This window comes from Poecilia mexicana, unplaced genomic scaffold, assembly GCF_051168715.1.
Source record: "Poecilia mexicana isolate PSO_F unplaced genomic scaffold, ASM5116871v1 scaffold_23, whole genome shotgun sequence".
Lineage (NCBI taxonomy): Eukaryota > Metazoa > Chordata > Actinopteri > Cyprinodontiformes > Poeciliidae > Poecilia > Poecilia mexicana.
Genome location: NW_028263392.1, coordinates 1,540,197 through 1,666,899, shown reverse-complemented (window position 1 = coordinate 1,666,899; position 126,703 = coordinate 1,540,197). Strand labels below are relative to the sequence as shown.

The window sequence follows — 126,703 nt, the reverse complement described above, 5'->3', positions numbered from 1 at the left end:
CAGCTATTAACTAACAGTACTTGTAATTAAATTTAGGACCTATATCTCGTCAGAACGAGAAAGTTAAAACGAGAAAATAACGATTTGCAAAACATGTGAAAATAGGAAACTCTTGTTTTCTAAACAAGAAACTTGTCGGTTTGAAGTTTACTTTTACAGTCAGGATTTGTTGAAAAGTCACAGGGTCTCACACTCCCTTTCCTCTAAAAATCCCAAGAGGTTAGTCTTTTTAATATTACAGCTTTACTCATTTAAAAAAGATATTTTGGTTTTAAAGAGATAAATATCGTGATAATGTGTTTTCTTAATCTCATTAAAACAATGTTTTTTTGTTTAAAGGAGAGTTTTGGTAAAGTATACCAATTGCTAAAGAGAACTATTTCAGACCAGTATGCTAAAGCTACATTAGAATTATTAAGTTTTGGCTTTTTGACCAGTTTCGTTTGTTCGTGCTCGGCTCTGCAGCACACTGTGTCTGTGAAGTCGGTTTCTCCCGAAGGTCCAGCTCCAGTTAGTGAAGGCGTCCCGTCCCGTCTCTCACCATCTGGTTGCCCTCAGAGCATTCCGGTTCTTCGGTCCTAGCTTCAACAATTCGACATGACGTGGAATCTGCTCATCTGTGTGAACGTGCTGCCAAATAATTCAGTGACACAGAAGTGATAATGCGGAGCTGAGCGAGATCCACAGTGATGTTCTTTATAAAGTGCAGAGTTCATATGGAAAGATGTAGTTACATAACATCTGTGATGCAGAGGAGAATCTGGAGCAGATTAGTGAGAAGTACAGTGACGCAGGCTTGCTAACAGAGGGGAAAGCGAACCTTTACACCTGATTAAAACTGAGCTGCTGTTTTAAAAGACGTGGCGTCTCCTCTGTGTTTTGTGGTTAAAGACTGAGGAGGAACTTGGAGAGCAGCAGAAGCTGGACGAGATAATGGAGGTCAAGTGTTAAATCATCATGACAAGTTAATCACCACCAGTAATTGTTTGATAAGAGTGAATCTAACCTCATCGTCTACAGACTGGAGACAGAAATCTCTCTGGGTAAAATGTTGGAGCACACCTTCCCTTCAGTGATGGATGTAGGAGGCAACATGGCCGCCTCCTAACGCCACGTCTTCTGGTGATTGGGGGAATAAACTCTTTCAGGTTTCTCCACCATATCTTTGTTTTATGAAGATCTGCCCAGCATCACAAACATTAGAATAGTTTTCATCCTGATGGCGAGTCATCCTGGCCGAGTCACAGCAAAACCAGCCTGTTCCAAAGTAATCCACACCTTGTTTTTGTTTTGAGCAAACTTTTAAATGCCCCAAAAAAGAAGATTCGAATTAGGTGTGTCGCCTTCTGCTGGTTTGGAGTGAATTAATCAGTCTATGCAGAGCATAATTTCGTCAGATGCTGACCATACTTATGGCTGTAATAAACAGGAAGTAAAGGTTGCTAATTAGCATGGACCACACATCTCAGAAGAATGGAGAGAATTCTGCTCTTCAAGTCAGAGGTTTGGTGCATCTGGTAAGGCACAGACCCGCTGGTATTCTGCTTTCTACTAGGAAATCCAGAAGGAAAATGTCTGACCATCAATTTTTCACTTGAAGCCCAAACGAACTTGTATTATTCAGCTGGATAATAATACAAAACACGCCAGCAAATCCTCCAATCAATTAAACAATTTTGAAAAGTATGGGTCTAAGTTCCTACACAGCAACGTAGATGGTAGTTGATGTAAATGCTTAATGGTAGATGTTACCACCAGGAGAGACAAAGCCAGGTACTGGGTTTTGGTTGGGGTGTTACCTTTTCACATGAGGTCAAGGTTTGAACAATTGAAAACGACATTTGTATTTATGTAGTCATGTCCTGCTTTTAAAACTTGTAAAGCCAGAGATCTTTAAGAATGACAAAAGCATTTGAAGTAAAAATCTATTTGAGGCCTCTTCAATCTCCAGTGTGAGATGATTGGATGGTGGGGGATGGGGTGAGGTGGGAGATAAATTGCAAGCATTAAAGCAAGTCATCAATACAGAGACTAAATGCCTGAGTTGTGAAGTGTGGAGAATTGCAACATAACTCAAGATGACAAATGTGTGTGAGTCACACTTTGTACTGATATGAAGGAGCTTGACACCCAGTTCAATGCTGACAGTTTACAACTAAGCTTTGAGTCTAATGAGAATTATCTAGACTGCCACCGCGCACAACCAACAAGCCACTGAACAATTCAAAACTTTTCTATGCAGATCGTCACCTAAAAACTCAAACTTCATCCGACAACACTTCTGAACATTGTCGGATGCGTTAACATTCAACATATCAGCAGTTGGGTTGAACAATGGTTCCCGTCACAGAGTGACATCGTCTTCCCATTTTGGCTGATCCGTCATAAAGCTTATAACTTGAGTTAATGTAGAGGAAACTGCAGGAAAACAAACAGAACAGCTGAAAGCAACAATTACAACCATGGTGACTGTCAGTGTCGCCACCAGAGTGATAGAAAATCACTATCATTGCTCCACTGGTACTTTCTCCTCTTCCTTAACACCCCATAAGCTGCTTTCTGCTGGAGCTGGAAGCTGTTAAAGCCACTTCGTCTTTGCCTCTCGGCTCTCTGCTGAATATCCACAGTGGGAGGAATCCACAGGAGGCCTTGCTGCATTACAGCCAACCTTGTAGCAAGCAGAAGCTTAGCAGACTTTGTCAGCAGAGAATGAACAGTGGAAAGAGGACAGGTTAACTCTCTATTGGATTTAGGTCTCGACTTTTGCTGGAGAACTTTAATCACACCATTATGCTGTGATCTAAGCCAGTCTTTCTCAAATTGGAATTTATGTCTGCAGGAATAATTTTCAGTTTCTCTGGATGAGCTGCAGAACTGTTATTGTTTTTAGAACCGCCAATGTCTTTTTGTGATTTCCATGTGCTTGACATTTTTAAAATCTGGAAATAATTCAAAATGTTCCAAGTAGACTTGCTCATGGCTTTGTCACGACCAGGCACATTTACAAAACAGAACCACCCTTCTTATTAGGACGAGCAAAGAAGACAATAAGTGAGTTAAGATACTAATATTTTCATTGTATTATTTTCTGAGAGTTATTGTGTAATTGTGGGGCGCAATTTTAAGGTAGGTGGTCCGTGAACGTTTGCTAAACGTGCTAAATGGTCTTCAACCTGACAAAGTTTGAGAAACACTGAACCAAGTCCTTCTATTAAGTTCTTCTCTCTGCTGGACGAGAAAGCTTTTGTTGCCCTTTTCTAGTGGTTGCATTGCTGCCATTGTACCAGTTCTACGTGCTTTCAGTGCTGCAAGTTCTAGCACCAATACGGTCATCTCATCAGAAGCTCATGGAGGCCAAACATCAATCAAAAACTTGTGGATACCAGATTTAAGGTTCTAGAACCAGCTTTGTGTTTGATGTGTCTGAATTAGGTCCATGACCTTGAGCCAGAAAAGGGCATCATGCCCTGTGTGGGTAGGGGACAAGGTCAATCAATAAAGAAAAACCAGAACCAGAGATGCCAAGATCTTATATGATACTTGATGTTCTGTTTCCAGAGGAGAACAGAATGTGAATCCAACCCCGTACAGTGTGGATTACTTTGAGGAAGGATTGGAGAGGTGCTAACACACTGACAGCAGGCAGGGGGGGCAGTAATCACATGTTTCGCTCTCTAATGATGGGGAAGAGCGGGATAATGCCGCAGTAGACTCTCGAGCCCCCCCGACGTACAGCGTGCCTTCTGCTATGTTCAAAATATCTTGTAAGTGAAGAAACCCGCAGCTCCTTCCCGCTTCACTCGCTTTGTATTTTTTTTCTTGTTCTTCACATCCTGCCTGTGAATCCGTTAAAAGTAGCACATAATCCTAATGGCTGCTGTGTGAATTTGCACATCGAAGCCTGACAGCCGTTGATTAGCCGGCAAAAGCAGCACAACGTCCATGACATCCTCCAACATGGACTGTTCCTGTGACATGCTAGTGGAGCATGAAGTGTTAGATTATAGCAGTGGGGTAAATATAGATCTAACATGATAAATACTTTTTATTTTTCCTGACATTCTGAGCTGATGGAGTCGGTCGGAGCGAAGGGTCGTCGGCAGGACGGCGGGTCAGAAACAGGCAGAGGAAACTGAGGAGAAGTGGGAAGACAGCGGAGCCTGATCCAAAAAGAAGAGGAGGTGGTAGAAGCCTGCCCCTGGGCATTATGGGAGATTATTAATAAATGTGTGGGGCCCACTGCCAGATGGATTATCACGACAGTTTCTATTTTGGAGTTTTACATAAAGATCTTCTTAGATTTAGAGCTCCTGTAATCACCGCAATTACATTTAGAGAGCAGATATTTACATCCATTGAATAAAGAGACACTGGAAACTTTTTCCCTTCCCATCTGACATTAAAATCAGACTTTTACTATTTTAGGTTAACTTATGTTACTGAAATTCTTTGTATTTGTTAAATGTCAAGATAATAAGAGTGAACTTCTACTCTTTATTCAAATTCAGAATTTTATGGCATTACAAAGCCTTTAAACAGTTTGGGGTTTTTGTCACAAAGTGCCTCATATTCCGCCATATTTTTCAAATAAAGAGATTCCGACTGTAAAGGTAAACTTCCGACCGCCAGAATGCTTCTGCAGCCACTCGGCAGCCCGGGTCTTCCTAGATTTTTGCTTGGACATGAAGGCCAGTCGGACCTCAAAGTAAGACACTGACCTCATATCACCACGGTGACGTCAACAACATGACTCATCACCGTTTCTCTGCTTTAATCACACAACTACTGATATTGCACAGAAAAAGAAAATGGAGACAAAAAAGATGCTGCTCACCAAGCACTTCCATCCCCACATATTGTACATGTACCAACATTTGATCTAAAAGAATCTGCTGGCCTATATTTTCATTTAACACCTATTGATTACTAAAAGAAACAGATTGTAATGACAGTATTAGGAGTATCCAAGGTCTTATTTTGCTGTGTTACATTGCCAGTATTTAGGGCAAGTCGGTTGTGTGTTGACTGAAACATCTGCACACCCGCCTCTACTGCTCTTATGTAATCATTGTTTTGACAGCTATTTTAATGAGGGATTATGGCTGTTTTCTAAATCTGCATACTCATGACAGGTATGACTGTGATATTAATTTGAGTCTTTTCTATTTATTCATTTCAGCCTTTGTCCAACGAAACACCAATGAATTGGGGTTTGTGATGTTCCCTCTTCAACCATCCAATTTTTGTAGATTGTTGCTGAACATTTGGACACACATAGCCAGAACATCATGATCTCTATGAGTTCTACTGTATGAAACTATTTGAGACGGTCTGGAATAAAAAAAAAATTAAAAAGATGAACGCTGAAGCAGAATGAGATGCTGAAAGAGTAATATCTCATAGTTCTACAACGGACTGGCAGAAATCTTATGAATGTGAATTTCTTGACCTGGGAAAGTCCTCAAGGCAGATAATTTTTAAGATGCTGTATGGTGATTTGTACCTGTAAGAAACCCCTCAACGGTTTGACCTTCCTGTTCCTCTTGCCACTCTTTGGTCCTGCTCTGCCGCCATGATGCCGCCTTTCAAATCCTTTGGGATTTGGGGTTGAAATTTTGTTATTTTTTATTTTAGTTTTAGATTTTCTCAACAGCAAATATATAGGGTGCATTCACACCAGCCCTGTTCAGTTCACTTTAATTGAACTCTGGTTTGTTTGCCTGGGAAGTTCGATTTGTTTGGGAAGGCATGAACACTAAGCAGACCGAAAATCACTCCAAAGGCAGGAAGTGGATTATAGTGCAGGGCATTCTGGGTAATTACAGCCAAAACAAACGTGCATGTCTAGCACTAGCAGTAGAAATGTCTTGTCTTTTACCAAAGACAAGAAAGAAATCCTACAACCACTAAAATCTGATGCCACTCCGTTTTTGTTTCCATTCCATGAAGAAGGAAGTCGAACTCCGGGACTTCTTCAGAGGTTTTTGTGTCATTTCCTTCAGTAGTTCTTGTTGCAGCATCACCACTAGCGATGGGGGAAGAATGGGTTTTTCAAATGGTTCATTTGACACACTGCAATGTGAACGTGAACCACACCAAATGAAAATGGAACAAATGTTTCAACTTTCACCAATCAAACTGAGTCTACCTGATTATCAGGTAGGAAAACATCCTACACTTGTCAACCAATATGTCCACAATGAATGACGCAGCATAAATGGTCAACTTCCTCCACTTCCTCCGTGCCTTTGCTCGTTGGTGTCTGGTTGCTGCAGGGGGCTCTGTGGAAGCCTGCTGTTTCTTTTAATGAGCCGTGGAAAACTTGTAAAACGCTCACTTGGGAGGACTCTATTAGACGTAGGGTGTTAGTGCACTGAAAGAAAGGCATGGTGTGCAGCTACTTTTGCTTCACTGACATTTTCAACAAAACAAGAAAAACAAACAAGTTTATAGGAATAAAAATCTTTCCAGCTCATGTTTTTTTTTTCCTTTTGTAAATGCGTGCTCTGTTCAAAGCGAGAGGAGCCGGCAGTGATGAGAAAGACGCCGCTGAACTGTGAACTGTCGTCCACTGCAGAGCCAGAACTAGCTCTGCGACACGACAGACCGTCTCCTCCAGCACCGGCAGGCCGGCGAGGCGAGGTGTCACAGCCGAGTCCCCACACAATGACCTCCCAGCACTTCTCACAGCAGACGCCACATTAGTTCAAACACACACACTGTAAAAAAGACACACACACTTCTTTGTCCCTGCCTGGAGGCAGAGGACTGCTGCAGTCATAGGAAGGCTTCATTAGAAACCTAAGAAAAGCCTCTGATTAAAAGTAAGAGCTTTTAATCAGAGTTAGAATAATTAACAAAAAAAAAAAAAAAAAGGAATTCTCTACTAGATCAGTGGAAGATCTGCTGGAGGAGCTTAACTGCAGGTTTTTTAGGGAGTCGAATTTAATTTGATGATTCTGGAAAGTCACTGAGGAAAATATTGGCTTTAAAAAGCAACTTCCAAATTTACCTACTAACGACCCACACAGTGTCACCTTCCAAACAAATATGCATTTATAGTAGAGGATGGAATTTAGTGCATCATCTATAATTTATTGCAAAGAAATTCTAGGAATTTAGCTTTGTTGTTGTCTTGAAAGAATTAAACTTAAACAAACTGACAGTATTATCAGACGTTAATTTTACCGTTTTCTTCACCGTTTGTCCCACGAGAGCGTCGGTGAATATCAGTACGTTAGAAAACGTGAATAAATGCAGCCACTGTGTGCAGCTCAGTGATGTAACGGGTGTCCTGGAGAAGCCGGTTTGAAATGGGAACGTTTTTCAGAAACAGTGTTTGTGCTGCCATGAATCAGTGGCATCAGCAGAGGAAGTCCACAGGGTGGACAGACGAGGCCGAGAAAAACTGTAGGTGAGCACAGCTAAAATAAAAAAACATTAATGATTTATATGTATATATATTTAAAATATAATATATATATTTATTGGTTTTTACATTTATATCTTCATAGAATAATACTGCAGGACTATGATTTTAGGCTTAAAATTTTCTTGGAAGGGAAGGCAACAGGGTGGCCAGCATTTTTACAGAAGTGGCCATAACAGTATATGGTGATTGTAGTGCATATTATCCACTCTTAAACTGTAGGATCCCAACTTATCCTGAGTGGTTGGTCACTTGTTGGTATTAAATTTGGACAAAAAGGGTTGGTTTTATTTCATGAACTCCTCCTGAAGCCAGAAGCCTGTAATCATTAACACACACACACACACAAGCACACGCACACACACACACACACACACACACACACACCTCCCCGCCCCGTCCTGCTGGGGAGCATCTGCTGGCTCAAATGTAGATAACTGGTTATGGGCAGAACATACCTCAGCCTCCTGATGGCCCCATTAATATTTCATGAGTGACTTTGGGAGTATGACATCATCATCAGCAAATATTAGAACTGAGCACAGATATTAAATTCAGTGTGCGGCTGCAGCTAAACTCTGCACAACAGGTTAGAAATCTACGTTTTTTGGTACCATGGAGTTACATTTACGCAGATTTAAAAAAAACACGTCGAAATTTAAACAAGTCAAACTGAAAAAACGGTCTTTTAAAAGTTCTAAGGCAGCTAAAAATATACTGCTCAAAAAAATAAAGGGAACATTTCACTTTAATTTTGTGTGTGGCTCCAAATCCAGGCCTCCATTGGTTAATAAATTTGATTTCCATTGATGATTTTTGTGTGATTTTGTTGTCAGCACATTCAACTTTGTATAGAACAAAGTATTCAATGAGAATATTTCATTCATTCAGATCTAGGATGTGTTATTTGAGTGTTCCCTTTATTTTTTTGAGCAGTATATATATATATATATATATATATATATATATATATATATATATATATATAGAAACAGATCTGAAGAAAAAATTCAATATCAAAAGATTAAGGATTTTTTTCTTATTTAATAAAGTGAAACTTAGATGTCATGAATTTGTTTCTTGTACTTTGGATGATTATGGTTTATAGATTATGAAACTCCTAAATTCAGTGACTCAGAAAAAAGCATAGTCATAGGAAGTTGAGTGGAAGGAAAAGATGTCCTAGGAACAGGTGCACCAGCAACAGGGAGAAATGAGAGGATTGTCAACCATATCCTGAAAATCCTAATTGAATATGAAAAATATGGTACAAAATCCTCAAAGAGGTTTACCCCAAACATACTGACTGTTCTGCACGCTTAATAGAACCAGAGTTTCAAGTAAAATATGAAATATCACTTTAAACTCATTTTAAAGGTGAACCAGAAAGCAAGTCTAATTGACTACTTATCTGAAACTTAAAAATGATAAAGAGTCAGTACGAAAATTTAAATATTTTAAGTAGCATTTTTCATCTCTTTACTTCTGCTGACTTCATCCAATTAGCAACTCAGTGAAACTGAAAGCAGCCAGCTTACAGTCCTTCACTCACTTAATAATAATAATAATAATAATAACTATTATTATTATTATTATTATTATTATTATTATTATTACTTGGTGATTTTAAGGAGAATCCAAAGTACAGCAGGACGAGTTGATGAAGACAGTCCAAACAAATACAGAAGTAGGGGCAGGTGGAAGGGGCAGAGCAGGATAGACAAGAATCCAGGTGAGAACAGATATGCACAGAGGTAACCAAGGTAACGAGGAACAGCTGGAACTAATTACAGAGGAGAGACAAGAGCTGAAGAAAAGAAAAATCAAAATATAAATAAAACCCAAACAGAACAGTATCAGCATCAACACTGAAGGTTGTTAACAGCATTTAGACATGACAGACAAAAAATGACAATATTTAACTTCTGTATTTGTTTCTGCTCTACTCTGATTAGCTGCAAACGTCAAAACTTCTGTAAGATCAAAGAGAAACGAGATAAAAGATATCCACCTCAAGTAAGACGCTGACTGTGTGCAAACGCTCAACAAAAACCCAGTTAAGAAGAAAATACGATAAAAATCGGAATTATTCCTTTGAGCTGCCGCATCTCGGCACAAAGGAGAATCCACTGCAGCTCTAAGAGTCAAATATTCCTCCAATGAAAATAAAAGTGACGTTAGGATGATTAGAAGTGACTTTCTGAGCTGGATGAAGATGAAGCAGCAGCAGCTCACCGGGTCACGGTGATGAAATGGAGCCATGCCCCCCCTTCTCCCCGCTCCCACAGGAGGGGAGTGTGCGGGACTGTGGGCTGCGGGGCCACGGCGGAGGGAATCCCCGCACTCTGTGCCTCAGACAGGCTGAGCAGAACCCAGAGTCCCTGAACGCGTCCCGGCCAAGCAGAAGCCTGGTTCCAGGAAAGCACGCTTCTTTCTCCAAACAGCAAACCTCGCGACAGGGAGCGATAAAACACAAAGGCTGCAAACAAAGAGGCGGTGCGCGGATTAAATGCGCAAAAACGCGCAATTTACCTGAGCGACTGGTGAAGATGAACAAGTGTTGGATGATGACCCTTCTTCTTCTTCTTCTTCTTCTTCCTCGGATGATGCTGATGCTGCTGCTTCTTCTTCTTCTGCTCTCCGATCCGTGGTCCTCCTCAGGTTGTCAGCCAAACCCCTTCCTCTCTCTCTCTCTCTCTCTCTCTCTCTCTCACACACACTCTCTCTACAAGGGATGCTGGGAACGTGACGAGTGTACTGGATTCATTACTGCAGTCGGTTCTCGCAGCTGATTGGCTGATGGATTAATTAAGAAATTCAAAGCAAAAAATCATACACGCTTCTGTTTATTTATGAACGTGCTTTGTCTTTCATCGGGATTTTACGTGATTGACCAAGACAACATAAATGGAAGTAAGTATATATATATATATATATATATATATATATATATATATATATATATATATATATATATATATATATATATATATATATAAATCTGAAAAGTGTGGCTTGTTTTGTGTTTCCACAGAACAAGCTCAATATTGGAGCAGCTTAGGTGCAGTTATGGCTGGACGTCTAGAAACAGATGATTTTATGTTTCATGCCTCTTTGCTGGAGATGCTCAGCTGCATTTAAATGTTTAGATGTAGGCCACTTTATTACATTGATATGCTCTGATTTAAACAATGTGGTTGGCATGTTTTTAGCAGCATCTTTCATTTAATAAACTCTGACTAGATTCTGTCATATTTTATTTACAGCTGATGGAAAAAATTATATTTTACATTAAAATATGACATCAGATCAGTAAAATATTTGGATACAAAAATGGATATAAAAACATGTTTCATACTTGCTTAAAGGTTGTATTTTTTATATATAAATAAAAATTCCCCTCTCACCCTCTGTGGGTGGTCTCTTTCATCCTCTGAGCTCGGGTCCTCTACCAGAGGCCTGGGAGCTTGAGGGTTCTGCGCAGTATCTTGGCTGTGCCTAGAACTGCACATTTCTGGACTGAGATGTCTGATGTTGTTCCTGGGATCTGTTTGAGCCACTGCTCCAGTTTGGGGGTGACTGCCCCGAGGGCCCCGATGACCACAGGCACCACTGTGGTCTTCACCTTCCAGGCCTTCTCCAGTTCCTCTCTGAGGCCCTGGTATTTCTCCAGTTTCTCATGCTCCTTTTTCCTGATGTTGTGGTCACTTGGTATTGCTACATCCACCACAACGGCTTTCCTCTGTTCTTTATCCACCACCACAATGTCCGGTTGGTTCGCCATTACCATCTTGTCTGTCTGGATCTGGAAGTCCCACAGGATCTTAGCTCGGTCATTCTCCACCACCTTTGGGGGTGTTCCCCACTTTGATCTCGGGGCTTCCAGTCCATATTCTGCACAGATGTTCCTGTACACTATGCCCGCCACTTGGTTATGTCGTTCCATGTACGCTTTCCCTGCCAGCATCTTGCACCCTGCTGTTATGTGCTGGACTGTCTCAGAGGCCTCCTTGCACAACCTACACCTTGGGTCTTGTCTGGTGTGGTAGATCTGAGCCTCTATTGCTCTGGTGTTCAGGGCCTGTTCCTGGGCGGCCAGGATGAGGGCCTCTGTGCTGTCCTTGAGTCCAGCTTTCTCCAGCCATTGGTAGGATTTCCTGATATCAGCCACTTCAGTTATTTGTCGGTGGTACATCCCATGTAGGGGCTTGTCCTCCCATGATGGTTCCTCCAGCACCTTGTCCTCTGTTCCCCATTGCCTGAGACATTCATTGAGCACATTGTCCGTTGAGGCTTTGTCCTTGATGTATTTATGGATCTTGGATGTCTCATCCTGGACAGTGGCTCTCACACTCACTAGTCCTCTGCCTCCTTCCTTCCGGCTCGTGTACAGTCTCAGGATGCTGGATTTGGGGTGGAACCCTCCATGCATGGTTAGTAGCTTCCGAGTCTTAACGTCCGTGGCCTTCATCTCTTCCATTGGCCAGCTAATTATTCCGGCAGGGTATCTGATTACTGGCAAGGCATAGCTGTTTATTGCACGGATCTTGTTCTTGCCATTGAGCTGGCTTCTCAGGACTTGCCTTATTCGTTGGAGGTATTTGGCTGTGGCTCCTTTCCTTGTGACCTCATCGATGTTGCCATTTGCTTGCTGTATTCCCAGGTACTTGTAGCTGTGCTCTATGTCTGCTATTGTTCCTTCTGGGAGTGATACCCCTTCTGTGTGGACGACCTTCCCTCTCTTTGTAACCATCCGGCCACATTTCTCTAGTCCGAATGACATCCCAATGTCAGTGCTGTAGATGTGTGGATCAGTGAGTCGATGTCTCGCTCGCTCTTGGCGTACAGCTTGATGTCATCCATGTAGAGGAGGTGACTGATTGTGGCCCCATTCTTAAGTCGGTATCCGTAGCCAGTTCAGTTGAGCTGCCAGTCGCTCATGGAGGGCAGTGAGTTTCTTTAGCCAGTAGGCATGGATCATGTCAGGCCCTGGTGCTGTCCAGTTTTTCATACCTGAGGTTGGGAGGGAGCAGGGAGGTTGCTGTGGTCCTCTCGCAGAGAGGTTAGCCACTGTGCATTGCTGTTGTGGGACGCCTCCCTTTCCCATATTCCCTTTCTTTAGGCGGCTGGCCAAGGTTTGTTTGGCAGTTTCGAGTGCTTCAGGTATGGGCATCTGGCTGTAATTCTTGGGTACTGATCTTTTCATTGCACCCCTTAGGAGCTCTGACAGCTGGCTCACTTCCCTCCTTGTTATCTTGATCTTAGCCTCTAACCGTCTTTTCCATGATGGATATTGGGTCTCATGGTTGCTCTTATAGCCAAGCATTTCAAGGCTGAGTTGTATATCAGCTCATTGGTTTCTGTTATGGTGTTGGTAGTGTTGGTTCTCAATGCTGCATTCACATCTTCAATGAGACTTTCTGATGGTACTTCACTCAGCCGTTGTAATTGGCGTCGGGGTTGCCTGGTGTTCATTCGGGCCACGATTCTCTCTCTCAGGTCAGTTGCTGTCTTGTTCAGTTTTGATAGTTCGTTCATTACTGGGGCTGCATACCCAGTCTCGGGGTGGGGAGTAGTTAACTCCCCCCTGACCTTACCTTTGGGCTCCTCCCTTTTGCCGTAGCATTTGTGTTGTACCTCGTCAATCTCAAGTTGTGATAGTAGTTGCCGTTTGCGGATGTTGGAGCACTGGTATATATATATATATATATATATATATATATATATATATATATATATATATATATATATATATATATATATATATATATATATATATATATATATATATATATATATATATATATATATATATATATATATATATATATATATATATATATATATATATATATATATATATTTATATGGTGAAGTGGGGCAAAAATATTTCAACAATACTTTATTTATTCTCAAGAAAACATGAAGATCTCATACCATGCAAGTATCTTCAAAGTTGCTGGGTAGGATCTCCAATAGCAGTCAGTTTCACAATGAATCAGAGTAAGCTTCTGACCGAAGACTGCTATGGAATGCTAGCAGCTCAGTAGAAATGTCCTGGATGACCCCACCTCTGCTAATCCACCTCATTTGCTTTTGATACAGCTCTTTAAATCTCTTCCTGCAAATTCAAGAGTTATGAAAATACTTCAGAGCTTTATTGTTAAATGATAACTAGCTGTAGAGCTTTCGGTGCATCAGGACAGTGTAGATACACTGAGTACATTTAGATGCTGACACAGATCTCATGATGTGAGCTGAGCTGACAGGAAACGGCTGACATGAGAGCCTGCTGAGGTTCAGGTGACAAAGCAACAAAGCTACAACGCAGTGGGAAAATGAAATGATTGAAGAATCATTTTCTATTTACAGTAGTAACATTTGATGACTGAGCCCAGGCATCACTGATGTAACCGGCTGCAACTCCCAAAGTTTTAGGCTGTTTTCCCGTTTTTTCTTCTGGATTCTTACAGCTCATGTAGCAGAATGACCAGAATCTATGACCAAAGCATCACAAACATGAAGCTGGATGAATGGAGACTGAATGAAAGCTTCAAAAAGTGAATCCAGTTTTTTACCCGGCGCTGCAGCAGCAGCAGCTCCTGCATTTTAGATTTTCTGCTGATTCATTCCAGATTCAAGCTTTTTTTTTTTTTTTTTGGATTTTGCTGTGCATCAGTGGAGCAGCTGTTGCTCCTGCATGCGTCTGGGAAAACTGAGAAGAGAGGAAGGAGCAACCGTCCACAGAACAGCACAAACACCGACGTCACAGCAGCACTCATCATCCTCAGGAAGTGTCCAATTTCATGGAGTTCCCTAAAAAAAGTCCAGAGCCAGTTGAAACGTTGTGACTTAACCTACAATGAATTTTATAAAATCAGGAATTTTATAAAGGTCATTTTGATTTAGTAAAAGTGGGGGCTGGTTTAAATTTTCATTAATATCTTCAAAGCCAAAGCAGCACAAACAAAAACATTTGCTGCACAAATGTAGTCGAGTTGATCGGCACCAATTTAGTCTGATTTGAAGAAGGTGGGGGGAGGGGCCCTGAGATTTCAATTGGAAATATAAAGGACTTTATAAATAAATACATTATTATTGTAATTAATTAATTTAAGTTTATTTGGTAGAAATAGACACATTGACAGACAAACTGAACAGAGCAGCAGTCACATGTTTGTAATTTGTTAAACAAAACATCTAAAAACTGATATAAAGTGAAGTGATAATCATGTAAAATAGTGCAACATGATGTTTCCAGTATATACACAATCATGAAAATATTAATATTTTATCCATATTCAGCTTTTTATTCCATACTTCCCCAAGTTAGAAAACACCCAAGTCAACCCAAATCAATCTCAGCGCTCATCTAAACTTTCCCAGGCTGCGTAGCAACCCTGTCTTCTGTGGGCCTCAAGTGGTTTGGTATAAATCTGATGTGGCTCCTTAATAATCAGCTGATCAACAGACACATTACTGATCTTCTAGAACTGAACCGGCGTGACTCAGCAGAGCCTTCACACTCAAGTGAGACAGTGAGGACGGCCCAGAGACGAGGACAGGACTCTCATTTCATGAGCTTGTTTTAGCAGGAAACTGAAACGGTGAGGTTTATCATCCGATGTGATGCAGGGGGAAGAGAGGAGCCGGGAGACCACACAGCAGCAGCCACGTCGTGCACACGACAGGAAGTGGCTCCTCAGGCTGTTTAATGTCACTGGATATTTCCTGCCAGTGGGGGGGAGGGGGGGCTGTTACGTCCTGCAGGGCACAGCTGCAGTTCCCACTGAGAAGCTCCATCTTAATGGGCTGCAGAGGCATAATGAAGAAAACACGATGCAGCGGTCATGACAGTCTAATCCAACCACCCTCCACCAACTGTCTGCTTGTGATCCGATCTACAGTCACGACCATTCATCTTTGTTTATATGAATGAAACACAGTAGGAGCTCTCAAATACCGCAAAAGAAAGAGTTTATTTATGCAGCACCTTTCAGCCAACAAGTCAAAGTGTTCAGAAGTTAAAAACAAATTAGATTAAATTTAGTCAGGTTTAAAAAAAATAGAAACTATTTTATTAGCTGCACTAACAAATTTCATAAATAGGATGTTCAATGAAAAAAGTCACACAAGCTCATAGTAGGAAGCAACTTTATTTTGAAATGACCCAGGAGGAAGCATGAATTTACACAGTAAACAAACAGATAAACATCAAGATTTGGAAAATCCTCTATTCAAGTCATTACTTTATATATATATATATATATATATATATATATATATATATATATATATATATATATATATATATATATATATATATATAGTGAATAGAAAAATTAAAATCTAATTTTTAAAAAATGTTTTTTTTAAAGGGACACATACATTTTGTGGCTCACGAAAAGCAGTGTTAGTTGCTCTAGTTCTGTGTAATTTGATTAACAAATCAAATTGGAAAAACCAGACGAACAAAAACTCATTATGAGGTTTTGAGGGTTCCACAGTTCTGAACAAGACAAATAGGAAACAGAAGATGCTGTAAAAGTGAAGGTTGTCAAGGCACTTAGCATCGAACCGAGCTGTTTCAGCTCGCAGAAAAACAGAAGAAAAAAAAAAGAAAAACAACCAAACAGCATATAGACAACTAGACACAAGTTTGAGTGCAATAATCTGTCATGTCAGAGGAGGCGCTGGTGGGCACAAAGATCCCTTTTTCGGAGTTTTAGCCATACCTGTCAAGTCTCACATTTTGGTCAGGAAACTACAGTTTTTTACCGCCCTCCCTCCACCCCCGCCGGGCTCCCATACTAATGTTCCCCTGCTCTTATGTTACTTTAATCCCCCACAAACCCTCCCGTCCCCCGCTGACACCACCGGACGGCGACATTTCCCGTATTTTCAAATCCAAAACTTGGGATGGTTTTATGTCATTCCAACACTCAGATGTTGTTTAATCAACATCTGATGCAATTTATCATTGCGTGGGAGGCTGCAGCTCCAAGGAAGCTGCACTTTAAAACGTCTTAAATTTTTTTTTGTTTTTTTTTTCAATTTACATGGCTCTAAAAGCACAATATGATTAGTATCAAAGCAACATAACATTTGACAGAAACATGAAATTTTCTCACGTCATTCTAAACTCGTGTGAAATCATTCATTAGCCTCAACCGTCAATCAGATCAATGTTTGACGTATTTTCAAATAAACAGTTTGTCGCCCTCTACTGGCCGGTAGAAGATCGTTTAAATTCATTTCAATTTAGTTATATTGCACCAATTCACAACAACCTGACTTTTTGTCCCAAGGCACTTCACAAAAAAATCTTTTCATTTCAATCACACACTCATTCCAGCTGATCCTAGTTATTAAACACGCAGCTATTCAAAGTAGATTAAACATTCATATCTATGGAACCCCAGCAGATTGCACTGAGTCACTGGCTTGCAGCATTCCCTCCTCCTGGACCAGCACATAACTTACTTTTCTGTTTTGTTGTTGACTTTACAGCAGTTCCTCATACTGAGGATGCATGTAGGGACAGTGGAGAGGAAAACTTCCTGTTTAACAGAAGTAAGGAGCCTCCAGCAGAACCAGGATCCTGACTCAGTGCAAGCGGCCGTCTGCCACAACGAGCAGAATGCACAAAAAGACACAAATGAACTGTTAAAAATAAAGAATAAAAGTTTCTATCAGTTCTTAATGGCTGACCAATGTAGAGTCTATTTATCAATACTACATTTTGGTCTTTTCCCACACACCAACCATTGATATTGTCAATGTGATGCGGCTACCTGCTCCCTGAATACATGACGTACAGTATTAAACGTGCTAAGTTAGGGCGGTTAGAAAACACCTTGTTGTTCCTGGTGTGTCTCAGTCAAATCAGTGCAAGAATTCTGGACTTGTCTGATCTGATTCATTAGGTGCTCCTCCTACATTAAAGTAGTAAGAGTCCATTTTCTCAAAGAGAAATCGTTGGTGGTTGTCGTTCACGCGGGAACGAGATTTGAGAATGCTCTGCTTTCGTTCTTGTTTCAGCTTTTTGTCCACAAAGGAATGGATTAACATCTAGAAACACCTATCAGAATGAAAAACATTGTGAAATGCCACTCTTGTGTTTATTATGTAGCAATCCAAAACTAAATGTTTTCAAATCGATTGTAATAGCTCCATGGCGCAAACTTTATGCGCTTGGTCCATGTTGCCTTCTGGTGTTTACTGTTATGTTTGTTTTATCGCAGCAGTATTACAGCGCCATCCTCTGGATAAAGAGGTCTAAAAAATATTGCTTTTGAGACTTTTTTTCTTGGAACCTTCAAATAGACAGTTTTTGCTTTGACTGTGTACCTCACCGTACCCTAACCATCAAAAAGCACGCTGGAGTTGAGATGCAAACACCAGTGGTGACAGTTAGTCGTGTTTTTGTGGAACTGATGGATGGATGCCCTTCTTGTACAAAGTATATGTCACAGTTACAGTCCAGCGTCGGTCCTTTATGTATGAGTGACCATCTGAAGTGTCATTTAATTGTCCATTTTAGTCTTCGCTTGTATTTTTATTTTTCCTTCCATAATTTTTAATATTCTAGACACGTGTGCTGAATATTTCTTCGAGTTTACCAAAAGACATCATTACCTTCTTTAGACATATTTTTGTTTTAGATGATTTTTGAAAAAAATCCACTAAACGTCCTCCACTGTTTACACCCACCTCTTACTTAGGCTATGACACAGGAATTGTTTGAAGAGCTGGCTTGACTCGACGCTGCGCTGCCTTGATACACTGGTGCACTACTAAATATGTCAACTAGTGGGTGTGTGGTCTTGTATGTCAGCAGGTACTCAGGATAAATCTGGTGTTTCTCAAAGACAACAAAAATGGAAGGATTTCTGACGTCGTTGACACAGCTGTCGTAGAAGTTTATGTCTCCACCGTCTTTGGACGGAGGTCGGACGTAGCTGGAGTCCCCTCTTGTGTAGCTCCCCACCAGGACACGAGACACAAACATGGTTTTGACATCAGAGTCACCAGTGTAGCTGTGGGAGTATTTAGCGTCCCGAGCAAAGTAGCTTCCTGTGATTGGAAATGGAAAAAGAACCGGGAAAGACAAAACACACGTTGAGCTTTACGGCAGTAAGAAAGGCAGGTCTTTTTTAGTTATGGAGATTTTTTAGTATGTTCATTTGAATGGCATCTTCTCTTCTCCAGTCCCATGGTACCATGCCATCCTTCAACTGATATAAAAATTCAGAGACACTATAAAAAGTTAAGTGTATTGAAAAACGCTGAAGTATCTTTTACCGTACATTGTTTGTTACAAGTGTTGGTACGGTAAATTTTGAAAGAAACGGCTCCTCATACACTGGGGGAACCCTGACTGAACCATCATCTTTAACCCACCTTTGCCATAAGCTGTTCCATTAACTCCACAGATCCTCCAGTCAAAGTTGTTGAGACAAATGGCGTTGATGTGTTTCGAGTCAGTCCCATGAAAAAGTTGCTTTTCTTCCACCTCACGTCCTCTGTTGTTGTTCTTCATCTGAGTCTTTTGCCTTTAGGTAGAAATGTTGCAAAGGAATGTCCTTTAAAAACATGTTTACAGATCTAACATGTCACCAAGTTTCATCTGAAAGGGAAACTAAAGAATAATGCTAAATGTTGACATGAGGTAGTTACTAGAGGATATTTATTAAAAGTATGACTAGTTTAAAAAAAAAACATTTAAAAAAGAAAACTGCCAAAAAGTGACCAAAGCCTGAAACTGAATAAAAAAACCATCCAAGTTTTTAACTTTGTCTGTAGCATACGTACAGCTGAAAGGCTTCCCAGAGCGCCTTGTTCTGAATCCTCTCTATCTTGACAATATTGAAGTCTCTCAAGGTCGAATGAAAACGTGCTTCAATCTTTTGAAATTCATCTGAAGTGCGCAGGACGGCAACTCTCTACAATACACAGAAACAGGAAAGTTTTAGTGGCCGTCACCAGGACCAGTGGATGGAGGAGAAATGTTAGATCACTGAATTATTCTGAAAATAAATGTCATTCGCCAAGTCGGCAGAGCGCAAACAGTGAAAAATAAGAAAAAACATCAAATTCTGAAACAGGAAATACTTTCAGCTTCTCATTTTGGGGTGAGTGTCAGAACGTTTAATTTTAAAACACTATTATGACACACAGCAGTGAAGAATGTTTTGAGAAATGTAAACTGATGAGTTCATTTTAGAGGATCTGTGTCAATATATGGCTGCATTTAACAAGTATTAGCTTATTATGACAATTATTAATTTAATTCCATATAGTAGTTTTTTTTTAGTAACTAAATGTGTATTCCAGTTATATTTGCTTTTGCAGGTGAGGTGTACAAAATATCAGAGCAACATCCTGTAATATTTATCTAAGTTTGAAACGTTCGCCCTCCAGCCCCGGTTCCCTCAGTGTTTCCTTTCAATATAAATTCATTTTATTTGCTATATAGCAAATTCTGGGCATGTAAATTTATAGTAGGAAAATACTGAAATAGATAACCGCTTACTGATCAAACAGAGAACTTCCACATTTTCCTTATATGAGTGAGTGAACTCTTATTTTATACCAGCAGCTCTGCAAGAGGGGAAACCACAGTTCCAGGTACTTTGGCTAATCTCAGAATTTAGTCCATCCTGGACATTTTCTGCTTTAAGCTTTTTGCACTTCAATGATCAAATCATGAAGCTCACTGTACTCATAACTCTTCCTCACAATCTCAGATTCGAGTCTGAGAATCCGAGTTCTTCAGAAATGTTCCAGTTATGTGTCCCATGTTACTCATTTTTATAAATGAGAAAACTCTGTGTTTTGCACACATTCATTGTGGGGTAAACCAGTGGTGGTGACTGAGTCTTACAGAAACTTGAGGAAGATAGTTTGGACTTTTACACCCTTAATTTGCTTTCTGGAAAAAGAATATAATTCACCCCATTTCCACCACAGAGTAGAGAGGCAGGAAACCCTAACCCTAACCCTATAGTGAGTTTATTATACCGAGAATCCTGTTGGAGGGATCTGCGTCTTGTCCCAGTGGTCTGGCACAGGAGAAAAGATTCCTGCAGGCCTTCTGCAGGGATAGATGGTGAGGATGAGTTTCATGTTGAACCATTTTAAAACACTGAGATCACATTCACAAGCAGAGGACTAACACAAAGCTGCTTTAGGTCACTTTCCTCAACCTACCTCACTTTCTTGGTTCGGACATCAGCAGCAGACACAAACAGAGGACGTCTGCTCACAAGCCTTTTAGTACGGTAGTGCTTATTTGTTTGAATCATGTCTGAAGGGAATAAAGGCATATTAACTGAGGTTGTATTTATTTGTTTTTTGAACCCATTTAAAATGTCAAAGTCTTGTGTTTTACCCTGGAAACTAAGAGAATAAGACTGGGAGCCAGCAGAGAACTCCACTTCGCTCTCATTGTCCAGAAACTTCTGCTCCAGAGTTTCACTTCTGATGTCTGATGATTTCCTTCCGGCGCTCTGCAACACAGTGTTGGTGGTTCTGACTCAGAACATGGAGAAAAATATCAGAAGATACAGCTAGCAAGAAATTTCACAACACAAGTAATTTGATGTCTGGGTTAGAACGAGACCCTGACAATAAAAATGACCTTCCATTGGTGCCGTGCTACCACCATGTCTGACCACAGGGATGGACGGTGATGTGAAGCAGTAGTTTTCTGCCACACACACACACAGGAAGCTTCTGTATACTTTGATTTTGGCTCTGACCAGAGAATCTCATTCAACTTGTTTGCTGTATTTCCTATAAGGCCAGAGGTAGGGCTTCCTGCAGCTTTCTTGAATCAAATTAACAGACATGGACACTTCTGAAACAGATTTTTTTTTTTTTTTTGCCTTGTGATATTGAGCACAAAATGAGTAAAATCTTGATACAACACAAGTATTTAGAAATCATATAAAAACTTCATGTACTCACATCTGAACCGTACAGGTTCCACTTTCCAAACTCGTCCTGCCAGTACCAGAGCCACTCTGTGGTGTGAATGAAGGTCGGCTCAACCAAAGAGTTCACCGTAGTGAGCCGCCGCACTTTGTTCCCTCCTCGAGTCATGGTGTCAAAATGAACAGGCGGACTGCCGCTGCTGCAAACACAAAGCAATGCTTTAGTGAATTTACAGAAGATGCAATAAATGTTATAGTTGTTAAACTCATGACCATCATTGTGGGAGTTCTTCAGTGTAGATGATGTCTGTTTCATATTTTGAGGGGTTTTGTCCAAATTAAATTTTAAATGCTACAATTATTTCCCATAGAAAAGCTGTGCAAAACTAAAAAGTATTTAATATAAAAAAGACAATCTAAACATATTTATATGCTTTTTGCTTAACTTTACAGGCCAGCCACAACAATTATGAAGATAACTTTAATGGAATGCAAGCTGCCGAAAAAGAAAAATGTTGAAATTTCTGGGCTACTGTACAATACATAAATATCCAACAAAAATAATAACCGTCCACTAGTGACCAACCAACCACATCAACCAAGTTTGGATATTTGGGGGATTGAAGCATCAATGTTCTGTTGAGCTACTGCAGCTTATTATACTGAAACAGTAAATGTGAATCTCTGGCAAATGATTAGCATGTCATAGGTTGATAAATATAGCTAAAATGGAAAAAGTGGAATTCAGAAAAATAGGAAAAGTAGAATTTGGGAAAAATAAAAAAATAAAATGGAATAAGGAAAACAACACAACAATTTCACAGCGCCATAGTTCCAAAGTGCTGCTTCACTGCAGAGAACAAACAGCACACTTCCTACTCCCTGCAGCTCTTCCCATTCTCGATCATTCAAAGAAAAGGCTTCTGAAGCTCCAGGTGGCTGTATTGCATTGATCAATCAAAGGAATAAATCTTGATCAGGGTTTGCTCAGAATTCTGCAGAAGGAACCATGTAGTTACAGGTTCCCCAAGGCAACCGATGGCAGCTGCCACCACACCGAGGGAGAAAGAAGCATGGCAGCCGACGATCGTTTGAAAGCTAACATTTACTAACCAAAAACACACTGTTAGCCACAACAGCTAACGGCTCTCAACACAAACATAACCTAAGTTCCCAAGAGACAAAGTTCATCTAGTAACTAGTAACGTGTTGACAACCCAACAAGGAGACTTTGCTAGCAGACAGTCAACACCACAGTTAAAGAAAGCCTTTTTTACACACTTAAAGAAGGCAATTTGTCAAGAAACCTGCATGGAGCCACTCAGTTTTTTCTTTCTGTAACAGCTGAGAAGGTGGTTTATGCCCGGTAGAGCAGAATACCTGTACGTGTTGCTGGGATCGCAGTATTCCTTTTCAATTGCCTCGTTATCAGGCAAGGATTTCCACTGGCCTCCTTCCTGGACCTGCCATCTGTACGGCATCTTGTCATGAGCTTTAAAACATTTGTCTGAAAAAAAAATTAACAAATGACAAATAGTTTAAAGAGCCAAAACAAGGAAAGCAAACAGGTACTATGGGGAATGACAGGCAATCACGTACCATCATGCTTACAGTGGCCTTTAATGAAGTACATGCATATCTCGGTTTTATCTAGTAAAAATGAAAAAACAACAAAATTAGCTTTTTATGCACTTCTTTTGATGCATTATTTCTTCCCATTCTATAGTTTGTGTATTTACCTTTGACATTTTTGGTTTTTTGTCTGCTTTTCTGCTCATCTGCTCCATTTCCCTCTTGGCCACCAGCCGCACCAATCGGGTTTCCCCTCATAGCCCTACCAGATCCCCCCCTCATATGGAGCCTCAGTGCTTCTCGATTTGCGTAAACGGACTTCAAGCACTGAATGATGCTGTCGGGCACCATCTTATTATGCAGGCTTTTTATTGGCTGAGGAGCAAAAAAGTCGTGGGCTCTGGAGCAGCTGCAGCTTTGGGTCAGGTACTTCTGGCAGATGTGGAGTCTTTCACAAGCTACACCGCTCGTACACCGGCCAAATTCTCCATCACCGTTATTGTAATCAAAACATATCTGAGGAAAACAGAGGAAAATGTTCAATTACAGTGCAATCAAGTGTAATCGTTGTTTCTGATGTGAAACTTCAAGAGGTGAGAATGTAAAAACGTTGGTGGACTTACAGCAGGCAGCATGGAGTTGTCGCTCTGCAGCAGCAGCGTACACAGCTCCGCCCTGCTCAGGCCCTCCAGCTCATGTTCTATCAGCAGCCTTTGGTTGTAGTCAGAGTTCAGAACGTGGGGGAAACTGCAGCCTCTTCTGTTGGGGAAGAATACAAAGTTTTTCATGACAGATTGAACTCTTGTTCAGAAAGCAGAGCTGGTCCAAGAAAAAAATAAAAAGAGTAAGATCCTTTTAGAAGTTTTAAAATATTTTTTGTAAATGTCGCATCATTCCCAGTGGGATGCAGGGTTTCCCCAGAAAATATGATGAGTCCTTGTGACACACTTGTCACATTGGCTTCAAACATTAGTTGTTGGGATATTACCTAACACTAATAATCTGTTGGTACATATATTTACTTTGCTCAATTTTCTCATATTTCATTTTTCTATTTACAGGAATACCATACCCTTTCTTTTTACTAAAGGTCCGCCGATTGCAGTTTTCTGGTTGATTGTGGATTTCCGATCTTTAAAAAGCCCGACCTGCCGATTCCAGTTTTGGCCGATATTGAATTTTTAGTCTGAAATATTTGTTAATATAGCAATAAAATAGTTGCATTGACAACTGTGGGCTGACTATTAACTTCAAACAAGCAGACATGACCTTGTGGGTGGGTCAGTCATTATTCCACTATGTTTTCAGTTGCTGTTTTTTACAGGTAGAGCATTTTGGCTGAATAAAAACGGTTTAGAAGTAAATTCAGAGGTTAAGACATATTCCTGCCAATGAAATGGTGAACCATTTATAAGATTTGCCTTTTGATAGCAATAAAACCCATGTTGAATTTTGTCATAAGACTTGTTTTGAGCCCTAACTTTATAAATGTTTAATGTAAACTGAAGATTTTAGAATTTAACAGCTTTATTGTTTTTCATCTACTTACCCTACATAATATTGGTAGCATTAAAAAAATATAGCTCCTTATACAAAAACATGCTAACTCTAAAAAGGTAAAACACAATCTGATTTTGTCAACAGTACAAGTTATGCGTCATTTATAGGACTTATCAGAAGCTAGCAAAGAAAAACAAAAAACGAATGATTAGTTGATTTTTGTTTCAACGGTCATTCAGATACAAGTAGATTCATGTATTTTGCCATGGAATAACGTCACTTTGCTACTTTAAATTTAAATCACTGTCAAAAACTTTTCAAGCCTGTATTTCGCAATTCTAGTTGAATTCTGAGGTCATAATGCCATGTCTCTTATGTCCGTTTATTTATTTATTAGCTTACTGAAAATCCGCACGTCACAAGATCAAGGTATCTTTCTCCGCAGCACGTGAACGCACCATGGGTAATCAACGAAGACAACAAATAAAAAGGTAGCGTTCAGTTAGCTGTGACAGCTTCCGTTTTAACTGAATATGGTTATAGCTTGAAAAAAAAAAGGGTTTACAACCATAAGGCCACCAAGTTATTTACCTTTGTAGGAAGTGACAGGAGCCGGTGTAGAGAAAGTTTTTACACAGGTGTAGCCCCCCGCAGGACCCCGGGCAGCCTTTCTTCCTGCACAGTCTCAGGCTGGTCCTGGCCACCACTCTCTGTTGCCCATTGCTGGAACACAAGGCAAACTTGCTTTGGTTGGAAATCACCTCGCTCGTGGACTGCCCTGGGAAAAGGTTGTACATCAACTCTTCAGCATCAACTGCTCCTTGATTAGCGCAGATGAACTTTAATATTTTAGCCTCCATGGCTCCTCGGCGGCTCTTCAAAGGGCCTTTTCGCCCGGACTGCAGCTGTGGTTGCGGAGTGACTCTGGTAGGAGAGTATGAAATGCTCGGTGTTGTTTGGAAACCGAAACTGAACTATATTTAGACAGGCGTCACCCCGTAATGCTGCAGTTTGCCACTTGAGGGCGTTATTGTGCAGAATGATTTTCTCCAAGGTTTGGAGAAAGCGATCCTGTGCTTCAAAAGAGAATTATGTGGACAAGATATAGGGATAGCAAAAAATATAAAGTGGAAATTATCCAGTCACAGAGTATCATGTTGTTTCATACTTCTTTAAGCTAAAAAGAAGAAAATAATGTTTATAACTCCCTCCCTCTAGGGATCTATTGTTTAGAAAAAAACTCAGACGTTGTGAGGAATGGTTTTAAAAGGAGCTTTTCATTGTGTCTGTGTCCAATAATTGTGAACCAATAATTGTTGATTTTAGTTATTCTCTTTGAGGCCAAATATTTTTCTTCATTTTTGATATTGCCTGTCATGAATGCCTAACATTAGGGCCAGACTAAGAGATTTCTTAATGACAAGTTATATTAGCAAAATAAAGATACAATATTAGCAGTCGTAGAATTACAAAAAGTCGTCTTTATAAGAAACATTGATAGTTATCAAGATCTGACGAGACCAGCTCGTGATGTTTGCGATTGTCTCTTCGAAATAGAGCCATTTCCACACTGACCTAGTACTGCTACTCATCGTAAGGAATATATAGCTTTTCCTTCAACTTCAAAACTAATGGCTACCTTGTGTTGGTGTGTCACATAAAAAAATCCAATAAAATACACAGACGTTTGTTATGATGTGAAAACACTCCAGAGGTGTTTATACCTGTACATTCACCCACCAGTTCTGGTTCCTCTCATCCTCAAGTTTGTTGGTGAATATAGAAACTCAGAAGCAAGCAGCTGGTAATAGAAAATAACTTTATTTTGATAAGACACAATCACGTAATTACCATTTTGATTTTTAAGAGGAACAGATGAATTTACTGGCTTATGAAAGGCAACTTTGGCTTAACTTTTATTGTTCTGGTTTCATATAATTTTATTAAAATTAACAAAATGAATATGAAAAAAATACATCAACAACAATTAGAAGATTTAGAAAGCCAATAAAAACTTCACAGCTAAGAAATAGCAAAAATAAGTTTGGAATAAAAACAGATGCTGTAAGTTATCAGGGCTCTTAACAGAGCACTTTTTACTTGGGGGGCTGGGGGGGGCATAGGGAGAGGAGAGTTCTCAATGTGGAAAAAGAATCTCCGCAATTGGGTATACTGAATGATTGAATGAGTGCAATAATGTGTCATGCCATAGGAGGCGCTGACGAGCACACTGATTCCTTTTTCGGAGCTCGGTCTCATTTCAATACCCTAACCAACATCTGATGGAATGTATTGTTCAACATGTAGAGAAACTGCTCTAGGGAAGAACTTTAAAGTTTACATTTTTGTTTTGTTTTTCAGTTTATTCGCATCTAAAAGAATTTAAATGATTAGTGTTACAGCAACACAACATTTGGCAGAAACACCTGAGTGATTCTCTCCTTTCATTTTAAACTTATCGTGCCGTGCCAAATCATTAATTTGCCCCACCTTGAATCAGACAAATCAATGTTTGGTATTTTTTAAAAAGACATGTGGTTTTGTCACCCTCTAGTGGCTGCTAGAAGATAATTTAAAAGAAAAATAAAAGTTTTTATCGGTTAATAAGCAGTGGCTGATGACAGATCAATGTAGTGTCTATTTATCAATACTACACACCACACCAACCATTGATATTGTCAATGTGATGCGGCTACCTGCTCCCTGAATACATGACGTACAGTATTAAACGTGCTAAGTTAGGGCGGTTAGAAACCCCCTTGTTGTTCCTGGTGTGTCTCAGTCAAATCAGTGCAAGAATTCTGGACTTGTCTGATCTGATTCATTAGGTGCTCCTCCTACATTAAAGTAGTAAGAGTCCATTTTCTCAAAGAGAAATCGTTGGTGGTTGTCGTTCACGTGGGAACGAGCTTTGAGAATGCTCTGCTTTCGTTCTTGTTTCAGCTTTTTGTCCACAAAGGAATGGATTAACATCTAGAAACACCTATCAGAATGAAAAACATTGTGAAATGCCACTCTTGTGTTTATTATGTAGCAATCCAAAACTAAATGTTTTCAAATCGATTGTAATAGCTCCATGGCGCAAACTTTATGCGCTTGGTCCATGTTGCCTTCTGGTGTTTACTGCTACATTTGTTTTATCGCAGCAGCATTACAGCGCCATATACAACTTTGGTATTGGTAATGTAGCCTATTTGTAATGTTTTTGTCTGGATAAAAATGTGTAAAAAAACAAAAAAAAGATGTCTTCATGAGCATCTTTTTAGAAACCTCAAATAGCTTTGGAGTTGACTGGATGAGATTCCATCGCTATATCACTCTTGAATTCACTGTTTAGCCTTAAATAGCCCACTGAAGTTGGGATGCAAACACCAGTGGTGACAGTTAGTTGTGTTTTTGTGGCACTGATGGATGGATGCCCTTCACGTACAAAGTATATGTCACAATTAAAGACCGGCAGTCCAGCCTTCTATGGCTGTGAGCGTCAGCTAACAGAAAATCATTTAAATATGACTTACTGCCTAAAGAAAACGCTGCCGTTTCTCTGAGTTGGCCTGTCAATGAAAACTAAAGCACTAAATGAAAAATCACTGCAATAGGTCATTTAAAATGAAAACGTTTCAAATATTTCCATTAAACTGTCAACTTTGCCTTTGCATGTATTTCTATTTATCCTTCTGTTTTTGGATTATTTCCTACATATGGGTGGAATATTTTTTAAGCTTATCAAAAACTATCATTTCCCCTTCTGATCTGACATATTTTTTTGTGCTAATGTTTAAATAAAAAAACTTCACTGAACTCTCTTATCCGTTACGACCTTTTTCCATTTCATAGCTGTGCTTAGGCTATGACACAGGAATCATTTTTTTTGGTCGGCTTTGAGGGGGATTTTGGGGAAGACAAGGTGCGTTGGGAATCATATCTGGTTTGATACAGTGAAGAGGTTGTACTGGGTTGATACGATGATGAACGGGTTAGATACGGCGTCGCGCTGGGTTGATATGATGAAGAGATGGTTTGATTCGACGCAGTAGTAGGTTGATATGACGATGAACTGGTTTGTTTTGACACTGTGGTGGGTTGATATGATGAAGAGATGGTTTGATTCGACGCGGTAGTGGGTTGATATGACGAACTGGTTTGTTTTGACACTGTGCTGGGTTGATATGATGAAGAGATGGTTTGATTCGACGCCACAGTGGATGGATACAATGATGAACTGGTTAGATATGATGCCGCACCGTATTGATGTGATGAAGAGATGGTTTGTTTCGATGCCGTACTGGGTTGATACACCGGCGGCTTAGGGGCAATAACTGGTTTTGGTTGCTGTGCTGATGTACTACTAAGTCTGTCAACTAGTGGGTGTGTGGTCTTGTATGTCAGCAGGTACTCAGGATAGATCTGGTGTTTCTCAAAGACAACAAAAATGGAAGGATTTGCGATGTCGTTGACACAGCTGTCGTAGAAGTTTATGTCTCCACCGTCTTTGGACGGAGGTCGGACGTAGCTGGAGTCCCCTTTTGTGTAGCTCCCCACCAGGACACGAGACACAAACATGGTTTTGACATCAGAGTCACCAGTGTAGCTGTGGGAGTATTTAGCGTCCCGAGCAAAGTAGCTTCCTGTGATTGGAAGCAAAAAGATAAGTGAGAAGAGAATATATTTTAATGGCATCTTCTCTGGTCAGACAGTATCACGTCAACCTTCCACTAATATAAAAATTTCCAGACACTCTAAAATGTCATGTGTAAAATTTTTTAGGGCACTGTAGATGCCCTGAACCATCATCTTTAACCCACCTTTGCCATAAGCTGTTCCATTAACTCCACAGATCCTCCAGTCAAAGTTGTTGAGACAAATGGCGTCGATGTGTTTCGAGTCAGTCCCATGAAAAAGTTGCTTTTCTTCCACCTCACGTCCACTGTTGTTGTTCTTCATCTGAGTCTTTTGCCTTTAGGTAGAAATGTTGCAAAGGAATGTCCTTTAAAAACATGTTTACAGATCTAACATACTAAGCTAATGTTGCCGAGCTTCACCTCAAAGCTAAATGTTGATATAAGGTATTTACTAGAGGATAAGTATTAAAAGGTTCCTTAAAAAAAACAAAAAAAAACATCAGTACAAAACCATCCCAGTTTTTAACTTGGTCCATAGCATACATACCACTGAAAGACTTCCCAGAGTGCCTTGTTCTGAATCCTCTCTATCTTGATAATATCGAAGCCTCTCAAGGTTGTTCGAAAAAGTGCTTCAAGCTTTTGAAATTCATCCGAAGTGAGCGGGACGGCAACTCTCTACAATACACAGAAGCAGGAAAGTTCACAGTGGCAGTCACCAGGACAAGTTCAAATCTTTGGATGAAGTAGATATATTGGCCAACTTTAAGTCAATATGAAGATTAACATAGAAGGTGTACTTCTAGGTCTATTTCTGTCAGAGCAGAAATAGGATCGTCTAAAGCCACAAATGCAAAAAGCAAATCAAGACGAAACAGAATTTAAAAACCATGTGGAACCTCCTTCTAGCAAAGGAAAAAAGGCTTTTAACAGTATTTACATAGTATTGTAAAAGTGTGAACCGTCATGTACTTCCACATCTAGGTAACATTTTCTTTTTTGCAAAATTTTGACTTCAGTCTACTTTGTTTAAAACTCCTGCCACAATTTATCTTCTTGCCATGCGTGTTAGCACATGGAACATATATTGTGCAAGTTCAAACTTAAGAAAATCAAGTGGACTTTTAGGAACAAAGTCTGGTCATACCTTTCACGTACATTAGAAAGTTCTGAAGTTCTTAATATGAGAAGTGCATGTATATTCAGATCAAGGGCGTGAAACAGTGTTCAACAGAGTCAGGACTGAGTTTGTTTCTGCTTTGGCCTTCTGGAAATTAAATTTTAATATCCTTTGAGTGCCAAGTTGTTTTAAATAAATATTAACCAAATGAATCAAAGTAAGTCATGCTGTCATTTTCAAGCATCCAGGATCTTGAGTTCAGAGAACCTTCATCAGTGCAGACTACGTTTGCATAGTGCTGCATGAGATCAAAGAATATTATTGTGGTAAAAAGTACTGCACACACATAATGTGAAAACATTGTAATTCACACACTTGACAACCTGACCATTCGTTATTGAGGCCACAAACACACCATTTTACTGTAGGCAAATGGAGATAGCAAATGTGGAATCCCTATTCTGATAGGACGCTGGATAAAGATTTATATTACAAAAAACAAAAACAAGTCACAAATATGACACAAATCTATTTTATTTACCAAAACAACAGTCTAGCTTTGTAAGATATACAGCAAAAACATAAAATGACACTGTCACACCTCTTTTATAGATGCAAGTTTATAAAAAGAAAAGCATTTTGTTTGCTTTGACGTTTTCTGTGTCAAAATAGTAAATATATATATAATTTGATACAGAACAAAAGAAAAAGCACAGATACATTTTATGCTAAGTTGTGTTGCATTCAATGTATTTCTGAAACCTTCTGTAATCCCAGTCATCACTTCAACTTTATATCGACTCATATCTCTGTTCTGTTTGCACTGGCCATCAAATCCATAGTTGCACTGGAGTCACAAGCAAATAGCACTAATGATATGGAGATGGTGCAGGTTTTTATCTCTATGGCTTTAGTTGCTTCTTATTAGCCTTTTTTATTAGGAACAAAACAGCTGTGAACAGTGGAAAGAATGTTTTTGTTTTTGCTCATACAGTCGATGTAAAATGCTTTGGCTAAAGTAAAAGTAAACAATTAAACCGATAGTTTGTTTAAAGTACAGAATGAAAGTAGCAATGGATGACGCTCACAGTGAGCTCTAGGTCCAGATAAAGAAAAACCTAACAAGTTCCTAAAACCAGTAGGAACATCTCACTGCATAGACTAATACAATCAGACTGGTGTTCCTAAACAAAGTAATGCTCTTTCATGCACACAGATAGCAGATTCTAAATAAAATCATAACAAACGGTCCCTTCAACTAAGTCCCACTATATTGCCAATGCATATTGTAAAAATATAAGAGTTCTGTTTCAAATCACAAACAAGATTATATGAAAAATTTACTTCATTTATTTGTAGATTTCAGAACATCAGACTATTTACACAGCAAAATCCTTCTCAGACATTCCTGCCCTCTTCAGGAATGTGTCACAGTTGCTTCATGTCCTGCATCACAACTACCACTGTTGTGTATTCGATATTCAATGCGAACTCTGCGTCTCAAAAAGCGCTACCGTTAGAGAATCTGATGCCTTCTTCACCAACGTTCCTTGTTACTTTCATCCTCTTATGCTCAATTCTGGTGTTGCTAAAGAGTGTTGGTAACATCAGAAGAAATTTGGATGGATGCACAAAATTCTCATTTATCAGTTCTGAATCACTTACACAATTATTGCATTAAATTGAATCATGAATTGCAAGTAAAATATGTCAAATATTTCACAATAATCTTTTTTTTTTTTTTTTACTAGAAATTCCAATGTGTTTTGTGTAATCAGATCATCTAGAACACACCTTTCTGAAACTGGATCCAAACCACAGATGCTTCATTAAGAGAGCAGGAAATGATAGCCTGGCCTTCCTGCACAATTCTCATCTCCCATCAGTATTCTGTCTGGGATTTCTCCCACTGAGCTGAATTTCTCTGGTAGAATTTGTACTGGACCAATCAGCGAGCAGAATGAGGATCTCTGAACGATGACAGATTTTCTGCACTGCTTTAGAAACGTATTCTGCCTGTAGTTTTAGTGATGGCAGCGGAGGAAGTGAACAAAGTTGTTCAGTCCGTGTTGCCCACATTTACAAATATTGAATTAACATTAACAGCCATCTTGTTTGGATTGGCACTTCTCTCTTCACAGTGGAGGATGACAGTTTACAGTGCAGGGAATTTCCAATTAGATTCATATCATTGAACTGGAGCATTACATACGTCATGGACAAACGTTAGCGGTGTCGTACAATTTAAAACCTCAACAGAGTCAACATCTCCAGGACACAATTGTTTCTCAATAGCCACGACCTTCTGGTCAAAGCAAAGTGTTGAACAAGGAGCTGGTTTTTATCAGGTTATGGAAATGGTAACAACTTGTAAAATAAAGTGGCTTAAATGTCACTAATGCCACCCAAGTTTTAGCTTATATTATTGTGCTGATTTTGACTCTTACTTTTGAGAACCCTTATCTTAGTGAGGTAAGCTATTGTTATGACTGACTTTTTTAAAGACTCAAGGAAGATAATTTGGCCCTCTACACCACTGTACCTCAATCTTGAAAAAAGAAAACGTTCACCTAATCCCATTTCCCACAAGTCAGAGTGGAGAGGCAAGAAACCCAAACCCTGTGAGTTTATTATACCGAGAATCCTGTTGGAGGGATCTGCGTCTTGTCCCAGTGGTCTGGCAAAGAAGAGTTTGCTGCAGGCCTTCTGCAGGGATAGATGGTGAGGATGAGTTTCATGTTGACTTAGTTGAACCATTTTAAAACATGGAGGGCACATTCAGAACAAGAGGACTGATGAAGAACACTGCTTTTCCTCAACCTACCTCACTTTCTTGGTTCGGACATCAGCGGCAGAGACGAACAGAGGACGTCTGCTCACAAGCCTTTTAGTACCATAATGCTTATTTGTTTGAATCATGTCTGAAGGGAATAAAGGCATATTAATTGAGGTTGTATTTATTTGTTGTTTGAACCCATTTAAATGTCAAAGTCTTGTGTTTTACCCTGGAAACTAAGAGAATAAGACTGGGAGCCAGCAGAGAACTCCACTTCGCTCTCATTGTCCAGAAACTTCTGCTCCAGAGTTTCACTTCTGATGTCTGATGATTTCCTTCCGGCGTTCTGCAACATAGTGTTGGTGAGAATCATATTAGCCCTGATCTTTTCCACCAACATCGGCTTCATTTAATTCCATGATTACATAATACTGGATTAATACAGACTGATGTAAAGATGGACTTTATTAGCTAATTAGATTGTTTTTTTAAGGCAGTTTATTGAGGTGTATACAAATAGTTGTTTTAGACATCATTTGTAAATTAATACAGGAAATGACTGATGTGGACCTATGTTTAAAAAGAAGGACATATTATCAGTTAAAGCAAAAATAGTGGCAAGGAATTCTATATGAGATTAATTCTGCTGATTACTCAAAAGGTTTGCAGTGACAGGAATCATGTACTTTGTGATTTTTTTTCCTGTCCCTGAAAGCACCAGCAGTGGCCATTTTTAGCCTGGATCACCTCAGCTGGCTCTGCTTGCCGAGTCAACGTGTCACTGTGCGTATCGTCAGTACGCACTCTGCTGACACATCGGCTTTTTCCTTGTTTATCTGCTGTTGGCCAAACCAGATATACGTGTAGGAAGTGCTGTTCATGTTTTTATGACGAGGCATTGCTGAGGACTATAAACTTTGATTAGGTCATGTGTCCTCAACATGAACATAAGTTCTCGGACATTTGGACTGATCTGCAGTATTCCTTGGGCTCACAGTTAAATCGGCTACATTTAACATTTTTTTTTGGTGTTATTGATTTCATTTAGTGAGTTCAGGAGTTTGACCAACATTAGAAAACAATGACTGTTTAGTTGCTTGTTGTCCCCCAAGTCTTGTGACTGATTCCGATGCAAACCTTAGCGTTGACTGCTTCTAGTTTGTTTGCTCTTCAAACAACTCTCCCAAACAAACCACATCTATTCAATATTTTTAAAACTTACCATCATGAACTTTAACATTTAAGATGCTAACTCAGGCAGATAGATGGGTTCTTGCAGTTTCTCAGGGATCCTCCAAGCTCTGAGCTTTGGGTTGGATGAGAGGTCAAATGTTTTCCTACTTGTGAACAATTTATGCTGACTGAGAACAATGAATTATGATTTGTAATAATACTTCCTACATTGTTGCGTGGCAACATTTGCTTCTGTATGGTTACTGCTGTTATGTTGCCACCCTAGTGTTAACCCACCTACATCCTCCAGACCAGCAAACTGCCAAGACCTTTACTTTTGCATTTGGCGGATGCTTTTCCTTTTTTGAAAGTAGCTATGCGTTTTTTATGACTGAACTGACAAGCATGGATACTTTCAAAACTAACTTTTCTCAATTCTGATTTTGAGCACAAAATGTGTATAGATGTTACACTAGGACTTCATGTACTCACATCTGAACCGTACAGGTTCCACTTTCCAAACTCGTCCTGCCAGTACCAGAGCCACTCTGTGGTGTGAATGAAGGTCGGCTCAACCAAAGAGTTCACCGTAGTGAGCCGCCGCACTTTGTTCCCTCCTCGAGTCATGGTGTCAAAATGAACAGGCGGACTGCCGCTGCTGCAAACACAAAGCAATGCTTTAGTGAATTTAGAGGAAATGCATACATTTTATATTATTTTTATAATTTGAGTGCATTTGTCCATATTTATTTTAAATGCTGCAATCCTTTTCCAAAGAATAGTTGTGCAAAACATAATATTTCACATACCATTTTAGCATAACTACGATTTTAGCATAACTAATGTTTCAGCATAACTTCCATTTTAGCATGCCTTTTGGTTTAGCATAACTATTAATTTAGCATGAATTCCTTTTTAGCATAGCTTCTGCTGTGGTTTTTGTTGTTGAATTGTGTATTTATGGTGACCCTTTTGGGCCACCATAAATACATAAATAAATAACTGACAACAACAATAATAACTACTCAATGACTGACCCTGGCCTTAGAATTCAATATGGCTGCCCACCAGACCTATGTAATTTTTCTACCATGTTTGGACGGAGAAAGTTTTATTTTTAGTTAATAAAGTCACAGAAATGGATAGTAACATTTTCCCACACAAAGAAAAATGTTCCAAATTGGACAATAAAGTATCTAACCTCTTTTATTAAAAAAAGAGAGTGAATGCTGTTTTATTTGCAGCTCTGATGTTATTTTGAAATTGCTGGCTTATGGGGATGGTACAACTTGGGAGAACCAGGAATCCCCAAACTGTGTATTAAATAATGTTTAATCACTGCAGATAATTCCAGCACTGGTGTTACTAGTTTATACCTTGCTTGTTTTATACTTATCTAATTCTAAATGTGGCCTTCATGCCAACATGACATTAGAAAAATTTATTTTTTTGAGTGTTTTCATAAAAAGATCATAAAATAATGAAGAAAATGTTGGTGTTTTTAGACTTCATCAATAGAATAAAGTTCAGATTCTTTGAACAGAAACATTTTCTTTTTGGAGTCAAGCAAACAAGAAGCTCCATAGATAACTTTAAAAACGTTAGCAGCTAGCTGTTTACCAGTTTTTTCCACTCTACTAAGGAATCAAAATATTGTCATAACAATGATTTAAGGAAGGCAAAGGCTTCTTAAATGCTTTAGTAACTTGTAACATGTAGTCAATCCAATAAAAGAACTTTGCTAGGCGATTATCAAAACAACAGGTCAACTGGAGAGCTACTTTGTTTCTTACTGCTAAATAATAGTCTCAAACAGGATGTGAAGCTGAAACCACTAAAACTTTGATTTGGGGCTCATAGCATCAGCTTAACTTTAATTCACCAAGAGAAGTCACATGCTGACACAGACTTCACTTTATCGAGAAATATCACGGCATTGTCATATTGTAAGATATAGTTACAGACTTAAAAAGGATGATTTGTCAAGAAGCTTGCATGAAACCAAATAAAAACAGCAATTTTTTTCCTTTCTGTAACAGCTGAGAAGGTGGTTTATGCCCGGTAGAGCAGAATACCTGTACGTGTTGCTGGGATCGCAGTATTCCTTTTCAATTGCCTCGTTATCAGGCAAGGCGTTCCACTGGCCTCCTTCCTGGACCTGCCATCTGTACGGCATCTTGTCGTGAGCTTTAAAACATTTGTCTGAAAAAAATAACCATGAATGAGAACATCTGAGGCAAAACAAGGACAGGAAGCAGGTACCATGTGGAATGATGGGCAGTAACTTACCATCATGCTTGCAGTAGCCTTTAATGAAGTACATGCATATCTCAGTTTTATCTAGTAAAAATAAAAAAAAACTAAATTAACTTCGGCCTAGCTCTTTGAAACATTATTTTTCCCTATTCTATAGTTTGTGCATTTACCTTTGACAGGTTTGTTTTTTTGTTTGCCTTTCTGGTCATCTGCTCCATTTCCCTCTTGGCCACCAGCTGCACCAATCATTTCATCGACGGCAGACGTTCTTCGGAGCCCTGGTTGGTTGCCGCCTCTCCCTTTATTCGCTGAAGTCCGATTGCGACTTCGACTGCGTTTTTTCCTCATATTGCTGCTCGCCTCGGAGTCGTCAGCGGCAGCAGAGACGTCACTGTTTGACGAATTAAAACTTGGCGGGGGACTCTTGCTTTGGCTGTGCAGGTTCAAGCCACTGAACTCACCCCAGATGTCACCAAAGGAAGTGCTTCGTAGCTGCGTGATGTTGTTACCTCCATTTCCGCGGCCCCCTCTGCTTCCCCTGGTTCCTCTGAACCCCCTGTAGATGGTTCTCCCTCTCCCTCGGTTCCACTGCCTCTGCTCCGTATTCAAACCACAGTCACTTCTTGAATCGAAATCGCAGCCAGCACCAGAGACGTCACTGCTGGATGACCTGAAATCTCCTTGCTCACTCTTGGTTTCAAAACATCCTTGTCCAGTGACCGTAGCCCACCAATCAAGGTCTCCCACGAGGTCACTATGGGTGGCTGTTTCTTGCTGTCTGGAGTTTCCTCTATTCCCCCTGCTGCCCCTCATACCTCTACCTCTGGGCCCTCGGTTGCCCCTATTTCCACCTCTCCCTCTGTTGCCCGGCCTGCGACCTGAATTTGGCCCATGGTTGGAGCCGTCGTTGCCCCTGTGACCCCTACCAGCTCCGCCTCTGTCATAGTACCTCAATGCTTCTCGATTTGCGTAAACGGACTTCAATGAGCGGAGCATGTCGTCGGGCACCATCTTATCGTGCAGGATCTTCTTTGGCTGAAAAGCAGTAAAGTCATGGGCTCTGGAGCAGCTGCAGCTTTGGGTCAGGTACTTCTGGCAGATGTGGAGTCTTTCACAATCTACGCCGCTCGTACACCGGCCAAATACTCCATCACCGTTATTGTAATCATGACATATCTGGGGGAAAACAGAAGAAAACGGTCAAATACGGTGCGATCGAGTGTAATCGTTGTCGTTTCTGATGTGAAACTTCATGAGGTGAGAATGTAAAAACGTTGGTGGCCTTACAGCAGGCAGCATGGAGTTGTCGCTCTGCAGCAGCAGCGTACACAGCTCCGCCCTGCTCAGGCCCTCCAGCTCATGTTCTATCAGCAGCCTTTGGTTGTAGTCAGAGTTCAGAACGTGAGGGAAACTGCAGCCTCTTCTGTTGGGGAAGAATACACAAAGATTCATGACCAATTTAAAAAGACGTGTTTATCAATTTTAAAGCTATTTTTGTACACGCTGCATGATTCCCAGTAAGGATGCACTGTTACAAACATTTTGGCCAATAACTTTAACCAATATTAATATTACTGTAATGGCTGATAACCAATATTGTTTAGGTTCTGTAAATTTCTCTAACCTCATGGTAACACAAGAAAGTGACCACGACACTTATTGTGCTTCAGTTAAAAACTCCACATTCCTACGTTTCGGGGTGAAATGATTCCTCAAATAACTCTGGTACCTCGATTACTAAAAATTCTCGAGGCAATTATCTGTCTGACGAGTTGAAGATATGTCAACTGGAAATGTAGGATTGTCTGGTACTGTTCTGAACTGGTTCACGTCCTTTTTGACAAACCGGAAGCATTTTGTTTATGCTCATAATCCTAAAGCTGAGCAAAGAAATATCACTTATGGGGTTCCTCAAGGCTCTATTAATGGGCCTCTTTAATTCAACATCTGTCAAACCAATCTGAGATGATGGGATTTATAAATACCTAAATTAAATCACACCGATGTACAACAGTTACGTTGTTATGTCAGCATTGTCATTATAATATCTATTATGCCCAAGTATACCATTTAATATTTCTTTCCATTTATGTTGAATACTAATAAACTCGCCTTTCCTTGTTAGACACAGGTTGTTGGGATATTACTTAACATAAATTGTCTATTTGTTAATGTATTTATTTTATTTCATTTGTGCTCAAATTACTCACACTGTATCTGAATTTCTTGTTGTGGGTTTGCTTTTTCACAACACACAGCACTTTAGAGAAGCAAGGAACTTCTTCATACATCTTGAAGGAGGAATTGAATCATTATTCTACATTATTTTCTGCTCTTGCTTTTGAAGGGGAAAAATACTGCTTTAAACAATGACATACTTGAATTTTGACTGAATAAAAAAAAAACTAAAAGAAGGTAAACTACAAAAGAACATATTGTGAAATTTGTGTGGTGATAGAATTAAAAACCATGCAAAATTGTTGACATTGACATTTATGTTTTGGGTCATAACTTTACACATGTTTAATGTAAATTAAAGTCACTTTTACCTTTTAGAATTGTGGGTTTTACGATGCAACTGATTTCTTAATTTTTGACTTACATGTTTAAAAGTGGTTTTCCTGAATTAGTTTGTTTATTAATTTTACCAACACACCTCATTTTAATTTTGAATAGGCTTTAGTTAATTGTGGCAACTGTTTATGGGCAGTGATGTCACTGGTGATGAATAAATTTTGCTAGTAAGATAAAATGCCAGAATAAGAAAAATCTGATCAACTTCAAATTTTTGTGCTGTTAAGTTCATATTTTCAATAAATATAAAAGGAAATTCAAAATGTCAAGCTCATTTATATTTTTGATTATATAAATGGTGTTACACTATAAATAAAAAAAAGATAAGATAAAATGATTACTTGTTTTTCCCGTACTGGTTTGATTGGATCCAAAACACGCCTTGACTTTAACGATACTTCTTTGTTACAGTAGGAGCAGGTAAAGCTAGCTTCGACTGTAGAAAAATAAAACACTTGCGCAATGACGTCACTGTTAACTTTGAGAAAGAAATCACAAACACGTCATTTCAAAACTCTACTTGAATTATAAGGTCATACTGCAATTTTCTGATGTTTTTCGTTTACTCGTTAGTCTTTTACCACATCTTATCTTTTACCACAACACTTGAACGCACCGCGGTTGATAAGGCCTTTGACCAGGCACACTAATAACTCGGACAACGCCGTTTAGTTAGCTTTGACAGCTCTAGTTTTAACTGAATACGTAAAGACGTGGCAACCATCTCGTTTCCCTTTAAAGCAACCCGAACGTCACCAAGTTATTTACCTTTGTAGGAAGTGACAGGAGCCGGAGAAGAGGAAGTTTTTACACATGTGTAGCCCCTCGCACGTCCCCGGGCAGTCTTTCTTCCTGCACAGTCTCAGGCTGGTCCTGGCCACCACTCTCTGTTGCCCATTGCTGGAACACAAGGCAAACTTGCTTTGGTTGGAAATCACCTCAGTCGTGGACTCCCCTGGGAAAAGGTTGTACATCAACTCTTCGGCATCAACTGCTCCTTGATTAGCGCAGATGAACTTTAATATTTCAGCCTCCATGGCTCCTCCAGGAGCGCTTCCGCCCTGAAGGCAAGAGGCGAAAGCAGCTGTGGTCGAGAAGCCGCTCGGTCCAAGAGGAGAAGGAAATGCTCGGTGTCGTTTCTGCTGATTGGAAACCGAAACTTAACTTTTTTTAAGGTAGTACTGCAGTTTGCCACTTGAGGGCGTCATTGTGTAGCATTTTCACAACCTTTCAAGGCCTTTTTGTTTCAAGAGTTTTCCTGTGCTTTAAAAGTAAACTATGTGGAGTCGGAAGAGTTAAAGACGACGAAATTTCCTTCGTCTTTAGCCTTAAAAGAAACATTTCCTACCAGAATCTCCTATTTTCCAATCTCCCTCAGTGCCAGATAATACTGACCTCATTCCATCCTAAATACATCCAGCTGTGCTTTTGAATTGAATTTTGCTTAGATTTTTCCTGTTCTTTTTTTTTTTTTTTTTTTTTTTGTAATGATAAAACTCATGGATCTAGTGAGAGTTTCAGTTTTTAAAGAAGCTTTCCATTGTTTCTGTGCACAAAGTTGAGTTCCTGAACTGAAATATGTTTGTTTTAAGAAACTAGTGATAACTTTTATTGAGACTTCACAGTTTTCTTCAAATAGTCGTTTCGACTCTATTTTAAATGTTGTGAACCATTATTCACAGTGGATTTTGTTGTGTTAAAACCACAAATGTCAATGTACTTTATGGGATTCATGTTTTTTGGTTTTGTTTTGTTGTTTATTTACACAAACAGTGTTATGTATATTGACATTTTTTATACTGATATGTTCAAATAAAACCCAGTGCAACAGAACGTACTTTATAAGTAAATACTATGGAAGCATTTAACTGCCAGAGTTAGGAAATAAAAACAGGAATGGTATCTTTAAACAAGAAACCTTCTAATTCAGACGAGATATAAAACACATACTAACAAGAAATGTTGTTTTAAAAAAAAATTTTGTCTGATTAAACCAAAACATGTGAGAAACGTCTTAACAGTAAAATGGAAACACTGTGGGATGTTGTTTTGAGTGGGATGGAGAGTCAGAGGAAAGTTTTTTCAGCCTTAAGAAGTCATTTTCTGTCACAGAAGCATATTTTCATATCTTGTTAAAACCACTGTAGAACAAACAGAAATATGCAGACCTTGGAATGGTTAGTAGTCTGCCATTTAATGATGCAGCACAAGCCAAGTAGTGAGTAAACGTTGTTTACTGGTTCTCCTTTTGGACTTTTGTAAATAATTTGTCAAAAGTGTCGTACCTCGTACAACCTGTTTGATGTGTTAGGTTTCTCCAACATAGTGTAAGTGACGTTTGAAAAAATATTTATGAATATTTTCGTGTGGTTGTTGCTCTTTGAACTGCTGGACTGCATCATGCTGTTATCACCATAAAGAACATATATTGCATTTAAAATACAAATTTTAAAAAATTAAAAGTGGACAGGTTAAATTCAATACAAATACCTGCCCTGATGTATTGTGTAAAACAAAATTCACAGTGGCGACACCCAATGGAGATGATGGGGTACAGGAGTCCATTCGTTTATTTATATGTTCATCCTTCATCTCACCCCTTTTTAATATCAATCATGTATGACAACAACATCATAAAATTCTTCACTTTTATGGTGACAGTGGCTCTGTGGGTAGAGTAGTCATCTTGTGATGGGAAGGTTGTAGGTTTGATTCCAGCTTCCTCCTGCCACATTTCAGGCACTTAACCCCAAAATCTACCGATATGAATATCAGTGTGTGCGAATGGATGAACGTGACTCTGTAAAGTGCTTTGAGTGGTCAAAATGATTGGAAAAGATTTTTGAAAGTTCAGTCCATTCACCAAATATAATGTGTGTTTCTGATTTGAAGTTGTTCCTCCATACTGTCAGAGGGGCAGCAAGTTACATCAATGAAGTTTTCTTCCCTTTACATTGCTTGTTAGGTGTGAAACTGACCAGCCAGAGAAAAAAAAAGTTTTTGCACATTTTTCAGTGGCACACAAGTTCAAAAGGTTATTAGTGAAAACCTGCAAATTTGTGGAATTTTTTCATAGAGATTACATCAAATATTCAAAATAAATTGCAACTTGGGAAAGTGCCAAGTCGTAACCCTACTTAACACACTATTGGTTGGTGTTTGCAGAGCAATCGATCCAGGAGCAGCTTTTATTTCGGTATCTTCAGGATCAAACATAAGACAGTGTCCCCTTCTGAGGTAGAGTAAAGATGGTTTCCACTGTGCGGAGCTAGGTCCACCCAGGCGTTTTGCACAGCTAAATGGCTGCCATGGAGATTTAAGGATTTCTCAAACATGCATGAAAGAATCAAGGCAACACTCCAGGTATGTCTTTGATGAGGGAATAACATTATAGCATATCAAAGTTAGCTACATGTAAGTGCTTTTAGAGGAGGATCTCAAGTATTCGTAGTATTTAGCTGTTTGTCACGGCCTGTGAGTACTGTGGGTCTACTATAATGCTAAAAACTATCTGTACATCATCAATTAATGTTTAATAAATATTTCAAGTTCTTGATGTTTTGTGGCATGTCCTTGTGTGTGGGATTTCAGAAACAGGGGTGTTACACATGCAAAAACCACCACTGGACTCCACTAATCTGACCTTTATGACAGAATGACTAGCAGAAAACCTGCATTACAAGAAAGAATTAGCAGTTTGCCACAAGCCATTTCAGAGACATGGCATGCATGTGGAAGGAAGACTTCCAGTCAGATGAGACAAAAGCTCGCCTTTCATGCAAAACTCATAGCCCCAAAGAAAAATGGTGGTGGTAGCATTATGCTGTGGGAGTGCTTTTCTTCAGTAGGGACAAGGAAACTGGTCAAATCCATTGGCAGGACAAATGTTACATCAGCTATTTTGTAAATTTGTGTTTTTTTTGTCACATAAAATCACAAAGGAATACACTAAAGGGGCACTATTGTGCATTTTCCAGGCAAAGAGTGCCAGTTTACAGCATAATGAAGTAATTGTTGCCGTCAGTTGTTACAAACATTCTATTTATATCAAATATGACCTAAAAGAAATTTGACTTTGTAATTTAAAACCTTGAAATTAGGCATCTGTATTAGCCTTTAAACGTTCTTACCAGTTTTTCACTGAGAAGTAGCTTATTTAATGAGCTCAACAGATGCACTGTTCCACCAGGTGTTCGCTAATTGCTTCTGGATAGTCTGAAGGAGCTGAGTGAGGGAGTTGTGCCCTGTGAGGTGGAGGTTTGCAAACTGCAGCTCAGAGGAGGAGTTCCACCTCGAAGGCGGAGCTAGGTCCACCCAGGCGTTTTACACAGCTAAATGGCTGCCATGGAGATTTAAGGATTTCTCAAACATGCATGAACGAATCAAGGCAACACTCCAGGTATGTCTTTGATGAGGGAATAACATTATAACATAATGTAAAGCTCAAAAAAGTTAATTTAACATAATACTGCCGCTTTAAAATTTGTTACATTTCAACATGAGAAGTTCAGGTATTAATACTTTTGCAATGCGCTCTAGGTCCAGTCATATTGTTTATACTTTTGCTGTTTCATTTCGCTCAGCAGGGTCTAATTAAAGTATAGAGGTTAAGCCTATTGAGTAACCGCATTTGCTTTAAGCTTTGATTTAAGGAGTAAATAGAAAACCAGTCTGTGTCAGTGTTTCTGTCTCGGCCTGTCGCTGAGTATGTGTGTGTGTGTGTGTGTGTGTGTGTGTGTGTGCAAAGAGATCTGCCGCGATTTCCTACTTCGGGTTTCCCTTTAAAAGGGGGCAAGGCTCATTGCTGGGAATTCACGTCATTTCGCCGTTTTACACACATCCAGATCAATGAGAGAGAGACACAGAGAGAAAGAGAGAGAGAGAGGAGGAGGGGGGGTGTTTCTCTCTCTTCCAGGAAGGGATTATTAACCAGCGCGCTGCCGACATGTGAAAGAAAACACACGAAAGACAAAAGAAGTTTTCACACCGACAACAGCCGCGCCATGGACCGGGCCAGCAGATAAAGAAGACAGGGGAAAAATACAAGCAGAAGAAGCGGGGCTACGGGAGAAAAACAACTTCTTCCATAGTGACGAGACGAGCGCTCGGTGTGCCACTCCTGCCGCTGCAGCTGTTCGGGCTTCTGTGAAGGAAAGTGACCGACACACGCAGAGAGAGAGAGAGAGAAGAAGAGAGAGAGAAAGAGAGAGAGGGAGAGGAAGCACGACGGAAAAGTGGAAGGAGAGGGAGAGAAGTTGTCGGGAAGATAATGTCTGAATCCTCCTCCTCTGCTGCTGCGAACAAGGTAACACCGTCCGCCAGGCTAACCGAGCTCCTCTCCTCCAGCAGGAACACTTTCCGCAAACAAGAGAAAGAAGCTCGCGCTGCGGACGCACGCGTCTGTTTTGTTGCTCATCTGTTGCTCGCGGCTCGCTCCACGCGCTCCGCTCAGCTCAGCTCAGCTCAGCTCGCGCTCATGATGATGGTGGTATTGATGGGAAGAGGTCGTGACTGTCGGGAACTGTTTCATTTAAAACAAGGGGGCGAAAGGACCGCGTGAGAACATGAACATACAAACAGAGCTTATCAGAGTAAGAGCCGACTGAACTCACTTTACTAACACTGCTGTAAAACCTGAACTAATGCGACTGTAGCCTGCATAGAAGTGTCGATTTTACATTTAAAATACATGTCGAAAACAACAGCTTAATCTGAAATAGCATTAAAACGGCTGCAAAAATTTAATTTGGGTTTAAGATCGAAACTGTTTGTTACAGTGTTTTAAAAGCTCGCGTACAGAGGTCATTTGTTAAACCAAGACTTTATTTTGAAACATGTTGAAACACGCAACTCAAAATTACACATTTTTCCACCTATTGCCCTGAAACTGTCTGATCTCCTTTTTACTAGTTAGAATAAATGCCAGTTTATTGACCTGTAATAGCCCCTTTATTCACAGGAAAAAGTCATGTTTGTTTTTGTGAAACATGGTGCTTTCACCACTACTAACGACTACAGAAAATAATCTGCCTTGAAGACAGCCAAAACCCTGACATAATTTACACATTTTGAACAATTTCTGATGGAGCTGTGACTAATCAGGCACCAAATCAACATATTTCTGCTTTGTAGGTCATAATTTATTCCAATTCCTGCTCATCTCTAGACTTTATACTATCATAATGTAATTTTAAAAAATCATCAAATGATATTCTGGGTGTATTTGATTTAATGTATCATGCAATTTTCTTGAACATTTCAATACAGTAAGTAAAATACTGATTTTGAGGGGATGACATGGCCAGGAGCATAATTACTAATCAAGCGAATTGAGGCAGCTGCATAAAGTACCTACTAGAAATAAATAGCTACATAAGTGACACACAGCAGGGATATGAAACAACTAATCCCCAGTAAAATGTTTATTTGGTTTTCGAATGAGCCAGAACAATTTATTTATAAAGCATAATGATAATCATTTGTGCTAAAAGAATCACCAGAAAGCAGAACAGATTGACTCGAATTCCTTTGATGTCCTCTGATCAGTCATCGGCAGGTTGAATACTAAAAACAAAACCAAAAGAAAATTGTTTTCTTTATGCATTGAACATATCAAAACTGAGAACTCCCTCTCTTGTCAGTCTATAAATCCATCGGCGAAAAGCATAAACTTTGATGCTCATTTTTGAGTAGATCCAGTTTAACTACAAAGTGGCTCTATCTGTATCAGCTTCCCCATCTGTAAAAGCCTGAAGAAAACAAGAATGAGAAATGCGGCCTGATATTGGTGACTTTTTTATAATCAATTGTGACTTTTAATACTCTCTGTTCACCATCAGCCGAACACCATTTTGTGTGAAGTGTCTGGTCAGGCAGCACATTTGAAGTTCATTATTTAGGTCTTATAGAAATCCAGAAAACAGTCCTAAGTGGGAGATGTAGAGCTAGAAATACCAAGGAGTCATCAGTGTAAAATGTCTCTGTGACCGACATCGAGCGATGTTGCCATGTTTATGTGGGATGCTCATTACTGAGTCTGATAAGCGTTTGACCGTCCCCGAGAAGTTCCACCTCCGGCAGCTGGAGAGAAGACGGCTGTCCAGCTTCCCTCCCCTCCCCCACTGTTCACCTTCTCACTACGGCTCTGCTCCATCACAGGTCACCTTCCCTTTGACTTTATCACACGCCCCAGCCTTAACTGACCCAGTCCTAGCCGCACGAAGACTCGGGGAAGTGAATTTTTAGACAAGCGGCAAGATGGGCCTTTCCTTTCCAGCAGGAGGAAATAGGGGAATGAGAGATTATTGCTTGGCTTCCACAGGAAATTCCTGGTACATGCTGTTGGTATGTAAGGCCTGTCAACGGCTGGGTAGTGACAGGAGGCTGGAACCCAAAGGCAAAGCTTCAAATATGTCTGGAATACATTTTTAGTCAAAGGAAGGGAAGCTAATGAATGATATGGGCTTCTTTCTTAATCAGGACTTAATGGCAACAAAAGCCCCGGGGGGAGACAATAATAAATAGGTGACAGAAATTGTTTGTCAGACAGATTGTGATAAACTAAGATTTTACGAGAAAAAAATCTAAGAAAATTACTTTTCAAAAACCTGCAATAATTTATCTAGCAACACCTAAAACGTACAAGACGGATTCACCAATTAAACAGCCGGTTATTAAAATCAGACAGTTTTCTCTTGACTGGCTCTGACCGATAATTGGTAGCTCAGACTGAACTTTTTTCCCACCCTATTCAGTAAATGCATCACAGCTGAAAACGTTTAAAGTCTGAACCGAACTCTATCAGCTGCCACAGACTGAGTACATTAAAGATACATAGACAGTGATTAATTTTCACCACAGTTCATTCCTGATCAGTATCTTCTTTTGATTGAATGCGACACAGTGAGTGAATGAACGAACGAATGAATTAAAATACTGATCTCCAGTTTTCCTCTAGGTCTGACATTCGAATTTCAATTTTAGTTTACACCGTTTTTTTCTGGCTATAACACAGTAAACATCTTCTGCAGGTTTTTGTATGCAGGTAAGACATGAGATTACAAAACGATCCCCATTCATGCACCAAATCTTTTACTAAAAGAGTTAGTGCTGTAATTGCCTTGGTGGTTTTTGGAGAATCTGCTGTGCAATAGAGACCTTTATCTGTCTTTAACCTCTCAAGAGGTTATTAGCTTTCTACTTGCTCATAAATGTTAAACTTAACTTAGTGACAGTCAGGATGCTAACTCTGGTCTTGTTAAAGTAGCAACCACCATGACAGTAGAATAGCTGATCAGTGGTGACATTTTAATAACAGGGACTGAAATAACCCCACAATATTGGCAGAATATCAATATGAATACTAAACCTGAATCCTTTAAAACTGCGCTTTGCTCATAATGGTCTATTTTGATATTTCACACACTAAAAATGCCTTAATATGCATTAATACGCACAGTGGAAACCATCTTCATATCATATCTAGAGTCTTCCTTTTTTACGTTCTTGGGGGAACAGCCAATCATCACTAAGGAAAGTGAATGCACCTTATGGATTGGCTGCTTTGTAAATGGTAACCAACAGTGAATCAAACAGCATTTTTGCAGTTATTCCAGCTTTATAAGATATATTTTATTTAGAATTTTTTGGACATGCACTACGAAAGAAAATAACAGTGGACAGGCAACCTTTTTGTGAATAATTTGGAGTCACATGTAAAATATCAATACCCTTGTCTGTCAATCCCTACAAATTGGCTAATCTACTCATTCCTAATGTAAACGCCTCAACAAATGGCATACGCAAAGTAAAACAAAGCTTACAAAACGAGTTTGCATCTGTTAAATTTGAATCAGCTCATTGGATGTTAAAAAAAATGTTTTTTATTGGTTGATAAAAGTTTGACCTGTGCATCTTCAGTCTCACTGCCTTGTTAAATGATTATGCTTTGAAAAATTGAATAAAAGTTGAGTGTATGTTAGCAAAATTGCGAGATTAATTTGCTAGTTGATATGAAATCAAGATGAACTTTGCTCTGTTTTCTTTGGCTTCCTGGAGAAGCTCTTGGAAGCTGTCAGCGCACCTCATTGGACACTGAAGCTTGGCTTTTTCACACAATATTTAACTTGTTCAAACAATGTAAGAGCTGCTTGGCAATAAGTTACCCTTAAACTACTGAAATGTCAACATTTTTGCCATTTCTTGTGACAATTTCAACAGATATTTTCTGGAAATGTCAAAGCCTTTACCAGATGTTTTTTTTTTTTTTTTGGAAGCGTTTAACCTGAAGTTAAATCAAAGTTTATTGTGTTTGTTCCTAAGAGTCTAAAGTTCAATCTTGCCCGACGGTGCAGAACCTCGGTGTCCTGCATAGCAACACATGTGCTGAAACATGTGTGGCATTCTGTGTCCTGAAAGCCAGTTCATGACTCAACAGGGCAGTGTGGCGGTTTATTAGCGCTGCATTTTCCTCTGGCTGCAGCGGTTGCTGTGGGAGCACGGCGAGGCGAGGTGAGCCGAGGGGGGCTGGCGGCTTGGCGGGGCGGCTGTTTGGGTTCAGGGCCGGTGCATCTCTCGGAGCTTTGTGAGCCATGCTTTGTGTCTCTGTGTCTATTCATAGCAGGAGAGGAGCTCTTTCAGTCCTTCCGCGAACCTGCTGCCAAACTCCACTTCCTCCCCCGTCCATGCTCCCGCCGCGAGGCCAGCCAGCCGAATGGAGGACGAGCCTGCCAGGCTGCCTGCGCACCTGCGTGAGTCATAAAAAAAAAACACACACACACTCGCAAAACACACAGATGACCGGTGACTCTCCCACACACGTATCGATCGCTCGGTCATCTGAACAGGACAGATGGGCAGATTCAACCCCCCCTCCCCTTTCGGCTTTTCATCACTTGGCCTATGTTGTGATCCTTTAAATCGGTTTATTTTCTTTTTCAGACACAAGAATCAGTTGATATGTGTGGGAGGGATTCTCCTGTTGACACAGTTTGAGCTTCTGGAGATTGCAACGTCACAGAAGCAAAAAAAACGCTATTAATTTAAAATATTACAGAATATAACCCATCATTTCCAGTCAGTCCATTATCACAGCTGAGGTCAAACTTCTGAACCTGAACTGATGGACCCACTGCACCGGAACGAGCAACTGTACCTGCGTTTCCATTGACCGCAACATTTCGCAAATTTTAATTACAAAAATAAATTTGCTCAATGGAAACATCCCAACTTTGAAAAAAAAAAATCACCTCTTTTGATATAAAGCTTTAGTGCTGTGTTAGCTTTTTGGCCATACCGTAATTAGTGTATTTCGCAAAAAAGCAATGGAAACACTTTTTTCACATCACACAAGTCAAATGATGAACAACTGGTTACAGCTAGTGGAAAAGATGAAGAAGACGACAGGAAGTGATGGAAGGATGATGGTGCAGCATCGTTTTTTTTAATGATTCACATGAACGTGTGATTTTAATCATGTTTCTTATTTAATAGAACCAACACAATTGTGAAATTGTGTTTTTCCTACATTAGCGGAATATCAACAAAGTTTTACCGACACTTGAAATGGAAATGCATCCATTCAGATAATATAGAACTGAGGGAAACGGGGCTCAGAAAGAACATAGAATTTAGGCGTAGAGAGGGAAGACACTGCTGGAGGAGGGGAGTAGGAGGGCCGCGGCGGCTGACAGCTTGTGGAGGCGGAAAAACGTGTGGTACTCACATTAATCTTTGTTTTATGTTTTAGCTCAGCCCATTCATTACAAAAAATCTTTATTTCCCCCTTCTTCTAAGTCTCGAATTAGAGATTTCCTTGATTGGTGTGGTATGTACCGACAAAATGACTCCATCTGTTTGATAAGCTGCAGTAACAATGACTGGTGCAAGTGGAAATTCGAGAGGCATTGCTGTGGAATAGAATGAAGTTGGATCAGTCTCACATTTTTCCATTGTTTCTAAATAGATCAGTTGAATTTTCCTCTTTGAAGATCAGCAGAGCTGCTTGAAGCCCTTCAATATAGAAGCTTGGAAAAGTAGAACATAATTTGTCCCCAAAAAATCCTTCTTGTAAGCTTTTTTGAAACTAATTTGAAGTCAACTTCCAGTTACAGACGCAAAACTCCAGACAACAAAGCATTGCTTAAGCACAAATACGTAATATTCTAACATTGTTTTGTTAGGGAGACCAGAAAAACCACTGGAGTCAGCATTTTACACTTTACAAACGTTAAAATATTTCACATAAACAAATGTGCTCAAATCATTGTTGGTATTCCACTAAAGTCGAACAAACACAATTAAAACGCGATTAAAATCTCATGTGAACAAGTTTGTTCATATGAAAAGTCATAAAAAATATGATGTGTCATCAACCTCCTAGCACTTCCTGCCGTCTTCTGTTTTGTTCGGCCAGTGGTAACATCCGGCTGTTGATCATGCAACTCATTTGATGCGGAAAAAGGTGATTCCATTGCAGTTTTGCCGAAATACACAAAGAGAGACCACCTAAAAAAAACTTCTTATCAAAAGACCTACGTTTTTTTTTAAATTGGCACACTTCCGTTATTTTTCAGAATTACAATTTGCATAATTTGCATAATTTTCATGTCAACTGTACTCACTTGGAAACCCAACTGGATGGATATTAAATGGGTAGCTGGTACCAAGTACAAGTACTTAATGGAAAGCCCTAGAAAACAAGTCAAATTAAGCTACGTAGGTCCTTGTGAAAAAGTGGGCGAATGGTTGAAGTTTCAAATCCACGATAAAAAGACCATTCCTACAGTTTAATGAGATGCCAGAGAAAGTAATTGAGTGATTTGAGATTTCTGCTGTCATATTGAGTATAGAATAAAATTTAGCACGATTTAGCACCTATACGCCAGAGTTTGGTGTGTTTCTGTCATAATGTTATGTCATAATGAGGCCATGCATTGTTATTGAAGGGTTTTGTCCTTCTTGTGGGGATGAAGGCATTTCTCAAAGCGGCGCTGTGTATACCAGGGACTTTTTTTTCTGGAAACGATAAACATAAGAAAGCTTTGGGAAAACATCTGTTTTGATGTGGCACAGACTGTCAGTTTGTTAGTTTACAAGACAGCTCCTTTGATTTTCGGATCATCCATTGTTTGACATTTTACTGGGAGCCTAAATTGGTGTGAACTGCTGAGAGGAACTTTGTTTCTATTGGTTCCTGTGAACACCTAGAAGGGAGTGACCGCTTACTCCTCTGCCAGAACCAATAAATACCAACTGCAGCTTTTAAATGTTCCTTAATTGGTTGCATTGAACTTTGCAATGGCACAATGTTTATTTTGCAGTCGGTTTTGGCTGCCCTATGGTCATTCATCGTCTCTCACCCAATCAAATGGGAGGCGAGGCTGGAGCGGAGCCAGCAGATAATCCAACCGTTCAAAGAGTAACCCAGACCCGCCGGATCCGTGCACCTGTCAATGTTTAACCTGTGTGTTTATTTATTTTTTTCTCACAAGTGTGAAGTTCAGGGCTTTCTGCTGGGCGTTAGACTGGCTGTAGCTGGATAAGATGAACAGGAAACTCCCTCAGCGCACTTCCTCTTTTGCATTGTTGCAGAAAAAGGAAGAACGCTGCACAGGTCCGCGTTGGGCTTCCTGCTGCGTGAACCGTCGGGTCAGTTCACATCCGCAGACATGTGGAAGTCCCACTTTGTTTTTTAGTCATGTGTCAAATAAAAGCTCTTTGCGCACAGACCCATGCCACACTTCGTCTCCAGGCCGGAAAAACGTCCCTTCTTTCATTGTTTGGTTTGAGGCTTCTGCTGGCGGCGGATCCCTTCTCCTCGCTCAAACAGAAGGCGACTTGTCTCGGCCGTGGCCGATCCAAAAACACCTCTGCTTGTCCTTTCTCCAGTTTTCTGTGCAAACAGCACATGCTGGAAAACAAGCTGCCCATTAACCCCCCACACTCTGAGTGAGAGAATATCCTGAGGGGAGGCTGGGGCTGAGGGAAAGAAAAAAAAAAAAAACAAGATGAGAAGGAGGAGGTGGAGTGGGGTGAAAAAAAAGACAGAAAGAAAAAGAATGAGGGAGGAAATTGCAGTGTGGGCAGAAATCCGCCTTCTCCATTTCCTGGGGAGGAAGTGGATTAGATCGGAGAGAGTTGCAGCCTGCTCCTCACACTGAAGAATGCTACCAGACTTGATTTTTAACCCTCTCAGTCACACTTCTCTGGAACGCTGCAAAGATGTATTCAGAACCACTCTCCTTCTCTAACAATCTAAAAAAAAAAAGTCCACAGTATTGATGGTCAAGGATGCAGTGTGTTCACTTCTTTTGGTTATGAATTAATTGTAACATATTTTTATCTAAGAAAGTTTCTAACAAAGAGATTTCAAAATGACCTCCCATCCTACCTAACCAAGGTTTGATGATTGTCCTAACGACGTCAAACCTATCGAAAAATCAATATTTTCAGCCAGTATTGACTTTTTATGCTTGCCTACAGTAATTTCTGGCCACTGCTGATTTGGCTGGTATTCACACTGCATGATAGAACGGCACAGAGTCACTAGCCTGGTAAAAACCAGACTGTGGTTCTACGCTTTGCTTTGTGCAGAAGGCCTGCACTTCTCAATAGAAGTCATTGCTTCCTGTGGATGTAGCCTCTGTTGAAGCCCAATCGCAAACGTTTGGCCGCAATGCACGTAAAGAGCCAGCTCAGTGGTAAAGGAATCTAACAGAAGCTAACAGCAAATGCATACGCTGTAAAAAGCTAACACTCGGGCAAGCCCCTGCCTTTGCTATTAGCGGAGCCAAATGGAAATAGGATATGTTTGTGTGAAGTTGAACAATAACATTGTTGCCAGCAATAAAATGTCTTATTCCTCTTGCCCTAACTTTTGCTTTGTTCACTTTCTCTGCTGCCGTTGTTAAAACTACATGCAGTCTGCAATTCTAAAACAGCGCAGAAAATCAACGTAATCGTTCACAACTTCTTCTGTTTGCTGATTGACCCGGTTGAAACTTAACTGGAGAAATCCAGCTCAATGGAAGAAATCCCAGATGGACCAGTGAAGGGATATGAGAATTGAAACGAATTGCCTTGGAAAGCAACGACCTGTCTTCATAATCACAGTACCCAAAAAACATTGTTAAACAAATTGCTTAAACAAAATGATTGCTTTTATTTGAAATATAATCCCCAGTATTCTTTTTTCTGCTCCTGAAATAATTGACATTCAGAAGCAATTTATTGATCCCAAAGGGATCAATAAATCACACCACAATTTATTGATCCCAAAGGGAAATTAAATGCTGTAACTCACATCAATTCAAATTCTTCAGAGTTATTGTAGATAGCGATGGATGTTAATGCTGATAATTACAGGCATATTCTCATTATCCATAACATTTATTGACTGCCCGCCTTTTTCATGACTGGAATTTTTTCCAAGTTTATCTTTGCTGTAACCAGGACAATAAAGTAGTAGCCTTCCTTCAGCCAGCTGAGCAGCAATGTGCAGCCTTGCAGTACAGACCCGGAAACTGAAAAGGTCAGGAATGGAAAATTGACTTTTCACATTGTGCGATAAGATGGATACCAAAATCTACAAAGGTTATGGATAAACTGAAGACCTGGATTTTTCTAAAATCCAGAATAAATATTAGGGATTCACGATATATTAGCAATAACGTCGGTATTGGTCATTTTTTAAAAACATATTGTACATATTTAAAACCTAATAAATGTGAAAAAGACATTTTAATGTATCCATTTGTCATGCTGCCTCGTAAAGCACACTGAAATAGATGAAGAGCCTTTGGACTCCTATAGATAAAAGCAGAAATCAATACGAATAACTGACTTTGAATCAAACCATGAGCCCAAAATTCAGAATCGAATTGTGAGATAGTATAAGATTCCCACCCCGACTAGAAACCTTAATGGAAGTAATATTGAATTGACTACTGAAGGAACAATTTGTCCCACGTAATATAACTCGGCTTCTAAAAGTTTCCTCACACAGACTCTGATCAGCTGAATTTGTCGGGTTCTAATTTGGTCCTGAACTGGGTTTGTCGGTCAACGCAGCGCCATTGGTCACGAACGTGCCACGGGTGAGTTGCATTTAGTTAAAAAAATAAATAAACAAAGAAATAGATTAATTATTTAAAGACCTGCGTCACTGAGTGATGCTCCCGATGCACAATAAACACGGAATGCAAAAAGAGCAGCGGCTGTCGGAAGGGAAAAATCTTCCAGGATGGTTAAAAAAAAAAAAATCTATGTCCATGGAAACAAGGCTAGTTTCCTTGGTTTTTGTATGTGTATGTGTGTGTGTGTGTGTGTGTGTGTGTGTGTGTGTGTGTGTGTGTGTGTGTGAGCTCACAGCTGGGTTTGCACTGTGCATGCTTGTATGCGTGGGTGGATGAGTGTGAGTGAATCTTGTGTCTTTGTGGAAAGCTTGCCAGAGGTAGTGTAGGTGTAGACTGTATGCATGCCCCCCCACCTCCTCAGCTTCCTTTGGCCGCTGTTTCTTTATGGTCTATTAGCCGTTTTACTGTGGGGGAGCTGGTGTCAAAGAAGTGTGTGTGTGTGCGTGTGTGTGTGTGTGTGTGTGTGTGTGTGTGTGTGTCGTGTTTGTTGGGTCTTTCTGAGGGGAAATTTCCGGCCCCTGGAAGCAGCTCTGTCCTCAGGAATTTCCTGAGTGGGCAGACGTTGCTTCCTGAATAAATGTTGTTGTTGTTATGTGCATGTGTGTTAATCCGAGCGTGTGTGTATGCGTGTGTGTGTGTGCGTTGTAACTTTTTTTTTTCTCTTGTGAAAGGGAAACTGTTCTCACACAGGCTGACGAAGCTGAGCGCAGCCCCCTTCTCTTCCTGTTCGCGACTCACTCCACATGGCGCTTCTGACGTGGGGGTGGTGGGCTTGCTGTTCTCATAACATCACAAAGCACACACACACACACAGCCACACACGCAAGCGTCTATGGTGCGGTGATTTTACGCTTTTATAGGAAATGCAACTAAAGCTGCAATAACTGGAAATTCTCTTCCTGTTGTTAAACGTCGTTTAATAGAATTCCTTCCATATGCTTCCCAGACACTTTGGATCTTGTGGCTCTTCCCTGCCACATTGGAAGTAATGTGTTTTTGTTTGTTTGGATTGAGGAAAAAGACGAGATGAACAGACCACCCAGTCATTTATGCAGCAAAAGACTTCAAGGACATTTCCACCACCCAAAAAAAGATTTTGACACTTTGAAGAGTCAAAACCATCAAAAGCAGCCTAAGGACTGACGATCTGCGTCTCGGCTTTCATTTCCTCATCAGACTGGATTTCCCACAGTTCGGCTTGGCAGGAACCTTTTAGTTGGACTTGCTTCAGGGTCCAAACTGAAAACGTTTTCTGTTCATAAACACAATTTAGCAAAGTTTGCATGATCGTTCATGAGCACGGGGCATGCCTGTGCTGGTGCGAACAGGAACCGGGGCCTTAGTTGATTCTCGGAAGAAAATACCAGATAGCAACATCAAAAAGACAAGGAGAGGAGCAAAATGGTGTCTCAAAGACAAAAACATGAGTACTGGGTATAATACAAGATATTATACTAATATATATATATAATTAGTTACATTTTATATAATACATGTATAAAATTATATAATATATATTATATTATGTATAATATTGATATAAATAATTAGTATAGCACTAATTATTCTAATTATTTTTTACTTTATTATTACTTTTTTTACTTAATATATTTGTTATTTATGTACTTATTTGTAATTTTTGTTGTGTGCTATGCTGGAACAAACAACATTTCCCCTCTTTGGGGATTAATAAAGTGTTATTATCTATTACTTTATATAATAGAATTATCATACTTGATTCAGATGATTCAAATTCAAAGAAACATCAGCACAAGGAAGAATAGCACCTTTTTGATGCTTGAATAATTAAGAAAACTAAAGATAAAAACATATGTGCCTCTGAAACCTGTGTGAGAAGCTAATAAATGTAGCAGGAGTGGACAGTGTCAGGACGTCAGGTCTTGGCAGATTAGTCATTTCAAAATCATGAGTCGTTTTGTTTGACACGCTGTTACAGTTTTAACATTAAATTGGCACTATTAAAATAATATAAAACTAATTTAGAAATACGTTCAATAGAAATATCTGCTAATCGGTGAATCTGCAAATATTTTACAATTTAGGCAGGAATCTAACGTAATCTAGCACAGAAGGCATTTTGTGTTTGTTTACCATAACTACTAATAATGTTAATAATACATAAAAGAATCGTATAGAAAAACCAGTTTGGGCTCAGTTCAGGTCTTAAATATGTGCTTCATGATAAATTTATATTGTAAATTTATATTCTGAATATACTGGCAAAAAAAATAAAAAATAGAATTTACCTCCGCCATATTTTCCCAGCCTTAGCATAGAATGATTTCTGAACATGGAATTTGCTCTGACTTAAAGTCTTCAGGATAAACTGAGACTATATTTCTCACAAATGTAGCTGGATATCAGCTCTTAGTGACAGACAGCTTTAACAAATGCTTACCAAGTCGGTGTACTGCAAACAGCATGCTGATTTGGTTGAATACAAATCATCAGTGTGCAAACAAACATTCTTAAAACCTTTGGTACGCCGTTGTACCAGTAAACGACACATGGCTAGTCCTGGCATAGGCTAATGTAGCTTTTAAAGCAGAAAACATTAAATGTAACTTTATGTGGAATCAACGTAGCAACCTGATAGAACTTGCAATTTACCTAAAGTTTGACAATAATGTACAGCTGAAGATTAGCACTGCCACTCAGTCCGGAATCACAATGCAGTTTGCTTCTGGGACATGAAAGAGGAGATAGTTAAACCTTTAGAAGAATTACAGAAAACATTCCTCTTTGATTTCCTAAAGATTGCACTTTGCTTGGCGAAATTGGCAACCTTATTAAGCTGACATTGATACAAACTGTTTACATTCTTAAGTTTAGCTTCACAGAGACTTTATTTTGGACAGATGAGCACACCAAGTTGATAAGCTTTTGTTAAAGCTGTCTGCGTCGCTAAGAGTCGAGGTGGAGTTACATTTCTGAGAAATACAGTCCGACTATCCCAGAAGCTCTGAGTCAGAACTTGACATTCCAGAATACATTGGACATTTCTTTGACTTTCAGTGCTTTGTTTCAGTATTCCACGATTAAAACAAGATAAGTTCACTCTTCTGGCTTTCTATGAAAGCTTTCCACAAAAAAATAAATAAATAAAAAATAACATACCTCGAAAGAGAATATGTTATTATAGAAAAGCAGATAGAAGAGCTTTAGGGTGCTTTCACACCAGCCCTGTTTGGTCAGTTTGCATCAGTGGACTCTGATGCAATTCGAATACCTGAGTTAACACCAAGTGGACCGAAGACCGCTCCAAAGGCAGGAAGCGGACTATAGCGCAGGGCATTCTGGGTAAATACAACCAAAATCAAACACACAAGTCTATTGCTAGTGGGAGAAATGACTCATTGCCTTTTGCAAAGACAAAAGGGAAATCCTACAACCACTAAAATCTTGATACCCGTCCATATTTGTTTCGATTTTGTGAAGAAGGAAGTTGTGTTCAGTGTCTTCTTCAGAGCTTTTCGTGTTGTTTCCTTCAGTAGATTTTGGTGCAGCACCATCACAAGCGAGCAGGTGAACAGGATTTTCAAAGAGTTAGATTCATTTGATGCAGTTCAGTGTGAAAGTGAACCGTGCCAGCGTGAAAATGTAACAAATGTTACAAATTTGCTCCCCAATTGAACTGAGTCTACTGGACTATCAGGTGTGAAAACAGCCTTAGATCGCTACTTTGAGGAACAGGAGATAAAACCAAGTTCTTCTTTCCAAGAAACCCTTGTTTTATGTCACCAATATGCATCCAAAATCATTTCCATATTTGTTTAAATTGTTACATTTGATACAAACTGTATTGATGTTTTGGCAGCAGCAGGTTTTATTTTATGCCTAAATGGATATTTGCATTAGATAAGATCAATGTAAGCGTTACCCTACTTTAAATACTAACTGCCTATTGTTCACCTGAAGAGCAGTATCGAATGACCTGCACACTGGTGTGTTGGTTGATTCAAGACAACCATTGGTTGCCAGCCTCCTTTGAAGTTGCTGCATTTCCTGAAAAAAAAAAAAAAGAAAAATTAAGGGGGAGAGGGAAAAAAATTGGCTTCCAAAGAGACAAAGAAGAGTGGCAGTTGGCGCTGGATTCAGGAACCAACCGTACAAGAGTCGGCTTGCTCCCACTTTCAACAGCTTACTATCAAAAACAGGTCGCGCTACTTCCTGGCCATAAAAGTTCAGTGTGATTGATGAGCTGCTTTATGTTTGTTTTGACTGGATGGAGTCCAGTTTAGCCGGACGGAGACAAGCACGTGCATGTCGGTGGAGGAAACACAGGATGTATGGGAGGGTTGAGGTGGGGGCGCGGGTACTTTTGACTGAAAAGTAAAAGTGTGTGTGTGTCTGTGTGTGTGTGTCTGTGTGTGTGTGCGTGTGTGTGTGTGTGTGGATGGGGATTTTTCCCTGCCACACCCACCTGACAGGGAATTAATGCGCACAAAGCAAGGAGAGATGAATGCTAAGTACATACTAGAGTTAGGAAATGTGCAACTCTCATCCTCTCATGTTCCTGAGTCAGGGTGTTAGTGGGTCACCTCCTTTCTCCCTTCTTCTCTGTCTGAAGAAAGAAAAGCCTTTTTTCGATGGAGATAGTAAAACTTATGTCCGCCTACTTCTGGGATGAGAGAAATTGAGTAATATTTACTGAAGAGGCGGGTGACTAAGTAACTTTGAGTTTTCTCAGTGTGGATATTGTTCATCCAGGTCGGATAAGGAGAAAATGTCAGACCAAGATGGATATGCATCGGCTATGTGTGTGTTTGTCAAGACCTGGAGTCTGGTGTTTGAAAATAATATCTGATCTGACTTTCACATCCCGTTAATCTGTGATTTAGTTCCAGTTTCACATGTTAGAAAAGGAAATGGAACCCTGAACAATATGATGCACCTGCATGACTCAACAAGTAATGTCTGGAAAACTTTACATGTATTCCGATCAATATACTGTACAATATACAGCACCAGAACAACTACAGAGGAATGCTAGCTTAACACAAACTTAAGCGTAATCTTTTTGTGGCCGATCCTACAGAACCCATCTGGTGACATGGTAGGAAAAAAAAAAACTATTGCTGCCACGACTTGGGTTCGAAAAACCCACAGTCTTACTTCAAAATATTCAGTTATCAGCAGGAGTATGAAGTATTGCCATGACGAGAACAAACTAAAGCCCGAACAGTCCAGAACAATAGGTATTCATGTATGAAGTGACCAACACTACAAATGTATTTAAAGACCAGCTCCGGATCTTATTGGAGGATATACTAAATAAAATTATTGCTCATCATTGACAAATTATTAAAAATATTGAAGTTCACCTTGAAGATTTCTAGTAAGGCAGCAAAAACAAGCGGCGGTGTTGCGGGTGGGACTGGTACCACGGTATTGGACGGGACCTTGCGGGGCAGAACGGACCTCATTAACTCATCTGACTGAGAGGGGAAGTTAACGGCTTCTGTACCGCAACAACGAAACAAGATACCGATGATCTCATCCTCCTCTTCCTTCCATTCATCCCAATCGCTTATGAGTTGCCATGGCAACTTGAGAGCTGCGTGCGTGTATGTGTGTTAGCAAGCATTAGCGGGGGCCTGAGAAACCACAGAGTGAAAATTATGTGTCATCAGAGAGGATTAGGAGCCCACGGTTTAGTCGAGGGTTTGGGATCCTGCTGCTGTCGTGCTCGAGGGTTTTTTTCTTCCTCCTCCCAGAGTAAACACACACACACACACACACACAGAGATGCGCACGCGTGCACACACACATACACACGCACAGACACACAGATATGTATACAGACTCATGAACCTCTTTAATCTGAGATGTGTTCAGCAGGGAGCCTGATGAAACGGAAGTCTTGAAATTGATTTTTGTTCCTGCAACATGCAACAAATCTGGTTCAGAGTTTGTAACAGAAAATAGACAGAGGAAATTCACCAGCACCAAATAGTGTGTGAATGCGCTGAAAGTGCTCTTCTTCCTCCTCTGTTAACTGACCATGCCGTCCATTTTCCTCCCCATCAGTGGCTTTAATGCTAAGATTCCCAAAATATGTACTGTTCAGGCTTTTAAATTCATAGTTGATTTTGAATCGACAGATTCCTGGCACCCATTACTACTTCCATGCAACAAATGTAACTGAAGCACTTTGTTAACTTGATCAAATTGTCTAAAAACTTTTTCTTAGTTATTTGTGACTTCTTGTTTCTCTGTGGTGGAAATGTGACGTAACCCGGAGTCTCTTCTCGGTCATTCAGGTTCGGCAGATTTGTGTTTATCTTCATAAGTCAGGAAATGGCTACAAGGGAATAAATACTCGCCCACATTTAGAGTCAGAGCAATAATTAAAAAGTTTTAAACAACCGGAGCTGTGACAAACACTGTGGAGACCCTAGTTTATCTTTCCACCGCACATAGGGAGGAGGATGGTAAAGGAAAATAAAGTCTTCAAAGCTCACTGCAGCAAAGGCAAAGGGTGACATTTGGGGGTCACCAGGTCTCCAACCATTAGCATTCCAGCTGGTTGTTTGAGAGTACATTTTCTGTCCTAATATCATGAGTATAAATCTATCTATATGCTTATTTTAGTTGAAACAACAAAGTTCATTCCAGGGACCGCATAATGTCCCAGTGGAGAACCCCGAGGAAGTCCACATGCGACTCCCCGATGGCACCTTACATCACCGTAGTAACCCAGCCCACTTCAAAATCCTGACAAAAGACACAATAAAAACAGTAAAAAAAAAAAAAAAAAAGTTCTGCCCAGATTAGTTAGTTCAAACCAAGCAAGAACTCCCAAACCGAGGCAACCCACTGTAGGAGAACACATTGCTCCCCCGTGTCCAGGCCATTTATGTGTGTTTTCTACTACTGGGACTTCAACAGAACTGTTCTTTGGTTTTATCTGAAATATACAGACAGGTGGGAAAGAAAGTCACTATGGTGGAGGATCTGTCCTGCTATGGAGCATCCCTGTAAACATCATCAGCTTGGGGAGCATGCAAACTAATCAGCAATTTTCCCTTAGGGATCAATAAAGCATATTCCATTCTAGAAGGTATCACATTACAAGCCTTTGAAAATATCAGGATCTTTAAGTAAAGATCTGGTAGCTTTGGGTAGGAAACTAAAAATAGGCCATCTATGGAGCTTTTAGCAGAAGAATGATCTAAAACATGTGGCCAAGTCAACAGAGACACAAGACCAACCTTCTACCATTGGCATTTTAGGATGCTTTCACACCTGACAATCTGGTAGACTTGGTTAAATTGGGGACCAAAACTAGAACATTTTCATCTGTTTGCTTTCTCGCTGCACTGTGTAAAAACGAACCAAACCCTTTGAAAAACCTGTTTCCCCCATTGCCTGTGGTGGTGCTGCACCAAGAACGACTGAAGGAAACAATGCAAAAACCTGCCTCTAAAAACACACTGAGAGAAACTTCCTTCTTCACGAAATATGAAAAAAATGGACTGGCATGAAATTTAAATGGTTGTAGGGATATCCTTTTGTCTTTGGCAGAAGATGATGAGTCACTTCTCCTGCTAGGGCTGGACTCCCTCGTTTGCGGTGTAGTTCACTTCCTGCAGCTGAAGCGATCTACGGTCCGCTTGGCATTCACATGTACACTAGAACGCACCAGAGTTTTCTTCATGTGAACTGAGTCCTAGGTTTGTAGGTGGAGCAGAGTTTGCTCTTTTGTTCTACATCAGAGTTTATTTGCACATTCACACCTCCAAAAAAACAAACTGGACTTTCTAGTCAAACAAACTAGAATTCAAACTACACAGGGGTAGTAGGGTGTGCTGTGTTCTATGCTGTAGTGTTCATCAGGAAATTTCAGAACCAAAACTTTTACTTTTAGTGGTTATTTGTGGTTTCTGTAGCATATTTGGCCGACGCAGTTTACTCCTAAAGTTGTCAGTGATGCTTGTTACTAGAAACAATCTGTTACTTGGATTATTATAATTTCTATGCAGTGAACCAATAGCTGCTCCATGAAGCAGGAAGTCTTTTGTATGTAGCATCTGTTATGGACATGTGGGCCAGGAAGACTGAAAAAGAAAAAAATACTTGGTTTAAGGTCTTGGTGACAAATTTAAAGCCACTTCTGTTTTCATATTGGAAGCCATTCTAAATGTTCACTTTGACTGACGGCTTGTGAATTTGGCATCATGACTCCCCAAGGCCATGTAGATGTCAGTATCTATGGGCGGTTGACTTTAAGTATGTAGCAGTGTTACATATTGTTATGAAGGAACTTTTCATGAACCTGTTTTATGCTCTGATCCGCCTTGTGGACTTTGCTTACTGTGCAGATTAGATCCTAGAATAAACACAAGTTGCCACAGAAATAAGTTAAGGAAGGAATTGGAGACTGAACATGACGTTCGGCTCTGGAAACTCGATCTGGGCTCCGGATTAGTTATCCGTTTCCCTTCCTGTGTGCCTTTCCTTCCTCTTCTTGCATATTTGTTTAGTCCTATTGCTGTTTTATCCTTGCTGCTTCAATTTATTGTCTTGACGCACCATCCGCTGCTGCTCTCGCCACACTTTCCTTTCTGTTTCCTCTCTTCCTTTTTTTTCGTCTCTGTGCCGCTGTCAGTTGCTGAACCTCCCTGCGCTGCTCTCTAACCCTGCCACAGGAAGTTTCCTGTGCTGAAAAGGAGCCCACGCTGGATTACTTCCTGCCAAAGAGCGTTGTGGGACACGTTTGTTTGGGCCCCCTTCTTCCTCCTCCTCCTCCTCCTCACTCCTTCTGCTCCCCTCGCTGCTTCCTCCTCCGGGCCCCGTGCAGATGGCCGAGGCCGGCAGACCGGATCTCACAGGGCTTTTGGAACAGGCGGAAGGGCTCTCCGGCCCTAGAGAGAGCATACCGCAGCCGTGACCTCTTGACCTGAGCTTCACTTCTGCCTGCCCCATCTTCACTGCTCTCACAACTCGGCCACGGGAGACCAAAGTACAGCTGGTGCACGTCATGCAGATGGCAACTTGATTCAATATTAATAAGTCGGGGATGCATTCAGCTGTATCACAGTTCTATTTTCCGCTACAGAAAGCTACAAAGTCGACGCATTTTGATGGCAAATTTGATTTGTGCTGAGCTGATTTTGTCAATGAAGCAGAAACCCAACAAGAAAATAGGATCCAACTTTTTTTTTGTTTGTTTTTTTATTCGCAACCCTTGTTGTCTTGAAGCTCTTTAATCCCATTTGCAGACACCTTCCTCAGACGACAGGCTGAGGGTCAGAGCTGTGCTTCGGATAACCTCGACCCTCCCTGCCTTATCACCAACTGAATATAGAGGAGTAGAAGGAAAGGGAAGAAACAGAAATCTGACAATCTGGACAGAGTGTCATTTTAGATCGATTGCTCTCTGAAAACTTCCTTTGTTTGACATGTTGGGGTGAGCGGAAAGCGAGGGGGAGGGAGTGGAAGCAGACACGGTTCTTATTACTCGTGTGACAAGTGACATTGGCGGCCAAAGATAACAGCTGTCCGACTCCCAGAGGAAGTGTTCGAGTCTGTCCGATAAGTCAGGCGTAAGAAGTGAGCGGCTTGTGCTCGGCGTGAGCGTCGGGGATGTTCTGATCAGAGCGACGCACGCTTAGCGGTTTGGTTTCACCTGTGCGAAACAGAAGAGGATACAGGAAAGAGAGGGGAGGTGAGCCTGAGTCATACTGTAGATCATCAGGTTCCAGCAAGAGAAGAGTGATGTGATGAGGCGGCAGTATCACATGCTGACTGGCATAAATGCAGGCCAATATCGGTTGCTGAATGTTTTTGGTGGTCGATTTGGATACATTTGACATTTTAACCAAAGATCTTTTTGGTAATGATCTTTGAGGCAAAAACAAACAAACAAAAAAGTTATAACATTTAAATTATTTTTCATTCAGATTTAGGTATGTGACTTCATTGCAAAGGGTCTAGCAATAAAAAAAATGCAGAAACATTTTCTAGGAAGAATGTCAGAAGCATTAAGTAAATAATGAATATTAATTTTCCCCACACGGTTATTTCGTCCTTCCGCTGTCTTAAGATCTTAAGACAGACCCTGCGGTCTGGTGGCGTTGCACTGACCTCACATGGGCTTTTACAAGTATTTTTTTGTGTGTGTGTGTGGTTCTGGAAATTGACAGTCTGACCAGACAATCCTCCGCTTCCTACTTATCCAACAATGACATTTTCCGTGCTTCTCCTGAGTGTCACGCCAAGACGACGGAAGAGATCAGCATCTTATAATATGCTTTCCTAATCAATTCTGCTTGATTCTTCTGTCAGTGCTCCGCCGTGGCTTTCTCTGGTGGAACCTGGTCAATCAGCAGACAGAAGGAGTTGTGAATTATGTCAATTTTCTGCGCTGTTTTAGTATTGTACTGTAGTTTTCACGTTGGCAGCGGAGGAAGTGAACGAACATGTTGAGTCTGTGTTGGTCACGCTCCCAAACGGTTCACACTCCTTGTTTCAAATTGTCCAAGGTAAAACAGTGCTAATGTTTGTTTAAGAAAATGTAGAAAGGATGGGATTGTTTAGTAGAAAAGAGACAGTTATTGAACTTTTTTATTTTAAGCTGTTTTAGATACTCATCCTGCTTTTCTGTTTGTTCTTGACTTTTTGACATTTAACCAGAAAAATCAAAAACCAGGACAAGGAAATAAAGGAAATAAACAAGTTTTCAGAATATTTAATAAATTTGTTTAATAATAATAAAAAAATAATAAAAATCCAGATGATTTAAAATTAGAGATTCTTCAATGAACCACGTTTTTCAGCAGGGTCATAGAGTTTTCTCCTAACAGGGTATTTTCTGCACTTTTTCAGGTGACTGTAAATACTTCTTGGTCGTTATAATAGATTTTTTTACACTCTTGTTCTCCGGGCAGTGAGTGAAACACGGCGGTGTGAAGAAAGGAAATAAAACGGCGACTGGTTCACTTTCCTTCGCTCATTTTTCCTATCATGCGTGTCTCTGAAAACAAACCAATAAATCTTCCATCCGCTGACATGTGTCTTTAGGATTAACAGAACAAAACAGCAAAGTGTATTATAACTATATATGTGTGTGTGTGTATATATATATATATATATATATATATATATATATATATATATATATATATATATAAAACATATATATATATATATAACATATAACATATATAACATATATATATATATATATATATATAAACATATTTTTTTTATTCATTCTGCAGTTTTATGTCTAAACTATCATTTTTTAATCTTTTATTCTAACCTCTTCTCCCTCTCTGACTCCGTCTCCCCCTTCATCTTTTTTTCTTTATCTCTGCTGCCATTCCCGTAATCACTCCCTCCTTTCGGCTTTTATCTCCACTTCCTCAATATCCTTTTTACTGCCTCCTTCCTCCCTGCCCTCCCCCTTCCCCGCGCTCTCCTTCCTGCCTTTCCTTCTTTCTTCCTTCCTCCGCCTCCAGCATCACTGCCGCCTCCCCATCCGTCTGCTTCTTCAACACTCAACTCGTTTTTCTTCTTTTCTTTTCCTTTCTTCTCCATTTTGTTGCCATCTCCCCCAAAACCCTGACTTCTTCTCCGTTCTGCACCTCCAGGCCTGCAGCCAGTGTTTTGGAGCAGGGAAGACGTGGCTCAGTGGCTGCGGTGGGCCGAGAAAGAGTTTGCGCTGCGGCCCATCACCAGCGGCACCTTCCAGATGAATGGCAAGGCCCTGCTTCTCCTCACCAAGGAGGACTTCCGCTACAGATCCCCTCACTCTGGTACTACCTTTTATGTACTTCTGGAAACAGGAGCACACTCCCAGCTTTGAATCTATCAGGGAAATATTCTCAAAATGAGTCATTTCAGCCCACACTAGGAAAAAACCAAAGACTTAGCAGCTAGAAAGGAAATGCAAATCACAGATCATTGAATTACGGGGAGGAAAATAGTTGCAAGTATTGCAAAACCTGCAGAAACATTAGTTTAGTCTTAATTTACAATAACTATTAGGTCAGTCTCATTCTGAAATTTTCTGTTCTTGTGCAATTTTTCAATTGCTCATATTAAACCTCCAAAATGGAAAATAAATCAGTAACGGCAGCAGGAGTAGATGATGTGGCTGTGCGAGGTGACAGCCGAGGGATGCAGCTGTTACAGAGCGACTGCTGGGGGAGAGGAAGTAGGAGACGGTTCATCAGGAAGTAGAAAGCAACCTCAACTGTCGCCCGAGCAACACCAGTGGAGAGGCACCAGAAAAAAAAAATGAAATATTGAGCTGATTTTCTCCTTCCGTTTCTGCTATGTCAGGAAGATTTGAAAGAAAAAAGTCTCAACTGTGGAGTAGAGAACATCGGGAGTTTCAGGCTCCACACAGGCGCTGTGTGATGTGGTTCAGGATGAAAGTCATACGAGAATAAATAAGGCTCTGATAAATCTAGAAATGAGGTCAGGGATCAATCCAACTCCAAGGCTGGACAAGATGCTACTTTTTTATTCATAGCCTCTGGTTATTAGATTTAATAAGTAAAATAAAAAATCCTCCAAACTTCATCTTGCTTCAGCTTTAGTTTTAAATTATTTTGACATTGGTCATTAAATTTAATGAAGCTGGTTCTGCTGGTACCATGGTGACTGTAAAACCATTTTCATAGTCTATTTTATTATGCTGGCACTTGTAAAATGACACCCATTGCCCAGTGTAACAATGTTTCAAAAATTAAAATTCTGAGGTGTTTTTTTAAAAAAGCTATTTGAACTTCTTAAAAAGCAAAATTTTGATTTTTGCTGTTTTAGTACATTTAATATTACGGTGAAACCAACATAGGCAAAACTCTTGACAGACAAAGAAAACATATTCTACATTTTTGCTGTTTGGCTCTTGCAGTTACGCATGGAAAGCAATTCCTACACATGCTCAAAAACTCTCACTTTTGATAACTTTTATTCCCTCAGTCTTTAACTGCAAACTGACCAAATGGAGTTTGTTAAAGTTTGAGGTGTGTCTGATCTCTGGTAGCCGCCTGTTTAACAAATATACTTCTAGCTTTCTAACTGGTTTTAAAACAACTTTTCCTTAATACCAGTGAAGGGTGGGGCCCTTTCAGTTTCCATGTTGGTTTCTAAACACGTCTCGTAAAGTAAGAAAAAAGTTGGTGCCTTAGCACAGTCAGCTAACTGGCAGTGTGCTGAAATTATTCTACGCTTTGCACAAACAGAGTGACTTGAAAATAGGGACTTTGAAAACTGGGCCATAGATAGAAAGGAGTTGGGTTTTAGTGAACTTTTAACTCTTCCAGGCATATTTGAAAACCATTGAAAGTGATTGTGGGAAGGTATGTGGGACTTTGACTCGAGCTGTTGGCTGTAGTCATATCATCCTGCTTATAAGCATTGTCAACGGCTCCTAAAAATGTTTTCACCTTATATGATGTGTTTTTGAACATTGCTAGGTTTTATTGTCATGTTCAGCAAATCTTTAAAACTAAATAGGAGCAGACTTATTTCCTGGCCTGAAGGCCAGTGAAGTGACCAACCTGACAGCTCACCTCATTTCCATTTCAGCTGTGAGCAAACAAATCTCCCATCCTGTCAAGTAATCGATGAGGAGAAAAGTGGGAGGAAATGATTCATGATCTTCTCGGGTCATATTAGGTGTTTCGTTCACAAAGCCTGCCTCATAAGGTCAGATAACTAAAATGGAAGGGGATTTTTTTTTTTACATCAGAATTAGTTGTTTACAGCAAGTGGTTAGTGGTATCAGTCTAAATCTCACTTTAGGGAAGAGAGCAATTTTCTGGCTTGTGATGCGTCTATTTCCTCCTTTGTATGTTTATAGGCACAGAGTTCCCATCAGTCTCTGGGGTTTCATGCTTTGCTTTGTAGAAGCTCCTAGACGGCTGTTTCCTTGTCATGGAATGCATCTCTGAAAGACGGCATAACTTACATCATGGAGAGTGTGAGCCATAAACCAATCACTCAACAGATATCATGAAATTTTAAATATCCTGTTTATGTCTTCAAAAGGAAACTCTTATTTTGAGCACGTATTAGTTTTTTACAAGCAGACTATTTTAAATAAAGGAATCAGAGAAAAGAGCAGGAAGCAGGAATTTTCCCCACACTGCCAGAAAGTGAGAACTGAAAGGGTGTGTGTGTGTGTGTGTGTGTGTGTGTGTGTGGGTGTGTGTGTGTGTGTGTGTGTGTGTGTGTGTGTGTGTGTGTGTGTGTGCACTCGCACGCGCGTTTGTTTGTGTGTGTTCACCCTCGCTTCCTTTATGAGAATCATTTCCTTGTTATGTTAGGCGGTTCAGAGCGTGAGCCGGGTGACCGTGTGTTGGTGAGATCACACCATCCGGTCTGGTGGCTGCTTGTGTAAATGTTGAGGTTGGAAATCATTGAGTGACCTTCCTGCTCAGGCTTTGTTCCTGCCCTCAGATGCTGCTCTACAACCAGGAGAGTGCCAGGATCGTATGCACAATGGTCCTTTTATATGTTCATAGATTGTTAGTGACTTTCCCTCGACAGTCCAGTTGATGGTTTCTCCATTTAGTCAGTCATTTCCAATCTCTCTTATTGTCCATTTTCTGTTTATGCTTTTTTTTTTTTTTTTTTTGTCGTACTTCAATGTTTGAAATAATCTGATTTTGATAGCAAAATGAAAATCAATAAAAACGTCACTTTTCAATCAATGATGTCTTTTAATACATGCACAAGTCTGTCCAAACCAACATTGTCTTTTGGGAAGAAGTAGTAGACCCCACTGGAACTTAGTGGAACGTTAGCTACATCTGGTTCACTATCAGTCGAGCTTTTAGAAATGAAACATACATAAAGGAAAAGACGGTGGTGGCAATGTGATGGCGTGGTCTGTTCTGTGGGTTTAAGGCTACCACACACTCAGGTGTATGATGACTCTGCAGACACTGACCATGGATGGTTGAGATTTCATTGTCAAGCGTACAGATTGCCTACATTTCTCATAACAAAGTTCTTAATATTCAAAGCTCAGCAAGTTTGACAAGCTAGTTTGGCACCTAGCAAGAATATGCAACTAGCACTTGTGTGTTCTTGGGACTGGTTGTGCTGACTCTTAAGAGTCAGTTTGCCGACCGATACCGAGTACGCGGTCACAGAGACCCCCAGAAACCCGGACGTTTTTACTCTGCAGAGGTTCAACTCAAACCGGACGTCCACCAGACATGTCCATGCAAACGTCCAATTTATGACTGCGTTGGAGTGGAGAAGCAGGGCTAGACACCCAACTAGCTCATCAAACGTACTAGTCTCCATTGGGATTGAGGGACATTACAAAATTTGTCATGAGAATTGATGGAACCATGAATTCCCCTGCATAAAAGTTTTGTGACCTAGAACTTGGGTAAACTCGTTTTATGCAACAAAGAGATGATCTCAAGCACACCAGCAAGTCCACCACCCGACGCATTTAAAAACAAATGAAGGTTTTAGAGTCTGGAGTTAAATTCCACCCTGAACATTCCCTTCATGATCAAAAAGCCTCCACTGTGGATCAATTAAAACAATCCTGCAAACAGGAGCTGTCCAGATTTCCTCCATGGTGACAGGAAAGTCAGTTGTTGGAAATGTTTGAGGGCAGCCGGGAATACAGAGTCACAGAGGAACAGCATTCCAAATATTTCCTGGCCTTCCTGTTCTACAACATCAATCATCATTTATGTTAGAAGAGGTGAGAGCTCAAAAGGATAAAACAGAGAAACTTTCATCTACTCCATTGTCTTGCACTCTGTTGCAGCATCAGTGAACTGCAGACATGCGTCGACTTGTCCTTTTTTTTCAATAGCTTCTAGCATTGATGTGCTTTACAATCTTTGATGGGAAAAATGGCTAACTTAGAGTCTGTCCTTCACTCAGTAATACCGTCCACACCCACAACTGTTTTTCTTGGAGGTGTGTGGTGGCACTTACGATTGGAAATAGATCTGATTTTGAGTTTCAGACTGGCTAATCAAACTGGAAATTGAAGCTTACAAGCTAATTTCTCAGAGCATTTCCTGTTTTATTCATACAGCTCTTAACTTTAGATTTGCATTCAGATGAGAAAAAACATCCCTAAACAATTAACAGTCATTTGGAAGCAGACCACTGTTAGATTTTATTAAGTAGAATTGTGGTTTCAGGCAGCCAAAGCAACAAAGAGGCTCTTTAGATGAGTTTGTGGTACAAATTTGATTTGCCAATCAAGAGGTGGATGCAGATGTACAATTTTTAAAAAAAATCTTGATGTGACATTTTCACTGATGTTGCATTTTAAGAATGTACGGACAAATTGAAGATTTCTAAAAATGGAAGGTACAGCACAAAGTACCGTAGTCACTTTTATCAACCATGTTTTTCCTGATGATTCTAAAGGAGAACCACCAACAGACGAACAAACATAATTTGGTTCCAATTTAACGTTTGCTTGTGATTCATTAAAGTGATGCTGGAATATTGTGTATCCAAGAATAATACAAGAATGTAGTAACCTCTGATGAGGAGTCACTGACGTATACTGAGGCATTGATATTGCAGACGTTGGTTTAAATACAAACTGAATGCTATGAGCTGGTTGTAGTAGGTCCCAGTCTATGATGTCTTCACTCTCTGGGGTAGACTATCTAAGAAGTGTCTCTAGTAACAGAAGTATTGTTTGTTTGATGAGTCCTGTCCTGAATTGCTTAAGCCAGAGCAAGTTTGAGCAATAACGGCAGCATCGTTTGGGCTGGATCCTGGAAAGCACAGAGGAGAAGAAGAAGGGGAACCGGACACTGCGTCTGACGACACCGCTAATGTCCCACATCATGCAGGCGTCAGATGTCACTGGGAGACATATGGTAACCTATGACCTTTTGCTTTCTGCAGGGGATGTCCTGTATGAGCTGCTGCAGCACATACTGAAGCAACGGAAGTCCAGTGTGTTTTGCCCGTCTGCTTACTTTCCTGGGAACTCTTTCCATTCACTGCCTGAAAGCGCCGTGCAGCATCTGAAGCTCGAAGGTCAGTCCTCCCTACACTAGCTTCCTACTTCAGGACACACTTCAGGTTTCTTTAGCCTTTGTTTGGAGACTAATGATGACTACCAGTTAGAATTAGAGATGCACCAATCCAGTATTAATATCTGTATCGATCCCGACATTGAAAAAAAAAAAAAAAAAGATCTAGCTCGGATATTGGTGACAATGTACCACATCCATAAAGGCAGATCTATGCTTTGTGCTTTTTGTGACATCATGCTTTATTATTTATTTATAAATAAAAATAAATAAATTTGTTACAAAAGTACAAAACATGCTTTTGTAAAATGGCTTAAAATGCCACTATATTGCCTTTAAAGCACTATGTTGGGTAGGCTGCTTTAGTTATTCAGTTCTTACTTATAGTTTTATTTTGGGCTGAATTTATCGCAATTCAAACTGAGAACAAAGTTGCAGTGAATGCTTGATACGGCTTCTTTTTCCTGCCATTAATCTGAAGCCTCTAGCTGAGCTAATCTGATGCTAGCAGCCAACAACAAATGTAAGCATAATTAGCCACCTACTGGATTTTAGCTAGTTTTGGTCAGGTTCCTTTGAACCTTTTACACCTGCCTTTTGTATAATAAATAATGATGTGAAAAATAGACCTGAAGTCATTTTTGAAGCATTTTGTGATGTTTGTTGCTTTTTAGTAATTAATCCTTACTTTTAATTGTATGGCATATACACTAGCATTGCAGTCACAGGGCTACCCAGAGCTCATTTTCAGCTTATAACAGTGGCAGAGATTTCCAGCTAAATTATGCTTCTTCAAGGAAAAAGATCTCTGAAAGTCAGAAAATCATCTCCTGATCTCGTATTTACTGCCTTACAAACTGATTAAGATTAACCAAAGTGATTAAGAGTTCTAGGGCTGAAACGATTCCTCGAATGATTCGAGTACCTCGATTACTAAAATTCCTCGAGGAAAATTTACCTGCCTCGAAGCTTCGTTAATTTATGTTTTATTAGTTAGCGCACCGTGTTCCGGCCGGGACTTCATTTGCGTTGCGCGGAGCTCTCACTTCCGCCTCTGAGTTGTTGACAAAAGCTAAGTCTCAGCGGCATAAAGTCCAATCTTCAAGATTGGCCGTGGGGATTTTATTGATTGATGATAATGCCCGACTTTTTATCGTTTTTGGGGAACCAATAAGCATCCTTAAAATGACTGGGGGAATGCCTGGAGTACGGCAGCATTTCTCCTCCGGGGCTGCTGGTTGAAAGCGAACGGCGGGAAGAGCGCTGAGGTGAGCGGATAGACTGAACAGGGCGGGCGGCTGAGTAGCTGATGCTTACCGTGTAAATGTAGCTTTACCGACGAACCGCACAATAAATTTCATATCCCGGTCTGAAGAAACGGGTGGCGGAGCGCATCGTACATGGCTGGTAGATGAGTTTCTGAGTGTGACCAGTGAAGGTGTCGTAAATATCCCGTATTGCTTCCCCCCGTGTTCGTCCCCCGGTCTAACGGTTCGTCAGTCCGCTGGTCTATTTCCTCCCCTCCACCCCATCTTACGTTCGTTCATTCGCCCTCTCCTCCCACTCCAGGCGGCATTTCCCATATTTTCAAACCCAAAGCGTGACAGGTTAGGTGGCAAGGTGAGTTTAATTAATCTATTAAACTCACTGAAGATGAATACATAAACTAAAAGCTGGATTGTAGACATTTTTTATAAGCATATTTGTGAGCCTGCCTCTTTGTTATTAAATTCAATATAATTTCAGATTTTTCTATAACTTTTCTTCTGGTTAACTTAGAAAGTGAGCTATTATTGTTACAGGTTAGTTTTCTAAACTACAAAAAAGCAACTGTTAGGGATGCTCACATATGAAAAATTGGACTGACATTGATATCTGATAGTAACACCGGTATTATGCCAGATTTACCAATATTTCATTTTATTATTTTTTTTATCCGATTACTCGATTAATCGTAAGAATAATCGATAGATTACTCGATTACTAAAATATTCGTTTACAACAGCCCTAAAGAGTTCTAGTAAACATTTAAACTATGCAAAGTCCTCCAAAATATGTAAGCAAAAGCGTCAGCTTAATAAAAGTGTAAGGCAGCGATGGAAGTACCATTAGACTACTTTGTTGGTTCTATTCGAGGAAGTGCCGACCAAGTTGGTGAAATACCTGAAACTGCTTCCTGGGTCGGGTGGAAGAAAATGTGACTCGGCAGCAATCAGATAGGACTGAGCCGTAACTCTGGTGTTGACAGTAAAACCTGCTCCACCAGGAAGTGCTGATGTAGTTAAACAATAAAGAGTTCATGCAAAGTGACTCATTCACTGTGGTGAGTTCCTGCTTTGTTGTCGGTGCCCCTCTTAGCTATTTTCCTATACCACTGATCACTCACGTGCAGGTACCTGGAACCTGCAAACCTTCCTAAAGTTTCAGAGAAATCTAGAGTGTCAACATTGTTTCCACACTGAATTAGTTTACTCTCAATGGTTATTTAAGCTCTGTTCAGTACTTTTACATTTAGGAGTTATAGAATCTGTCCAGTTCTCAAAAACATTTGCAGATTTAAGTCGTTGCTGCATTTATTCCACGTTTCCTGTCTCATTTGCTTCCTTTCCTTCCCTCATTCAGTGATACCTTTGTTAATTCCTTCCATCCTTCCTCAGCACCCTCTTGTCTTCAGATCTTCTCCCTGAAACATTCGGCTCAGTCTCAGAGTGACACTAGTGACATCTAGTGGAATATTTGTGCATGTGCGACATCTTCAGTAATGAAACCGTTTAACTTCCCAGCAGTTACAGGAAATGTCCACAACCAGGAACACGCCTGCATTATAAAAATCAATATTTGTTTCTCCTCCTTTTCCTTTTCAGGTGTTTTATTTTCTGAGAATATCCATCTAGTAAAGATCAAACATTTGCTTGAAGTTGTACATTTGAATGTAAAAGCTGTGGTTAGTTGTAGGAGCGTTGCACTGCTGCCGCTGCTGGTTTGAAGCCGTTACATAAATATAAATAGCTAAAATCCAATATGTCTGCCTCCTCAGAGACGGTACGGCGGGCGCCACGCGGTACAGAACCCCTCCCCCAGAACCCGCCCACCATCGAGCTGAGGCACCGCCGCTCACGCTCACGCTCCCCCCTCAACCCGGCCCTGAGGCGGTCGCCCCAGGAGCCCAACCGGCCCCGCTCGGCCAGCGAGGACCCCCTGCAGAGCTTCTCCCAGCTGCCTGACAGCAACCACCACCTGGCCGAGGAGATGTACCCGCTGTCCGTGTCTCCGGCGGCCCCCAACGGGCCCTGCGCCGCGCCCAGGGAGGCCCCCAGCCCAGGGCTCCAGGAGGCGGGGCCGCCCCGCGTCATCCAGCTCATGCCCAGCACCATCCTGAACCCTCTGCTGCTCAGCCCCGGCAGAGGCGGGGGGGCCGGCCTGGACTTCAGGCACAGCCGTGCCGGGCCCCCCTCCCAGGTGGTGATGGAGAACGGGCGTGAGAGCAAGGTGCATGCGCACCACCACCACCACCACCAGCAGCAGCAGCAGCAGTTGGCCCAGCAGCAGCTGTTGCAGCAACAGGAGGAGGCGCTCTACAGGAACCACGTCATCATGCCCGTGTCTCCTCCAGAGGAGCAGCAGATGCCCATTGGCCGGATAGCAGGTCATTACATCACTTCCCGTCCTTCATCTCAAAACACCAGCTGCCTTTCCACTGACCACAACACAGCTTACTGGAATATCACTAATAAATTCACTTAAATCTGCAACATGTAACTTTTATAAAGAATGTTTTTTACATGTTTGTTAAAATTATCGCCATGCTGTGACATTATGAGACAAATAAAATGTGAAAAGATTGATCTCCACGAGCTGCCATTGCTGTCTGATGAAATGCACCAAAAATAACTAATCAGAGCCAGTAGGAGGGTCTTAGAGCTGTCAATCATTCTTGTGTACATGCTGCAGAGAAACAACTTAATAGCATTCACAATATATTCTGTTAGCTGCAGTGTAGTGGAGAGCATTGTGGTGGGGGGAGAGTATGAGCAGCAAAACAAGCTTGTGATTGACAGTGCTAAGGCCCGCCTCCTGGCTCTGATTGGTTGTTTGTGGTTAGCACTGGGAGGAGGCAGAGGAGCTTGATTTTTTTTTTAAAGTAATTATTTCATAATTCATGACAATTGCAGTTTCAATACATATGTAAAAAGTTAAATACAGCAGCTTTAATGAAATAGTGACAATTTCAAAAAACAGGTTTTTCAGTGTTTGTGTGCTCGGATGAGGTGGTTTTTCAGTTGTATCACATTGGTGTGTTTATCAAAGCTACAATGGAAACACTTTTTTCAAGAGTCACACTGGTTTGTATACACACAGTGTAGGGCTGGACAATAAACCAATAACAATATATATCACAATAGACATGATCAAAATCAATAGATAATATATCCAATAGAATACTCAATAACTTAGCTGAACTCCAATCCAAAAGGACTCAGCATTCTGGGAGATGTAGGCAGAGGAAAGGTGTTAGCCGCTGAGCCTGTCATGGTGAGCTAAGCTAGGAGCGTGGCATCATAACCAGCATGGAGTGAAAACTGTGGCTAAAACAGAAAACGTTATGCCACCACTGTGGCAGTATTTCAAATATTTACAACAAAAACCTGATCAATAACCATCTATAGACCGATATGAAACCTTTATTTCATGATTATAACCCAGCTCTAATGTCACAGCATCACAGTTAATAAAAAGTTGTGTTTGTCATTTGAACATGTTGAATCGATCGCTCTTAGGTAAAATGGCAATTTCCCTAAAACGCCGCATACGTAGACACTGAGTGTCGCTCCAACGCCTCAATGATGGCTCAGTGTTGAGAGCTAGCGCCATGGCTAAAATATATATGTTTACATTCATCACTGCCATGATTATTAATGATTTATCACATGAACAAACATATTCACGTGGGATTTAACTATAATTTTGTATTTAACAGAAACACCACAATTGCTACATCGTGTTTTTCGACGTTAGTGGAATATCTGGTGATAGAAACCCAGCTAGTGTTGGGAGTGTTTTTTTGGAAACGGCGTGAACTGAGCCAGAGCGCCCCCTGTGTGTTGTCCCCAGATTGCAGGCTGCTGTGGGACTACGTGTACCAGCTCCTGTCAGACAGCAGGTACGAGAACTACATCCGCTGGGAGGACCCCGACAGTAAAGTCTTCCGCATCATGGACCCCAACGGTCTGGCCAGGCTCTGGGGGAACCACAAGGTAAAAGCACCACTTCCTGTTCCTTCATGGACGCCAACCCCAAACAAACATCACACCGTTATGGCGACCGGCCTCATGAAATGGGTTTTTCTGCTGTGTAATCTCACAAAGAAATATGGAGAAAAATGGAGACAAATCCGACTTTTAATTGAAGTCGATTTGTTCAGAAACTTTAAAATCTGTAAACATATCCATCTCTCAGTATGATTTGTAAACATGGGGTTTTGGTCCCCCTCTTAATGAGAAGTTTCAGACGCTCCAGTGAGATGAAAGGAGAGTTTACTGTAAGCGGGATCCTCTGGAATGTACTTCTATCATTGTTCAGGGGCCAGAAGAGAGAAATGCTGGAGCTTCCAGATGTTTTTCTGTTTTACTAAATAAATATTGCTTTCTCTTGGAAACAAAAATAACTTTTAGTGGCTTTTTCTTTGTTTATTTTGTTTTAGTGTCCTCCTGTCTGTCATTTCCTTCATATAACCTTCCTTTCTTTGTGCTTTTCTTTCCTTTCCTTCTTCCTTTTGTCCATATGTCCTTCTTTTGTGTTAATTAATGTTGTCTTCATTTCCTTCCTTCATTCCTTTTAGACATCCCTTCCCTCCTTTCTCTGATTTTTGGAGCTTTATGTTTACAGCATTTCCTCTTTAGAAAGTACCTGCCTTGAATCTAATGTTTTTTTTTGTTTTTTGTAAAAAGATTTTTGACCTCTGACCCTGTTGTTGTTGACCCCCAACAGAACAGAACCAACATGACGTACGAGAAGATGTCGCGAGCACTGAGACACTACTACAAGCTGAACATCATCAGGAAAGAGCCCGGACAAAGACTCCTGTTCAGGTAACACTCCCCCCTACACCCCACACCCTCTTCTCTGAGCTCTAGATAACCCCTCTCCCCCTTCTGCCCCTCAGGTTCATGAAGACCCCCGATGAGATCATGAACGGCCAGACGGAGCGGCTGGAGCACCTGGACTCGGACACAGATGAACAAATCTACATCAAAGAGGAATGCTGAACGGCTCCGGGGTGGGGTGAGGGGGGATGGAGGTTAGGGGTTTATGGGGGAGGGGGGATTCCATGGACTACTTTACTACAGCCTCAGCCACAAATGCCTTTCAGAAGCAGCTTAATAAACGCCAGGAGTTTGGCTCCCATCGGTCCCAGAGGGAGAGGAAGTGAGATTTGAAATGCCTCAGGATGAGCTTGTGACTTCCTGTTGGAAGGAGCGTTGTGATTGGTCGGAGGGACGCTGCTGAGAGGACTCTTTATGTTTCTGTGCTGCAAAAAGCCAATCACTTGTGCTTCTATGATTCTTTGTTTTGGTTTGTCTCTCCACATGCATTAGATCTTGGAAATTTGCTACTTGTAAAAAGAAAAGTGTGTGTGTGTGTGTGTGTGTGTGTGTGTGTGTGTAAGACAGGACTGTTTTCATTATGGAATAAACGTTTTTGATCAAACTGAACGTGGAGACTGGAGATGTCATTGCAGGTGCCTTAAAGATCCTCATGGTGGCAGTAGAGGTCAACCTTTGCTATGTGGGGATCAGGTGCAGGTCTGTTCGTGGCGCGTGCCTTTTGAATTAAAGTCTCATTTACGGTTCAGGCACAAAGCCACGCCCACTTTCAGGGGAAACCGGAAGCTACGTTTTTAAAGAGCCGGAAATTTGGGCCCTTTCAGTTCAATACGAGGCTAAAATAACATAAGTATACAATTGATAATGTTATTTTCTTCTATATTATTTTATCATACGGTAAATATACAATAAATTTTTATAGGCAGTAAAATCGTTTTAATAGTTTTTATTGAAGTTTTAGAAAGTTGAATATCAGACGAGGTAAACAATTATTAACTATGTTAATTTTCTGATAGCAAGGTGTTGTATATGAACATATAACAACTTCACTGAATTTCTAGATCAAACTATTCCAAATCTATTTTATATATGTTTGAAACTATATGACTCTGGCTTATAAACTACATAAAGTTGAAAAGGAACTTAAATGTAACACATCCAGCACCACATAAAACACCTTGAATAATGAAATAGATAAAGTTAGAGAGAAGATGACCCTGGGGTTGTTTGTGTAAAATGACATAATTCCAAAGTTTTTCTATGTGAAACTTTAATGACGTCACTTTATTGCCTGACTCAGGGGTGTCAAAAGGCCTGGGAGCTTTTTGTGGCTCTCCGACTGATTTTTTGTTTTGTGTTTTGTTTGTGTCCCACAATTTTGGCCTTTGTGGTAATCATAAAGTCATGCACAATTGTGACTTTATTCTCGTAAATGTATTTTTTTTAAATTATTATTATTTTTTCTAAAATAATAAGTCGTTTCAGGCCTTAATACTCCGTCTAATACTAATAAAATATTTTGGGGCTGGGGATTATTTTTATGGTTTTAGGGACAGTTTTCTTTTGGCTGATAGGTGGCGCTGACCGCATAAAGCTGATTCTTAATAATCATCTATCATTTTCCCCCAATTGACAAACCTAAATGCATCACTCATTATTTATGCCTAGCGTCACTTGCCTGGCTATAATCATGATCTTCGTCTCAGTCAGTGCTAATTAGGTCCTGGGCTCGCGCTGCAGACCGTCTCAGTAATCTGATTACTGCAGCGGCGGTGCGCTCCGGGGTCTCCATAAAAGTTGGAGCGCGCAGAGCCGAGCTGTCAGACCGCGAAGAGCCGCTGCAGAGCATCCACCTCCGCCGGGGCTGAGCCCGAACACCCGGACACGTCACGATTTCTGATTGATTCATTTGATCTATTTTAATATTGATTATTTCAGAAAGCTGCTGGGTGTTGAACACGCACCGCCGTCCAAAGGCGCGCCGACAGGACGCAGAAAGGCTTCTCTCCTGCGTGGACTTACCGGGGCTGGGACACGAGCAGCGCGGGGCGGGACTGCCATGGATCAGATGCTCTTCTGTTAGAAAGCTCCGGTTCTCAGTTTGATTTCACCTGGAGGTGTTTTAAAATAATAGAAAAAGACAAGTCACCCTTTTCCTCCTCCTTCCTTTTTTTCCGCCCGTTCTGGATGCAAATGTCTCCACATCGCAGACGCGCAGCTGGATTGTAGCGGCGGCCCCACCGATGCTTTAAACGGGCGTTAAGGTGCGGGACGGGAGTGGGACACAAACAGGTAAGATTTCGGATCGAGCCGCACCGACTCATCCGTTTCTGTGAATGTGTCGAGTTATTTTTCTTCGTTTCCTTGGAGATCTGAGGGAAGGTTCGCTTTGCGCGCGGCGAGAACGCACACCCGGAGGCATGAACACCAACAAACACCCGGCAAAATTCAGAGATGCTAGAGGACGCAATACATTCTGATGTGAGTTTTAGCTGGACAGAAACACTGGATAGTTCCATGTTGTCTTTGGCTTCCCTGACTGCAGTTTCCACAAGTTTGCTGCTGTAATCCACTGGACCAACCGCGGCTGCTCTCATGAGAGCCGCCTGCCTGTTTATCCAGCCAGTGATTGAGAAATCAGGCTGGTTCTCAGAGTGAACAGAGGCTGACACACTCCTCCAACTCCAGTCTGGAAGGAGCGGTGTGTGTTACTTCAGATATGATGGGAGGGATGCTGGCAGAGGCAAGTCTAGGAAGTTTGGAACCGTCTTGATTGATGACGTCAAAAACAAATTTGTGATGCTCCTCTTAGATATTAAGCTCCATCTTAAGACATTTGTAAGTCAATAAAAGCAAAAAAATTTGCAGCAATTCAGATTTAGCAACAGAAAATTCTAAGTAAGTTTAGTGGAAGGAAAAAGTGTGGCAGAAAACGACTGTGGAGTAAAATCCACTGAAGACGTTGGGGGGATTCAAAAGGAGTGGACTGCAGCTGGAGTAAAATTAATTCAGGAAGATTCTTCAACATAGATACATTTTTTCATTGGATCACAACAATGAATCTATTAAAAATCAATTTTATTGTTCTTATGTAATATTTAAATTTCCTGATGAACTGACACACAAGTATTTGTAAAAATCTATGCTGCACATTTCATGCTTTGACCTGAATAATTGGAATTAAAATGAACTTTTCAGTGATTCTGTACAGATGCACCAGCACTGGCTCCTTTTAAAGGCACACTGCACTGATAAATTGTACTTCAAGAATAATATTAACTAAAAGCTAATTAAGGCTTTTTGTGATAGATGAATAAAAAATTGTTTTTTTTTCACCATGTCATGATAATAGATTGTTAAGATCTACTGACAAAATGGCATAAATCCTTTCCCTACTGGCTGTCAGGGTTAATAAATCCAGCAAAAGTTCATATTCATTGATTTAAAACATAACTTCCAGTTGGAAGCATCTTTTCTTCTACCTTGAATTCCTATTCTTTAAAATTATTATGTAGATAGGATTTAAGTACTAAGACCAGGCTAAGAAAAAAAATCATTGTGAGAAAAAAGTCATAATAAAATGGGAATGAAGTTATAACATTACCAGAATAAACATAAAAATAAGGTAATATTTTAACAATATTACCTTATAATAATATAATAATTATAATAATAATATTTTTAGACAATGAGTGTTACAAACAAAATTAAAACAAAGTGAGGAATGTGGATCGTCTTGTGAAGTTCAACTTTGGTATCATTCTACAAATAAGGTAAAACTTCCTCTTAACACATCAGCGTCAAATTATTGTGAGTAGCAGGACTTTGTTCAAATGACTGAGTCTGTTTAGGAGGAAGAATCTAGTTGGTCTCCAAACCATCGAAGCTTTTTTCTTGTTAAACAACTTTTTTTTCCCTCAGAGTTTTACGTCTTTCTTCTGGGAGCATTGCACCTTTATTCTGGTAATATCATGACTTTATTCTCATAACAACAACAACAAAAAAAAAAAAAACAATAAACAAAAAAACTCAGTCAGGCCCTAAATACTTGGTCGTAGTTCAGCCGGTAAGGTGGGTATAAAACATTTGCAGGGGTGCCTACAGGCTGCCCTCTGGGGGGCGCCACTGGAGTCTCATTGGGTTTACAGGACAGTTATCAGCCTGCAACCTCCTGCACTGACAGGCTGCATGGTTTCCTGTTGGTTGGTCTCGATCCAGGTGTTTTCTCACAGTCTGGTTTAAGAAGAATCCAGACCCTCAGAACTATAAAGGTCTAATAAAAGTTTATTCCAGTTCTGTTATGCAGGCTGAACACGGGACGGGCTTCAAAGACAAGAAACGACAGGAATATAAAGGAAAAAAAAGGAAACATTTTTGAGGTTTACAACATGTTTCTGTTGGTATACAGAGTGCAGAGATGTACATATATTAAAATTCACTGTATGGATTACTTTGTTTGGAAAGACATGAAGGAAATGTAAAAACATAACTATCAATACATGTATCTATAATAATATGCACACGTGCATTAAACACCTTCAGCGGCTCTATATGCTTTGAGATTTTCCTCAGCTAACAGTTATTTCCATTTATTAAACGTTTAGACCATTAATCGTAGTCAATACACAGAGTGAGTAAATATTTTTCTCAGTTATCACCCAGTTCCCATTTTCCCCTTCTTGGTTCCAGAGGCTGACAGACAATATGAAGCAGCACAGACTGGATTAGGTTTAAATTGTTCAATTAAACGCTGCAGAAACCATCCACAAAAAGATGCACAGACCGAATTAATACAACAGGCTGCCACACACTTAATACTTGAGAGCACAACTGGAAGCTGCTTGACTAAAATCTTAAGTCAAAGTTATCTTAAAAAGCATCTGAGGTCAGAAAAAAAGATGGAGGGAAATGAATCCATCAAATATCTGAACGACGTGGTAGAATTTGGCTTTTAAGAAGCGACGTGTGAAATAAATGTTTACAAAACCAATTAAAGCGCCAATTACTGTTCACAGCTTGTTTCATGCACTAACTCAACTTCCCTGCTGACTGCAATTACCAACAAGCCTCGTATTAAATATGAAAAAGGAGCAGCCTAAGTGCACGGCTTGCTCTGTTAAAGAGAAAGCAGCCCGAAGCCTCCAGACGAGGCACGTCTCACCAAACCATCACCTGGAGGTAAATACCACAAGTCCAGGCGAGTTAGAGGTTATTAATGTCTAACAGTTCTTACTGCTGCAAAAATACCCAAAATATGTATTATTACAGGTATATTCTTTTAAGAAATACATGATTAACACTGGCTAGATTTAGTTCACTATTATGATGTTCTGTCAGCCAGCTGGCTTGCAGTGTGTAGCCAGAGAAAAATCCCGTCACACTGGCGTTTTAGTCAAAAGACATTCACCATGGGAACAGTATGATGAGAAACTGTGACAATGTACTTTATGGAAACCCTGGTAACAAAAAGCTCATGTCTGAACACTAACAATTACAATTACAATTAAAAATGTATAACATGATCTAACTATTTTCACTTAAATCAGAAAAGCACACATTTTTTCCAAAAATGGCTCTGAGTGTTACATTGGTAATAATACAATGGATGAACAACATTCAGCAGTTGCTCTGTTCTGTATACAGAGAAATTCCAGTCAGTAACCGTTTTCCCATCAGTGTTTTTTACCCCCCACATTTTAAAGTATCCTATTACATGGTAGAAATCTCAAAATTTAAAATAACGTCCTCAATTTTACAAAAATGTTTTTTGCTCGTTTGAAGTGGTTTTTGGCTTTTCCAAAAGAGTTAGATGTGAGATGGAAACACGTTTGCTGAATAAGTTCTAACGTAGCGAATGCGCCCTGGTGGGCCAGAGCCTTACCAGAGCCACGAAGCACAAAAAGATTTGTAAGCTCAAACCACCAATTCAGAGGAGAACTGTCTCCAGTTTTCTGAGTTGTGGTTCATGCTAGTTTGTGGCTTGTACTTCCTGTTTGTTATCGCCATACGTAACATCAGCATCTTAGCATCTTTGTGTAGCCTGCTTGATTCGCTCCAAACGTCTAATTCACATTTTCCTTTTTTGTAAGATTTTAGTTCACTCAAAATTTGGATGACAACTGAACAGGAACATAGCTTAGCGTGGTACTTTATTTTTGTATATTTTTTGTCTTTTTAGACAAAATTTTGAAACCGTAACACAGGGGTCCCCAAACTACGGCCCGCGGGCCGGATCCGGCCCGCCACGTCATTTGGTCCGGCCCCCTGAACAATGCCGGATCCGGCCCGCCTGCTCATACCAGAGAGCATTCAGTGTTTTTTTTCATATATTGTATTTTCCGGTTTATATGTGGATTTTTCTTCAACCACCAGGGGGGGGCTTTTGAGCAAATGTGAAACTTACTTTCCCTCAATGGAATATAGACTCGTCAGTCCCAGTCACCGTTTCACTCACGGTTTTTTCCATTTGCATTCTGGGTAAAAATCTAACTAAAAGCGCGAATGTGTCGTCGTCGTCGTCCCTCCCCCCCACGCGCGACAGTTTCAAATACAGAACAAACCCCCCCCCGCCCCCTCCCCGTCGACAATATTTTTCTACGTTTTTTTCCTGCAAAAACTAAGACCGGACCCCGACCACAGAAAGGAACAGCTATGTGGCCCTCGCAGGAAAAAGTTTGGGGACCCCTGCCGTAACAGTTTAAAACCTTGGCATACCTTGACAGTTCCGCTTACTTTAAACTTGAGTATGACTGAACGTTGGCTTCTTAGAAAATTCCCATCGAGAGTTTCCTGGTAGCAACTTTAATTCTTTTCAATTACTTTCCCATAAAGTCAAGTTTTATCTAATCTAATCTAGTGTTACTTCCTGTTGTTTTATCTTAAGACTTGAGCCACTGAATGAGTATATCATCGTGACATCTAGATCTTTTTTCTTCAGCTTTACTTGTATTGGGGCAGATGTACCTGATGCCACATCTTTAGCTGTATGAACTGGTTGTTAGCCCAGACCAGGGCCAGTGGCCGCTTCCATCAGCAGATCGCTGGCAGCTGCTGTGAATGAGTGGGGTTTGGGGCTTCTGGCTGAGATCAGACGGACCCCTCCTAACCTCTCAGGATGGGTAAAGTGGTGCCGTCCGTCTGGCCAGCTCTGTGCGGATCAGCCAATGTCACTGGACCGGTTCCGTGACCTCCTCTTGGTGCTGCCTCCTCTTCATTGATCCAAAGCTATGACACGGAGGCTTCACGGTCTGCTGCCCCACGCCGGCTACGACGACTTGGCGCTGCCAGCGAACAGCTGTGACACGAGCAGCAGGGAGCCTCAGAATTTAATTATTATTATCTTTCTTTGATTTCTGGATCTTAAGAAACTTTGCAAAAAAAAATCAAAAATTCCTTCACATACAAAAACACTCGTCTGGTCGGAGATAGAAGAAGTAATGTATCTGTTCCATGTGAAAGCAGCTTTGTTGATCACTCAGGATGAGCCTTTTGTTTAAGAGTCTCCAATGAAGCCGAGGGTTTCATGTTTAGCATGCAGTGTGCTTGTTCATTCCCTCTTGATGGGTGAGGCGGTGCCACCGCCTTCTGAAAACCACTTGATTGGCACCTCTCTGTGGAGGTGTTTGATTGAAGTTTTTTTTTAGCTCCCTGTTCCTCGTTTGTCTCGCTCTCTTCCCTCTGTTCTAATTTTAAGACAAATACTAGAGTGACTGAGCAAACAGGAGCTTTATAGAAAGAGCTGGTAGACAACAAAACTTTTAAAAATATCCAGATTTTTACCTTATCATCGTCTTTTGCTGATGGCTTTTCTTTCAGTTTTTGTGTGTTTTAAGTGTCACGGTGCTCCTGTCTAGCTAGCACATTTGGTGCTAAATGCAGTAGTTCTATAGTATGTGATGATGATGAAAATCAATACATGTGTATGAATATATTTCATTCGTTTCATTGAGACATGTAATGTCTTCTTCCATAAATAGAGTACAGATTTATTCACACACACAGATGTTCTCACTTAGTTAAGGTCCATCGCTGCTGGAATTTTCTTTCATTAAGAATTTTTCAATGAAATTTGTGAAGGTAGCTCTGCATCTTGTACTCGAAAAAGATCTACCAGTGGAATATAATATTGTTTCAGTTGGAGAGCTTAGTTAAGGGTTAGCAACCCGACATTCTGAACGGCTTGTCTACGTTTGTTTCTCTTTATAAAAATCCTTTAATGGCTGCACAGATTTTGCACAGGTCTGCAGAGATCAAAGGAGAAATATTAATTTCTTCTTCATCTTTCTTGAAGCAGAGCAAGATAAAAGTAAAATCCTGCCTTGATCATATTTTTGTAGCACCGAGAAGCAAAACAAGCAGCCGGTTTGTCAGAGTCTGTTCATGTAGTCAAGATTTTCCCTCTTAAACGCTCTGAAAAAACGACTTTACAGTCATTGCTCCTCAAATTCCCAAATACAGTTACAAATATGAACATTTTTCACTTTTTATGTGTTTGTAATATGGGAATAAAACTGAAAAAAAAAATATTTTAGAGTCAAATAAACCATCCATATGTTACAATCCTAAGAACATTACACACACACACACACGCACACACACACACACACACACACACACACACACACACACACACACCCACACACAGTGTGAAGAAGTTACAAATGAAGATAATGAAAAATGCTTCAGATTTAGAAGCATCTCAGTTGCCTTTCTTTGTTGATTTGCTGTATTGGGAGGAATGATGAGAAGTTTATTGCTATTTCTGGAAAAAAAAAACAACTGCTCTTCTTTTTTCCTCAATGGAGTTAAAATACCCCTCAGTTGTATTGTAATATGGATTTTTATAGACGTTGTTAAGAACCATCCCTGGCAAGATAAAACTTTTATTTCAAGTCTAAACTTCGAAGCAGGATTTTCTCTCCAACTTGCCTCGACAGTTTTCTTCTCTTTTTCCTTCATTTATTCCCACAGCCCAGTTCACTTCTTATCAGCGGAGCAAGTTTTATAATTGTCGGTGCATCACTACTGAGCCACTTCAACACCGTAAAAAGCCTCAGAAATGAGAGCCTGTCATGTCTTTCCCATTTTGAAAAGTGGTTCAGGAAAACGGGACGATGACTCATCATTTTTATTCCCCAGTCAACCACATTCTGATCAGCTTAGAATGCAAAAGTATCAATAAATAAAACAATCAGTTGTGTTTATTTCATTTTAAAGGGGTTTTTAGAGGTACTATGTAAAATTTTGAGAAAAAAAATCATTGAATTAATATGGATTGGATTTTATTCAAATAATTGTGGTAGAAAAACAACATTAACGTTTTACAAACATCTTTACCATGTGGGGCATTTATGATGGAGCGTCCAGATTAAAGCCGGATGAAAATTAAAGGTAATGTTTTCACACAACCAAAGTTTAATACAATTAGAAGTAATAACTGCTAACACAGGATGCTTCAATGGCTACTTATAATAAAAATAAAATTTCCAGAAATAGATTAAACTACACTGATATCAAATTGGATTAGTTGGCATGAAATTAAGCATGTTACTTTTGTTCTCAGTGCTGGACAAAATATGAAAGAGTTAAGCAGACATGAATAGGGCAAAATTCATGGCCATAGTCATGTTAGTTCTCAGAACTGTCCTCCAGTTAAACATGATTCTGTTTCATAGGATGAGGAAAGAGATGGAAGGACAGAGAAACGGAAGAGGAAGAGAAAAAGACAAGCTACGAATAACTAAGATCCACTCGTCTGTATCCAGGTTTTCTTCCCTCATGTAAGAGTTTTATCTCTTCGGTAGCGACTTGGTGTTGATCTCTCTGTGGCCCACTAACTTCTAAACATGTGCCCGTCACGCAGGATAACTCCAACCGCCTGGAGCCTCCAAACAAACCCACAGTCACAGAAACATCTTCTTCTCACTCTTTTCCTTCCCTCGTCTCTCCCTCCGATCGCCTGCCCTCCATTTCATTTTGATGGCTGGTGCTGCGGTGTGTGCAGAGCTGTGGGGCTCCAGTACTTTCATGATGTGAGCCAAAACTCATCTGGGACGCAATATCCTGTTTACCAGCTCTCAGCAGTCCGAGAACCACAGAAAAAAAAAAAAAAAAAAAAAACTGAGCTGACTCAGAAGTTCAGAACTCATTATAGCTTTCTCAGGTCGCAGTCAAGGTCGAACGTTTCTCCTCCTCTATCACGTTGTCTTTGGAAAACAGGCTACTATCAAAACAAAAACAATGACTGAGACAGACGGGGTCTCACATGCAACCCCTGCAGCCACACCGATACGTAAAATAAAATAATTGATGTTGATTTTATACTGAAAATGTTTGACAAAAAAAAATTTCAGCCCTTAAAATGTATTGTTACCTCTAAAACTTTAATCATATTTAAAAGTGTTTCAGAGGTACATTAGCCCTCAAACATACACACTGTAGCATCTGAGAACATTTTAAGAATAACTAAGCCCCAAATAATTTTTGCTTGCTGAAAAATGTTTAAATAGATTATTTAGGGTTCCATCTTTATGTTTCTGTGCTAATTTCAACATTTTGGTGTTAATTTGCTTAGTTCTGCAATAGCTGGGCAGAAGAGATTGAGCAGCTAAAGCTTTCTAACACAGCTGGTATTGCAGAATGTTGCACAGATCACCTTGTTGGGGCACAGAGGTTCCGGGTGTTTAGTGGTGTATTTTCAGATATGGGAATGTTTCCAGGACGCCTAACTGCTAGACCCAGGGGAGGCAGTCATGGATCTGTATGAAGGCCAAGCAGCCAGTCAGCACCGCAGTGTTCATAGAGGTATAGTGGCTGCTTTTCCCTCAGTGAAGCCTGCACACTTATGAGTGCACCATCATAAGTCTGCCCACGAAATCCAGACCTGGGCAGATTGAGCCTCAACAACCCACCTGATGCCACCGTAGTGCCATGGCCTGTTGAGTCAGGTACCCCTTGGTCTACTTTGCACTGACGTCTGGGTTCAGCACCAGAAATGTCCAGTGTTCCATCAAAAATGACTGAAAACTGGACAATAGAATCTGACCTTGATTTTACTTGCAATTTCTTGAATCATTGTATTGGCCATGTTCTTCAGAATTTCATTCTGTTCTTTGGGTCTTGTGTAATGGCATCGCCCTCCGCAGCCCTAAGTGAGAAGCTGATCAATTGACCACTTATCAGCGTAGCTGTGCTGCTGTCTTACCACGTGTCTCTTAGAACTAACATTTTTTTGTAAACAATGATGCGTCGCCTCTTGCTGCCATGTGACTTATAGCTGGACAGTGATTGGATACAGCTCTCAAAGTTACATTATGAGGTTGGATTTTTTGAGTTCTAGTAAACTTTAAATCTCTAATGACATTTTTTCATCTTCCTGCATCTGGTTTTTGTCTCGTTAAAGACCGATTTGAAAATCCTTTGCTGCAGTAAAAATACAAGACTCACCTCAATGTTGGACTGTAATGGAACCACGGAAAATAATTCAGATCATTATGGAGGCTGCCAGACTTGGTTGGTGGTGAATTTTTTTTATTAAGTCTTAATTTATTCAAAACATCACAAACAAAACAACTTACTGGAAGACATTTTACAAGTAGGTAGAAATAAGAAAACTGGTGAATAGAATAGTATCAGAACTTAAACTTAATGTTCAAAGTAATTTATTAAAGTTACTGTTGTAAATAAATATGTCTTGATTTGTCAACATTGTTAACTGATTTTGGATTTTGATAACGTGGGTTGGATGTAAATTGTTTGCTTTAGGTATAAATGCTACTATGTGATTTGGCAAAATGGAACCATAAAATCACCTAATTTAGACAAAAACATGCGCAATACTTGCAGGCACTATTCAATCAAAAGGACAACTGAAAAACCTGCAATCAGTAACAGTAAGTAGTAAATTTTGTTGTGTTAATGCAATTTGACGTGTTTCACCCACAAGGTATTTTTCCGTGGGAAGACGCAAACTTCCCATCAGGTCTCAGAGCGTTAAACTTCCACACAACATTTCTTAGGATTTTCTGCCGTGCGCTTGTGCAGTGTGAAGGAAAAGCAGGTTGTGAAGTATGAGGTGATCGGGTTTTGTGATCGGCAACCAATCATCATGCACAAGTGATCATGCACTTTTCCACAGAAATCGGCCAATTATGATCGGGGGCTGATCAATCGGCACACAACTACAAGCATTCCCTGTGAACAAAGGGAAAGGCTTATTTTCAAGCAGGTTTCAGAACCAGATTTTTGTGAACGTTTCCCAACTTGGTAGTTCTGCAATAGTTTGCTGGTTCAGGTCCTGATATGAGCATGAGACCATGTGAACCAGTGCTTGTCATCAGACTGTAGCATTGAACTGATTTCACTTCTTCTCCCACATCCTGTTGTACCTGGCCCATTACCACATGTCTTTGGTTTCTTTTTATGAGTTTAACTTTTATAACTGTAAAAAGTAGAGCTGGACAAAAAAATTGGGCATCACACTTGATAGTGTGCAAAGGAGGTCAGGCAGACATATGAACCAGATGTTCTGGAACAGAGACATGTAAAATATGTAGGGCAGTGGTACCTGATTACTAGAATTCAGACACACTGTTGTTGAGGAACAATAAAGCGCAACCAAATCCTGCCAAGAAAAGAAACTAAAGTCTTCTGAACTACTTATAACCCCGTATAGTCACGCAATACCTTGGATATATAAGTCCCTGAATCACAGGAGTTTCAGGACAGAGAAGCAGAGTTACATCCGGAGCTGCACAGCAACTTACAGACGCCAACATGAAAGCTCTCGCAACTTTCTTGGTTTTGCTGAATTACTTTACCAGATGTCATGGTGAGTTCTCTTCATATTTTCAATTCATAGGGTGATTAATACCTGTCGTTACCAGGCACCTTACAAATACATTCCAATTTATAATTGGAAGATGAAATAGTGTTTTATGGATATTTATTCCATTTATTTTATGTGGTTCTTCTCTACAGGTTGGATCTGCACTACTGCTCCTGAGCACGCTGCTGCAGCCCAGGTTGATGCTGGCAATGGAATGGTTGTGATGACTGATAAAAACTCCAACGCCTTCTTCTTGAGTGATTCAAGTTGGTCCAAACTGGGCTCTGTTCCTCTCAAGCATGTCACAGTGGGATATGCAGGTGTCTGGGGAGTCGACCTCAACAACAATGTCTATAAATTTGCAGCTGGTGATTTCTTTCCTACTCATGGTGAGTATTATGTTTCAGAAACAGATTTTACAGGTTGGCCCTGATTCAAAGTTTTCAATAGTTTAGTGATGCTGTTTGTCTCTTCAGGTCTAGAGTTAATGCAGGTGGATGCTGGAGAAGGTCAGGTAGTTGGAGTTACCAGCCAAAACAGCATCCATTGCCTGAAAGCCAGCAGTGCCTCTTCCATTGAGGAGGAGGGAGTCTTGAACTGGAACACCATTCCTGGGGCATTGATGTATATGAGCTGTGGTCCACTCGGATGCTGGGGAGTGAACTCGGGTCAAAACATCTTCTTTACGGTAAACTTTTGTCTTACATCTCTTGTAGCTCCTGATATAACTCTCATCCACTAGTAACCATCTTTACTGTTTACTTTAATAGAAAGTCTCACCAGATAACTGCAGCATCAGTGGCTGGCGTCAAACAGATGGTGCTGCTGTAAAAGTTGAAGTTGGGACTGATGGAAGGGTCTTTGTTGTAATTCAATCTGGACATGTCTATGAAAGGTAAACTCAACAATTTTGAAGTGCAAGTGCAGACAGTACAGAGAATATGACTTAGACTAGAACAGTTCCAAATAATCATCTCTCTCTTTCCAGAACTGGTATCTCTAAAGCAGTTCCTCAGGGCACAGGTTGGAGCCAAATCACCTTTTGTGTGTCCATCAAACACGTGACCTATGACCTGGGACGTCTGTGGCTTCTGACCAACACTGGTGTCATTCTGAATTGCATCTAATAACCAGCTGGAAGTCTTCACTTCACACATTCTGTTCCTTCTGATGAATTTTTTGGGTTAATCCCATGTGTGATTTATCAGTAGAGGATCTAGAACAGCAGAAGTCTCCAGGTTAATCATGATAAGGGTTAAAAATCAAGGTGGGGATAGAAGTTAGTGTTAAATGATTATGCTATAGAGGATTCCAAGAATGCAGGAAATAAAAATAAAGTTTAAAGTAATACGTTTTGAATTGACATACAACAGTTAAGTTGGAAGTTTTTTTTGTATTGGTGTTCAACCTTTCAGCCTTTACAAATAAAACATTAAAATGTGATTTTAAGGAAACAATAAACTCTTCCATTGATCAACAGAATGTGTTTGATTGCAATTATTCTTTAAGACTGGTTTGTTTTACTCAAGGAAAAACAATTCTCTCTGTGTGTCTCTGCTTCTCTCTCTCAAAGTGCTAATGCAACACAGTAAAGTACTTCCAGTCCTAAACAAAAGAGCAGGTAGAAAGCAGCATTACAAGAGATTCTCATGCATTTTTTTATTTTTTCTTCAGTTACTTGCAGTTGATACAGTGTCTAATAATTTTTTACTAATGAAAGAGTAAATTGTACAGTCTAGTAAAACTACTAAAGTATATTTTCCCCCTCAAAAAGTTACTCAGGTAAATGTAACTGAGTAACTAGTTTACTACTAGCTGTGTATATAGGTCAGTTCACTTTGTAAAGTCAAATCTTTTGGATGTTTTAGCATCAAACAAACTTGATTTCTGTCACAATAAGAATCAAAGCTAGTTTGCTTTGAAACAGCTAAAGTTTTCTCAGCACCATATAGTGGTTCCCCAACTGCTAACACCATGTAGCACTGATTTTAAGGAATCAACAGGGTTAAAAAATAATTCAACTAAGGAGTACATGCATTTCAATCCTTGGACCTCCCTGATACTCTATAATTGCTACCTTTCCACCTGAACACAAAATATGTCCACCTTACTCCTCTGCATCATGGATCATCATTAACCAACTCTCTAGCTCAGTGTTTCCCAACCCTGGTCCTCAAGGCACACTGCCCTGCATGTTTTAGGTGTTCCCTTGCTTTAGCACAGGTGATTTCAATTAGCAGGTATTTGCTTGAACTGCAATCAGTTGAATGAGGTGCATTAAAGCAGGGACATTTCTAAAACATGCAGGGCAATGTGCCTTGAGGACCAGTACCATGTTGGTCACCGGCACCAATGGCAGATCCAGTATTGAGATCTTGTTCTTGACTCACATGTTAGATTTAGCAAATGTTTAATGCTGGATGCCCTTCCTGACACAAACATGTACATTTATCAGGGCTTGAGACCTTCAAAAAAAGACACAATGTCCCCTTTGTGGCAGCATTATTTGGCTGCCACAAATTCAGATTATTATGGAAGCTGTCACAAACTTTGCTGATAGTGGGTGTTTTTATGAATTAAGTCTTAATTTATTAAAAACTATCCAAGCAAAATCACTTACTGGAAGCCATTTTACAAGTAGGTCAAAATAACAAAAATCTGGTAAGCAGTAAAGTATCAGAACTTAAACTTAACGCTTAATTAATTTAACACTCATTTCCACTATAGAATTAATTAATTTAAGTTAGTTTTCTTTATTTATTCATATCTGTCATCACTGTGTATTGATTTAGCATTTTGTAAGATTACAATTTAAGTTTTTGATTAAATTTTTTTTCCTGCAATAATTTCATTAATTACTGAAAAGCCTGATGTCACATATTTAAGCAACATATTTCTAGTTTTGTCCTTTTACAACATATTATTCTCTGAATCTGGTACAAGGTTACCAGAATTTAGAAACATGGTTCTGAAAGAATAAGGAAGTGCAACGAAATAAGGAAGTGCAACCAATTCCTGTCCACAAGCTAAATTCCTCTGAAGTACTTATAACCCCGTATAGTCACGCCATACCTTGGATATATAAGTCCCTGAATCACAGGAGTTTCAGGACAGAGAAGCAGAGTTACATCCGGAGCTGCACAGCAACTTACAGACGCCAACATGAAAGCTCTCGCAACTTTCTTGGTTTTGCTGAATTACTTTACCAGATGTCATGGTGAGTTCTTTTCATATTTTCAATTCATAGGGTGATTAATATCTGTCGTTACCAGGCACCTTACAAATAATTCCAATTTATAATTGGAAGATGAAATAGTGTTTTATGGATATTTATTCCATTTATTTTATGTGGTTCTTCTCTACAGGTTGGATCTGCACTACTGCTCCTGAGCACGTTGCTGCAGCCCAGGTTGATGCTGGCAATGGAATGGTTGTGATGACTGATAAAAACTCCAACGCCTTCTTCTTGAGTGATTCAAGTTGGTCCAAACTGGGCTCTGTTCTTCTCAAGCATGTCACAGTGGGATATGCAGGTGTCTGGGGAGTCGACCTCAACAACAATGTCTATAAATTTGCAGCTGGTGATTTCTTTCCAACTCGTGGTGAGTATTATGTTTCAGAAACAGATTTTACAGGTTGGCCCTGATTCAAAGTTTTCAATTGTTTAGTGATGCTGTTTGTCTCTTCAGGTATAATGTTAATGCAGGTGGATGCTGGACAACATCAGGTAGTTGGAGTTACCAGCCAAAACAGCATCCATTGCCTGAACGCCAGCAGTGCCTCTTCCATTGAGGAGGAGGGAGTCTTGAACTGGAACACCATTCCTGGGGCATTGATGTATATGAGCTGTGGTCCACTCGGATGCTGGGGAGTGAACTCGGGTCAAAACATCTACTTTACGGTAAACTTTTGTCTTACATCTCTTGTTGTAGCTCCTGATATAACTCTCATCCTCTAGTAACCATCTTTACTGTTTACTTTAATAGAAAGTCTCACCAGATAACTGCAGCATCAGTGGCTGGCGTCAAACAGATGGTGCTGCTGTAAAAGTTGAAGTTGGGACTGATGGAAGGGTCTTTGTTGTAAATAAATCTGGAATGGTCTATGAAAGGTAAACTCTCAATGAATTTGAAGTGCAACTGCAGACAGTACAGAGAATATGACTTAGACTTGAACAGTTCCAAATAATCATCTCTCTCTTTCCAGAACTGGTATCTCTAAAGCAGTTCCTCAGGGCACAGGTTGGAGCCAAATCACCTTTTGTGTGTCCATCAAACACGTGACCTATGACCTGGGACGTCTGTGGCTTCTGACCAACACTGGTGTCATTCTGAATTGCATCTAATAACCAGCTGGAAGTCTTCACTTCACACATTCTGTTCCTTCTGATGAATTTTTTGGGTTAATCCCATGAGTGATTTATCAGTAGAGGATCTAGAACAGCAGAAGTCTCCAGGTTAATCATGATGAGGGTTAAAAATCAAGGTGGGGATAGAAGTTAGTGTTAAATGATTATGCTTTAGATGATTCCAAGAATGCAGGAAATAAAAATAAAGTTTAAAGTAATACTTTTTGAATTGACATACAACAGTTAAGTTGGAAGTTTTTTTTGTATTGGTGTTCAACCTTTCAGCCTTTACAAATAAAACATTCAAATGTGATTTTAAGGAAACAATAAACTCTTCCATTGATCAACAGAATGTGTTTGATCGCAATTATTCTTTAAGACTGGTTTGTTTTACTCAAGGAAAAACAATTCTCTCTGTGTGTCTCTGCTTCTCTCTCTCAAAGTGCTAATGCAACACAGTAAAGTACTTCCAGTCCTAAACAAAAGAGCAGGTAGAAAGCAGCATTACAATAAAGATTCTCATGCATTTTTTATTTTTTCTTGATTTCTGTCACAATAAGAATCAAAGCTAGTTTGCTTTGAAACAGCTAAAACTCTTTCATCACCATGTGGCTACCCAACTGCTAACACCATGTAGCACTGATTTTAAGGAATCAACAGGGTTAAAAAAAATATCTAAACTAATGAGTACATGCATATCAATCCTTAAACCTCCCTAATACGTTATTGAAAGTTTTTCTCTTAAACGTAAAATGGTTCTTACTATTTAAGAAAACTCATTAAAAACCCTTCAGACTCCTTAAACTCATTACTATGACTGAAAACACCTGATGCTATAAATTAATTTGACAGCATCATATTTGAAATGTTACTCAAATATAAAATGTTTTTACAGTAAGATGCTAGTCATAGTTAGATAACTGGATGATAATAGTTATCAAGATGACTATCATGGTTAAAAGTGCCACAATATGTGGAGTAAAATAAATTAATATGCATTACCACCTGCTAAATTATATGTTTTACTTGATGGTATCAATGTCTGACTTTTCACATGTTAAAACATGTCCTTTGTAATAAACTAGACATTATGAATAATGTGCTGTCCTCGCCCTGACTGTTTTACTTTTCAGCAGTTAAACAGCCAGATAACGAGGCTCCAATAACCAAACGTATTTCTTTTTTTTCACTTGTTTATTGAAGAGTGGCCTCTGACCACTGCCATATCTTTGGTCATCGTAAACTGCAACATACCAGGCTTGGTATTAGCTAATGAACATAGCAATTAGCCATTCTTGCTGTGAGCTAAAATAAAACATTTTCCTAAATAACTTCAGCGTACAATTATTTACACCACCGTTACATAAAACAAAGAGACAGTTATTATTTTCACAATTAACCAATACTTACGAACAAATCTTGTCTGAACCACAATGTATAAGGATATTAATTACCGTAGCATAATTCCATGAACTGCATTCCACCATCTTGGATCTATTTTCTTTTTTAGCGTCAGAAAACAATATAACAAAGTATCCACCAGGGGGTGCTCTAGTGCGGTTTTCAAAACCTTGGTCCAGCTTAACTTCCAAAAGGCAGCAAAAATAAATAACATCCTGTTGTTGCATTTTGCTCTTCCTTAGAACTCCCAGACAAATCATTACTCAGCTTTTGCAACAATATTTCTTCCCACAACCAAGAAAGCTTCCAGGATGTCTAACCTGCAGACAACCTCTTGACTGTCTCTTATGTTGATTTTGGGAGCAATGGTGAACAGAAAGCAGCTGTAAATGTAAATGTGGAGCTGTGCTTCTCTTAGACCCAGAAAACTGGTGTTTCATTTAAAAATGATAGAACTTATCATTGAACATTTTTTTCCTCTAGAAACAGTTTTTTTCTTATGGAGAATTTAAAAACTTCACTTTGCAGTGTACTTTGATTTTGACTCTGGATTCATACATTTTATTATATTTTGACTACTCAAAAACTTGAGCACTTCACACAAGCACTGCTCATCAAAGAGGTCAGAGGTAACGTGGTGTACCCCAAGGTTCAGTCTTAGGTCCCCTCATATTCAATATTTATATGCTCCCACAATCTCAGGTTATAACAGGAAATAATATTAGCTACTATAACTACGCGAATGATATACAGCTTTATATCATCCGCAATGTCGCCAAGTGACCTTTGACCCCATCCAATCACTGAATAGATGCTTAGAACAGATAAATGTGTGGATGTGCCAAAACTTTCTCCAGCTGAACAGAAACAAAACTGAAGTTATTATATTTGGACCTAAAGAGGAGCGAACTAGAATCAATGCACAGCTTCAGTTATTACAACTAAAACCAGTGATCAGCCAGAAACCTGGGAGTAGTGAGGGACTCTGACCTGAACCTTCAGAACCACTTAAGACAGTTACAAAATCAGCCTTCTATCACCTGAAGAACATCTCCAGGATTAGAGGACTGATGTCTCAGTGAGATCTAGAGAAACTCATCCATGTGTTTATCTTCAGCCACATTGATTACTGCAACAGCGTCTTCACAGGTCTGACTAACAAATCAAACAGTAGCAGCTGATCCAGAACGCTGCTGCTTGCGTTCTCACTAAAACCAGGAAGATAGAGCACATAACACCAGTTTTAAAGTAACATAACACCTACACTGGCTAACTGTAGCTGAGAGAATAGACTTTAAAATACTGTTAGATTATAAATCACCGAAAGGTTTAGCACCACAATACATTAGAGATCTGTTGTTGTTGTATCAACCTTCTAGAACTGTAGCTGTAGCTGTAGTAGAGCTGATCATTAATAGCAAAAAACATCCTGTTCCCTTTTCAGATTCTTTGCTTAACTGTGTCATTTTCCCGACCACCGATATTCCTAACTCAATGTGAAACAATTGAGCAACAATTGCTTTGTTGCTCAATTGATCTGTTGAGCAACGTGTGACACACGGCTGCAAACAGTAAGTCACATGATGTCCAATCCACCAGGCCACTAAGAGGACTTGATATTTACCTTTTTGCAAGAAAAAAAAAAGAACAAGCAGTCATCCACAGGATATTAATGCTTTGAACTAGGGCCGTTATAAAAGAAGATTTTAGTAATCGAGTACTCTATAGAATATTTTTATGATTAATCGGATCTCTCTGTCTCTCTGTTAGCTGTAAAGCTGTCACCATGGCCTCACACAATTTAACAATGCTTATTTGTCTCTCCTCGCCTATGTAAGAATGGAACATACACACGTCATCAAGAGATTTTGGTGAATATTTATTGCTCAGAGATTTATTCAAGAATGAAAAAGTCTGACAATGAAGTTTTTCCCAAATTTGTGAAAAGTAGGGAATAAATGTTGCCTTTTAATTTGTCTTCAGTGGTCCAAAGTATACATCCATCTATGCCCAAGGGCCAGATTTACTGAAACCCAACAGCTCAGTGGCCAGGCATCCAACAAAGTATGTGTTGTTTCATGTCTGGGGATTTTTCAGTATCAGCTCCCTTCGTCATGCTTCAAACCAGATGACATCGTCACATCAAGACGACAAAAAGCCAAGTTTCATAGAAAATGCTGTCAGTTTTTCCACAAAATCAACATTTCTAAGTACCACATTAAGTTAGCTAAAATTATGCAAATTGATGAAAAATTTGAACATCACTGACAAAAAATAAATAAATAAAAAAAAGCATTGGAGCAGCTCTGTCTCAGGCCAAGTCCACATGTAATCAGATATCTGGAAAAACGAAAGCATTTTTATGTGTTTTAGGCTTTGAGAGGCTGAGTGATATAAAACTCAATTTTATATTACAAAATATGATTATTTATAAAAACTCAGACAAAAGTGGATCTGTTAGTCTTAGTCAGTGGATCTCCTTATGCAAAAACATGTTCTCATATTTAATGGACATGATGACCAACCTACCAAACAGCCTTTGTTGAAGGCTGAATGTTGATTTGATAAAGTTAATAGACATGGTGTGACGTGGTGTTTTTAACTCACCGCTGAGTCAGGAACAACGAACACGCTGGGGGATGTGACACTGGAGGGATTTCATCCGCATTGCCACAGCTGATAGCCCAGCTAAAAGCTCGTCCACTTTGCCCGCCGTTGATGGTGCCCCGTAGGTCACAAGCATGTTTACACCGTCCAAGTCCAAACTATTGTTTTTGTAAAATCGAATTTTAAAAATCCACAAATATTGCAGTGGGGCTTTATCCTTCCAATGGAGCCCAACAGATCCTCTCTGAAGCAGTTACCATTAAAAGAAAAAAAAAAAAGTACAAAGTTGAGCCATGTCTGAACTATCGGTGGTCTCATGGAAAGAAGCTCTGGTTGCTGTTAGTTGACTTAATCAGCACCAGTTGAAAACGCTCATAATATTCTTTTGGAGATACTGTTTGCTAGAAAGCATCTGAAGAAGCTGAGGTCAAAGCCAGAGGTTGGATTTAAATATAAAATAGATGAGAATTAAATATAAATTTTGAACTGATAGCTTTTTTTATCATTTCATCACTTGAAGATATTGAAAATGTTCTCCCACAATTTATTTTTCTAATTTCGATGTAATATAAACCTCTGCAAGAGCTCTTTCCTGCCAACAGCCATCACCATCTAACAATCCATTTTTGAAGAATCTGAATTAATGAGTTACAACAAAAACATTTAATTTCCCTTTGGGATCAATAAAGCATTTTTTTGAATTTGAATTGGATTTTGAATACGAGGTGTCCAGTGTAAATGGGCAGAGAACTTGGAAAATTGCAGTCTAAAAAAAATAATCTAGAATTTGGTCTTGAAAAGGGTGAAGGAACCCAGTTGCACAAAAACTTACAAGGTATTTTATGTGCAAAGTCTTCTTTCCTATGGACTCATTTTATTGAGCTGTGTGCCTCGTTTGGCTCACTTTGCATCCCGGGGCCATTTAACCCGGGAGCTGTAACCTAAAGACCTGATAGTGGCAGGCTGTGGCTTTCAATCTGACTGCGGGCCCCCACTTATCTGTCAAATAAGCTGTTTTAATTGCATACACACAGAGCCCTATCGGGCCATGTAGCGCGCTCAGAGATAAGGGTTACACAGAGTCAGGCATCAGTAACAGGATAAGAGGACCGCAGGAAAAACAGAGCTGCTGGGTCCCAGGAGGACATCAGGTCAGGAAATATCTATAGCCGCCCTATTAATTTCAAACTCACAAAGCCATTTCTCTGTGTTACTGTGGGGCTGGCGAGATGGCTGCTGTTAACTGAAATCAAAGCATTTTTAAACTGCAATGACAGCGTGCTGACATTATCTGTGACCGGCCTGGGAGGTAGAACTATGTAAAACAACCTTGACAATAACGGCAATTTTATGCATATGTACAGATAAGAAGGGAGGAAAAAAAAGGACATGGGGGATGTTTGCTGTTATTCAGAATTTAAAGTAGTGAAGTGGTCAGGACCTTGTCATGCTGAAATCAGAGCAAACATTAACAACACACCAAGGACAGGACGCGCTGGGAATGGCAATGCTTCACTTTATCAGAATTACACCAAAATTCACAATGTGTGATGTTTGTCTTACATTTTTACACGTTTTTTACACAGTCTGGATAAAATATTAAATATGATTTTTTTTAATTTGTTTTTTTTTAGCTCTGGAAAAGAACAAGAAAAAAAAAGCATAGAACAATTAGGATTTCCAGCCTTTATTCACAATCCTCGTCTTATTAACACATTTTCAACAATACATCCATCCATCCATCATGGATGGATGCATCTTTACATCCATCCATTCTACCATCCATCCATCATCCATCTTTACATCCATCCATTCTACCATCCATCCAGCCTTCAGTTCTTATAGGTTCCATATCTGAAGTCAGACCTCAGTAGAAATATTTGCCATAAATCCGTCCTAATATGCATACTTTCAAACTGAAACCAGAACATTGCAGGCCTTTTTAAAAGATGTTTTCTGACGTGTGTGTTTTTAGCAAACATCCCAGGCTCCCGCAGCCTCCCATTCATGGAGGATTTGGACTGTTGATGCTAACACCGTGTATTGTTTTGACCCGTTTGGCCCGCATGAAGAGCTAGTCAACACTGTAGCTGGGTAAATGTCAGCAACACTAGGCTTTTAATGAGACCAGAGACTAAGGAGGGGGCTGACACCATCATAGGCTCAGTGCTGAGAGCCTCATTTACATTATAGCAGGCGACAGCCGGAGAGAGGCGAGCGGGAGAGAGCCAGCGAGACGAGGCAGCAGGAAATAAAACATGTTGGTTTTAGGATGGCAATATTTTCTCAGAAGCACAAATAAGGTCGTGTTTACTGAAAGCCTTAAAGCACAGAACACTGCTTTGATTTTCTTTCTTTTTTTTTTCTACGCTGAATGAATTCTGCATCAAAAGAGCAGTTTTGTAACAAGTTGATAATAATTGTAAAGGTATTGGAAGATTTACAGCAAACACCAATATGGGGGCCAGCCTCAGAAGGGCACTGTTGCCATAGTAACTAAATTTGACCACATTAAAAGTATGTCTAAAAGCACCGAGAGGAAAGAAAATGCTGGTTATAAACCTCCAAACTGTACGAGTCCACGAACCAGTGAGGTGGTTTCATTGACCCGCTCCATCCACCAATGGGAAACAAGATCACAAGAACTCTAGTGTCGACAAATAATTACTGGCAAAGTTGATTTGTTAATTGGCGTCAATCATAGTTAAATTTAGCAAAAGTACTTCATCTTCAGTTCATGGATCTGAGTCACAGCTAAGGTTATAAGCTGAATTTGCCAAATTTGAGTTAGATTACCCCAGTTATGCTATTATTACCATGCAACTTTGGAGTTAGCAACCATTCAGTGCGATAGTGTTCCATCATAGAGGTGCGGTTCCTATCAGATGTTCAATTCAGTTCAAAAATACTTTATTTGTCCCAAAGGGAAACTGAATGTCGTCACTCATATCTTCAAAGAATCGTGGAAAGGAAGAAACTCTGCTCAGTATCCGGGCAGCAGAAACGATATTCCAGTAACTTCTCCTGAACAACTCCACCAGTTGTTGGCGAGCAGCACTGCTAATCCAGCTCATCAGCTTTTGCTGCTCCTCTTTAAATCTCTGTCTGGTCAAAGAGAGATGTTGGAGTAAGGGATATGATTCACGTTCGCTATGATGCTTGGAAAAAATGGTTTGAACCTCCTGAGTTCAGGTATTTTTTCAGGTTCTCAGATGCTAATTAGAAGCTTCAAGTTGTCAACAAAATACCTTGCTGCCATGGTTACGCATCACAATCCCAGTTGCATAGTGTCCAAAATCAGAGGGAACGATTGCCAAACATCCAATGCCTCAACAAAACATTATCAACACGTCCTGCAGAAAGAAGTATCATAACAGAACTACTGCAACATGGTGCCACCATGAGCGACACAACTCCAGAATAATACAATAATTACACAGTATGTAAATCTAAAACTTGGCAATACATAAAGCAAGAATCATTAAGCATCATTAGGAGAATCAAAGACTGAAGTTGACCATAGAGATCGGAGACAAACACCAGGACCTCTGTTTTGTTTGCAGATCTAGGAATAGACGATTACAACTAATTTAAACTGATTAGATGTTTTATGATGAAAACAAAGATCAAAAAAGGTTTTTGAAGGTTTCTAAAGTTTTTTTAAGGACTTGCATTCCACTTTGTGGTTTTTCAAACGGAAGAAGCCTTGTTAAGAGCTGCAACCAGCACCTTTACAAGGTTAGCAAAAGCAAGAAATCACAGAGCAAAGCTATGATTTGAAATATTTGATTCATGGTCTATCAAAAAACTATATTTAGCCTATTTCCAGATGTGATTTTGCCATGGTAATATGTACATCCACAGGTTAACATTATTTTCACCAGTGCTCTTCCAGACTCTTGGTTTATGTACGTTTTTGAATTTGAAGAAAGTAACCCATTTCCTTTAAAATATCTCTAATTGTATTTGCATTTATCAAACAGACGTCAGTTTTTGGTAATCGAAACTGGCCTAAAACATAAAAGTTTTAGTCAATGTCGGACAATGAGAACAAAGTCCATCTGGTTCCAACAATAAGTTGCTGCACTGGTGTGTATGTCCCACAATGGTAACATTTTTCTTTAATTTCCTTTTCTCCTATTAAATTAAAAGTATTCTGCGGCATGCTTAAATCTGCTAAATCTGCTACAAAGCCCCGCCGTAAAATTAAATGCCACATGCTAGAACGTCTCGTCTTGTCTGTGATCCGGCTTTCTTACATCAGCTGCCTTTCTTTTAATCTGAAAGGAATAAACTGAATTTGTGATGAAGAATAGGCAGCAGCGGAGGCGGCGATGAATAAACGCTACATCACGTCCCTATCCACTCTGGCTGAACGTCAGGCTGCTACGCACTGGTGGGAGAGAGAGAGAGAGAGAGAAAGAAAGAAAGAAAAAAAAATCAGAGAGAACTGGAGTTACACCGGCTTCCAAGTATGCTGTCATGCCAAAAATGAGTAACGGCAAGCCTCCAGATTACAGAGTCCACAGAGCTCCTGGTCTCTGGGCGCCGGATCTGTTGATGTACAGCCAGATGTTGCAGGTGCCTCCTGAGACTGCTGTCAGTAAGGGGGAGTTTCTGAGAAGAATGTTGTTCAGATTTTTGAATGTGTGATTTTGTTCAGCGTAGCAATGAAAATCTTAAGTGAAATCCTTTCTGAAACCCTTCATCACACAATCAATCAAATGACGATGTTAAGAGTTTCTAACTACGGGCTTTCACAAACTCAGCACATCCTTTGAAATATTTAAGTTTCTACACGAGTTTCTTTGCTTTTATTAGCTACATTTCCATCAAACTGTCATCCAGATTTTGAGCAAATTTCTTGAAATGTTGCAAAAATGAAGAAAAAAGAAAAAAAGAATATTAAGTATGTTTCCATCTACTGGTTTGGAGTGAGGGTGATTTCATCACATTGACGCTATGCATGACTACCAAATAGGAAGGTGATAAACTAGTGTGGAGTACACATCTAAGAAAAATGGAGAGAGGTTTTCGGGAATGTGTTGCTATAGGGCAAGTTGTAATTGTAACATTTCTGATAACAGTTGACATTTACAAACTATCAAGAGAAGAAGACAAATAAATACAATTCTAATGATTCTAACAACTGAAATACTTGATCAGTCATGTGAGGTAAATGTTCACTACGTCAGAAAGTATTCAACAAATGTGTTTCCATCTCTTTAACACATTAACTCTTTTGCAAACTTTCCTCAGACCACTGTGGGAGACTGGAAAAAGGGTTACAAGAAGTGTGTTAAGGTGCATTCACGCCAGCTCTGTTCAGCCGACTTTAATCCAACTCCAGTTCGTTTGGTGGGAAAGTCTGTTTCATTTGGGTAGGTGCCAATCTATAGTCAAACTCTAATGTGAACCAAAACGGTGAACTCTGGTTCACCTAAAAACCTAGATCTCCGTCTGCTTGAGGTGAACTCTGATGCAGTTCGAATGCATATGTGAACGCCAAGTGGACTAGAGACTAGTATTGTAGTACCGCTTTTTGATAGTCTTGGTCTCGTCTTGGACTCAAACGCATTTGGTCCCGGTCTTGTCTCGGGCATTGAGGACTTTGAATTTTATTTCAAGTCCGGTCAAGACCACAACTGTAAAATTATCACTAAATTGCCAGTATATTGTCCAGTTTATTTGTTAACATCTATGCAAAACATACCTATTAAAATCTAAGCAATAACTTGACTTACTAATTACTTGTGTCTGTTATCGCTGTCCCACGTCGCCTCCCCTTTTCACGCACGCGGCGCTCCAAGACATGCGCAGTGGTTTTCTCTGAGCGGCAGATGTCTGTCTAATCGTCAGTAATAGAATTCCGCTGCATAAATCATCAGAAATCCGATGGCGACTTGTACATTCAGCAGCACGTCGCTGTCACAGACGGTGTGGACTACGTTTAACTTTTATCGTCACTTAGAAAAGAAGCTCATAGAAAGGTAAGCTCTGTGGACGTGATGTTAGCAAAGCTAGCTGTGCAGGGACAAATTGTATGAAAAAAGTTGTCACTCATTGCGCTGAGGCATACGGACAACGCTGTGACCACATTCTGCAGCAATATAGTGACGTGACATTCACGAATGATCCGTTTCTTCTGAACGGCTCTTTACTAAGAAGATAGGACTGGAGCCTCACTGAGAGCCGTTGTTTTAACTTGTAATGCTCTGTGCACACTGTAGTAGCTATTATTATCTTATTTAATTAGATACATTGATTTAATTATCGAATAAATAAAACACAAGAACGTAAGAGCATGCCGAGCATGCTCATTGCTCTTTGATTGTTTTCGACACCTATGGTGGCAGACATTATAGCACTGTGTGCTGCCTGGCTTCAAGCAGCAGGAGGGAGGGCTCAAGTCATGGTGAGCGCCTTGTGCTTGGTTACTTCTTGCTTGTTGCTCCTTGGTCAGTGTTCATATTTGAGTGTTGGGGCATTACCTTAATTGCAATGTTTAATGGTACAGACAGTGGTGGTTTTTGATATGAGCAATATGGGCAACTGACCAGGGATGGCGCAACACCTCTGTAGATTGTAGTACAGAAATGGAAGCAAAGCAGAATGAAGAAGAGCTTGAATTGATAATGATATTGGTTAAATTAGTTTAAGCTCTAAGTATTTAATATCTAGGTGTTTTATGGGAATGTGGATCTTTCAGATCATTTTAAAAAGCAATTTTGATCATATTTCACATTTTATGGTGTCATGTAGCATGGGGCGCTGGTCTAGGTCTCGACTTGGTCTCAACCTCTCTCGGTCTTGGTCTTGACTTGGTCTCGGGTTAGGTTGTCTTGACAACAAAACTAGTTGAGACCACTCCAAAAGCAGATTTAACATAGGGAATTCTGGGTAAATATGACTGAAGCTAACACATGTCTAGTGCTTGTGGGAAAAATGGCTCGTGGTCTTTCTCTTTCTTACCAAGAAAGAAAAATCCTACAACTGTTAAAATCTGATGCCACTCCATTTTGGTTTACGTTTTTACTGAAGGAGGAAGACAATGCGCTCAGTGTCTTCTTTAGAGGTTTTCATGTTTTCTTCTGCAGTTCTTGGTGCAGTGCACCCACAGTTGAGGACAAAATGAGATTAATATGTTAAAATAAAAAAATTAAAAAAGTGGGCATCTTTATTCAGTGACCTCATTTTTTCGGTTACAAAACTTCCGTCTCAATGGAATCCTTTCTTTCCCACCTATCCAACTCTAGTTATCCACAGGTAATTAAGGCATGGATGCTAAAACATTTAAATTCAATAGCAGCTGATCTATAATGATTTAGCTTTGTGCTTTTTCACCTCGGGCAAGCATGAGTTTGTACAGTTTACCCATCTCATAAAGAGGAGTGAGCCTTCCGATGAATATGTATTTAACGTTTGTGCTTACGAGGCTTATACCATGCAGAGTGCAATCACTTACCTGTCCAAACAACATGTCAGCAGCTCGGAGAGTGACAGGCCCTTTAATGTCGGCATTTGAGGAGATTTCAGTCACCGCTTTACCAAATGGGTAGAGTCATGAGGCTGTGAAGGCTTTTAAAGGGGAACTTCTGAGTGATAGTAATGAGCTGTAGGGAGACAGCAGCGCTGTGGTTTTAGTCGGCACGGCGCCCAATTATCCGCCAGCACCTGTCGAAGTCGGTCGTGGCTCTACGGAGCCGGGCTTTCAAACCACATGCATTTTGTCCCACCCCTCTGCTATATATTTTCATCGCTCCTATAATGAGAGGGGGTTTGTTATGGCACAACTACAATGACTGATGTATCTAAAAGAGGTACTTTGAATTAGATTTGCTTGTTAAATTAGCTTCTTTTTCTCCCCTCCGAATTACACCCACTGACAAACACGAAGACATTTATCGCATCCTACATATCATATTGCATGTCTGCAAGTACATTTTATTTGGCTTAAATTGTACATTTCAGTTATAAATCTAAATGTGCTTCTTAAAGACGGAATAGAGATCAAAATACCGAAACATGCTTAAAAAGATTACTGCAATCATTGAAAAGATGCTAAAAAAAAAAAGCAAATTTGAACCAGGATTCAATTAGATGTTGCTTAAATTAGTCCAGACTCTCAAGCTAATGAAAAAAAAAGGAATTCCATTGATTGGCTGAAATAACTTCTAAATTCTAAGACTGGGTTCGTGTCAGAGTTCAAATGTCCAACTTGTTCACAGGTAAAAGGAATTTTGTTCTCGAAGACACCAGCTAAGTTTTCAATTGTTATGTGAATGCTGGACAAAGTTTTAAAATGCTTCAAAAAAGAAAATGCGAATTAGACATTGTTCCATCTAAGTTTTTTGGAGTGAATCAACCAGGCTACTGTCAGGATGGGTGGTGGTAAGGTGAGGAGAAGACGCTGGGACCCAGGATGTAGATGAAGTAATGGTTTTAATAAAGATAACTCGACAGTCCAGAACAGGCAGCACAGCAGAGTCAGCAACAGCTAATACCGGTAGCAACAGATAAACGGACTGATACGCGAGCTAACACAATCCAGGACTAATGCAGTTCCACTGGAGAGTGTGGCAGGACAAACTTAGACGTTTGACAACCATAGACAAGGATCCGACGAGAGACGAGGACAACAGGTGGGTTTAAATACACACTGGGTAATCAAGGGGATGATACACACCTGGGAAACAATCAACGGGGAGGACAGGACAGAGACTCACAGGAAAACAGGACTGAACACAGGAAATCTCAAAAATAAACACACAGAAACACGGATCGTGACAGCTACGCAAAGTATAATTTTATCAAATGTTGACACTACACATGGCTTTTGTAAACAAGATAGGATGGACCACACATCTCAGAAAAATGGAGTTCTCCCCTATAAGACAGCGGTATGAACTTTAAAAATTTTCCCATGTTTCGTGCCTCTGGTAAGGCAGTGGGCAAACACCAGTGTAAGGAAGCATACATCAGAACTTATTCATCAAATGTGTTTCCATCTCCATTTAGCGCATTAACTTTTTGTCAGGTAGACAAAATCACCTTGAGATGGTGTAAAAACTTTTTTGCAAAATTGGGGACAACATTCCTAATTTTGACATTTTCATCTACCTTTTCTCATGCAAAATGTGCATAAAATTGAAATTTTTCTTAGCCAGTTAAGTATTTAAGTGCCTAAGAGACTTTTTGCAATACAGCTGAATGTCATCTGCATAAAAATGATAGGGGATATTTCAAAATTACAAAACGAAATGTCCAAGGGAGGTCTACATGTCAAAAACAGATCAAAAAAGGGCCTTGGTGTACACATTATATCGACTGATAGAACGCTTGTGAAGTTAATCAAACCATATTGGCTTTTTTATTTATTAGGAAGGTTTAGTAACAGTCTGTTTTATTGTCAAATCAACCGTAGTGTAGAAAATACAGAGGATGTGATATAATTAAAGGCACATCACTGGTCAAAGTGATTAATTGCGCAAAGTGAAAATGGCTGTCAATTAAAAGTATAACACTGAATATATTTAATTTTATATTTTAAAGTAACTTTTCTAGAGTTCATTCGGATGATACTGAAATACATTTTACACATGTTGTGCATTTCCTTAAGTTTCCTGATATGCTCTTGGTGGGGGCAAAACCACAAACATCAGCAACTTTTCCTCGAAACTTCTTATGGACAATTTCTCAGCATCTTTAAAATCCTGTCACTTATTTTGGGGATCTTCTGGGTTTGAAAATATCTCATTCTGTGCTTCAGATTTGGAGTGGAAAAGTGTGTCACTCCTCAAGCTTGTAATAGAAGGAACCCCACAATGACATTTTTATCTTCTCTCACCATCTTGTTGTGCGGTAGCATTGTCTGTCTGTGGTTTCGAAGGCTTGGATGAGTTACACACGAAAGCTACTAAAAGATTGATGGGTTTTTAACCTCAGTCCATGGTTGAACTGTAAGTAACTTGTCTATTTTTATTCTTGCTTGTTTGATTTTTGATATTGTACGACAAACCTTAAAAAAAAAGTCGTCTGTTCTTCTTGAAGTGCAAAGATTTAGTCAACAAACTAGCATCGTGCCACCATCCTCTGCTGTCTACAGTTCCAGCTGTGAGAACTCATCTCCAGCTGAGTATTTGTTGCTATGAAAAAGTTTTAGCTGACTTGTCATCACATTCTGAAAATCTCTGATATTAATGTGTGAAAACAAGTTTCGACACCTGGCACACTTCTGAGCTTTGTTTGAGAACAAGCAACCCCTCACCTGTCTTACTGAAAAACCTTCTGAGGTACATTGAGTGGTTATTCTCACCCAATGTACCCTGATGCTCTGGAAGACCAGCTCAGACAGTTCTTGAGGGGACATGAAATTGGATATAAGTGTTGACGTTTGTTGAGAGTACAGGCAAAAAAAAGTTTCAGGCACACTGAGTGATGAACAGCATGTTAACCATCAGAAAAAATGCACTGTTTTGTCCGCTTGCTGAAATTTTTTCTGCAGCTGTACGTGACACTGCAGTGGACTCACAACTGTTTCCGCTTCAGTAGTTGTGGATTCACCTATTCGACAATTTTTCTGTGGAACATATCTCCAAATTATTCATGGAAAATTCACCTAGCCACAGATTTGTTTGGAAGGCAGAATGCTACTTGGCTAGCTGCTACTTGCAGAGCAGCAAATCCCAAAGAACAGAGACATGGTACACTGTAGAAGTTAGCTGTGCCAAGACAGCTTTGACTCTGTTTATCAATGAAAACTACTAAAACGGGCAGTTTTAGATGTTTTAGAGAGGGGTTCATGTATGTAAGCTATTTGGAGGCAGCTGTGGCCCCTAAAACCTGCAAACACCAGGGGTCATGAATGTTGCATCTGGAGGGGACATAGGTATTGTGACACACAGTTTTCATGGTGTACTCTCAGCTATCAGTGTTAGTGATACCAGGAATTCCCATATCTTAACCTGCAACACAGGCATTCAGGTATTAAGTGTACCACTTATGTCCTGCTCCAACACTCTCTGCACTAAAATCAGCTATCTCTACCCAGTTAACCCACAAACCCCAAGATTTACAATAGCTTGATACTCCACTGCCACTGTATTTCTGTAAAAAAGCTAAATCTGATTAGATACTTTGAAGGCAAAACACTGAATTCTCCAAACTAAACATGGAGTTTACTTTGGGGTAAAATATACATAGTGGGGAAAAAAATAAATAAATTTCAGCAGTCCCAATGTATAGGCAGCTTGTTGTAGGCTGAGACTCAAATAGCTGTTGTATCTGGAAGTTTTACCTCAGGCATGGGCGTAGGAAGCGGGGGGGACGCGGGGGACATGTCCCCCCCAATATTGGAGAGAGCCACATTCGTCCCCCCCAATAATTTCACTGCAGTTGCGAAGAATTTTAAAATCTTCCACTCGCGTGCTTTTATTTGGAAGGCGCATAACAGCGCATTCAGCAGAGCGCTTCCTGCCCCTCCCCCCTCTGAACGGCTCAGAGTAAAGACAGCAGCAGATGGAGTCAGAGAAACTCCGTTTGAAGGAGGTAAACTGTCTGTCAGGGATGTTGCCATGAATATCGCTCGTTTATAACATCTTGTTGTCAGTTTACTTTCATATATAGAACTAAATCTTTTTGGTTTAGCTGTTTAAATTCTGGAATAGTCACATGTCCAAAATTTTACCACTAACTTTAACAGTTAGCTAGTCTAGTCACAATGATTTAGACTGAAACAGCAGCAAACTGAGCAACACCTGATCATACTCGACCACTTAACATGTGTTTTATATTATATTATATTATATTATATTATATTATATTATATTATATTATATTATATATTTAGGAGAACAGCAGTGCTACAATGATGTTGAAGAAAGGTGAAGAAGCTCTGGTGAGGACTTCATTTAGTTTATTGAAATATGTATTAACTGTTTTTAATTTTTAAATAAACTAAACTATTTTATTATGAGAGGAGCAGGTCAGGGAAGACATAGGAGAGCCAGTTGATGTTTCAGGGTGTGAAGATATAAAAATTATATTAATTATAATAGAACCAGAAAGGAGAACAGGAGGAGACTTATGTCAGGTTGATTTCTTTCAACGTTTCAATATTTTTTCATTATTTCCACACCATAAGGTTAATGGTTAGAAGACAATAAGAAAAGTGCTTGAGGAGAGGTTTAAAAATAAATTAGTGAAAATTTTTGCTACACAGTAAATAGAGTTGAGATGTATACATCTGAAAATTAAGTTTAAATTCTCATTCTGTATGATAAAAACATACTTTTTAGATTTAGTTCACATTCTGACACTGTACATCACTGTAGTGTCTGTTGTAAATCCATGAATCCATGCAGGAACATCAGGCTGCAGAAAGTCAGAGGGAGGCAGAGACAGAAACACATATCTGTAGATATTTTAGTTAAATGTTTGCGGCTGAAAATGACAGGAGAAAAAAAACATTTAGTCTTTTTGCCTCAGTGTTTTTTATGAATCTTTGGTAAGTTACTGAATGCAAGGCTGGAAAGTGAGACTGAGTTAACATTGAGGAGCTAAGGTGTCTGTTAGACGTGAAAAGTATAAGTTTTGTTTATTTTGTAGATCAAACTGTTGCACTGATGTAGAGAGATGTTCAAGAAGAACAAAACTTATTTTTTAGATTTTATTTTTGTTGGTCAAACTGCTGTATTGAGTTTAAAACTGTTGTGTCTTATTTTATGAGCTGTTTTCTACTTTGGTTTTAGAAATAAGTAGAACCTGTTCAATTGCAAGTCAATTTATATCAATGCATTTTGACCAATAAGATACATCAGAATCTGGTCGGCTCTGTGCTACCAGAGTATGTAGCTTGCTAGTTGTGAGGCAAATGCTAAAGTGAGTGTTCATCCTGGAATGACAGTCATTATACTGCATAACTTTAATCTGATTATTGGATTGTAAATAGCAACGTGTTAGAATACTTGTTACTGAAACAAGGGTCAGATTAGAGTAACGCGTTACTGATGTGTTGATGGCATAATTGTTTGACATTTCTGCTCAAGCTATTTACTCATCTGTCAGGTTTCCGATATGCGTCCCCCCCAATGACAGACTCGTTCCTACACCCTTGACCTCAGGTGTTTTAATGCTGGTCTTGTTGCACTTTTAAGTTCAGTTCATTAAGATTTACTGTCAAAAATTAGAGCAGCTTAAGGTCACAAACAACTTCATCTGTAAAATGTTTTTCTTTTGCGTTGGCTCTAAGTACATTTAATAAAAATAACTTGCTAATCAATAGTTGCTGTGGCCCTCATCTAGAAATCAGATTTGGACCTTTGGACCAAAGCTTCGGCCTACGATGATCTACCCACCTTACATGCGCCTCAGTTTTACGCTCAAAAGACGGAACAAGATACTGATTGAAAAGCAGCCTCACAGTAACCCTTCTCTGACCTCAGGATAGTATTTTTAGCTCTCACCTTCACTCAACCTGGAGTTCTACAAGTTGTGTAATGATGTAATGCATGCCTTTATATTTGGTACATGTGTGGAGATTTAATTTCTCCAATATTTCAGATTGACACATACACACCTGCCCTCTAGTGTTTCACTTGGTGATAGATTATGTAATAACTTGGCAGAATGTAATAAATTGTGTCTTTACATGGCATGGAAACGCAATAAAGTCCACCCAGGCAATCAATTCTCAGATAACATAACATCCCAATATTACATTATCTGCTAATTTATCTCAGTGCGAGACGCAACATAATGTTAAATGATGATCCAATAATATTAAAAGCAATAATAAGGGTCGATACTGTTATGGCTCGTGTTATTAAACTCCCTCTTTTCTTACAGCTTGTCACATTTTACACCGAAGTATAATAATAGAGTCAGTCAGAGATGTGCTGTGGCCCGGACTTAATTAGCACCATTAATCAATAATCAGTTTTTACCGGAGCAGAGGAAATTTCATTTAAATTACTGACATAAATCATGCTTGTCTTTATGTCCCAAAAACTTCTTGTGACAGCTCATAATTTCACTCAGTTAAACAGAAGATAACTTGTGTGAAAGTGAGGCGGTGCAAGAACTTGTTTAGAATTTTTCCCATTGAAAGACTTAACCAGAATAGTTTTTTCTTGAAATTCTACATTAAATCTGTAGAGTCTTACGATAGAATTCACATCTTTAGTCACTAATTTTAATGTGTTTTACTTGGATTTGTTTTGTAGTAGTTCATCTCAAAGTGGTACAAAACTAAGAAGGATGCCAGGTTTTCCGGGGGGGGGGAGGGGGGGGGGTGAAAAAAAAAGCTTTTTTTTATTTTATTTTTTTATTCAGCATTCTTTAATCTGATACCTACACAGAGTAAAGATGCAGCAACCATGTGGGAGAATATGTTCTAGTCAAATGAGACCAAAATTAAACTTTCCAGCCTGCTGACATTAGACACCATCATTTTAGTATTTGTTGATTTTTTTGACAGAACGTAACTCCAAATAATTTCTGAAAAATTCACCTGTTTGCTGATTTTTTTTTTTTTTTTTTTTTTTACAGCGCATGTTGGGCAGCAATATGTTTGGTTTGGCTATAAATAACCAAAAATAATTGCTGCGTCTAATTATTAATAAAATTAATGATTTAGATCAGAATTACCAAGGTGGTGCACCACCTGATTATTAGAAAACAATAACCAAATAGTGCTGTCTCACTTATCGTCTATAAATACCTGCCTGATAAGGCCTGGGTAGTAAAATAAGTCAGCAACAGAAATACAAACAACATCTCTATTTGAGGAGCTGCAGATTAAAGATTCCTTTTGCAGAGTTAAGCAGAATTCAGAATTTTTTGGAGTGCAGGGGAGCGTCACTTAAAGGAAAACTCGTTGGTACTGACCCGTTTTAGACCTTTTAAAATGAAATTGAAAACCATGGAGTATTTTGAAAGGTGTAATGAAGTTAAAGGGGTGGGAATAATTTTTGCTAGGTGTTGTACATGACCACCTGTGTGAATATTTGCAGACCCCTGCTCTCCCCTGCTTCTCATTCCCTCCGTTCAAATGACACAATTTCCCTCCTAATCTGGGATCTGAAGCGCTCCCTGACTGCTTTAAATGAAGAATTTCATATATCTGCATTCGTTCTCGTATATCACATTTTCCCTGACAAAAGGGGCCCACCGTGTTCTTAATCACTTAAATCCACATGGAATCGGGCTCAGCCATCTTAGCCAGGGCCCTGGATCCATTAGTCCCTTCTCATTCCAGAGGGTGGAAGTGGGAGGAGAGGGGGTGGAAACTGCCAACCTATTAGTTCTGCTATGCTCTGCTAGATTTCCATAACCTTCCATTTCAGCGTTTTTCTGCCAGAAAATGGGAAAAGTTGCAGATTAATTCCAACTAATCCCCCAGTTTTTTTTCCCTCTATTGCCTTTAATTACTTGTTCCGGCCTTTGACACCCTGAATGGTCATCAGCATTAAGTTGACTTAGCGAGGCACTCTTCGTATTGTTAAGAAAATGGCCTCGATGTCTCTGTTTGCGGGTCTGTCTTGGGCTTTCGGAGACTCTTTTGATTTTCTTCCTGTCTCTTTGTCTCCTGATTGAGTCGTTTCAATAACACCAGATTCGTCTCTTGTCCAGTTTGATGAATTCGCACTCCAGTAGAGAACCTATTTTCTCATTCCATGGGCCTTTTGGTTCAATTTAAATCTCGACTCCCATTCTAAACAGGATGAAGATTAGAAGAAACACGCCACTGATTCCGTTTGGTGGGAAGTTTCGTCCAGCGCAGCAGTCGTGTCTTACCTTCACTTCTATCCGTCTTGTTCTGAGGTTTAAACGTTAAAAATATGGGGTGACCCTGCGCTCACTTTCTCCTTGAAAACCTCTAGCGATCACGATGCGTACAAGTGAATGTGACCGCTGAGGCAGAGCAGCCTCTCTGTACCGTTCAAATGACCCAACGGAGGCATTCTGATGCCATAAATTAGTCTGTCACTTAGCTTGGATTATGAACAAGGAGCCTTTGCTAAAATAACCTGAGCCGAATTGTTCCATGATGTAAAAAAAGAATCATACCTCATTCCACTCAACTTATTTGTGAAATTAAATTGATATACCTTTACCCCAACTGTTTCCCCTCAGCCTCCTGGCCCGACATTTTGGTATCTGCTGGCCTTTAAAAATCACAGCCAACTCTGGAGTTCTGCCTTTACTCTGACATGCTGCAAGGCTGACAAGAAGAAAGTGAGAGATAAGAGGATACAAGGAGCAGTTGATTAATGCCTCATGTCAGTGAGGCTTGTCATCTGAGGTGCGTTCGCGACCGTCACCGTGTTGCAGAGAGAGGACAAGTGTAAATACTACCAGAGCAGCAGAGGCTGGATGATATCGTGGTGTGATGTACTGGTTTTGGCTGGCACATGCAGTGCTTGGATAAAGTAAATAACAAAAAGTAATTTTCAAATGATGACTTTCAATCTGTTCATATGATTGATTTGAATTTTTTTATTTTTTTGGTTATAAATTTCTTGGAGATAAAAAAAGGAACATATCATGCCCTCAAGGGGAAATTTTCCATGAGACCAAAGTGACATTGAGAGCGACAACATAAAAGAGACTGAGGAAGTGTGTGACTTTAGGCTGTTCAGTTCTGACACGGAAAACGACGACTTTAGTGGTTTGATTGCGATCGATTACTCTTCCCGGTAGGCTACTGTACTGTTGTTTTAAGCATTCGATTGTACAGGTACATACTTCATTAAAAGTTCGAGCAATCTTTCTGTTCACCTCATTACAACGTGAACACCTGCAGTTTGTGTCCAACTGTCTGGTTACACGGAGGGAAAATTACCCACAGCACAGTCAAAGTCTGAATTCAAATCCAATCTTGAGGACCTTAAACAGACCTGATATCAGATTTATGGAAGTTGTTGCCACTCATGGTGTCACAGGTAGCTTAGGGGGTAATTACTTTTTCACATAGAGTCAGGCTGACTTGACCCTGACTATAATAAAATAAAGCCATAATTGAATACTGGTTATTGTATTTCAATATCTTAAAATATATTGAAATTAGTTTTGTAATATGAAGCATTTAAGACTGACAAATAAAAAATAAAAAAAAATCTGTGGGAGACAGGATTTATTTTCTGCTTCAGCAGTGTTTTTCCTTACAATTTTTTTTACATAAATTATACATTTTGCAAGGTTGACATTTTATCATCCATATTTAAAGGGCAAATACAACCACATTTTACAGCCTAAAAACCTTAAATCTTCAATGGATGAAACATAAATAAATCTCTATCTGCAACCAAACCGACTTTTCTAAGAGGATTGTAAGAAACTGAACTCAACACGACAATGATCTTTCGTGCGTGTGATTTTTTTTTTTTTTTTTATGTAAACAGATGAACGATCGCTGTCACTCCCCAAAGCAGTCACTTTTTGCTCCAGGATTATGGAATGATTTGTTTATGGAAGTTTGGTTCCAAACAAAAGAACTCCATTTTGGGAGTTTTCTGCATATGAGACAGAGGATCTGACATCCCCCTCCACCGGTGGCTGACCATACTTCGAATATACTAACTCCTAAAATATATACGTTTAATCCTGAGTATAACTTTGCTGAGAAAATAAGGAGACAAAATTAGCTGTCAAAACTTGCTTTTTCATGCACCACTCAAGGTTGAGTGATTATTTACATAAATATCAATCAGTTATTCTTTCATTATCTGCAGCTGTTCAACAACACTGCTGCATAACTTTGACAGAAACCTGGAAGTGGGAGTATATAACTTTGTTGCTGACTTTCTGACCAGTACAACAATGATTTTGTGGTTTTATTAGCAGTTTTTATATTTTTTTTCTTTTTTGGTTTTTAATAGTCTGTCTCCATCCTAATGTAAAGATAAAGAATCCTACGTCCAGATTGACATCTTAATATATTTTTGCTATTTTAAATAACCTCGTAGTATTTTATTAATCAATTTCATAACTATTTAGATCTCAGTGATGTCTCACTTCATGGTTCAATTGTTTCACAAAGTATTATTTTCCAGTACCTTTTTGTTTTTGTTAAGACTGCTATAAATGAATCAGACATTGACGTCTTCATCTCTCATTCCCCTCACTGCTAACATTTTCCTTTTTATCTTAGTTTTTTGTCTTGCGGATTCTAATAACCCTTTTTTTTTTTTTTTTTTTTGCCTCTGTGGCCTCAAATCTGCCGGGAAGGGATCAAATGTTCCTGACTGATGATAATTGGCTAACAGACTTACTAGAGCTTGGAAGCTAATTAAAGAGTATCATAATCACCTGTCAGCTCCTCTGCTGTTGTCTGGGCGGCACAGAGACGTTTCATTAGTCGCCTAAAAATAGCTTCCCCCCTCGTGTTGTGACACCTCACTCCTCACCTTTCCCTCTCATCAAAGTGCCCGACAGCCGACTCTTCACGTTCTCTCCGACACTCACCGGCTCCAGATAATCCGAAGTGGGACGTTTGTTAGGGTTTCCGATCACACGCCCTGCACAAAGTGAACCGAAGCTGAGCTCGCTTAGTCTGTCACTAAAGAAGACATTTATAGTCGAGGAGGACACAAATAGGGAAGAAGAATGGCTTTTGCCATTGCTCATAAAACGTTCTTCCTTCTTCTTCATACAGTTTCAAATCCTCTCAGCTGAATTCACACAGACCCCGTTCTATTAGCATTAGCAGCTGCGGCAGTGACGCCTTCTATTGGCATGCTCCTCTAAGAGGTTTGTTTTGGAAGCGTTTTATATTTTCTCAAGATTTAAACTCAATTATAGGTGCATTAATATTTCGCAGGGATAAACCCAACGTGTCAGCGGCACCTGTAGGTGTTTTATAGGGGATGAAAGGCAACAGGAGGGAGGCGGGGGCTATCCACACAGGTGCGCCACTCAAGCATCGGCCGTTTGCTCAGTAATGATGATAAATGGTGCTCTATCTCGAAGCATAATGTGTTCCTTTTCTCCTCTCAAACTCACCACAGAATCAGAGATTTAGCTGTAATTTATCTGTGTATTGTGAAGCCACTTCAAAACACAACTAATCTAATCAGGATTTCATTAGTTCACACAAATGTACCTTTCCTGGGAAAAAAAAAAAGGTAAGGCGCAGAGCAAGAGATACCGTAACTCTACCATAACTTTATTATATTTAAAGCAATATTACGATCTGTCTGGTGACAACGGATGCACACACTCAAACCTGAGGTAGTTTATATTTGACAATAAGTAGGGTGTAATGACACACACAAGCTTCAAAACAAGACAGTGCGCAGTAATGTGATGGGGAAGAAAAACATTGTGATTGGTCCCAGTGCCAAAAAAATATTTTCTAAAGCACAGAACACAGTTTGTGAGGTTTCAAAACTGCTTCATATCATCTTCTACAACATTGGAGTTCCCCACAGTATATTGTTGTCTCCCTTCCTATTCACCACTGTCAACTGCGGACTTGTAGTAACTGTTCCAGTCTGTGTCATTTGCAAAAGTCCTCAGATGGCGCAGATATGGTGAGGTGTGTGGAGGAGGGACGGAAAGTGGAGGGCAGCACTTTGGTGGATAGTTTTGTTGCGTGGTGCAGAGAGAACCAACTCCAGCTAAATGCAGACAAGATTAAAGAACTGATGGTCAGTTTCAGCAGTAAGAAAACATCTTTGCTCCCAATCTCCAGATGTGGAGCAGGTTCTATCCTACGAGTACCTCGGTTGGTCTGGAGGCTACAGTGGGCCATGAACCCTGATGTATTCTACAAAAAGGCCGTAAGCAGACCATTTCCTATGCAAGCTCAGCAGATTGTTCTTCATGTTCTATGAATTATTACTATCTAATTCTGTCTTCAATGCCACGGTGTGCTGGGGTGCTGCAATGAAGGCGAAGGACTCAAACAGACTCAAACACCTGAGTGAAGTTGGCCCCTTCACCTTCTTCAAATCTAACAAAATTGGTGTCAAACCTTTGTTCTACACTTGTGCAGCAAAAATTTTTGTCTGCACTGCTTTTACCTTGGAGATATTAATTAAAGTTTAAAGGTCAGATGGTACAAAAGCCTGCCACATTACCCAAATCTAACAACATTGGTGTCAAGCGTTTGTGCAGTACAAAATTTGAGTTTCAGTCGCTATCATTTTAAAGATATTAATGTTCCAGAGTTCATCAGAGGTCAGGGGGTGATTGACTTCTAGTGACATCTGGAAACTTTTGTTAGTAATATCTTTAAAATGATTGCAGGAAAATCACAAATTTTTACTGCATTAACGTAGCTGAGCTGATTTACACCAATTTAGTCTGATTTGAAGAAGGTTGGGGGGCGACATCACTGTTCAACAGACTGACAAAGGCTGAGTGAGTTGAGATCGAGCTGGATCCACTGGTGAGAAACGGAATGCTGTTCATTCTGACGGGAACTAAAAAGTGGAGCAGACTTCACTTTGACTGGTAATATTGCTGCACTCCCAGCCATTTTATCTGGAATTAAGAATGTAGTTTTCACAAATAGAGAAGCCCTACTGTCTTGTTAGTTATTTATAGCCGGGGTTCTGTCAGGTTCTGGAAACCAGAAAGTGCAGAAATAAGCAAACGCGCAATGATTAATAATTTATGTAGTCGAGATGGTTATTAACTGTCAAAGCCTTACCTTATGGTCCACTCAAACAGTTTGCTGGAAAAAAAACAAAAAAAAAAAAAAAAAACAGGACAGCTTATGCTTTATACCTTGGCACGCTGGCAGCTCTCTCTGCTGGGAACTTGCTGCTTTAAGCAAAACCTGATGTCCACATATGTCTCAGTGGAGGCATGAAACACTGAGGACGATGTTCTCACACTATTTTCTACTTTCCCTCCTAAAATATCATGTTAGAGCAACGGGGGTAGGTGATGCATCACTTTCCTACTTTGGGGAGAAAATATTGTACTCACTGTCATGAAACTTAAGAAATTCAATACATTTAAAATATGCATATCATGATTATTATTTATACTACTGGCAAAAATTCAACTTTCAGCTATGAATGTTTGGTCCTTAACTCTTCTGAGTGAAAACAAATAGATTAGAGGTTAAAAACTATTGCTTAGCAAAAAAAATGTCACATTTGTCTCATATTTCAAGAACAGATATTACTGTCTTTTGACCAAGAGTAGAAACTGAGCTTTATAAAATGGCAGTTGACCTTTAGAGGTCTGTGTCTGGGATACGTTTATGTGGGGTGCACCAGGGCTCTGTTGTTGTTCCACTCTAGTTCACACTGTATTTGCTGCCTCTCAGTAATTTTAGTGAATTTAAGAATGTCTCTGAGGATTTGTATGTGAGTGACCTACAGATATGCTTTTAGTTTAACCCTGATCCATCTGAGAGTGTCAAACTCTGAGACTGAATTTCTAAAATCAAAGACTGGCTGGAGTTAAATGACACAGACAGACATTGCTTTCGCTAAAGTGGCTAACTCTGTTGGTTCCCTCGTTGTGCAGCTAAGGCTGGCTTGGGTTGTTTTCCATTTCAGAAATAAAATCACAACTTGAGCTGGAAATAATTCCTGTAAATCTATTTACAGTCCCTCGTAAACCATCTATAGGTCGTCATCAGCTAGCCCTGAACGCATCAGCCAGGCTACTGACAACAGCTGGTCAGTTCGGTCACATAACTCATGTCTTTACACTGGCTTCCAGTCAATGATAGGATCCAATATAAAGTTATTGATATTACATACCCTGCATGGTCAGGCACTTTTATTGCTGTCTGACTTGCATGCTCTTAGTAGGTCCCTGAGGTCATCTGATCAGGGTTTGTTGGTTTTCCTGCTGACCAAACTTTAAAACTAAAGTAAAGAAAGTCCTGGGATCTGTTTAGAGGCACTTTTTCAATTCCAGCTGTATACAATGCATTTTCTTTGAATTACTGGATTACTTTACAGTGATATTTCTATTGTATGAGTGTGTTTTAGCTCCTAAAGTGCTTTGAGAAGCGCTATAAATTCGACTTATACTTACTGGTTTTTAAAAAGAACTCTGATACAGTTTGAAGCTTTGTGGTGAGCACTCTCATTTGTAATGGTATCAGGTATTTTGGGCATATTTGTCTCTTCTTTTGTGTCCAATAGACATTTTTTGGACTTTGTAGATTTAGGGTCTTTCAACACATAATAGCTTCAGTTCCATTGGGGGCCAAAATTGCAACATTTACTACATTTTCAGCTGCTGGGGTTTACTTTTCACTGCACTGTCAAACGAACCGATCCCCATGAGTAAGCTGTTTACTTTTCTTTAACATTCAACCCATGCAAAAAAAAAAAAAAAATACAATTCAATTTTCAGCGCATGACAGCAAAAATATTAACTTGCTGCTAATTGTTGACTAGCAGGGATATTTAGCGTATGACTCACCGGAGAGTCACAGCGAACAAATAAAGTGATTAAACCCCAAAAATGGATTACTTCAGATTTTGGCAGACAGACGGGGAAACAGAAACATGGTGTTATTCTTCTTTGTTGGTTGTTTTGCCCACATGTCCGCCGCTGTAGCTTCAGGGTGCTTTACATGCACTTACTGCCACTTTGTGGCGACATGTAACACAGGCTAGGATTTATAGCGGCGCAGTCAATTTCTGTTCTGTATGACAAAAAATTTCGACTCTTCAAACTGCAAAATTGTCAAAACTCTAAATTATTATTTTTTTTTTACTTTTGAAATTACATGTTTTTTTTGTAGAAAATGTCAGTTATTAATCTCAAAATTTCTGAGTTTTTTGTCGAAAATATACGTTTTTTTTCCATCTTCAATGGCCCGTATACACTGTGGTAGTTCCGTCTATGAACCACCAACTGGGGGACATTTTCATCAATCAATAAATGCCCTCCTGATGTCCCCAACAGAACCTGAAACAAGGACATGTCCGGGGAAAAGAGGGCCCTACCTTACTGTATGTCTTGAATCAGAGGTACTGAATGTATATGTAAGTTCAAAAATATTTAATTTTGTAAAACATTATTAAATGTTATGGTAGAAATCCAACACCATGAAGCTCAGGTTTAAAGTTTTATATAATCCCGTTCCACCACTGCAGTTTAAAATGCTCTGTTCTCCAATGTGTCACAAACGTGTTTATTTTTACCAAAATGTTTAGTCTACACTCATCGATAATTCATAAAGCCTCAGCTGAGAGAGCAATTTAAAAGAGGCAAACAACAGCCGTCTGCGCTATGAGATCATTGCATAAAAAAAAGGAGGCAAACTGTGATCTTTGAGAAAGCACCTTCCTGCAGAGGATACCTCGCGATATTTGATGAAGCGACAGACTGAAATAGCATCGCTGGATCATGACAGTGATGCCTAGACAGTTTGATCAAAGCAAAAATAAGGTTGAGACCGTTTGGCTGCTGCGGTTTTGACGAGCGCTGCCTCTCAGATAGCATCTGGATGTGTCGTTGCGGAAGGTCATTCTGGTGGTCAACTCTCTGAGAAGGCACTTAGTGTCAGTGTCAGGTGACAGGCCTGGTGTTTGTGCAGCCCGGTCCTCTACTTTGGTGAAATCTGAAATCAAGTTCTGGTCACAGCTGGAGGTGTCCCAATCAGTTCCTCTCTTTTTATGTGACCCGGAGATTACGTTTTGTCATCAGTACGGCCAGTAGAAAGCTGTGAGGTGACCCCCCTTTTTTTAGGGTTGATTGGAGGACGCAAAAGTTTCTACACCCTTTGACATATTCCACTTTTCCTCACATTACAACCACAAACACTGAACACAAAGTATCCATATCATAAAGTGGAACGGCTTTCAAGATTGGTTGGACAGAGAGCAATATTGTGTGTTTTCACATTTTACCACAGATTGACCATTGGAATCAAGTCTAAACTTTGACTAGGCCATTGATCAAATTTGTTCTCAACCTACAAATATTTGAGGAAAAATGTATATTTTGCTGATTTTGTTTTTCTTTAAAAACTCAAACATTTGCAGAGATTTACTCAATAAAATGCTTGAAGGTTTAGTTTTCTGGGGATCTCATTGGATCCATGGTTTCCTAGATCTGCTTCACATCAGTGTTGCAAGAAGTTGACCCACTTCTGGCACCAGTGTGCAGGAATTCCAGCCCGGGATGATTGGATTGCAATCCTTGGTTTTGCTTCAGAAGCAGAGCGTTTGATGTCAGACCCACCTTTCTGTGGGATTAAAGTCCAGAGATTGAGCTGGCCACTCCAGAATGTTAATCTCGTTGGTCTGAAACCAAGATGCTGTCCTGTTGGAGCTTTTCCCCGCCCAAGGGCATTATCTCTCTATTGTAAGGAAACAGAAACAATTAATTGTTTAGGGTTTTAAGTAGCCCCAGTTTAAGGACCACAGGTTCAGTTCACCTTAAAGTTGAAGTTGTCCAAAGTCATCGGTGATTTTGAGTAAACTGTTATGATGCTTTCCTGTTTGGACGTTTAGTGTTTATTTTTTGATAATTTCCTTCTAGTTCATTTTCTCATTTCTTGCCATCTTAGTTTATACCTCATTTCAGTTAGTCTCATTGTTTATAGTTTTAATTTGTTTCTTTAGATTACTATTTCTTTTTGTTTATTGTTTACATCAGTTTCAACTTCTTTTCTGATGTTCCCTTTGTTTTATCTTTCATTCTGCTCCCCTTACCAGCTGGTAAGTCATTTCCTTCTTTGCCTCTACCTGCTCCCTTCTCCAGCTGCAGCCACTCACCTATAATTAGTTCTTCTCCCCTCAGTATTTAAGCTCCTTTCTCTCCTTTCACATTTGCTGGGCCCTTTCTGTTTGATCCATGATTTCCGGTATCAGTTTGTCCTCATATTCTTGTGCCTTCCTGTGTATTTCATTTGTCTTTGTAAGTGTTTAGATTTGTAATTAAAGGGACCTTTTTCAGTGTGAACTTTCCCAGTGCTTTAGTTCACCCTCTGACTCGCCTTTTGTAAAATAAACATTCAGCTAAGAAAACAAAAACTAAAACATCGCTGGGTGAAGTGTTCAAATCGATACATCAATTTAAAACCACAACATTTTTGAAGCATATTAGTTTTGTTACTTTAGGAATTGAAGATGAGAAAAAAATGTTTCATTCTCCAGCACATATCCACTATTTTGGAAAACACTTAAAATAAAATTCTGTGAAACTTTCCAATTTTCATTGTTAGAACTGTAACCAGCATCATCCGCCACCCTAAATGTGGGTCACCTGTTGGCCTTCATAGAAGAAATGAACTCCTGAACGTATGAGTGGAAGTATAGTTTCAGCTAAACAGTGACTGATCTGGTTATTGATGTTGGACTTCTGTTATCTTGATAACAGCAGCTGCTGGTTCTGTTGATTTCACTAGACCTAATATTGTCAGACATCCAGCAGGAATGATGAGGAAAGCTTGAAAAGTCAACTTAAGTGTTGCCGTCTCCTCTGCAGGCTGCTGGGTAATAATTTGATTAGCAAGTCGTCATGATAACGTGCTAAATCAGGCCCCTCTTTTACAGACGTAGGTTCATACATCAACGTCGGCGTGGCTCTGACAGCTGTCTTGTCTTGTTTATGAAGCGAATGTAGCGGGATTGGTGGCAGATGCCTCGCAGGCCGCATGACATAGAGTGGGCAAACTCCCTTGTTTGGCTTGACAGGGTTGAGAGCTCCCCTCCTCAGCTGTCAGGAGGGAACATCTGTGTTTTGGTGAATGAGCGATGTTTGTTCTGCGGCAGGAGCAATCGGCCGCCCGCAGCCGTCCGCAGTGACAGCCTCTGTCACGGTCCAGGGATGGAGCGGGGGGATAGAGATGGAGGAGAGGAATGGGAGGGGGTGTAATCCCTGTATCCAATCCCGGCTGCGGAAACAGAAACGCTCAGCGTTTTATAATTTAGGATGTAACTCCTTTTCCGGCCCTGAAATCTCTGATTCTGTGGATTACACACTTGCCATATGCAGCTCTGCTTTTAAAAGGATTATTGCCGAGATAATGAAACACTTTAAGTTGACGCGTACAGTAAAGATACCAAATATGTGTTGATACTTAAGACCTCTAAGGCTCTGAAAAAGAAAACGAGCTTCACAGTGCAAAGCAAATTGCAGGGGACAGATTTTATGTTTATCTTTTAAATAAAGAAAGTATCACATTGCTTACAAAAGAGCAGAGTGTAAAAATTGTTGTCTGCCTGAATGGTGAACCTGGTGGGCAGAGGTCCGTTCAAGTTTCCTGCAGTCATTTCAATTCAATCTGACGCTTCAACTGATCCTATTTATCAAACAGTGCATTAAACTCACTTAGTTATTCAGTTTAGTTGAAAAGTTTCTGTCGAAGGAAACTCGGCAGGTTGAGTTGAGCCATTGACTTGCAGTATTTACTCCTCATGGACCAGCAGTGGGCGACAGTAGGCAGTTGTGTTGTTGACTTTAACAGGAGGATTTTCCCGTTAAAGGGAAAAATCTTGTGCTGAGTCTGACTCAGGACAAGCAGCCGTCTGCCACGACTGACTGGGGGTTTGAGAAGACAGAGCAGAGACATAAAAACACACAGATGAGCTGATGAAGGATTTTTTTCCCTATGTTCATGGAAAATAAAAGGTTAATAAGTAGAACAATTAGTTGATGGCAGCATTATCTCAGCTGATGAAGGTAGCACAAACAGAATGTCAGAGCAGATACAACTTCTATTGAGAGGAAACATCTGAGAAAACATAAAGTTAGGAGCTGAAATAAAAGCAAATTATGCAAACTGGGGAGTAGTAAGAGAAGAACATGAGAAAAAGGCAAATGAAATTAACAAGAAAGTCACTGCCTGTCCTTACTCTAGCTTCTGCGATCTACGCATGAACTTCCTGATCAAATTGTTAGCAATTCAAAAAATAATTTTTCTGAGCTGGATTCTTGTCTTTATGTCTATGAAGGTGAAATAAGATGAAGGCAGATGGAAGAAGAATTGATGAAGAATTACTTGGTGCCGGTCCATATCTTTAAGGTTTGGCCATTCTTCATCAGAAGGTTGAAATCGACTCTCATTGATGTAATTGTGTCATCTGACTATTTTGCACAGAACTCTGTGTGATGTGTCGTGTGATCGCTCAGAAGTTTGTCGCCATGTTTTATGCAGGAATTTACTAGGACAGCAACGTTTATTTCTCATCAACTAGTCCTCTTTCACTATCCGGTTTGAGGAACTATGTTCACTTATACGATTCTTTAAATGCCAACAAAGACTCTTAAATAGCTAAAAACTTATGGATGGAAATTGCAACGTTATTGTGCAGAAGAGGCAGTCTGCAAGTAGGTGGCGCTCTCTCTGTAACAGTTTACCTATATGCTTAGGGCAGTGGTTCTTAACCTTTTTTGAGGTACCAAACCTCCCAGTTGCATATGCGCATTCACCGAACCCTTCTTATTCCAACCCCCACACCCCCGACACACAAAATACTTTGCGGTATTCTGATTTAGTAATGTAATTATATTAGCTGTGTTACCTCCCCCACGCCACTAGAGGCAGTAGCAACCCTGAAAAGATGCGTCTAAGGAGCAGATTTAGACTATAAAATTTGGTAAAAACGGTGAGCTTTACTGAAGTAATTAAAGAAACAAGTTCAAATCCATGCTGAGAGTGGAACTCCTTCAATCAGTGCTCATTCGCAGCTCTGATTGGATAAGGAATGTAACGTGATGGCAAAGCGGGGAGCGTCATCACGACTTTACACAAGTGTGTTTTTACCTCCGCGGCAGAGGCTCTGCCGAGCCCCTGAGACCGACTCATCGAACCCCTGCGGTTCGATCGAACCCAGGTTAAGAACCACTGTCTTAGGGTGTGACGTACACAGAAGCAGATGGTGTGTTCCCAAGTGGTCTGCGCTGTGTGTGAAAGTTGTGTGTGAATACGAATGTCCGCAGCCACTGACCACGTGTCGACTGTCTGTCTTCAGATGAACTGTGGTAGAGGCTTTGGTCAGTCTACTCACACCACAGTCACCACACAGTGATGTTTGCGGCACATTATTATTGAAGGGCTGAAAAGAACTTCCTATTCCTTCAGTTGATAAAGCAGACGCTAGATGTCACTGGCTGGAGGCAGTGTCTATCTCAAGGTCTCAAACATGCTCTGATATATTCTTAGCAGGGAAAAAGACAAGATCGCCTCCAGCCGAAACGCTTACTGAGCTTCCTGACCAGCAGAGAATGATAATGAAAGACATGAAACTAAATAAATTCTTCATAAACACTGCATTTTGAAAAACACAGCATCCTGTGTTAAATAGTTTCAACTCATGGTAATACGATGTAGGTCATTCAAGTGTAAGTTCCCTGAAAGAAGGTCTGACATGGCTTG

General features: G+C 39.9%; 5 protein-coding genes across 7 annotated transcripts; 3 read left to right on the top strand and 2 right to left on the bottom strand.

The window, feature by feature from the left end:
* Positions 1-16,399: 16,399 nt before the first annotated feature.
* On the bottom strand, positions 16,400-25,456 carry LOC106922718 (protein mono-ADP-ribosyltransferase PARP12). The gene is made up of 12 exons (XM_088003360.1): positions 25,030-25,456; positions 23,562-23,697; positions 23,106-23,454; positions 22,966-23,016; positions 22,747-22,873; positions 21,401-21,566; positions 20,823-20,940; positions 20,642-20,738; positions 20,453-20,525; positions 19,244-19,374; positions 18,833-18,984; positions 16,400-18,505 (listed from the first exon to the last, which is right to left on the bottom strand). The coding sequence occupies exons 1-12, from the start codon at positions 25,296-25,298 to the stop codon at positions 18,150-18,152; spliced, it is 2,025 nt and encodes a 674-aa protein (XP_087859486.1). The 5' UTR covers positions 25,299-25,456; the 3' UTR covers positions 16,400-18,149.
* Positions 25,457-26,240: 784 nt separating this feature from the next.
* LOC106922717 (protein mono-ADP-ribosyltransferase PARP12-like) lies at positions 26,241-40,844 on the bottom strand. Its single transcript, XM_014995368.2, has 12 exons — positions 39,728-40,844; positions 37,673-37,808; positions 36,556-37,561; positions 36,419-36,469; positions 36,205-36,331; positions 34,622-34,787; positions 33,185-33,302; positions 33,005-33,101; positions 32,817-32,886; positions 29,608-29,738; positions 29,244-29,395; positions 26,241-29,066 (listed from the first exon to the last, which is right to left on the bottom strand). Exons 1-12 carry the CDS (start codon positions 39,994-39,996, stop codon positions 28,282-28,284), a joined length of 3,108 nt encoding a protein of 1,035 aa, XP_014850854.2. The 5' UTR covers positions 39,997-40,844; the 3' UTR covers positions 26,241-28,281.
* A 2,940-nt stretch (positions 40,845-43,784) lies between these two features.
* etv6 (ETS variant transcription factor 6) lies at positions 43,785-77,821 on the top strand. Of its 3 annotated transcripts, none has more exons than XM_014995373.2 (8): positions 43,785-44,264; positions 48,582-48,708; positions 65,712-65,876; positions 70,978-71,112; positions 74,146-74,754; positions 76,221-76,363; positions 77,097-77,197; positions 77,272-77,821. In XM_014995373.2, exons 1-8 carry the CDS (start codon positions 44,229-44,231, stop codon positions 77,372-77,374), a joined length of 1,419 nt encoding a protein of 472 aa, XP_014850859.2. In that variant the 5' UTR covers positions 43,785-44,228; the 3' UTR covers positions 77,375-77,821. The 3 variants fall into 3 exon arrangements, with proteins under 3 accessions (XP_014850859.2, XP_014850858.2, XP_014850861.2); XM_014995372.2 differs by having other exon boundaries at positions 48,579-48,708; XM_014995375.2 differs by lacking the exon at positions 43,785-44,264 and adding an exon at positions 44,323-44,550.
* Positions 77,822-89,881: 12,060 nt separating this feature from the next.
* Positions 89,882-91,520, top strand: LOC148152459 (fish-egg lectin-like). The gene is made up of 5 exons (XM_088003322.1): positions 89,882-90,041; positions 90,191-90,427; positions 90,515-90,726; positions 90,809-90,933; positions 91,027-91,520. Exons 1-5 carry the CDS (start codon positions 89,987-89,989, stop codon positions 91,163-91,165), a joined length of 768 nt encoding a protein of 255 aa, XP_087859448.1. The 5' UTR covers positions 89,882-89,986; the 3' UTR covers positions 91,166-91,520.
* A 1,556-nt stretch (positions 91,521-93,076) lies between these two features.
* On the top strand, positions 93,077-94,738 carry LOC148152458 (fish-egg lectin-like). The gene is made up of 5 exons (XM_088003321.1): positions 93,077-93,255; positions 93,404-93,640; positions 93,728-93,939; positions 94,025-94,149; positions 94,245-94,738. Exons 1-5 carry the CDS (start codon positions 93,201-93,203, stop codon positions 94,381-94,383), a joined length of 768 nt encoding a protein of 255 aa, XP_087859447.1. The 5' UTR covers positions 93,077-93,200; the 3' UTR covers positions 94,384-94,738.
* Positions 94,739-126,703: the final 31,965 nt, after the last annotated feature.

Coding starts and splice junctions, on each gene's coding strand:
- LOC106922717 (XM_014995368.2), bottom strand. CDS start 39,996: ATGGAGGCTGAAATATTAAAGTTCATCTGCGCTAATCAAGGAGCAGTT. Junction 37,562..37,672: donor ACAACTCCATGCTGCCTGCT/GTAAGGCCACCA, acceptor GTTTTCCCCCAG/ATATGTCATGATTACAATAA. Junction 36,470..36,555: donor AAAAAACAAACCTGTCAAAG/GTAAATGCACAA, acceptor TATTTTTACTAG/ATAAAACTGAGATATGCATG.
- LOC148152459 (XM_088003322.1), top strand. CDS start 89,987: ATGAAAGCTCTCGCAACTTTCTTGGTTTTGCTGAATTACTTTACCAGA. Junction 90,042..90,190: donor TTACTTTACCAGATGTCATG/GTGAGTTCTCTT, acceptor TCTTCTCTACAG/GTTGGATCTGCACTACTGCT. Junction 90,934..91,026: donor TCTGGACATGTCTATGAAAG/GTAAACTCAACA, acceptor CTCTCTTTCCAG/AACTGGTATCTCTAAAGCAG.
- etv6 (XM_014995372.2), top strand. CDS start 44,229: ATGTCTGAATCCTCCTCCTCTGCTGCTGCGAACAAG. Junction 44,265..48,578: donor CCTCTGCTGCTGCGAACAAG/GTAACACCGTCC, acceptor GTCTATTCATAG/CAGGAGAGGAGCTCTTTCAG. Junction 65,877..70,977: donor CTACAGATCCCCTCACTCTG/GTACTACCTTTT, acceptor TGCTTTCTGCAG/GGGATGTCCTGTATGAGCTG.
- LOC148152458 (XM_088003321.1), top strand. CDS start 93,201: ATGAAAGCTCTCGCAACTTTCTTGGTTTTGCTGAATTACTTTACCAGA. Junction 93,940..94,024: donor GTCAAAACATCTACTTTACG/GTAAACTTTTGT, acceptor TTACTTTAATAG/AAAGTCTCACCAGATAACTG. Junction 94,150..94,244: donor TCTGGAATGGTCTATGAAAG/GTAAACTCTCAA, acceptor CTCTCTTTCCAG/AACTGGTATCTCTAAAGCAG.
- LOC106922718 (XM_088003360.1), bottom strand. CDS start 25,298: ATGGAGGCTAAAATATTAAAGTTCATCTGCGCTAATCAAGGAGCAGTT. Junction 23,455..23,561: donor ACAACTCCATGCTGCCTGCT/GTAAGTCCACCA, acceptor TGTTTTCCTCAG/ATATGTTTTGATTACAATAA. Junction 18,506..18,832: donor TGGAACAGCTTATGGCAAAG/GTGGGTTAAAGA, acceptor TTCCAATCACAG/GAAGCTACTTTGCTCGGGAC.